The sequence below is a fragment of the Melospiza melodia genome, chromosome 7 (assembly GCF_035770615.1).
Source record: "Melospiza melodia melodia isolate bMelMel2 chromosome 7, bMelMel2.pri, whole genome shotgun sequence".
NCBI classification, from domain to species: domain Eukaryota; kingdom Metazoa; phylum Chordata; class Aves; order Passeriformes; family Passerellidae; genus Melospiza; species Melospiza melodia.
Window position 1 is genome coordinate 25,756,295 of NC_086200.1, and position 140,268 is coordinate 25,896,562.

Genomic DNA, 140,268 nt, shown 5'->3' on the forward strand with positions numbered 1-140,268 from the left:
TCCTGATAAAAGAGCAATAAATTCTCTTTCTCTGAAAGATTTAGGTGTCCTGTGGCTGCTATCTCCCTGTGAGTCCTTTCTTTAAAAAAATATCTTACATAGCATAGTTTCTATTTTAACATTTTGTTATAACCCAAATCTATATTTAACACACTACTTAATAAAATTAATACAGCATAACTTTATAACACAGCAGATACAATATTCATTTCAATATTTGCGAAAAGCCAATCATAAAATACGCATTTTTCACAGGAGTCCTGCAAGTTTATTAAAATCAAAGAAGGAGAGAGTCCACTGGGACATATCCCCATGGGGTCTTTCTTGATATTTTGGAGGGTGCAGCCTCTCATTTTATCCCAAACTCCCGGTTGCATGTTGCCCTCTTCCTTTTCTCATTGTCTGAGGTACTAGGAAGGTAGAGCCTTCCCGAACTGCCTATTGCATATTCCCCCTTCAAAGTGTCATTTTATCCCAAAGTTCAGGCTTGTGCTGAGTCCCCCACTTGTCTGTTGCAGGAGTTGGGCTGTCTGGGCTCCATAACAAACCTGCTGCTTGAAGTTAGGGGAGAATTAAGACCCATTTCGAATATGTCAATCCATGGAATTGTTTGAAAAGACATTAGCACACATTTGCCCTATCAAGGCCTCCTGGCTTGTGTTTGTGTCCTGCCGCTGCAGCCCAGCATGTGCCCGGCATTTCCCCGAGCCCTACGAGCGCCTGCTCCAGCCGTGCCGCTCTCCACAGAGCGCCGGGGCCTAACCCGGAGCCCGCCGTCCGCAGCCGGCCCTCACGCCGTCCCCCGGGCCTGGGCAGCGGCCCCGGGCTGGGCGGGGAACAGGCCTCGCTCGCTCGCTGGGGCCGGCGGAAGTCACGGACACAAAGAAGGAATAAGGAACGAGCTGTGGATATGATGCTTGTGGCTAACCCCTCCTCTCCAAAGGCTTTCTTTCCATCTTCAAAAACTAGGTGCCCGGCGTTACCCTGCAGTTGGAAGTGGGCAGAACCTGTGATTCGACCTGATTCAGAGCTTGGTTCCTGAAAGAGTCTGTAATCCCCCCTTCCCCCGAGCCCTGTGCACAAGCTTTACTCCAGGTCTACAATTTGAAGGTATGGTGAGCACCCTGTAAAGGTAATACTCTGCTCAATTTTGCTCAATTAACAAAATGAAGATTTTGGTAATTTCAATACTTTGCTCAATTAACAAAATGAAGATTTTGTTAATCATACAGGAGATCCCAAATGTGGGCAGGATTCCCGATCCAGGGAATCATTAAAGATGTTAGGGGACTTGAAAGGATCAAAAATACTCTTTTTTATTTTTGGTTTTCAGAGATCTAGTGCATTTCCCACTATCACAGGAAGAGGGGAAGTGGTATCACTAATATAATTTGTCCTTTCAGATTTTACGTGAATCCAGGTTTTGTGAACAGACGTTCATACACTTCTGACATTCAAAAAGCAGCTTGCTCTCGGACTGTAAAGGAGCTGAAGTGCCTAAGGCAATATATTGGTTATGCCGCTGCTTTCTATCAATCTTTTACATATTCTCTGACAGCTATGCAAAATATATATTTTAACCAGAACTCAGTATGTAATTTTTTTGTGCTCGATGCCTGGTTGGTTAGACTGAGCAAGCACAACTTCTTTAAATTTCATTCTCTTTTCTGACACCACATTTCAAATTATTTTACTCGGAAAGTGCTAACAGACCTTCCCATCAAGTGGTTTTTGAAACAGTGTTTTAAACATGTGGATGAAACGCATATTCATATAAAACTTCATCCAAGGGAAGCATATAATGGAATTGAAGCCTTACTAAATAACCTTGTTTCTGCGTACCTAAATAAGATCCCCCAGAGAACACGTCTTTCCTGAGGCTCGTTCCCCTCTTTGGCAGTGCCCAAGCATGTTTCCGCTCCGAGGTGGACGAGTGGCCTCCCCGCACCTCGCCGGGATCGGGATCGTTCGTGGAGGCACTTGCTCTGCATTTTCTCTTCCCTGCTGCGATCAGAGGCAGCGGTGCCTTGTGGCCATCAGCAAGTGAGACGCTCCATTGCATAGGAGTGTTAGAGAGAACAGTCTAAATAATATTATATGTTAATAATGGATACTTTATTTGCTGGTTTTGTATCATTTAATTGCACAGCGTTGCAAGGGAACCAGCAATAGCACATTCACAGTGTGTAGCATAGTTGCCAGGATTTAAAGCTGCGTAATTCCCATGGGCTTCATTCCCATTGGTTAGCACTGGCTGTATGCTGGTGACCTGAGTGACATTGTAGCCCAAGGCATTTCTGCCCAGACACTCGCACGCTTTTCTCACCTCTTCACAGGGAACTAAACGAGCCTGCTGTGAGCACAACTGCAGATCAGAGAGGTAAGAGTGTGTTTGAGTGTGGAAAAGCACCGGAAAGAGGGGCAAATAAGTCAAAGGAGAGGGCACAAAGGTTTTCAGACCATCAGCTGGGATTCCTGAATTCTTGAAAGGCTGGCATTTTTTAGTCACTTTGTCATTCATATCTTCAAGTAAGAAGAGCCTGTAAGTCTGTCGGTTTAACCAATTTTACAGGGTTTGAGTTAACCTGGGATGAGGAGATGTCCAGAGCTGATCGCTAGCAGAGGTGCGAGGAGTGCAAGCATCAGGGAACAGGTTTCTTGTGCTCAGCATGCCCAGAGCTAAAGGAGAGGTCTGTTCTGTTGGTCCCCATGCTGGAGCCTCACCCTTCATGTTGCACTGCATTGACCGTCAGCAATGCTTAAAAAATATTTCAAAGCAGAGCAAAGTGTGCAAGATGCTGTTCCAGAGGCACTTCTTATCACTGTGCTAAAAGAGGGCTGAGCAGATAGTGCAGGTATCCTGGCAAATGTACACAATTCATGGGACCAAAGCAGAGCAGCAGCCTGGCAAGCAGATAAACACACTGCTGGTTTGCTTCCCAAGTTCTTCAGCCTGGTATGCTGTGATGAAGAGGAGTGGAATTTTCCATCTGGTTAATCAGACTTTGCATGCCATCCTGCTGTCTCCCCACCATCGATGCTTGCAGATGCCCATTTAGCTGCAGGCTATGAACGATGAGATTTCTCAGGGGCTTCTCCTAGGTCAGGAACAATCACTGGAAAAGTAGATCAGAGAGCTCACAGAGGAGGTGGCCTGATAAGCTGGGAACGTGCCTTCCCTTCGGCTCAGTTTCTGTAATGAGCTGAGAGATAGCTTGTGTTGCCTGTGTTGACAGCTTGCAGCCAGCACAGCACCACTCCAAGCTTTTCTGAGTAAGGACTTGAGACCCACATGCCTGCCTGAGCTCAGCCTAACACCTACAGGCATCCGGGGCCACCTCATGACACATATGCTTTATGACCCGTGAGAGGGGATGGGGAGAAAACTCCCTATGTGGGAATTTGGAAAGGATGCTTGGTTGGAGGCAAGAGTGATCCCATATACTGTGACTGCCTGTACATGTCTGTGCTGTGTGCTGGCACAGGACAGCCAGCTTGGAGCACCCTTCCCATCTATGGAGACCTTCCGAATCACAGCCCCGTACTGTCTGTGCATGCTGCCTGCATGGGCCAGGGAGATCCAGGCACCAGATCTGTGCAGTTTCAGTGGGTGAAGTGTGCTCAACAAATCCTTCTATAGCACCAAAGGGGGCAAACCAATCCCTGAGACACCAGCCCTGGAGAACTGTTTGAAGAGGTGGCCATGCTTCCCCCTGTAAGACTTCAAAGATGTAGCAGAAGTGGCAAATCTTATAAAGCTGAGCCTGTGCAACTGTTCATTTGAAAGCTGCTTTATTGACTTCAGACTGCATTAATATGTTAATATATTAATATATAAAAGAGTGATTTGTCAGAAATCTTGCTGACAGGACAAGATACAAAGATAGGCAGATAGCTACATATGCCTCTGGTATAAGATATCATTTGACGACAAAAGCAGTTTGGCAAGGAGATGCACATAAAGTCACCTGCAGTCTGAAAGAGGAGATCCTGTATCTTTCTGATACAGCTTCCAGGAGATACAGCCTTCCACAATGGGAAAGATTTGGAGATTCCTGCTGGATCAGGAAACCTTTGAGTTCTCCCCTTGGGGTCTTATGGCAAGGCTCTACCCCAAGGTGAACACATTTTGTCAAAATTAGGAGCCTAAGAAACATGGCAGAAGAGTGTCATTAATGGAGTGAAATAAAGTGTCTGAAGAGGAAGTTAGAGTGTGGTTTTTCTAGACAAAACTTGAGAGAATGAAATACAGTCCATGAGGAATGGTTGAAAGCAGATGGTTTTAGGGGATTCTGCAATGCAGTGAAGGAAAGCAAATGGGGTAGATTTCCTCTAGAGTTGTCTGCATTCTCTGAAGTCTTAGTCTCTGATACCTTAGGTGGTATCACTTAAATGACATATTACAATCAGACACTGTGTTGCAAGTGGAAGATACAATCATCCATTTAGATGAGCGAGGTATTTCCCGTATTGACGCCAGAAAAAGACATAGGGAAAAAAAATTTGAGCTTATAACAATGGGGCCAGCCATCACATGAAGAGCTGCAGCCCCTTCTGTAGATTTTCTAAGGTACAGCAAAATTTTAAGAAGTTGATCTTGCATAATTTATTTTTCCTGTACCCAGGGAGGGAAGGAAGATTTTAATTCTGGATTTTAATTCTTCTCCTTCCAGAAAGCCATTCAATAACAGGGTAGACTCCCTGTTATTGAATGGAAATCAAATTGCAAAATCAAACCCCAGAAGTCAACATAATGCTTCAGTCTGTAGTTTAAGATCTCGCTTGGAAGGAGAGGAAGAGGAACCATGTGAATCCATGCTGAGGGAAGTGGTGATTTGAGGGAGCATCTGGAAAAAACTTGGAGGTGCTGCTGTCCCAGTGACTGCTGCAGGATCATCCACCTTGATTCAGACTTTCATACCACAGACCTCATTTGCATCGTGTGTAACTCTGCCTGCCGGTGCTGTATGCATGAGTGTTTGCCTGTCCGTGGTGATTAAGCTTCAGCCTCTTGGTGTGTCAATGTCAGCATTACCATAAGCATTAGTAGCTTCCGTTCAACTCCTCTACAGCAGCAGCTGACTGCTTCTTCATAGTGATTATGCATCATTTCCAGGGTCAGGTAGACCCAGGCTTATATAATTTGCCTGAAACTGTGGTGAATTCATGACCACCAGAAGACAGTAATGCAGGTTCTAAAATTTCTTTAAAATAGTATATTCTACTTAAAAGAAAATTAATTAAAACAGGGCTATTCCTGTCCTGAAAAAGGAGGTCAGATTAGATGATCACACATGGTCCCTTTTGTCCTTGTAATACATATACAAATACACAGCATTGGGTGCTGTTGGAGAAGAGCACAATGCCAATGGTAATACGATATGTAGAATGTTAAATCCAAGTTAAATCTGGACAAATATATTATCAGAGCAGCAGAGCAGCCTTTCCATCCTGTTTTCCCAGCTCAGAGGAGGCAGACACCCCATAGCAGTATCAGACAAGCTACTTAAAGCAACAGAAAGGCTTTATGACGTCCTCTGGTTTGTACAACTTATCAATAGAGGATGCCCAAATGAAAGTGACATGCTGTTGTTGCAAAATCATGCAAGTTATTCCCCTGAAATAATGAATTGCTAGTTCAGACATTTCAGTCTATTGGCATGGAATAAGGCGTATATGAAAGGTCCTCTATTGCAGAGTCTTAGCCACAGGAATAAACCATGCTCAGAACAAATAATAATTGTGTCCACTACTGTTCATAAGAGTGTTGCTGCTACTGCCAGTGATTGTTTGCTTTTTTTTTTAAATTGCTTGGCTACATCAAACAATATAGTGTAACCTAAACATAGCTCCTGTCAACACAGCTGTTCTTCCAGTTTTGGCCTTCCTACTACCATGGTTGTCCTATGGGATAACAGCACTCTCTACTGAAGATTCTTGGGTTGCCAGGGAGCTTCTAATATCACTCAAGCCAGAAACTGTTCCAGAGTGATTGCTTCCAACACAATAATCTTTGCTTCTTAAGAACCCAACTCTTATTCTTGGGTGGGATTCCCTTCTCTCTAACCATTCTTTGTTACCTCATCATCACCCACCTGTGGTGGCAGGGAGTCTGGGGAGTTAGGGAAGAGCAGCAGGAAAGTGCTGCTGAGGAGGGAACAGAGCAATGAAAAGACAAAGTGAGGAAAACTACAAAGGTGAATAACCCAAGCTCACTAGAGATAAGTCTAGGTGCGCTGTGCTGATGTCAGAGAGATGGTGTGCTAGTGAGATCCTTCAGACTGTAATCTCCATGCTTGGGGAAGGGATGGAGATTGAAGTGGCAGCAAAGAAGCAAGGGTTATTGATGGGTTAGAAACCATGGAATCATCTGAGAATGGTCACACAGGAATTAGGGCTTCTCCCTCCAGAAAGATGGTGGGATCAACAGGCCAACTGACGTGCACCTACACCAGTACCCACAGCGTGGACAACAAACAGGAGGAGCTGGAAGCTATGGTGCAGCTGAAAAACTATGGCATAGTTGCCATCACAGAGGCATGGTGGGATAACTCACATGACTGGAGTGCTGCAATGGGTGGCTGTAGACTTCTCAGAAGGGACAGGCAAGAAAGGGGAACTGTTGTGGTAAAGCTGTGTGTGAGGGAGTGGTTTGACTGCCTCAAGATTAATGATGGCAATTGATGCCACAGGACTTTTGCTTTTTATATATATTTAATATATTTATAGCTTTGTAGACTATTGTTTTATTATATAGTTATATAGTTTCATAGTTTACTTCAGTACTTTTCCAGTACTCTGTTAAAACAGATACATTCCTGGAATCCTATTCTAATCTTACTTCAGTGAACCAAGGCCGTTCTTCTGCTTTCCTATGTATGTAGACTTAAACAATGTGGGCCTAGAACCAAGAGGGGAGGCTTCAGTAGGAGGCTAAACCAAGGGGGGAATTAACTTCTTATTGGGGATTCTTGTCAACTATCCTAATATGCTAAACTTATAAAAGTGTCATAGCCCTATATCACATGTGCATTTCAGTGTGCATTCTGCTGTGCATTTTGGGCTGATAAAGGCATCTCAATGATAAGGTTGAATGCTTATGTTTATGGTTAAGGGGGAATGTCAATTACTGTCATAGACTGACCAACCAGGAAGAAGAGGCAGACAAAACCTTCTATAAGCAGCTGGAAAAATCCCCACAATCACTGGTCCTTGTTCTTGTGTGGGACTTCAGCTTAACCAGATGTCTGCTGGAAATACAACACAGTGGAGAGGAAAGAGTCTGTGAGGTTCCTGAAGTGCACGGGAGAGAACTGCCTGACGCAGCTGGAAAGTGAGACAACGGGGAAGGCGCCCTGCTGGACTTGGTGTTTGTGAGCAGGGATGGACTGGGGGGACGTGACAGCTGAGGCCATCCGGACACGGCGATGATGAAGTGACAGAGGTTTTGATATTGGAGAAATAAGGAAGGAGGACAGCAGGACTGCCACCCTGGACTTCTGGAGAGCAGACTTGGGTCTGTTTAGGAGACTGAGAGCCCCTTGGGAAGCAGTCCTGAGGGGCAGAGGGGTCCAGGAAGGCTGGACACTTTTCAAGAAGGAAATCTTCAAGGCACAAGAACAGGCTGTCCCCATGTGCTGAAAGACAAGCTGGTGAGGAGGACACTGGCCTGGCTGAACAGAGAAATTTGGCTGGAACTTAGGGAGGAAAAGAGCATTTATCACCTCTGGAAAAAGGGACAGGGAACTCAGGAGGACTTATGAGGATGTTGGGAGGTTAGGCAGGGAGAAAGTTAGAAGGGCCAAAGCCCAGCTAGAAATTTATCTGTCCCATGCTGTAAAAGATAACAAAAAGTGTTTCTATAGATCCATCCGCAATAGGAAGGCCAAGGAGAATCTCCATCCCTTATTGGATGTGGTGAGAAGCATCGCTACAAAGGATGAGGAAGAAGCTGAAGTACTTAATGCCTTCTTTGCCTCAGTCTTTAATAGCAAGAACGGTTGTCCTGAGGGTAGCCTGAACTAGAAGACAGAGATGGGGAGCAGAATCAAGACCCTGAAATCCAAGAGTGAATGGCCTGTAACCTGCTATGCCACGTAGACCAGCACAAGTGCAAGAGTACAGCAGGAGGTGGCGAAAGAGCTCACCAAGCCACGTGTTTTACCAGCAGTTCCCAATCAGCCAGAGAGGTCCTAAGTCACTGGAAGTCAGCAAATGTGAGGCACACATATAAGGATTGGGAGAAGGATCCAGTGAACTACAGGCCAGTCAGTGTAATGAAGTAGATCATCTTAAGCTGTCACATGGCATATGTAGGACAACCAGGGTATCAGGCTCAGCCAGCATGGGTTTATGAAAGGCAGGTCCTGGTTGACCTCCTTCTATGACAAGGTGACTGTTTAATGGATGGGGGAAAAGCTGTGCATGTTGTACACCTCAACCTTAATAAAGCTTTTGACACTGTTTCCCACTGTATTCTGGAGAAACTGTCCGCTCATGGCCTGGACAGGTGTGCTCTTTATGGGTAAAAGCTGTCTGGACATCTGAACCAAGAGAGTGCTGGAGAATAGAGTCACATCCAGCTGGAACCAGTGGTGTTCTCCAGGGCTTAGTTTTAGGCTCAGTCCTGTTTAAAGTTTTCATCAATGATCTGGACAAGGGGATCAAGGACACCCTCAGTCATTTCACAGATGACACCAAGCTGAGTGGGATGTTGATTTGCTGGAGGGCAGGAATGCTCTGCAGAGGCAATTTGACAGGCTGGATCAATGGGCCAAGGCCAACAAGGCAAAGGGCCGGGCCCTGCCCTTGGGTCACAAAACCCCGTGGGACAATCCAGGTTTGGGGTAGAGTGGCTGGAAAGCTGCCTGGTGGAGAAGGACCTGGGGGTGCTGGTCAACAGTGGCTGAACTTGAGCCCAAGTGTGCCCAGGTGGCCAAGAAGGCCAATGGCACCTGGCCTGTACCAGCCAGTGTGGCTGCAGGACCAGGGCAGTGACTGTCCCTCTGTGTTAGGCACTGGTGAGGCCCCACACCAAGTCCTGGCTTCAGTTTTTGGCCCTTCACCCCAAGAAGTCACTGAAGGGCTGGAGCATGTCCAGAGAAGGGAACAGAGCTGGGGAAGGGTCTGGAGCACAAGGCTGATAAGGAGCAGCTGAGGGAGCTGGGGGGCCTCAGCCTGGAGAAAAGGAGGCTCAGGGTGACCTTACCACTGTCTACATCACCCTCACTGGAAAGTGGAGCCGGGTAGGGGTTGGGCTCTCTTCCTGGGGAACAAGGGACAGGACAGTAGCAAATGGCATCAAGCTGCATCAGGTGAGGTTTAGACTGGAAAAAATTCTTCACTGAAAGGGCTGTCCAGCTGTGTCACAGCTACCCAGGGCAGTGGTGGAGTCTCCATCCCTGCAGGGATTTAACAGCCGTGTGGATGTGGCACTCGCGGGCATGGGTTAGCAGTGGGCTTGGCAATGCTGAGGGAATGGCTGAGCTTGATGATCTCAGAGGGCTTTTTCAAACTGAATGATATCATGGAGACCATGGAAAAAAAAAAACACCTAAGGTTTGATCCTCACTATTTGAAAGCGTGACTCAGAAGGAATGGAGTTAGATCAGACAAGGCAGGAGAAGAAGGGGTAAGGTCAGATGGCATTCATGTCACTCTATTGTGGGTATTCACGTAACATGCTGGTCTGAAAGGCCTCTTCCTGAGCAGATAGCAGTTTTTGGAAATAATGGTCTGGAGAAAGGGACAGTCTTCGTATGTACACTGCTTTCTTCTGCCTCTGTGGCAAGGCACATCCAGCTTGTGCTGTATTGAAGTCCATTCTTCTCCACAGCAGGAAAATCTCTTATTGGAAGATTTTGCCTGAGTTTCAAGAAGAAATAATGTATTTGTAAGGGCAATCCATGGGAGTCATGCTGCCTGTCATTCTGGCAGAGTGTATTTCATAGTGCTTCAGAGGGTGTACAAAGATGGGCCCTGATAAATGCTTCTACCCACTATGAATTCACTTGCATTGCACTCTCTAAAGAGAGTCTTTAGAGCAGCCCGAGCAATTGGGCACATGTAGAATTCAGCTGTCCAAACTTATAAGTGGTGCAAGAAAACTTACTAGAGTAATAAAGAAGAATGTCATATAGGTATAAATAGTTATGTAATAGTTAAAAATGCCAAAAACACACAGAGAAGGCGCCTCTGGTATGTTGCTGAAACAGACTGATTTTCCAGCTGCTGTGACAAAGAACATAAATCTTGTGCTGATATTCAGCCAGGCAGCTGATGACTGTTGGCATCTTCACTGAAACTCCACTCTGCACAGAAACTGCAACAGTGCAGTGGAGAGAGCTGCTAAACCTGGGAGTCTGAGTGCCAGGGAGGCCAGTTGTGTAGTGGAAAGCACAGCCAACCACAGGCTGCAAGAGGCAGAGCAGAGGTGGGAAGGAAGGAGAGATGCAGCCTGATCATGGAAAGGAAGAAAGGAAAAGGCAGTACCACATTGGCATTGGAATTGTGTCTGTGCAGCATAAGCAGTGGAAGAACGCTGCATTCCCAAGTCATGGGAAAAACACAATACAGTAGAATAATACAGTAAAATAAATGTACAAATACAATAAGGCAAGTGATAATAAAAAGGTTTTAAGAAAGAACTTGTTTGTGACATCAAACCTGAATCAAGTCTCAAGTAGCTCAGGGAGAACAACTGCTAGTTTGTAGTGCAGCAGACAAGCACGCGGCTGGGAGGAAGAGTCAGAGGTAGATTAGGGCATGGAAGAAAATCAAAATGACTCCTCACCCCTCTTTTCATGCTATGCAAATCAGGTGAGTTTCCACCAGGGAACCTCTCAGGATGGGAGCAGGGGGTTTATTTCACAGTGGCAGTGGCAGTTCAGTTTCTCAAACTGTTTGAAAAAAATGGTGGTTTTGAAAAGTCAGGCATCAGAGTAACCGCTATAAGAATCTGCAGTTTGCAATGGCTGTGCCTGTATAGTGATTTAAAGGGATTGCTAAAAAAAAAAAAGTACATAACAAATCACACAAACTCCCAATGCAGAACTCCTAGGAGTGTGCCACACAAGTTCCCAGTTTCCCAGTGTACCTGGAAGAAGCAGGGAGCATGAACTGGGATTCAAAATAGCTAAAATGCCTCAGTCACACATACTCTCAGTAGAGTCAAGAAGAAAATGAGGGCACTTTAGAATGACAGAAACTTCAGCAATTCACAAAACTTTGTCTCACTCATCAGCTGAACCTACCCAGGCAAAATTTGGGGGTAATAATTTTTGTCACTGGATACACAATTTTTTAGCCTCACTGTCTTTGTTTTGTTGTCCCATCAGAAATTCTAACCAAATGTCTTGGCAGGTGCTGTCAGTGAGAACAACATCACATGCTCTTTCTCTTTTAGGGCCCTGTTCTCCTTGGCCCTTGCTCCTCCCTCCAGGCTGCGTGCAGGAAAATTCACCATAGCAGCTTGGCTACATGGGGACATGCAGAGCATCATGAGACCTTGAAATCTATAAAAAATGAGGTAAAAAAATTATGAGAGGCACTCACATGAAGAAAAACTGCAGCTCAGGTAGGAGTAGATTTACATCAGTCTGATCCAAACCAAAATATTTATTTACATTTATGAATTTTCATAAGCTTCATGTATGGTAAGAGTTGAAATTTTGACTTTTTGTTTAAAAATAGGGCAAAAATAGATGTTGAGAGATTGGTATTTCCCATAGGAAGGAAATTCCATTATTTGAGTAGCTCTGTGAAACATGAAGGAAGTTCATTTGCAGAAAGTCTGCTAACTTGTAATGAAGGTCACAGCTGCATAATTGGACTCCGTTCCCAGGGCCAGTGAGCAATGCAGGAGAAAGAATTAATACCAACCCCCAAATTAAGGTTACTGTAACAAGGAGAACAAGACTATAGAATTGCAAAATCCAGGGAGGGGAGGGCTGTAGGATTGCTTAACACAAAAAGAAATCACATCTTTCCTCACAACAATTAGCAGCAAGGAATATCCCAGTGGCTTTTTACACTCCAGCAGAAAGTATCCATGTCCTAGGACAGGTCTAGGTATGGATGGTCCATATCCATCCTCCCAGTCACCACATGTTCAGTTGACAGGGCTGTGACAGTTACCTGCCATTCACTACATCATGGTCCTGAATGTTTTTTTTCCAGCAGTTCAGAAAAATTAAGTGCTTTCAAAAGACTGATATGCAAAGTGCTTGCTGGAAGCCAGGAAAGTCGTGGGACAGTGGATGCAACCATCTGCTTGTGTTTTGTGTCCTAGCCCCACAGCCTCAACGCCTCCTCCAGACTGTGTGTCCAAACTGGACACTCTAACTGCATTCCAACAGAGACTGACATGGGAGATTTACCATTATGAGTCAACTCTTAGCCCATTTATAGGTGTTTTGCTTTTTAAAGATCCAATAGAAATTAGTCTTTCTTAAAAAGTAGAAGTGATAAAGGACTTGTTCTGCTGGACCTGCAAACCTGTCCTTTAGACACACAAGCCCTTTGTCAAAATTTGTCTCAAGAGTTATTTGCCCAGAACTTCACTCATTTAGGATCTGGGTCTTTCCAATTTGGGCAGAGATACTGATGCTGTCTGGATTTATACCTTTCTTTCTTTTATATATTTTCTGTATTCTTTACACATATATTTGTAGCTTTGTAGTCTATTATTGTAACTTAGTTTCAATATTTTCCTAGGCAGAAAGACAAAACAAATTCTAGTACCTTTATGCTGTCTTGTTTCTCCTTAGAAACCAAGGTTGAAACCAGCTCTTTGAGACATATTCTTATAAACAGGGCTTGGTTCTTATCTGAGGGAGGAGGATTTAGATGGTGCTAGAGCTAGGGAGCATTACTTTATGGAGTGTACTTCTAATTGGGAGAGGGTCTTGTCAGATATATTAATTTGCAGAATCTATAAAAATGGTACATGTGTTACTTGGGGCAAGCATCTTCAGCATTTTTCACCTAATGGATTGTGGACCTAAGGTTCCTTATATAAACATGCGCCTTTTTTATCATCCTGTGTCTGGCTTCTGTTTCTAGGACTAGAGAAAAGGGCATCAATACAGACCGAGGATGTATCTAAGGATGGAAAGGGTGCAAAACAGCCCTGTCCCTATGTAATACATTTTGTCTACTTGTGGAATTAGCTGAAATAATTCTGAAAGATGCTCAGTGGAGGAAATTTCCAGGGAGCTGATTTTGGAAAGCTGTTTCCCATCAAGCCCCTCCTTTATCTTCAAGCAGCTGTGCAAGGATGGCATCAGAACACCCTCTGGAAGGTTACTCCATGACAGGAGGTGCAGTTGCCATGTCTTTTGTCATTGCCTCTCACAAGGTGACGTTGTGAGTTTCCTTTTTACCCATTGTTGAAAACTTAGAGCATAATGTGGCCTCTGATGTGGATGATCAAGTGGGCCTGGCACTCCTAGAATGAGGAGAGACTTGGGAGAGTTAGCTGACCATGGAGTTTGTACCCAAGGATTGCTCTACCCTGGAAAGACTGCCTAGGCATCAGGCAGCTCCGTCCTGAGGGAGCAGAGCTCTTCACCTCCTCCATAGCTTCAGGCTGCTGCTCTGTGTCCTATTTAATAACTTTAAGTTGCCTGGAAATTGCCACAGGTACAAGTCAAAATATGGAAAAAGTTACCAAAAGAGAAGGTTTAAGGCACTTGTCACTGCAAGTATGGCTTTAAAAGGCCTATGGGTGCTAACCAGGAGATTAAAAACCAGGGCAGGAATTAAGAGAGATTCTAGGAGCCAAGCTGGACTTCAGGCATAGGAGGTGGAAAGGACAACCATTCAGTGTTAGCTAAACACTGCTGCCTGAGGTGGAACCAGGCAATAGAACAGCATTTGAGGGGTGGCCAAGTGTGCAGCTGCTGTGCCACTCTGGGTAGCACCAGAAATGCATTAGTCCCACATAGGAGTGCTCTGCTACAGGTCATCAGCCCCCAGCAGTTCCAACAGTGCTGTCAGGAGCTCTTCTGCCAGAGCAGCTTCTGGCCAAGCTATGTGAGAAGCAGGGGCATGAGGAATAGGAGATGCCCTTTCTCTGGGACTGCCTCAGCAATGACCAATGTGAACCATCAGAAGAAGCAAAGAAAATCAACCATGTGCCAGGTTGGGCCACCACAATCAGTCTCCCTGTACGTCTGCGGCTGGACTGCTTCTCAGCCACATCTCTGCAGGGTTTTGGTATGTGGTACACGCAGAACACACCTATTCCCCAAAACTAGAAGCATTAATTTGGGAATAAAAATATTTTCTTCAGCAGCCCATTCCAATATGTGTTTTTCTGGAAAGACGACTGAAACCTTGCAGGGCACAGTACTTGAATTTACAGTCCCCAGCTGACACTTGCATGACCTGAGATGTTCTTGAACTTTCAATAAGAAGATTAGAATCATTAGCCATGGAATCATGTGAAGACCAAGCAATTTATTGGGTTCAGAGAGTGTGTCCTTGTCTCTTAATGCAGCAATGCCTTGTGTCTGGAGCAAGTTTAAACAAGGGAGAATGACAGACACAGTCATGACTCCAAATGACTCATTGAGCAAAGTCCCATCTAATCACCATCCTGACTTATGGTTGCACTCAATAATTTTAAAGTTCTTTTCAAACCTAAACAATTCTATGATCAATGTCTGAAAAAGCCATTTGGTGCTGGGAGTTGCTGTCTAACCTGGGCTGAAGAGGTCCAGTTCTCCTCTTCCTACAGCTGATGAGGACACAGATTTGGGGGGATTTAATTTCCAGCATCATCTATAAAGTGAACATGATGCTTTGCCTTTGACCTATGCCTGACTAGATGAGTTCAAACTCTGTGGCAAGCTCCAGCTGCAGACACAACATATCAGCTTTGGTATGCCAAAGCCAGAGCACACAGCAAAATCCCTACACTGGGGCCACCTGAATTAAGGAGAAGGCTACTTTCATTAAACAACTATGTCCATGGTGAATCATGTGTCTGGTAGGACTAGAAACAGAGGTGCTGTTGTAACTTTAATGCTGTGGCTTGATTTTTGGATATAATTTTTCACTCTGCCACATTCAGAGGCCAGAGTGGGCTCTGTGGTGTTCACACCTGTAACGTGACTTGTAGTTTTGACATAGCGCGTTGATCAAAATTTTGAAATGTGGGACTTTTATCTAAGAGACTGCATCAGGAATCAATATTTAAGAAGCCAGTGAGCAGTGGAAGTTTCGCCTGCTTCCTTGGAAGCAGAGTCTGTTTCCCTGACAGACTCTACAGCTATTGTATTTCCTTTGCATGCTCAGTGAACTGATTCCTCCATAAGATGTGCCTAATACATTGAAGAGAAGCTGCAGCAGTTTGGCTGAGGCACAGACACATGTCTATCCCCTAAGGCTGGTCTGGACAAACCACAGGAGTGTCTGGACCTCAGAGGTCCTGTACACACAGACTGGACCAGTGAAGGACCTGCCTGTCCAATACTCAGCTGTTGCTGCTGGATGCATGCAGCCTCCCTTGTGGAAGGAACCCTTGTAAGGGCAGGAATGGAATGGGGATGAGATTTGATTTTCATTTAACAGCTGCCTTGCTCTCTGTTATTGCTAGCTCTCCTTGAAGCTTGTGTGAGGAGGCAGAAGAAAGTGCATACCCACTGGTACTGTGAAACCCAATAAGGGCTCTATGAAACCTCCTGATGACAGGTGCTTTCTGTGCTCTGGTCTGGTGCAATCATCAAAGATTTTTTCTGTCTCCTCCTACATGCCACTCCCCCACCCCTTTCTGCCATGTATCCTGAGCATATACAGTCTTCCTTTCCTCTCTCAGGAGGTATTGCTCAGAGGTCTCTGCTAACACTGTACTTTGCAAGGGAGAAAATCCTGCTTCCTGCCTTTGAAAGAATTAAAGAACAAAACAACGCAGAATAATCCCCCAAGACGAAAACTACTTGCTTCCCTCTGTGCTTGGCAACCTGCACTGGTTCCAGGTGAGTGGTTTTATCAGTGAATCTGAATGCATGAATAAGAGTGATGCCAGTACCAGGGGCTGAAGCAGGGAAGGAGATTTCCTCGGGCATCTGCATGACAGTGGCAGGGATAGCTCTCATCTGCTTTAGGACAGGGAGCTGCCCAGTGGGGGGTGCTCTAAAAATGGGACTCTGTGTCTTGGCTTGGGGTTAAATGCCTGGTGGGAAGCTTGAGCGAGACAACCTTATCACAGGACCTTGGCATGAGTAGGGAGCATTGTGGAGAGTGGCACTTGTCCCTCCAGTATTGTACTTAGGTCCCAAACCCACTGCTCCACTGGTGATCACTGACATTGTAGAGCTCAACTGGGCTGAAATTCCTGCCTATTGTAGACTCCTCTCCCTTTAGCTGGTGCTCTCTCACAGAGATGGGCCAGTGGCCGGGCCCTGAACAGATCTGTTCTCTTCCTGGGTCCATTGTTGTGGTAGGAGTTGTCTGGGAGGTAGCTTGCTGACAGGCATCAAGAACGAGAAATGCCCTACTGAGCAGAAAGCCCTTCCAGAGACTGCTTTAGCAATGCAAAGATGGCTGAGTTGGGCTTATGAATGGAAATTTTCAACATAGGCTCTTTGGTTGCACTGCTTTCAGCTTTCCCTTCCCAAGGGCAAGCAATGGGCCAGGCTGCAAAGGATCTAATAGCATGAGGGGTGAGGATGCCTCCAGCCAAGGGGAGTCTATGAACCCTGTGAGGATAAAGATCCTGGTCCTCAGGACTGAAAAAAAAAGCCCAGGCAATAGCACAATAGCTGGATTTAATGCTCTTGATCACGGGCACTGAGCTATCGATGAGGGGATGTCAGGTGGGAGTGGGGACATCTGCCCCTCCTTTGCCATCTTTGTAAAGAGAATCCCCACAAAGAACCTCTTTTTACTCAGCTGGCAGTAGGGGGACTGTAGCTTCCCACTCTGGAGTGCCCATGGTCTGCTTAAAAGCCAGTAGAACTTTAGAGCTGCCAATAGCAACTTTCAGACCACTGAGCAGAGTGATATGCCCCTTCCTCATAAGCACTGAGCCTCCCCTCCCACCATGTGAGGATGGGCTATTTAACTCCTCTCCCTCGGTGACCCAGCACCAGAAGTCCACCTCGGAAAGACTGGCACAGATTTTTCAGTAACCCCTTGCCTTGCCCTTCCATATCTGCCTAACTCTGCATAACTCTTTCCAACACCTCTCCTTCTGCAGAGATTTCTCCTTCTTCTCCCACTTTGGGTGCTTCCTTGCTGCCACCTGCAAAGACTTCCCTCACTGAAAATTCTGCTGGTTTTGATGTTGAACATAAAGCAGAGTTTCCTTGGACTCTGAGAAACAGTGGATTCCAAGTGCTGGTTATTTCACATTCAGTCTGGCTTTCAGCAATGAAAACTAAAATGGGGTTGCCTTAGCAGTGGGAGGAGGGAGCCTGGGGCAGCTGTCATTGAGGGGGACACCTGACATGCTTTTCCAGTGTCATCCTTTCAGCACTATGGCTTGTCCGAGTGCCATGTGCCATGTCCCTGGCAGGATGTGATGGTACACACTGTACCAAACACTGCTGTCTTGGGATTATATTGCCTCTCTTCCACCAGCCCCTGGAGGCTGGTAAACCTGGGAGAGGGTTTGCAATGGGCATTTCTATTTTGGCTGACTTCTGCCAGTCCCAGGAGTAAAACTGGCTAATTAGATTAACCCCTTTTTGTGTTCTTCTACACAGACATGAGCAATGTGTAAAGCAGCTGCATTTTAGTCATTGTTTCCCATCCATTTTTTCTGAATAATGACAGCTGGGCCCATCCCAGCCGAGTGCCTGAACCCTCTGAAAAGTGGAGCTCTCCTCTGCTGTGCACAACATGCAGATTTTTGCCTCTCTTGGGGCAGGTTATTTGATCATCAGCTGATATCTTTGGACACATTAGTAATCAGAAAGCTGTGTCAGCATGTCCATGTGAGGGCAGGGGAAGCAGGCATGAGATGGCAGCTGTGTTCTGCCTCATGAGATAGTGGAGCACAGGCCAAGAAGTTTTCATCTGAAATTTTTGATATTTTTTCCAATCCCACATACCATGGCAAGAATGCCCTGTAATGCCATGTCCTGCCAGTGGTCAGGACCTTCCCCTTTCCAAGAGGAGTGTCTCACAATGGATCCACTTGATTGATTGCTCCCCTTCTGCTGTGTCACCCCTGAGTCATCACAACCTGTCCAGCAACCACAAGTGGCATTTGGCTGTTTCAATGAAGCAGCATTTTCTTGTTTGGCTTTCAGTGCGGTACAGATGTACTGTGCAGGGGTCAGAGGGTGAGGGGAGAGCGGAAAACCAACCATGTCTCTGTGCTAATTGTAAATGTAAATCATCTCCAGGACACTGCCATGGACAGGATGTGTCAGTGCTGTCTGAAGTCTCATAAAGCTTTGTCTCACAGCACATCAGCAGAAGGAAGGTCACAGCATTGCTGAGGTTGGCAGGGACCCCTAAACATCATCTAGTGCAATCCCTCTGCCCAAAACAGAGTCAGACACAGTTGGTTGCTCAGGACTGTGTACAGACAGCTTTTGAATACCTCCAAGAATGGAGAACACCCTGCTAGCCCCTTTGGGCAACCTGCCTCAGTGTTCAGTCTGTCTTGCAGTAGCAAAGAGACTCTTTATTCTTAAGGAGAATTTCCTGGTACTTCAATTCATGTCTGCCACCTCTCATGGTCACTGTGCAACACTGAGAAAGGTCTGGCACTGAATTCTTCACACCCTCCCTGCAGGTATACATTGATAAGACCTACCCCAAGCCTTCTCTCCTTCAGGCTGAGCAGTCCCAGATCTCCCAGTCTTTCCTCATGGGAGATGCCCCAGTCCCTCCATCACCTTTGCAGTCCTTCAGTGGACTCACTTCCCTATATCCATACTGGGAAACCCAGACCTGGACACAGCATGCCAGCTGTGGCCTGATCAGTGCTGAGTCAGAGGGGAGGGATCACCTCTCTCAACCTGCTGGCACAAGCAAAGCAGAGTTTCTGGACTCTAGTGCTGGTCCCACCTGCGATGTCCTGGGAGTTCTGTGGTCCCAGGGGTGATGTACCAGATGCAGGCCTTAAGAAACTGTTATTAGGGGTTTGATGTTGAGTTTTGTCTGGACCATTTAAAGTAGTCAGATATATTTCTTCATCCACCACGGCCTTTCTCTAACCATTACCTGGACAAAGCTAGGCCAGAGATCTCTGCAGCCCACCCCCATGCTCAGAGCACTTGCTTCTTTGTGTCCTCTGAGCTGTTGCATGTCTCTGGAATGAGGGCGGAGTTGCATACCGGCATGAAGTAGATTTATTTTTATTTCCCTACATGTAGTTTTTCTTCTTGCCATGAAATGGTATTAAAGCATGAGAAACTCACGTGAAACAGAGAATAATCCCCTTTGGTTCCAAACAGTCAAACAGCTTCTCTGCAGGCAGCAGAACTGTCTATTCTCCCTGGCAAAACTCAATGTATCACTGCTCCACAGAACTGACCTCCTCTGGCCAGCCCCACTGCCCTGACCTCTTGAGAGATGTTTTCCATGTGGAACTGTGCCCTCTGCAGATCTACATGCTGTCTAGATCTGCATATGCAGGTGCAAACTATCTCCTCCAGCTCTGCCCAGATCTTTCCTGCAGATGCAGCCCTACTGCCCCAGCACTGGGCTCTGCTCTGTGCTGACACTGCCCAGTGCAGGCACCGCACCCACGGGGCTCTGCAGGGCTCCCCCAGCACCGTGGAACACAGAGACTGCCCCGGGGACAGGCTGGATTCATGACCAGTGCATTTCTGAGGAAAGTCTGCCCTCCATCTCTGCGGATAGTCTGACACATGCGCGGCTCAGGAGGAGCTTGCTTGTGAGCTCCCATGGATGCAAACTCTCTTAATACAGACAGTGCAAAACTTTGCAGCACATGAAGAAAAATTTATAAACACTTATAGCCTGCCTCTTGATGTTTTAATAACTGAATGCAGAAACATTTCAGTGATGACAGCTTTATAACAATCAAGCTGGGTTTTTTCTGAAGCTGAGCCTGCACAACAAAGTAAGTAATTGAAGACTTGCACAGCAGCTTTCCTAGAATCTGAGTTAAATGCAAAATTTCTTCAGCAAGCAACTTGAAATTTGTCTGAATAATTTAATTTTTCTTCTGTTGTTGTGATGTAATAATATTTAAGATGTGTATATGGGTTTCTAAATACAAGTTTCAAGCATTTAATTTTGCAATGTGAAAGCTGTATCACTCCCACAAGTGAGATTCATGTCTTGGCATTTTCCCTTTATCAGAAGACAAAGTCTGAGATTATTCTCACTCTAAATTTCAAACACAGCACTGTACCAACTATTAGGAGGAAAATTAACTCCATCCCAGCTACCACTCATCCTCTCAGGAATGAACTATTTTCTTCTTTGTCCCCTAATGTCTTCCAAATAATTCCTAGTACTTTCTTCTGTCAGTCTGTGCTTTTCTGGGTCTTTCCAGTTTCTTTGTGAGTCAACTCACAAAGAAACTGGAATTGAGAGTTTTTCTTTCTGTGTTTACTGCTTTTCATTTATGCATAGAGCAGATCATTCTTCCTGTCACTTGTGATCAGATGGACAGCTCAGCCCTCTGCACACTTTCTTTTTGGAAATCTCAACTGAAATTTCTGTTGGCATCCTGTCACCAAAAGTGATGATGAAAAGGGGATCTCCCCTTTCATTCCCTTTCATATCCATTGCTTTAAAAACCTTTCATGCATGAGCCTTTACAAAAGTTTTTTAAAACCCTGACTGATCTGACACTGAAGCCATATCCTTACTGATGTGGATTTTCCTTCAACTAGATGCATTTGAACATTGCTTTTTACTTCTCCTGCTTCCCTAGTTCTTCTTTTAAACAAGCTGGCCTTTTCTCTGGGAGAGGGGCATGGTCAAAATGTGGGAGGCTGTGTGTCTTTACAGAGCCTGTTGTCAAAGATTACATTCAAGATACTATTTCAAGAAGTTTCTGTTGTGTACAATATTTTACTCTCAGATTTTGAATGTGGAACTTTGTGGGACCAAAATTATACAATTTGTGAGAAGGGGATGCAAATCTGCCCTGATGCTTCCACATTTGGCTTTCCAGCACTGTGAGTGTGCCATGGCTATCTCCAATCTCCCTTCAACCAGAATTTTAATACCTTCTATCTTTAAAACATGCTCACAGGAAGATGCTGCACACTGAATGCTTTTTTGATGTCGGCTTTTCTGATGTTGGCTGCTTTAACAGAGACAAAAGATAAAGAGGACAGATGTTCTTCAATGTTCAGTACAACGTGGAACAGATGCATCTCAGTTGATTCAGAGCTTCCCTGTTTTTAGCTTTTTATAAGTGCTTAAGCTCTATTGCACTCCTCCCCCCATGTTGGAAATCTCCTTGGGTAGATGGGGAGATAAACACAGAAAAATCTGCAAAGAGCAGGACAAAATGTAGTGAAGAAGCCTTCCTTCCCATTTTTTTACTTTCACCAACATCAGACTGATAACCTCTAAAATAGCCAAAATTCCTCTGTTTATGTGAAACCTCAGTGTTAGGAACTAGGTACTAGTTTTGCAACACTGATTCTTCTTGCAAAATATCTTGTGCTCCCTGCTCAAACCTTGTCATTACCTCCAAAAATACTCTGTCAAATACCTTGGTGTTTCTGGCAGAGTGGAGACTGGTGACGCAGTCACTGATAGAACAACCTTCACCGAGAGAGCAAAGCCACCTTCTTCCTCACAAGAAGGAAAATCCAAGCCATGGGCAAGAGAATTTTTGTGACTTTACTGCAAGAGTCTGAGAACTTCCTGCTCATGCAATAGAACATTTACAAAATTCCAGACCAGCATCACAGAGAGAATGTGCTGTGGAGGGGGCTGCTCTGTTGCAAAATATGCAAATAGAGAAAGGGAGCAAGACAGCAAGAGGGTGGGGACATCAAAGGAGCAAGATCTGCTAATGAGTTCCTTCGGTGCAATAACTTTTGCTCTAAAAGGCAGCTGAACACATGGTTCAACATGGGCTCTAATGATTAATCCTGTACTTTCTCCTATGAAAATAGAAATTTCATTTTGTTCAGACAAAAATACATTTTCCAGATGGGGAGACATCTGGAGAAAAAATCATGTGAGTCCTTTTATATCTGTGGGTTCTGCTCCCACCTTCCCTGTACAGAAAATTGTGCCATTGCTGTGGTATGGTCCAACTCTAAGAAAGGCAAGGTTTGCAGGAGGAGGAGCCCACTTTTCCCTACTCAACATGGGTCTTCTCTCAGGTCACCACAGCAAAGGAAAAGTTTGGTTTGTGTGTAGAAAGTCTGAAGTGGGTGATTTTAGAGTAATCAATGTGTCTTTTGACTTCACTAAACTGTTTGGAGCTTTCCATGTCAAAGTAAGGTAGTACTTCACATTACCAATGTGTGCTGGGTCATTTGATCAAGAGTGAGTCGTTTGGTAGTAAGAAGAAGAGTGTCTGGGCCTCCAAAAGTTTCTCTGGTGGTTCTTCTTTTGGAAGTGATTGCCTTGGTTGCTCTACTGTAGAAGCCACATGGCATCCCTGCTGACTGAGAAGCAAGCCAGTGTTATTCTAATCTACCAGAAAGGTGTAAGGGAAGGCACAAAGAACTACACAAAGACCAATGAGTCTAACCTCAGTTGCTAGAAAGATTATGGAGAAGGTCCTACTGAATACTACTGAAAAGTATTTGAAGAATAATGCAACCTTCAACATGGATTTACAGAGAAAAAGTCCTCTCTGACCAGTTAGATTTCCTTCTAGGACGAGGTCACACCCCAAGTTGATAAAGGGAAAGGGGTGCATGCAGTTTTCCTGGCTTTAGTGCAGCTTTTGATACTGTCCCTCACAGCATCCTTATGGACAGTTGTCCAGCTGTGGGAGGGGCAAGTTGATGGTGTGCAGTGTAAAGAGCCGGCTGGACAGCAGGGCTTGAATGGTTGTAATGAATGGGGCTGTGTCTGGCTGGTGAGTGGTCACTGGTGGTGTCCTTGGGGCTTAACACTGGGACCAGTATTGTTCAGTATTTTTATCCATGATCCAGATGCAGGAATTGAATGTCCCATTAGCAAGCTTGCTGACAAAATCAAACAGGGAAGTGCCATTGACTTTCTTGAGGAACAAGAGGCCTCAAAGGAGAATTTTGATGAATTGGACCGTTGGGCTATCTCAGGCATGAAATGGAAGTAATCCAAGTGCTATTTTTTGCAGCTGGGAGGGAGTAACACTGAGTACAAGTCTAAACTGGGAGAGGAGCAGCTGAAGAGCAGAGAGGGACCTGTGAAGGTCCTCAAACATGTCCAGGGGAAGGGAATGTAGGGTGAACTTTCCAGTGAAGAACTGGACTATAAGGAGCAGTTGAGTGAGCTTGTCTCCTTCAGAGAAACAGAGGCTGGGATGCATTGCTTTCTGCAGCTTCCTCAGGAGGGAATGTGGAGAGGGAGGTGCTGGACTGTTCTCTCTGAGATCCTGGGGCAGCACAACTGGGAATGGTCCAAAGTCGTGCCAGGGAATGATCAGACTGGATGTTAGGAAGTCCTAATGCCCAAGCAAGAGAACAAGGAGTAATGGCCTCAAATGAAACCACAAAAAGTTCCATGTCAGCATGAGGTAGCACTTCCTGACATTGAAAGTGGGAGACGACTGGAACAGCTGCCCAAGCAGGTCATGGAGTCTCCCTCTGGAGACATTTAAACCCACCTAGGTGTGTTCCAGTGTCACCTGTCCTGGATCATTTGTTGAACTCTATATCTGAAAGGCTATAAATGATACAAGTTTATTGTGGGACACAAGGGGATTGAATTCATAGTTTCTAAACCTACTGTCAGGTTCGGGTGGCACAATCTCAATGAACTGAATGAATATTGCCATTTCTTTTTCTCAGGTGTAGCTGTGAAAAACAGGACTGGCAGTGAAAGGAAGGAAGATAGGCAAACTTTTCACACTGTGTATTGTCTCCAACAGATAAAAGTGGGGTAATGGTAAGGTAATGGTAATAGTAAGGAATGGAATGCTTGGTCAAGCTGGAACAAGTGGATCAAAATCCATGGAGTGCTGTTTGCTGACCTAAAAGCTGGGGTGACCACAGCAGCACTGCTATGTTCCTGCAGCAAATACACATCCTCTTTGCCAGTGGCCTTTGTGCAGCTTAGCCTTGGCGGGGCTTAGAGTGACTTGGCTGGGCCACCTCAGATGTGTCTGCTGTTCTGAACCTCATGAAGGCATTAGCATCTATGCAAACAAACCTTGTCTCAGAATGGAGGTTGATGTCCACCTTCTGTGCACGACCTTGCAATCTTGTACCACAAAGACGCTCCTCTTTAAGGCAATGTCTTCAGTTCACTATAGGCATTTATCTGGGTCCAAGTGGAAGATACTAGGTGTGTAATTTATGGAGAACATAGTCTCAATTTTAAGGGTTTCTTTGATTTAAATTTAGGATTACAAATGGACTAGCTCTTATTTGACTTGCAACACCAAAGGTTTTCCAGCACTTGCTGATGTGATAAGGTGACTTTGTTCTTCTTTGGTTTCATTTAGGTTTGTATTACCTTTGCAAATTCCTGGGAATAAGAATAATTTTCAGACCTTCCATCTGTCAAGGCACAGTGACAGAAGGAAAATGGCACCTGCATAGTCCAGCAATAATCTTCCTCACTATTTGAACTGTTTGGGTGGCTGGTGCCTTCTAGCACCCTAGAGGGGACTGATTTGCCTGTGCAGCCTCCTTGTTCTTCTGTTCTGAGGAATATAGAAATAACAGTAAAAACTAAACAGATAAAGTACAGTAGACTGTCCAGGCCTTTCAGCCAATTGGCAACGGAGCAGAATTCGTTCTTTATTTATCTCTTTGGAGTAGGTTTGATTTCAGTCTTAGTATTTATCAAGACAGAACATCAGGTTCATCCCATTAGTGGAGTTTGACAAAGAGATACTACTTTAAAGTCCTGTTGTGTTTCAAAGGAAAGTCAGTAAATAAAGTCTTATCCTCAGACTTCATGTAAAGCAAGGGGATAATGTTCCTTTCTGCAGAAACAGACAGCACCAATTGCTGTCATGGGGAAGGTTGTTGTGGTAGGGACTTGTCCACCTTGGAGGTCCATCAGAAATGTTGTTTGCTGCTTGGTTTTCTTTGGAAGAGTGGTGTATGGGAGGAGAGTTTGTTGCCAGGTGATAAAAATTAATTCCATTCCAAAGTGGTCAAACTTTGAACAAGCCTGGCTGGCTGCGGAGCCCATTCTGGCTGCCCGGGCCAACATAAAACACTCCTCAGTCCAGCTTGGGTGCTATAGGGGCCAGAGCTTCTCTAGAGGCACCAAAGCAGTAGTGACAAGACCCTGGCAGCCCTTTACATACCCTTCACCAAGGGCTGCTCCTTGCAGATGGTCAGAGGAGGTCATTAATCAGCTTTAAATAAACCTTTGCAAGCAGGCCCCAGGGAAATGACCTAAAGACGAAGGCAAGGTGTGCTACAGCTTATGCTTTCCTGCCTGTACTTCTCCCTGCCCAGCCTAGGCAGAGCTGTGCCTGGAGGACTAAGGAGCTGTGCTGACCATGAGCGAGCAGAGCCACGTCAACAGCCTGTTCCTCAACGAGGATGCAGCCAAGCGGCTCCACGCCGACAGCCGGGTGCAGCGGTTCCAGCAGGCTGTGCACAAGCGGGCGGCGCGGGCCAAGAAGCGGATGCACAACATCACTGCTGAGAGTGCTAAAAGCTTCTTCAGGAGAAACGCCTTCGTCCTCTTCACCATTGCTGCAGTCCTACTAGGTATGGAGCTGGTGGCAACACCAGGCACCATTTATAAATATGGGGAAATGTCTGTTTATTTTACGAAAATTTTTATTTTATCACAGCGATTTGACTGAGGAGTTGAAGCTGATGAGATGGCAGCTCAAAGTGCTGCCCACATAATGAGTACTTTTGTGCAAGAGCAAGGGACCCAACAGAGAGTGTGTATGTGGGAGGGAGTCCTTGTTGATCCTTTCTAGCACAGTATAGAAACACTCTTATGATAGAAAGAGTTTGATGGTCCAACTCAACCAATCCTTGTACAAATCATCCGGGTTTATTCAGAGGTATCTTGTGAGTGCAGCTGTAGGCACAAGGGCTTTTCAGATTTGTCCCAAAACTGTAGCCTGACAGGACCAGAGATGCTGCAAATGGCTGTGATACAATGCAAACCAAATCTGCTTAGCAGATAGCAGGTTGTCCCTAGCTTTTGATCCAGGCTACATGACTCTAACTGGCTGAACTCAGCTTTAAGAGGTGGGTAGACAAACAATCTGACCTATGTAGTCACACTTATAGTCTGTGAGATCATCTCTCTCATCACAGCATTTTGTATTAATGAGCTTCCTGGGAACAGACTCCAGAAGAGCAATAGAGGAAGACCAATAGGGAACAAGGAGACCTGTGGTTTTGCACAAGACTCCTCTGCATATAAATACGTCAGAGAGAGAGAGACAGCATATAATAAAAACTGGATGATAGCCTTTTAGAAAATGACCATTTGTTCCTTTGTAAAGAAGAACAACTGAGAGTAAATGAGAAGAGAAAAAACACATTGTAGGACTGATGGACAGACCACTGGGTCACACTGTGCCACTTCCATTCTGATCCCTTGCTGATCCACAGGAATTATCCTGGCCTTCTCCCTCCGGCCCTACCAGCTGACCTATCGCCAGATCAAGTATTTCTCCTTCCCTGGCGAGCTGCTGATGCGTATGCTCCAGATGCTGGTTCTTCCTCTCATTGTCTCTAGCTTGATTACAGGTGAGAAGTACTTTCTGCTGCTTTCAGCCAAGACAGTGGTCAGCAAAGCTGTTGTTGGGGTACCTCTTCATGATCCAGCTGGAGGTGCTTGGATTAGCTTGGCTAGTAATGACGAGCCTGAATCCACAGCCATAGGGAACATGATCCACACTGAGACCCCTGCTGGCTCAGTAGTAGTGCAGAGAAGCAGAAGAACTTGTGCTTTCTCAGAAGACTGGGGAGAACACAATGCAGTGATTCCAATGCCCAGCACTGACAAGGATTTAATCCTACATAACCTCAAATGGCTCCACGTTTGTTGCCCAAGTAAATTTCAGGTTTTCTCCAACCTAGAGAAGGTTAATTTTTGTTAGTCCAAAAGGATTGAATTTGATCACTGGCTGGAGGGCTTGTTTCACCCAGATCCTCAAGTAAGACATGACAGACAAGTTTTCCGACAGCAGTAGGGATTGCAAGGTGTTCCACCTGCTGAAACCTCCCACCATTAGGGATTGAAAGGCCCAATGTACTAGGAGGGGGTAATTTCCCTTCTGAGAGCTTTAAAAGAAAATTGCTACATTCTCAAATGCAGACTAAGATCCACCAGTGCTATGCTTCTTCATGATCACAAGCCACATTCTTCCATATCAACGTTACCCTGGAACTCCAAATTCTGTTCCTTGTAGGCTGTGCTTCCTAGAGACCTTGGCTCCCTGTCCAAATCATGCACAAGCCTTGCACCCTTTGAATCTTCCTCAAGCTTTCCTTTTCTCTCTAAGATGATAGGCTTCCTCACATAGTCTTTCTGTGTGACATCCCAGGAATGGCCTCACTGGACAGCAGAGTCTCAGGGAAGATGGGGATGCGGGCTATCATCTACTACATGGTGACCACAATCATAGCTGTCTTCATTGGCATCTTCATGGTGATCATCATACACCCAGGAAAAGGATCTAAGGACAAACTTCACAGAGAAGGCAGAATTGAGCAGGTGCAGACTACAGATGCCTTCATGGACTTGGTGAGGTAGGTAAACAAGATGGTCTCATGTTGAGACTATATCAGTGAGATTACATTCCTCCATGGAGCATCCTTTTGAAGTATCACAGCTTTAAGCATACAGTCTTAGGGAAAGAGGTTAAAGGCTGAGTCTTGGCAAGCCTAGTATTTCTAGTTTAGTCTAGCTAACTGGCTTTGCCACTCTGAGACTGAGTACATGGCCTGGAATCCAGCCCTTCTCCAGAGGTATTAATGTAAGAGGTCATGGTGTGCTCCACAAAACAAGAAATTAAAACCATCAGTGGGCTACCTAGGTTTCAGAAATTCACCTGGCAAAGGCTACTCCAAATATCCAATCTTTAATGACAAAGGAAATCAAGGAAGCGGTTCCCAAGACATTGCCTTTTCTTCCCTTGCTGTGACCTTACTCAGTGAATTGCAAAGCTGTACCATGGCAAGTGGTTTTTGAGGTGGATAACAGAGAGCTCACATGACAGCTGTAGAGGTGAAGCTGAGAGCAAGGCAGTGTATTAATCATTGTAGTATGGTACTGTTTCAAGGTTCGGTTTGCTTTGATGATGGTTTTACAATGTACCTATATCCCAGGGCAGTATGTGTGTCATCTCTTTCCACATACCTGAATAACCTTCTGGAGTCTGAATGCATGTAGTGGAAGTCTGACAAGTTGCAAGATCAGCATATTCCCTTCTTCTGTCAGTCAGACCAAAAGGGCTTAAGTGGACATTGTGAAAGTTGTGACCTCAGACATTGCTGCAGGACAAAGAAGTTGGCCAGGAAGCCCATGTTTTCTTCCTAGGTCAACAGGACAATAACTCTTTCTTTGTTTTATCTACTGTAGGAATATGTTCCCACCCAACCTGGTAGAAGCCTGCTTCAAACAGGTATGAAATCTCATCTTTGCACCTTGTACCCTGGACCATGGTCCTATCTACTTCTCTGAGGGATGGAATAGCACTTTATTCCCCAGGTCTGACTGCTTCAGGAGGCACTGCAAATGCTAGTCTGTATTATAGCATCCCCCATGCAAGCTTTTCAAACTGTCTGTACATGGGGGCTTCAACCTCCCTCCCATCCCACAGAGGCAGGAAGGGTTTGCATGATCTCGGGTTGCAAGCTTGGGCTGGCAGTGATATGGAATAGATTCTCCAAGAATCTATCTCTTCTGCAGTGCTAGTGCCCTTAGAAGCAGCACAAAAGGTTATCAGAGAAGCCAGAATATCTCAGTTCTAGCGACATGAGATGCTCTAATGGTCTCTTCTGACCTTCTGCTCTATGAACTTTCTGACCTTTCTGGTGAAAGCACTAAACTGGGGACCTTGAGAACAGGCAAAGCATATAAGAGCCCAGCATGTGTCCTGATCATCTGAACTGGAGCCTGTGAGTGCATTTGATAATCTGTGTCTTTTCAGTACAAGACTCAGTACAGCACCAGGGTCTTCACCAGAACCATCCTCCACAGCAGCAATGCCACAGCAGGTGTGGTAACCACTCAGATCCCTGTGCCTGAGAATTTCACCAGCATCATGGAGAATGTCACTCATGCCCTGGGAACCATCTCCGAGGTGCTGACCTTTGAAGAAGTCATTCCCATCCCAGGCTCAGCCAATGGGGTGAACGCGCTGGGGCTGGTAGTGTTCTCCATGTGCTTCGGTTTGATGATCGGCAGCATGAAGCAGAAGGGACGGGCCCTGCGGGAGTTCTTTAACTGCCTCAACGAAGCCATCATGAGGCTGGTGGCCATTATCATCTGGTGAGGAGCACGGCCGGTTGGAGCAGGAGGTCTGCAGGTGCAGTTTCTATTGACATGATGAGAAGTGGGGTAGCTTTAAGGATTTCATGCACAAGACAGGAAAAGCAGATGGGCATAGCTCTACTTTGGCTCCATCAGGCTGGAGGGAAAAGTCTGGATGGGATATTTGTTCACATTTCATTTCCTGGTTTGTTTGGTTTTTTTTGTTTATACCTTAGAAAGATCAGGTATACCAGGACTTGCTTTTCTTGAGGCCTCTGGAAACATCCTTGGAAGACCAGAGATCTGGAGTGGAAGATCTCCTAGCCTTACCAAGAGGAGTAGGGTGTGGGGCTTTCTCACCAGAAGCTTTCCTTCCAGCTGTGTTCCAGGAGTTTGACTTAGCTATGAATCACAGTAACCCTTTGCCCCTTTCCTGCTTTCAGGGTAGCAGCTGTATGCAGTAATGCAATAGCTCTGAGAGCTGAGCTGGGTTGAGAGGATCAGCTCAAAGTTACTTCCTTTCAGATCCTTCCCAGATCATGACTCCTCTGGAGCTCAGCTGCTCATTGCTTTCTGTGTAAGGCTGCCTATGACACATGGTGCAGACAAACAAGGCATTGCTGAGACAAGACTCTAGAAGACAGCATTTTACCAAGTATTGTTATTTTAAGCTTTTTACCCAGTTGGGGCTCAAACTTTTGTCAGGTACTGCAAAATAGGACAGATGCAGCTTTGGCAGAATACGTGCAAATGTCTGACAGGGAAGAAAACTATCAGCCTGACACCTTCTCCATTTTAGATCACTCCAGCTTCCTTTCCTTGGAAGTCTTCTAAGTCTTATAAGTCACAGTCTTGTATCTCAAAGCAAAGTCCTGAGCACAGCGGGACAGGCCTTACAGAAAAAGGCATAAAGGGGAAGAATATCCCAGAGCTCATAGGAGATGTTGGGAAGCCCCACGCCCCCAGGACCCTTTACTCCATGTCTGAACCAGAATTTGGGGCTTTGCTTTCCTAAGAACAGGTAAGACTTGCCTGGGGGCACAGAAGCGAGAGCATGAGCACAGTGGAACAAATAGACATGCATACTACTCCAGAGACCTTCGACACCCCTCCTTAAACCTCCCTTTAGATGAAGGAAGGCAGGGTGTTTATGTATAGAATATTGATTACACCTGGGACACTGCCCGTGCATCATGCCTTCCACTAGCCACACTCTGCAGACCATCTCCCAGGTGCTTGTTTTTCCTGGGGAGATCTGATCACTGGCTGCAGCCAAGGATGTGTTCTAACAGGAACATCAGAGGAAATGAAATATTTATTAAATCCTTTCCTGAAACTTTTCCAAACCTCCCGGGCTAAGCTGCAGTTTGGCATGTGGAACTCTGAGCCTTGTGCATGAAAAGCATGTGAGCTCTTGAGCTGCAGAGTCCCAGCCCTGAGAGATGTGGCCATGAAGCTGGAATTTTCCTTGGTCTGATTATTATATTAGTGCCCATGATTCTCTCCATATCTGACTTATGTATTTTCTGTGGAATCTCAGTGCTGCTTGTCAGCTGCGTTGTTATGGACGGGGGGAAAAAGACACGAGGAATGGAAAAGATAGCAAAATGGGGTTTTATATGAGCCATGGCTGTTTTTACAGGTGTTGGTGTGTCCAGTCCTTGTTATACCAGATCTGGAATCCCTACATGTTCATATTCCCTAAATGTGAGCATCTGAAGATAGCAAGGCTGATATCCCAGAGCCTATAGGATACTCTTGCTTTTACTCCCTGATTCCCTGTTTCTCCTGTACTTTCCTGTGCCTCTCAGGAAAAAAAAAATACCGTCAGCTCAAGCTCTGTTAGGAGAGGAAGGGACTCTGAAGGTTTCTCTACATAATCTTCCTTATCAATTTTAGAAAGAGTGTTGTAGAAATGTAGAAAACCCAAAAGGAGGAGGAAACCACCACTGCCCATGCTGTGTGCCAAACAGAGTGCTGAGGTGTCCAGGCATGCACCAAGAGCTGATTTTTGACCATGGGATAAACAAGTCCCAGCTCTCTCCAGGTTTCTAGATAAGAAACCAGCAGTGTAATCCAGTGATTAGGCTCAGAGAGCACTTATGGTATGCTGGCTTATTGGGGATTTATCCAGAGAGCATGTGTTAAATCTGGTGTGAAAGTGTGGGAGCCAGTCCTGACCATTGACCTTGTGTTTCTGTCACAGGTATGCTCCAGTTGGGATCATGTTTTTAATTGCGGGCAAAATCCTGGAGATGGATGACCTAGCAGTGATGGGAGGCCAGCTGGGGATGTACACACTCACTGTCATCGTTGGACTGCTCATTCATGCCCTTTGCATCCTGCCTCTGCTCTACTTCATTGTCACTCACCGAAACCCCTGGGTGTTCATTGCAGGGCTCCTGCAGGCTCTCATCACAGCCCTGGGCACCTCCTCCAGGTATGATGGCTATGTAGGAGTGGGGTCTGGGCTGATACTATGTAGATACTACATCTCAGCATTCCATTGCTCTCAATGCAGCACTCTGGTCTCACAATTTCTAGCACTTGCAGCTTTTTGCTGTGAACCAGCCAAACTCATTTGGGAATGGGAAGGTTCCCACTTGCCCTGCTGAGGAGACCTACTCACATGACCAGCTCTGACCATCAGTGAATGGCCATATTCCTCCTGACCAGGAGGGTGAATTTACTTACCACTGAAATACTGAGTTCAGGACAAATATCCTGCCGAATCACAGTACTATTCCACATGCACATACCTCTCACACACATGTACTTGCAGATATTTTCATGCCTGTCTCTCTCAGGCACACAGACTGTATGCAGCTGTCATTAACTTCATAGAGACCTGGGCAAAGGCATCAACACCACTATGTTCAGTGACTCACACTGCCATGTTGCACAGCCAATAAGGTAACTTATTTCACTAAGTGCTATGTTTCTTGTTATATTGGTGTCCTGGCAAGCACGTAGCAGGCTCTTCCACATACATTCTCATACTAAAACTCACAGCATTTTTCCTGTTCATGTTCTCTTTCAGAAATAGTTCTTTGCTTTCTCTGCAAGATATATTCTCAAACATGTATCATTCTTGTCTTATGGACTGAGAGGGATGAGAAAGGGCTCAAGTATTTTTAACAGCAGAAAAAGGAGTTCTGGTCTTGACACTCTGCCCTATGTACCCTGAATCCTCCTTTTTTGGTGTTATACCAGCATCATCAGCCTCAGGGTTATACAGCCCCTGTCCCAACACCCTGAGAAAAGCCATGTCAAAATGTGTAACTGCAGCATGCATCGTATCTGAGGAAGCCTTGCTTAGACTGTTCTTTCTTCTAGCAGCTTCAGGCCTCTGGCTCACATGGCAGGGTGAAAAAGCAGGCAGGTAAAGTCATAAACCAGGCAGAGGCTCAATCCTTCTTCCAAAGTTGGCATACATGCAATTCATGTGGTTTTGTAAATTCCTTTCAGCTCAGCGACTCTGCCCATAACCTTCAGGTGCCTGGAAGAAAACAATGGTGTGGACAGGCGCATCACAAGGTTTGTGCTGCCTGTGGGAGCCACAATTAACATGGACGGCACTGCTCTGTACGAGGCCCTTGCAGCCATCTTCATTGCACAAGTCAACAACTATGAACTTGACTTTGGGCAAATCATCACAATAAGGTGACTTTTGAAAGAGTTTTGGGACTACAGAAAGGGTTTCAGTTTTGTTGGCTTATCTGAGGTGTGATCACGTTCTTCTTTTGCTCAGAAGAGACAATAAGAAAAAAAAAAGTATGGGAAAGAAGGGTTGTACTACAGATCCAGGTGTCAAAGCACATGTGGACACCATGTCTTTGAGGATCTACTTGGGCCCTTCTCACATGTCCAGGTTTTAGGAAAAGCTGTGGTGTGCAGTCTTTTATGAGGGGGTGTCTGGCAGGGGCAGCCTGGCATTATGTTGATGTCCCATGTGTGACTATGTTTCTTGATGACCAGAGCAGAAAGGCTGCCAAAACAATGATGAGTTTGAGCTAATTCCTGACATTTCTGCAAAGGCGACCAGCTCTTTTCTTCCCTTTGCTGATAGCTCTGCTTTCCCATTCTCTCCAGCATCACTGCCACAGCAGCCAGCATCGGAGCCGCAGGTATTCCCCAGGCAGGACTGGTGACAATGGTTATAGTGCTGACATCAGTGGGGCTGCCTACTGAAGACATTACACTGATCATCGCTGTGGACTGGTTTCTGTAAGTTCCTTGCCCAGCAGGCATGCACATCTGTGCATTCCTGCCAGTGATTACAGACATCATCTGTATTCCCGATGTCTCTGCTAAAAACACGCTCACTAACTTGAACCATTAAGGTTAAAACACACCTGTGTCCCTGAGACCTTTGCACAGTAGCCCCCTCTGCCCATGCTGGAGTCTTTGCCATATGCTTCAGTGACTCAAGGCATCAGAGGTCACTTGCTGATCAGCCTGGTGACCAAATGGAATGTCCTCCATTTGTTTTATTTAAAATGCATCCAGAAATTATTTGCAGAGTCATAGGGAAAAGCTGTGCCAATAATAAGCAAATCCACACTACAGAATGATAGTTCTGGGTTACCAAACATTGAGAGAGGGATGAGACTGGGCTGTACAAAGTTGAAGAGTGTTTACATGGGTGCAGCTGGTCAGCCACATTGCTTAATTTGTTTTCTTTCCCTTTTAAATAAAATCACTTGGGACAAGTGATTTTGTAGGAGTGCTCTTAGGAACCATATTGAAGAATGCATTTGTGCACAGTCCCACCTCTCTGTCTTCTCAAATACCAAAATCCTGACAGATGGATAGTGTCAGTGTTCTCCTTTTTCTTCTGTATCTTGTATTGTTGGTTTGTAGCCAAAGCAGGCAAACTCTGCTCCCAGCCATGGCTGACCAGTTGGAAACAGTTTTGCGGAACACCTTCACTTCTCCTGTGGATTGTGCATAAGAACAGACTTGGCTGGGAAGAGCCCTGCATCCTAATAAGCCAGGTTACTTCTTGTGCTTACTCAGAGTAGATTATTTCAATCAGTCTCCACTGTTACTACTGAAGGATCTGATGGGACGCTGAACTGGTGACAGCTTCAGCAGCTCTGACATACTGTTGTGGTTGTGGAGAATATCTCATTGCAAAGGGTCTTTTAGGTGTGCTGTTTTGCACAAAGAATCTGGTGCCTTGTCTTACCCCATGCTGCCCATGCTGAGGGAATCTGTGTCCACAGCAGTGCTGTCATAGGATTGCACCAGAATTTCAGCACTTTTTGTAAAACAAAATGCAACTTAAGTTAAACAGATGTGTTGAGGCCATCTGAGTCTGCAGCAAGGCTTTTGGAAAGGACAGAGTCCATGTATAAACACAGCAACCTTCATCTTAATTTGTGTGGAATCCAAAACTGTCCAGTAATAAGTTGGGAATGCAATAAAATGGGAATGAATGTGAGGCTTGAGCTCAGGGATGTCAATCAAAGAAGGCTCTCTAGGAGTAATTTTCCTATCAGTGTTGAAGTATCCATTATTAGAATGACTTAGAAAAATTTTCACTGAATATGTTTCTTGAAATAATCTCCATCCCCTTAGCTGCTACTATGAACTCTATTTTGTTTTTCTCTCTGATTTTTCAGGGACCGCCTTAGAACGACTACAAATGTCCTGGGGGATTCTCTGGGGGCTGGCATTGTGGAGCATCTCTCCCGGCATGAGCTGGATGCGCAAGACTGCGAACTTGGTAATTCTGGGATACAGGAGAAAGAACAGCTCTCCCACCTGGTTTGCCCACAGAATGACACCCACAGGCACTCCAGGAGGGAGACAGCACTGTGAAATCGGGCAGCAGAGTGCAGATTAATGCTGTAAAACGCATTAATGAAACAGAAATCCAGAGTGGAGGACAGAGAAAGATCCATTGTGCAAGACGCTCACTTTTCTATCGCCTCTGCCACATGCAGTCTTCCTTAATCATGTTGCTCTCTTATTTCTGACAGGCATTAAAAAGGAGAAAATTAATGTGCAAAGAAAGCCTGATTTAGTCATTCTTATGAGGCCCAATAGTTAGACCTGAGTATGGAAGACCTAGTGAAGGAGCTGGACTAGGAGCTCCTTTATTTCTGAACTAGGTAGCCAGGTGAGTTGGGAACACCACCATCTGTGGACTGGCGCCAAAATGTTGCTGTAATTCTGTCCTGCAAGATACAGCTGCAAAGTCTTCAACTGGTTAGTACCTTCACCCAAATAAGCTTTTAGCATTTACCTCCTTGCTCACAGTCCTGGTGTTTGCACAGATTATGCACTTGAGGCTTCCTGAGAACTCCACTGGCAACCTGTTTAGTTGCAGATACTAGAGTCACCCACTTCCTAAAGGAATGTGGGATCGTACAGCTGGAACGGCTGGCTAGTAGCACCAATAGGGATCAATAGGCTTATCATTAGTGGAAGATCCTAAAGGACTGTGAAAGAAGCAAACAGTTACAAAATTTATTATATCCATTATTCAGTCTTGAAACAGCTCACTCCTCTACCAAGCTCTGCCAAAACCCAGTTAACTTAAATTCTCTTTAGCAAGCTCTTCTCATCCTACTGAAACTAGGAGGAGAAACACAAAGTTTAAGAACAATTTGCCCATCTGAGCAGCTGGGTGATACATCCATGCCAGGAATGACTCCCTTCTATGCAAAATTTGCTCAGAAAACAGTTTCACTCCTTATCACAGGATTCCTAAGGAAATGATTCCTGTGGTCATCTCTGCCTATTTTCAGAAGTGACTTCTCAGTCACATTGCTTTGGAATGTGCTTTCAAACACCTCTATCTTTCTACAGATCCTTATCTTTTATAGGCAGAGACAAATCACTTAGCACTTGCACAGGTTTGCCAGATCCCAGACTTAAAAATTCAGGATATATTTTTCGATTCCTACCAAATGGAATTCAGCTTCTGTTTAACACACTTGGACATAAGCCCAAATTACATCCATAACATCTCAGAGTCTAAAGATATAAGTAGGGACCTGCTTCATCCATGCTCTCTCCCCCTTCCCTGGCATGGCCAGGAATACAGCTGGTATCTCTCACACCAGTGAAAAGGACCACTAGGACTTGTTCCATAACATCCAGGTCCATGAACATCCAGAAAAATGAATGTCTATAACTTAACCAGGAAGATGTTAGGGATCCACAGTGTTGGGGCTGCTGCACTATAGCTGTCCTGCTTTTAACAACGGCTAAGAGCAGGAATAGCAGTGAGCAGCCTCCTGACCCATCGAGGAACTATTTAAACTTGAGATCTGCTCATTATTCCCAACCCACTATGTCACTTACACCCCTCTACCTTGGCTTTACACATTGATGTTTTACATACCTAGCCATAACCACACACTCAGAGGTGCACATTGTGGAAGGAAGATCTCAGAGGCATTGCCTGAGTCAAGTTTGCCAATCACAGCTGCACACCTGCCCATGCTGCCATCACCAGCCCTAACAAAGCTTCCTCAAACACATTTCTTGAGATGTTCAATGCCAGATCATGAGGCTCTTTTTAGTTGTTCAGAAACTGCAGGGTTATATACTGGTGCTGCTACATTCCACATCCTGCAGGCAGAGTATTCTATTTTTATGGACTGGGCAATTATTTGGAGATAAATGCACAAATGCATCTCTTTCATGTAAGACTGGTAGTAGAACAGGGTAACTAGAAGTGTGTTGTAGCTCTGTTTAGCAGTGGCTAGCTCCACACTGTAAAGCAGCAAGTTGTTTGCTGACTGTGGAAGGCAGGTTGCTTATTTTGACAAGACATCTACTCTAGCAGGAGGCAACTGAGCTGGATAACAAATGATTATCCTTCTCTTTGTAGCACTTTTTAAAATCTTGTTTGAATACTTTTATAATGTCTGCTCTTCTCCTTTCTAGACTAAACAGATCCTGTATGTATCACAGGTAATAATCATTCATGTTCCTCTCCTCTGGACATTCTCCTTGCTGTTCCACATCTTTCTTGAAGTGGAATGACTAAAATTTGACACAACAATCCAACTAAAGATTAATTATTACTGAGCACTGAGGAAAGAATATTTCCTGTACATTAAGATTTAGACCTTGGACACATGTTACCATGGTTGTTAGCAGGCTATGCATCGGCTGATCAGGATAACTGCCCCTGATGCATACATACAGCAAACTCAAGTCTGTTCATCTTATCCTAACTCTTAGCAAGGTTAGACTCTTACTTTGATGAGATGGCTCTATCTGAGGACTGGATCTTAATCAAAGAGTTTTCAGACACACTGCATCAGCTTGTATCTATAGTGAGCTAAGACAGCACTAGCTTATCAACAACACTGCTCAGCTGACGAGTCTAAACCTTCATAAAGAACAGACCTGCTTATAAAACCCAATGAAGTGCTTTATTTTTTAACAATAGCATGATAGCATTGACCCTAGTCCACTGGTAATATATGAAAATTCCCACATCATATTAAACAGGACTGCTGCCTATCAAGCAATTTCCCAGCTTGTGTTTGTGCAGTTGATTATTACTACTAAAGTATAGTAATTTCAAGTTGTCCATATTGAACTGCTTATTGGTTTTCGTTTTTTTTTTTTTTTCAGACTACTTGTCCAACTTTTCAAGAAAACATTGAATTCTAATCTTGAAGTGACTTCCTGTATAAAAAGGGCAAACTGAAGGATGAATCAGAAGATTGTTGGATTGGATTCTAGCTCAAATGGGAATGAATTCTGGGAAGTCCTATGGCTTGGGTTAAACAGACTAGATGGTCATAAGGGTCCCTTCTGGCTTTATAATATATGCACGTGCTTTCTGGCTTAGAGATATCACAAAGGGTTTTTCCAACCCAATCATTTCTAAAAGCTATCTGAAACAATTCTAATGATGCTTTAATAAAACTCAGCAGGAGTCTAACCTGTTTTCAGTTCCTGTTAGCAGACATGTACACATATCACAAAAGGGACTCTCCATACCACATTGCATCCACATGCTCACAGATGTTCCCACAAAGCAGTATGCACCAAGCCTTGTCATTTGTGATTTCCTGCTTTCCACACAAGATTAACAGAGCAAAAACAAGTAGATGCCTCATTTTCCAACAATGCAAACCAGTATTCCTTTGGGAATTTCAGAATTCAGTTTATAGCTCTTAGCTCTAGTGTTTACCCATGCTGTAACCAGATTATGATTGGAATTATCTGTTTACAGTACCTGAACATCAAAATATTGTCAGAAATTTGCATATACTTACATATATATTAATAAATATATATGAAAGAGGTCTGCGTGTGCAAGCATAGGTTTACATAGAATCCAATTTTTTGTTACTAATCCAAGAAGGAAAGCCAATATTAGAGTCTCACTATGTGTAAAGCTGCATATTTCATTTTGGTGCACACCTGGATTTACTCATTTAACCCCAAACTTAAAAAAAAAAACCCTGAGGCTGTTCAACTTCATTCCAGAAACGAGCCTTTCAAAGCCAGATTTCCCAGAAAGGAGCTCAATGCATGCCAATTTAGACTTGTACCTTCTGGTGATGAAACGAGAACTTCTCAATGTATAGAAAAAACTCTCCACTGTGTCCTTGTCTGTACACATCCCAAAGAGCCCCATTTGCACTGCATCAGTCTTGGCAAAGGCCGAGCTTTCAGAGCTCAGTCAAGAATACTAAAGTATTTGTACTTCTTCCAAATCCAGTGCTGACCTTGTACTAACTCAGCCTTCAAAACTGGATAATTGAAAAGTTTTTTATAATTTTATCCACTGTCTTTTAAAATTTCCAGATATTTGTGAGCTTATACACTCTTTACTACAGTCCTGCTGCTTCAACTTGCAGAAACTTTCTAAGTTTCTCCTATTTGCAAACAGATCTCTTCCTAATGGTTACAGATGGGATGAAACAGAGAGCTATCTCAATGTTAAAATTCACAAGTAGCTCTTGGATAAGGACATACCTCTTCAATACTAATTTGAAGAGAGAAAATCCAGGAAGAATATGGATTTTCAGTTAGGCCACATGTCACTTTATGTATGTTGCACATTACTCCAGGAGTAAGAAGAGCTGCCCACAAAAACTGACCTGAAATTGTATGTATTTCTGCTCTGCCCAAAGAAGAACTGGAAATCAGTACTGTACAGTGCGTTCATGGCATTTGTGCAATTTGACTCTGTTAATTCCTGAGGGCTTTTTCTTCATGCTGTTATTTTCAGTCTTAATACAGATAGTTTCCATATTTGAAAAATAAAGGGAATTTTTTCCACAATACTTTTCCTTTTTTTTTTCCTGTTTTTTCCTCAGTACTGTGACCTTCCAAAGTCAGAGACATGACTTTTCGCATGATGTATTATACTTTCTTATCTCCATGTGCCTACCTCATGGGTCAAATACCAATCTCAGATTTTGACAAGGACTTTCCCTAAAGCTTCTTCTTTGATGCCATCTTTGGCATATGTCCATAAACTGACAAAGCTACATGAGGTTTGCTTCATCTGCACCAAACAGCACATAGACACATACTTCCATCTCAGAGGATTAAACAATAATGGTTTTACATTACTTGCTAAAATGTTGCATTAATGGCATAGCATCTGCAGAAAGTGAAAGCTGTTTGTTCTCCTCTTGATATCCCTTGTTCTTGTTTTCTGTTCCCTAAGGGACAGGAATCAAGCTGAATAACAGGGATGCTGGGGAAAGGGCATCCTAGTCCCACAGCACCCAAGAAAGGCAACAGCACAGACTCAGAAGTCAGACCATAAGACAACAGCAAGTTATGAGCAGGTCTGAGGTGCAGGTCTCAAGGAGGTTGCTCAGGGCCATTAAGGCCTAATAGTCCTCTTGGAGTACATCTGCAATCTAGCCCACCCCTCCTGCCCCCCAGCCATGCAGACTCCTGTGTGGTAGCAGCAGCTTGGCTGAGGGGTCTCTGAAGATGCCCAGTGCAAACCCCTCTGCTCAAGAGCAGAAGCAACTTGTGCAGGCTGCTCAGAACTTTGATTGGACTTTGAACATCCCCAAGGATGCACGTTCCACACATTGTTCCAGCACTCAATCACCCCCATTGTAAAAATGCTTTTATTTGTTTAAATAGAATTTCTTGTCTTTCAATGTGTGCCCATTGACTATTGTCTTTTCACCAAATACCACTGAGACAAGTCTCAAGGCTCCTTTGAATCTTTAAATTTAATTTAATCTTTCAACAGGATGGAAATATGGGCTGACAGGAATATCATGAAGTTCAGTGAAAAAAAATGCAATGTCCCACAGCTGGGGAGGGATAACCTCAGGCACCGGGACACACGAGGGCCAAACAGCTGAAGAGCAGCTCTGCAGAGAAGGACCTAAGGGCTCTGCCGGTGCCCGAGTTGAACCCGAGCCACTGCTGTGCCCCTGCCTGTCCTGGCCTGGTGAGGTGGAGGGACAGGAGCCTTCCCTGAGCACTGTGGAGGCCACGGCTGGCGAGCTGTGTCCAGCTGTGGGCTCCCCACTATGAGTGCCCATGGACACACCATGAAGAGTCCGGAGAAGTGCAGACATGATGGAGGGACTGGGCATCTCCCATCAGGAAAGGCTGGGGCACCTGGCACTGCAGCCTGATGAAGGAAAGCTCGGGGGTTTCATAAATGTAGAGCAATACCTACCTAGGGGAGGTGTGAAGACAGAGCCAGGCTCTTCTCAGTAGTGCCTGGTGACAGGACAAGAGGCAATAGGCACAAAACGAAACACGGGAGGCTCCCTCGGAATATCAGGAAAGACTTTTTTACACAGAAGCTGCCGGAGCAGTGGCACAGGGTCATTAGAGAAATTACTGAGTCGCTATTCTTGGAGATATTCGGCAGCTGTCTGGGCAGCCGACTGCAGGGAACCGAGGAGGAAAGGGAAGGCTTGGCAGTGGCCAAAGCCACGGTCATGCCGGCCGCGTCCCTCGCTCTGGTACCCGCCCGGCCGGGCCCCGGACCGGGGCTCGAACCCGCGCTCACGGGCGGGCTCAGACGTGCGTGCCGCCACGCGAGCCCGCGCGGGCGGGGCGGGCGCTGCCGGGAGAGCGGAAGTGAGGCGCGCGCGCCGGCAGCATGGCGGCCGCGCGCTGGTGGCGGCTGTGCGGGCGCTGGCGGCCTGCGGTCACCGGGCCCGCCCTGGGGCCCACGCGGCGCCGCCTCTGGGCCCCCGCCGCCGCCGTCCCGGCCCCGCTGGGCTCCGCGCCGCCGCCCCACGCCGCCTTCAGCGCCGGCCCGCGCTGGCACCAGCGCAGCCCTGGCGGTCTGTCGGGGGGAGACGCGCTGGAAGGCGGCGGCGAGGACGGCGGCGGTGGTGGTGGCGGTGGCGGGGCGGACAGCGGCGGGGCCGGGCCGGTCATAACGGCGTTGACGCCGCTGCTCGTCCCGGAGCATTTCCCCAACGTCCCGCTCATCGCCGTGACGCGCAACCCCGTATTCCCGCGCTTCATCAAGATCATCGAGGTGAGCTGCCGCCGAGCCCTCGGTGGGAGGGGGGCTCTCGGAGGGGCCGCCAGGGCTGTAGGTGCTCTGGGCTGGCTCGCAGAGGGGCCGGAGGCGGCTCAGCCCAGCCTTGCGGCCTCGGGCGGGGGTCCCGGCGTGGTGTTACCCCAGGCCGTGCGAGGGTCACGGACCGAGCCCGCCGCTGGCGGCGCCGCATCTCCGGGCCGCTCTCTTTGCCTTGGCAGGTTCCTTGACCTGCAGAGCAAGGCAGCCTCGTGCGTGACCTGCGCGGGCAGCCGCTGCTCGGCCTTTGGCTCGAGCTCTGTAGCCGGGTCCTGTCGGGATAACGGTTTCCTTTGCGCCAGTCGAAGTTTCACAATTATTGCGTCAGCAGCTCTGCTTCTAACAGAGAAGGTCGGCGATTCGCACATTATCTCTCGAAGTTCGCTGTCATTTTTGTGTTCTCTGCTGAAGGTTAAGCAAACGTGTCCTTGTTTCGGCGCCGTAGGTTGGTGTCAGAGCACCGAGACCCATGTTGGTGAAGGCAGCAAGCTGTAAGCTGCAAGGAAAAAACAGGAATTCGGTGTAGAGCAGTACAGCTGCGGTGGGAGAGGTGTTGAGTGATGGGGATGGTAAACACCATTTCAGAGTCTGATCTTTTCCCTCTGCACCCCATAAAGATTTTAAGAGTTATGAATTATATCACTGATGTGTGACTTGAGCTTACAGGCCAGAAATACTTTTTCCTTCTTAAATGAAACCCAATCTGGAGCAAGTACTTTTATTTTTGTGCCTCTCTGGTATGTTGCTAGTCTGATTTTGATGTAAATGTAGTATGAAGTAAATCAATATTTTCTTGTTCCTGTAATATTATTTAGCATAATGTTATTTCTACTATATATTTTTCTGCATATCCAAATCTAATATGTGCAGCTTCTAGTGTCTTTATAGATGTGTTAGGGAAAGGAGAAGATTATATATTATTAAGAGCGTGTAGTCATACAAGACTTATGTACAGAAGTCATCAGTTTCAATGCTTGGGTCAACAATGTCTCACAGAATTGTTAAATGTTTTCTCTTATCCTGTGAGTTCATTGTGCTGCAATTTTCCTGACAAGGTTGAGTCTCTACAGTGTCTATGGAATTACTAATTTTCTTCCTGTTAATGTCTCTAACATTGGTGAGCATGTTTTTCTAAACATTGTGCAGAATTAGAATAGCTGAGATAACAATAGGCCAGCAGTGGTGGTATTACTCGTGCTGTTCTGTCAGAACCATGCTGGTTGTTAGCAAAGCGTTGAGCAATGCACCTTATGTCCATCACTTTGAAGAGCAGGGTGACTCCATGCAACAGCAGAATTCACAATGAGTTATTTTCTTGGTCACTGAGGATTCAGCCTGTTGTGATTACAGTTCCAGTGGTGCTGGGAGATCTGCCAGGGACAAGTGTGTGGCATCTAGAGATCAGAGGGGAGGAAGAAGGTAAATTAGGAAGAAATACTGGCTGAAACTCAAGGCAGGAACTCGGATTTGTGGGTGTAGGAGAGGAATTGAGCAGAGAAGGCTTTGGAGAAGAGGATTTTAACTAGGGTTTTTGGGCAGAATTCAGGCCACTGATAGGGAAGGGTGAACTAGCTCCCCATCAGGAGCAGGCAGCTAGGACGTGCAGGTATGGGAGGGGAAGGGAACAGTGATAGCAAAAGAAATTTATAAGATACTGTTCGAGTAACTCGGGTTTCTTGCTTGTAAGAGTTGTACAGATTAGGTCTAGTTCCTTCCCCAGCCTTTGAGCTTGTCTTATCTTGACTGGGAAGTGAGTTGTTCAAAATACTTAAATTTCATGTTTCTCTACCTTTTTTCCCACTTCTATATTACTGTGCTCTAATGGAGACAAGAGTAGAACCATACAAGCTCCAGCTTCATAATTTAGTTGTAGGATGTCATTGTGCCTGGCCTTACAACCCTAGGAGTGCAAAGATACCAGAAAATCCACCTCTGATTGCATACCTGTTGTCCTAGGTGAAAAATAAGAAGCTGGTTGAACTGCTGAGGAGGAAAGTTCGTCTTGCCCAGCCTTATGCTGGTGTTTTTCTTAAAAAGGATGACAAGTAAGTTGTTTCTCTTGATCTTTTTAAAAAACACAGAAATAAGCTGTCCAGGTTGCATTTACACTAAAAGCTGTCATCCTAAATGCCCTGCTTTGGATAGCAGTGCAGAAATTGTGGCTGATCTTGGACCATCCTCATGCTATGAAGGTTTTTGTTGCCACCAGCAGCACTGCTGGGAGCTGCAGTCTTGGTTTAGAAAAGGGTGTTGTTTGGGAAGGAGATGAGCTGTCCAGATCCTTGGGTGATTTGGAAAGGGTTTACATGGTGATAGCAATGGGGATTAAGTGTCTTTGCCCCTAAGTCCAGTTTAAAGTTCTGCAACCAGTGATTGTTTTTTTCTTTTTTTAATCTGACCTGCTATCTCAAGTTTCTGAATATCTACTCCAATTTTTTTTGCTCAATAGCAATGAATCTGATGTGGTGGAGGATCTGAATGAAATATACCAAATGGGAACTTTTGTCCAGATTCATGAAATGCAGGATCTTGGAGACAAGTTGCGTATGATAGTCATGGGACACCGAAGGTTGGTTACTTTTACTTCACTGCATCTCACCAGACTGCTGTATAAACAGAGACATCAGTTTCACCACATACATGCATTTTTTCTACACAACTTGTGTATGGCAAGTTTTTGCTTCGTTACCATGCCATATCCTGAGAGTGCCAGGATATTCCATCTACTGTCACAACTGTGACAGGTTAGCTGCAAAACAAAAGAGACAGTGCATGTCATTGTCATATCAACTGTGATATGATGCAAGCAAACATTCATTAAGCTGACGGCTTAGTAATGGTGAAAAAAAATCTCTGGAATTAATTCAAGCCAGTATTTTTGCTTTAAAAAAGAAGGAGTGGAGGGGGGTCCAGAATTTTAATTATGTCTTGCCCCAGACATAATTTTGCCCCAGAACTGAAATGAAGAAAATATGATTATTGCTGAAAATCTAGTTTTAGCCATTTATGCTAGATATTTTTAACAAAGTTAATAAATTGTATTCTTAAAAGCATCAAATAAGTAATTTCCATTAGAAGGAAAAATACAAGGACAGAAACATGGCAGAAGAGACAGATCCAGGGTGAGTTTTGCTTTGAAGCATGGAGTTTTTTCCATCTCCTCACTTTTCTTCACTTGCATTTGTTCTGGACAGCAAAGAATGAGCAGTCCTGTCAGAGCTAAATTTATGTGAATTCACAAGTCAATTCCTTTTCAAATGAAATCTTAGACCTCTTGCTGCATTATCAAAGCACAGCCATATTTAAATGCATTTTGGAAATGAGCTACTGGTTTGGGGTTACTTGGAATAGAAATATTTCCCTATAACTCCGACGGGTTTGGTATTCCTAAGATATAACTTGGGGATTGGTCTTTATATTTGATTGAGACATGGAGCACTAGTCAGTCATGTCCATAGGAACCACACTAGGTACCAGATTTGAGGAGCATTTATAGGGAAACACACAGAAAAGGAAACGCCTCTCTAAAAGCCAAAATAATGAAACATGGTGTCTTGCAAATGTGTGTCCTTTCTAAATTTTAGCTTGCTCAAGATACAACTTAGTCTTTGTCCTTTTCATGCTGAAGAGCTGAAATCACATGTAATAGGGAAATAGATTGTTGCTGGTTTCTTTTGGCTTTCAGGATTCGTATAAACAAGCAACTAGAGGTTGAGCCTGAGGAACCTGAGAACAAACAAAAAATTAGAAGGAAACAAAAGCGATCTAAGAAGGAGCCTGAAGAGGAGACTGGAGCAAAGGACCAAGCTGTGGAGCTGGTACTAGATCCTGTGGCTGCTTCTTCAAAGGAAGTTCTCATGGTAGAAGTAGAGAATGTGGTTCATGAAGATTTTCAGATCACAGAAGAGGTTAAAGTAAGTGAATTAGTTTACAAGCTTGGACTTGTCCTGTAGAATTGCACCTACACTTCTTGCTTAAAAGAAGTTCTAAAATCAGGCTCTAATGACACCTGCAGAAACTAGCACATACTCCCTTCTTCTCACAGTCACTGCACAAGGGGATTATATGAAAGTAAAGAATTTTCATTATAACAGCTCAGTTCCTTAAAACTGTTGACTTCAAAATGTTGCTGAATGAAGAGGCTGGTCTGTGCTTAAATCTGTGTGATGACCTCCATCAAACTGAGTGTTTCCTCAAAGGTGGCTTGGGTGTTCAGCCTGATTGTATCTTCTGGCCAAGAGCCAGTGGAGTTCTGTGCATGCAGAAAGCCAGCTTCTAGGCCTTGTTGCCTTTCCTGAGAGCAGGAATTGCCCCAGTACCAAGAACCATCACAGCCCACCACTGCAGTGAGTGGCTGGACTATATATTTGTGCTGAGATCTTCCCTATCCTTTTCCATTCTTTTGTGATTAGATTTTGTTGTGTTTATAGGCACTTACTGCAGAAATTGTTAAAACAATCCGGGACATCATTGCCTTGAACCCCTTGTACAGGTATGTCCTTCCCATGCTGCCCTGCTTTGGCAATAGCATGTTCTCAGACTGAAAGATGCTGACATTTTCTATACCACTTGCCTTTCTGTTATAATGAAGTAGAGATATTTGCTGAATTGTTACATAGACTTTTGGTTTGGAATGTAAACTCTGTCTGTTGTTGGAATCAAAGTTTTGAAAACCTGATGTCCAATTTAGAAACGACATAGAGTGATTAAGTTCTAAAGATCTGGATCTAAGTGAAACCCACTGCAATAAGCATCATGATCTGATCCATGTCTTATAAGCAGGATCAAAGTTTTGGAATCCTGGCCCAAAAAAATCCTACATAACTGTTTGGAGAGCATTTCAGATACTTAGTTTTATATATTGGTCATCATTCCTCTAACCAAGTGATTTATCTGTTTGTTACTGAGTATTGATACAGTCAAATTTCAAAAATAGTTTGCTATGAAACTGAGCTATGTTTCATTTTATTGCACTGTCATAACAAGTAAATTAGAATATTCCCTTTTGAATATAAATTTACACAGCATTTTGGGGTTCTTTACTTTTTGTTTTCAGAGAGTCTGTACTTCAGATGATGCAGGCTGGACAGCGTGTGGTAGATAACCCTATCTATCTGAGTGACATGGGTGCAGCCCTAACAGGGGCTGAGTCACATGAGCTTCAAGACATCTTGGAAGAAACCAGTGTAAGATGAAGTTTTTAACTCAAGCAATGTGAATGGAATCAGTACATCTGTTGGATGTCACCTTTTCTTTACCAGCCTCAGTACAGAAGAGACTTGAGTGCTACTTTTGATGATGTGTTCATATCAGTGACTAGATTCCTGTTGAAGGATTTAGTAGGTCATTAGTACTGATTTACTGTGGGTAAATCAGAGTGCTGTGCATCTTTGGCAGCAAATAATTTTCTTTGCATGCTGTGGAGTTCCTACATGTTGATGTTTCCATACCTGCGAGTGCTGTAAAGCTCCCCCAGACAACCTGTTGTTGGAGTTTTTTATTCTGCCTTTCTCTCTAGGACAGAGAAAGTATGTATATATGTGTGTGAGAGTGTGTGTGTGTATATATATATATACACACATATATATATGTGTGTGTGTGTTACTTAACAAGGGTATCGCATCTCAGAACTCATTCTGTGTCTATCTTCTGCAGATTCCCAAACGGCTTTATAAAGCTCTTTCCCTTCTGAAAAAGGAGTATGAGCTGAGCAAACTTCAGCAGCGTCTTGGAAGAGAGGTAAGTTTCAGGAGTAACAAATACCTTGTGTGTATTTATATTGTGTCCACCACTAGAATGCTCAGTATGTGTATGTGCTCTAAAGGGTGCATTATTTAGATTTAAGGTCTTCTGTTCTTGTTTCATGCACATGGTAGAAGTAACAAGACATGAGGCTACAGCATCTGCTGTTAAATTGTGTCTAAGTTGTAATTTCATGCAAGCAGATAAATCTAGAAGTCTGCAGTTTACCAAGCATCAGTGCAACAATGTACAGCCTAATACTGTATGTAGCGTGTACTAATGTAAATTGCACAATGTTATTTCAAATTACCTTCTGCTAACTCTTGTGAACTGCAATAGTTTCTGTCTGTTGTAAGAGTAAATCAGAATACAATAACTGCATCTAAATGGTAATGAAGTATGTGAAGTGCAAATATCTGAGAATATTGAGTCATGTTTTGTTTAACTCCCAGTAACTGGGGCTTTTAGAATTCATGCTAAGTGCAAAATGCCTTTGGACTGGGATTGGAATGTTTGGAGACTTCTTAAGTGAATTGAGCAGTTGCAGTCTGTGGGACCAGATATACATCCAAGGATGCTGAGAGGGCTTATCAATGTCATTATTTTGTTTTTTCACTCATCATTAAAGCACTGTGGTCATGGAAGAGGTTTCTGGGAAACAGAAAAAGGTAAATGCCATTCCCATCTCCAAGAAGGAGAATCAGGGAGACTGTAGGCATGTTAGCCTGCCCCCAACCCACGGGAAGATTATGGGGAAAATTCTCCAATAAGTCCCTGACAGGCACATGAGGAAGGACATGATTTGGAATGGCCAGATTTCCCAAAAGCAAACTGCCTAATTGTCTTCTCTTATGAGAAGGCCCAGAACACAGAAAGGAAACATGGTTTAATGGTGTGCTTGGCAGTGCTAGGTTAATCGTTGGACTCAATGATCTCAGAGGTCTTTTCCTACCTAAATGATTCTAGGATTCTAGCAATGATTGTTGTATATCTTGACATTTGCATGGCCTTTGCTGAGGTCAACTGTAATAGTAGTCTGACTGAATTGGGATGTTACAGACTGGAAGTATGTAGTATGAGGTTGGTGAAAAAAATTGGCTAGACTAATGGGCAGAAATGGTTGTGATCAACGTGGTAACTTCAGCCAGCTACTAGTGGTATCCTCTCGGGGAGTCAGTACGAACCTACTTAAGTTCTGCCAAGAGAAATTCATAGTCCCAGACCAGGCCTGGAATAATCAGGGTAGAAAATAGCTATACAGGAAAGGATTTTGGAGCCCTGATGTGGGGGAAGCTGACCATGAATTAGTAGAATTAGTAGAGGAAGGCCAACTGCCTACTGGGCTTCAGTTGCCCCATGTAGGCAGCAGGTGGAGAGTAGTGGTTAGCCCTCTCTGTTTGGTACTAAGGTGATCACATCTGGATTACTCTGCCCAGCTTTTGGTCTCCCCAACACAAACAGAACATTGAAGCACTGAATCAGGGCCAGTGAAGGCCACCAAGATATGGAGGGTGCTGGAATATGTTATTAAGTCACTTCTTGTGTTAGAATACACTGCAGATGAGTTCCAAGTAGTATTTTCAGTTGCTGGGAATGTCATAACTGGGAAGTATTTGGAAGAGTTTGAGGTTAGATGGGCTGTACCAGGAACACATTAGTTACTGTATTTGTTGCTTTGTCTAGGTTGAGGAGAAGATCAAGCAAACACATCGCAAGTATCTTCTTCAAGAGCAGTTAAAGATCATTAAGAAGGAACTAGGTCTGGAAAAGGAGGACAAGGATGCTATAGAAGAGAAATTCCGTGAGCGACTAAAGGAGCTGGTAGTGCCAAAACATGTCATGGATGTGATTGATGAAGAGTTGAACAAGTTGGGCTTGTTGGATAATCACTCCTCAGAATTCAAGTGAGTGCCTGGCCATGTCATGCTGTCAGGGTTCGTTGGGAGAGTGAAACATCAGTGCAGTTCTGTTAAGCACTTACCTTAGTCCCTCCCTGCCCCTCTGTTCCCTAGCATGTCATTGCATTATAGTATTTTTTCTCCAAATTGTCTGTGTTTACTTATGTAGTCTACCTCTTTTGATCATTTTAGGTCTTCTGTCTTCTCTTGCAGTCTGATGCTAGAGATACAAAATGTGCAGTTAGTTCCTCATGAAGTGTGCAGTGATTCTTTTTCTGCCCTGTTTTGGCTCTTCTTTCTTGTACTTTGGTGTCTTCAGTAGATGTGAGAGAAGCTGATACGTGTCATTGGCTACCTGAGATGGTCCCTGAAGTATTGGGGCAGGGTTGGAATTGCTCAGGAGTGAATGAATAGTTTGTAATATGTGTTCTGTGATGGGAATTGTCAGAAACTGAGGTTGAAGTGAACATTTCTCGTCTGTTGAGTCAGGGTGTGCTATATTATACAGCAGTTGGTGTACTCATCAGCTCTCTTAATGTTCTGGGTCTCTGCTTTTAAAAGTATCTTTTACAGAGTAAAAGACTGTGTTTAAGGGCAAGCATGCCTTTGGATGAGCAGCATCTTGGCCATCATAGAAAAGACATACTCAGCTTCACAGGCAGCATTAGTACCTTTCCCTTTCCTTCAGAGTTGTAACAGTGGTTGCATATTTGCAAAGCAAGTACTTGGGAGAAAAAAGCCAAAGCTCTGGTGGCATGGCAGTTGTCCTCAGGTGGATCCTGAGCTCAGACAGCCCGGCTGTGCTTCCCTGTGTCCATGACTGTGCACAATTTGATAGTTACTGCATTGTGCAGACCTTCCTGTAGACTTGAATTCCTGATCTAAGTACATAGTTTTAGAACAGTGTGTAGTGGTTGTCGTAGCAGAGTGCTGTGTTCTCTTCAGTTTGTTTATGCTGATTATCTCTACTGTTAACTTCCATACTGGCATCATTTTCCTCATCTTAAATCTCTCTCTGTGGTGTTGGAGATTCTGTATTTCAGAAAAGCAAAAGCTGTGAAAAAAAAGCTTTGTTTTTTGTTGGTTTTTTTTGTGGGAGGAAGTTAAAGACTGTGAAAAAGGTTACCAGTGACAGCCCAAATAGTGATGGCTCTTTTCCATGAGTAGTTTATATCCCACTTGTTCTGGATGAGGTTGTTTTGGAAGGTGGTGGAGGAAGACATGAGCTGGTCAATCACTCTCATTTGTGTGTTTCTGTCAGTGTTACACGGAACTATTTGGACTGGCTGACATCCATCCCATGGGGTAAGTGTAGTGAGGAGAACCTGGAGCTGGCTAGAGCCCGAGCAGTTCTGGAGGAGGATCACTATGGAATGGATGATGTCAAGAAGCGAATTCTGGTAAGGCAGGAGTAGGCACTGTGTCCCATTTCACATTGCTTAACATCAAGCATTTTGGATGTGTTTTAGATTGCACTTGCCATTTAATTATTGTTAATTCATGCATCAAACAGATAGTTGCATGAAAGACCCAAGTGTTCTGGTTATCAGTGCTTAATTACTTGTGGCAGTGAAGGTCGCATTCTCATTTCAAACTGCAGTATTCTGGTTTGCACTAAATGCTGGGCAAGAAATAACTTGTACAGAACTTATTTCTTCGCTGTAAGTGTATAATCAGTTGAGGTTTCAGTTTTGAACTGTGGTCTTTTGATTCCTCAACTGTTTCGTGTCACTTGAGGGTTGTCTGTCACAGAAGTGTGAAATAAGACAAGCTTAACTTAGCGCATGGGAGTGGTACAGTAGGAAATGCTCACATGTAGCTTGAGAGACTCAAGTGAGAACAAGAGAAGCTGGGAGAAGAACTTAAATTCTGTCTTCTCACTCCAAGGCAGTGAGAGAGACTGCTTCTTCTGGTGAGATTGATACAGAGCACAGAACCTTGGTAGGGGACAACCAAGCATATAAATAACCAGAGGCAAAACAGATGCATCAGTGTCCTGACTTAGCCTCTCCCCTTGCCTTCCCCCAAGTCCTTTGAGAACCAGTTTCATTTTGTAATCACTGCTTGACCTGATAAACAAATGTGTTTTGGTGTTGCTGATGTTCCCTTCTGTTCACTGCTGGTGCTTTATCTGTTCTACAGGAATTTATTGCAGTCAGCCAGCTGCGAGGATCCACCCAGGGGAAGATTTTGTGTTTTTATGGTCCCCCCGGAGTCGGCAAAACCAGTATTGCTCGCTCCATTGCCAGAGCCCTAAACAGAGAGTACTTCCGCTTCAGTGTTGGAGGGATGACTGATGTTGCAGAAATAAAAGGACACAGGTCAGTGTAACTTGAGAAATATCTCTATCCAGCAGTCTTTTACTAAAGTAAATAGGAATCTAACTGAAGTTGGACAATGTATGTAATTCTCATCTCTGTTCTGCCAACCCGTGCTGACAGGAGTTGAGATACAGAAGGAGGTGAAAAAGATAACAAAGGGTGGAGTTTGGAAGATAATTATATTTGTGCTTTCAAGTGCAGTTGCTCCCTGTTTCTTGTGTATTCTCAGTTTTGACAAGCTGAGTGAGCTACCCAGAACCATTGGAGTTTCTGTAGATGTCAGAAGTAGAGAATGGTGACAATTTAAACAGGGTCATTCACATGTGTGTTCAGATGTGATTGAGACTTGCTTTCCAAATAATCAGGATGGAGATGATGCATGAGGAAAACCTGGAAACAAGAATATTCATGGGGATAACAAGAAGTGAATGAAAAATCGGTAGATTCATGGAGAAAACAAGAAGTTAATAAAAATTGGGTAGATCTGACCCTTCCATAGGTTTATATTCCTTCCACATACAAAAAATCCTTGAATGGTTGGGATTGAAAGTGACCTCTGGGGATCGTCTAGACCATTCTCCTGCTAAAGCAGGGGTGAAGGCAGAAGTGCTTAACACCTTCTTTGCCTCAGTCTTTAGTGGAAATAGGCTTGTCTTCAGGACAGCTGTCCTCCTGGGTAGGTAGATGGTGTCAGGGAGCAGAATGGGCCCCCTGTTATCCAGGAGGAGGCTGTCAGAGAACTGCTGAGCTGCTTGGATGTTCATAGATCTATGGGACCAGATGGGATCCACCTCATGGTGATGAGAAGCTGGCAGATGAGCTTGCAAAGGCACTCTCCATCATTTACCAGCAGTCCTGGCTCACTGGGGAGGTTCCAGATGACTGGAAGCTGCCTAATGTGATGCCCATGTACAACAAGGGTGGGAAGGAGGATCCTGGTAATTATAGGCCAGTCAGTCTGACCTCAGTATTCAGTAAGATAATAGAACAGTTTATATTGAGTGTCATCACACAGCACTCACACGATGGCCAGGGTATCAGAGCCAGTCAGCAGGGGTTTAGGGGGGGTAGGTCATGTTTGACCAACCTGATCTCCTTTTATGACTAAGTAACGCACCTGATGGATGCAGGAAAAGCTATGGATGTTGTCTGGAAAGGCTGTGGATGTTGTGTATCTGGGCTCCAGCAAGGCCTTTGGCACTGTCTCCCACAGCAGACTCCTGCAAAAGCTGCAGCCCAGGGCTGGGACAGGAGCACTCTGTGCTGGATTCAGAACTGGCTGCATGGCTGGCCCAGGGAGTGATGGTGAATGGTGCTGCATCCAGCTGGCAGCCAGGCACCAGTGCTGTCCCTCAGGGCTCCTTGGGAGGGCCAGTTCTGTTCAATATTTTTATTGACCAGATGGATGAGGGGATTGAGGCTTTCATTAGTAAATCTGCAGATTACACTAACCTGGGAAGGTGTGTCCATCTGTTAGAAGGTAGGAGGTCTCTGCAGGGAGACCTGGAACAGTTGGAGGGATGGGCGGAGTCCAGTGAGATGATGTTTAATACGTCCAAGTGCCAAGTTCTGCATTTTGGCCACAATAACTCCCTGCAACATTATAGGCTGGGGACAGAGGGGCTGGATAGTGCCCAGGCAGAAAGGGACCTGGGGGTGCTGGTTGACAGCCAACTGAACATGAGCCAGCAGTGTGCCCTGGTGGCCAAGAAGGCCAATGGCTCCTGGCCAGTATCAGGAATAGTGTGGCCAGCAGAACCAGGGAGGTCATTCTGCCCCTGTACTCAGCACTGGTGAGGCCAAACCTTGAGTGCTGTGTCCAGTGCTGGGCCCCTCAGTTTAGGAAGAACGTTGAAATTCTTTAGTGCATCCAGAGAAGGGCAACAAGGCCGGTGAGGGGCTTGGAACACAAGCCCTGTGAGAAACGCCTGAGGGAGCTGGGGTTGCTTAGCCTGGAGACTCAGAGGTGACCTTATCACTCTCTACAGCTTCCTGAAAGGTGGTTACAGTCAGGTGGGGGTTGGTCTCTTTCACCAGGCAGCAGCTGATGGAACCAGAGGACACAATCTCCAGGTGTGCCAAGGGAAATTTAGGTTTGATATTAGGAAAAAGTTTTTTACAGAAAGAGTGATAAAGTTCTGGAATGGCCTGCCCAGGGAGGTGGTGGGGTGACCATCCCTGGATGTGTATAAAAGAGGACTGGATGTGGCACTCAGTGCCATGGTTTAGTTGAGGTGTTGGGGCTGGGTTGGACTTGATGAACTTTAAGGTCTCTTCCAACCTACTGATTCTGTGTAAAGCAGGTTCAGCTACAGCAGGTTACACAGGATTGTGTCCAGACAAGTTTCAAACGTCTCCAGAGATACAGATCCCACAGCCTCTCTGGGCAGCCTGTTCCAGGGCTCTGCCCCCCTCAATGTACAGATGTTTCCCCTCGTATTCAGGCGGAATGTCCTGTGTTTCAGTTTGTGTCCATTAGCCTGTGTCCTGTCACTGGGCACGACTGGCAAGAGTCTGGTCCTGTCCTCTTGACACTCACCCTTCAGATATTTTTACACCTTGATAAGATCCCCTTTCGGTCATCTGAAGGCTAAACAGTCCCAGCTCCCTCAGCCTTACCCATGAGAGATGCTCCAGTCCCCTAATCACCTTCACAGCACTCCACTGGACTCTCCCCAGCAGTTCCTTGTCTTTCTTGAACTCCTAAGTCCAGAACTGAGCACAACACTCCAGGTGTGGCCTCACCAGAGTAGAGGGTCTGCAACTGAACATAAAATCAGCGGTGTTTTCAAACCAGTAAGAATGGCCACTCTGCAGAGTAAATTGAACCTGCAGGGCTCTGCCTTACCCAGAAGCAGAGAAAAATATTTTCTATGTTTTTCAGTTCTCTGTTCTGTGCCTCTTGACCTTCACTCTGTTGTTACCCTCTTTGCTTCTGCTTGTTTCTGGATACCAGAAACAATCTCTAGCAGGAAGGTTTTATTTTGCTATTAGCAATTTGTTCCTTTAGTATCTTTTGATTTACACTGGTCTTTTTGTCCCTATCAAGCGAGGAAGCAAAATGTTGCTTCCTTTAACATTTCTTTCCCAAAACCTATGAAAAATCAAACATCTCTATTCTCAGCCTAACCTCTTTGCTTTTCTCTAATTGAGAAGTGGTTTAAACTAAAGATAAAAACTGTAGTCCAGGAGTGTTTTGCCAAAATTCATGTCAGTTCTTTACTAGAAACAGATTAGGTGGGTCTTGATGCTTAATATGGTGATGGAGAATGCTTTTGGAGATGTTGAAGAAATAAAGACTTGTTTCCCAACAGGATATACTTGTTCTGTCAGCTGTGTGATGTATGCTCTGATATATGCTGTGGTTTTCAGTGGTTCCCTAAATACAATCTCTGGTAAAACAGGAGGACATACGTTGGAGCAATGCCAGGAAAAATCATCCAGTGTCTGAAGAAGACCAAGACAGAGAATCCACTTATACTGATTGACGAGGTGAAGTATTTGGTCTTTCTTCTAAGTTTTGCTCTTAAAGACTTGTATCAATTTGTGATCCCCAGAGAAAAGGTGAAGCAGTAACTCTCTTAAAAATCCCAGGTTCTTTCTGTTCATATGAGGCTGGGCTTTTAAGTTCTCTGGGTGACACTGGTACCTTAGATGCTTTGTTTTCTCTCCTTATAGCAGACTCCAGCTTTAAAATTCTAGTTGTGTCCTTCTGATTAAATTATAGCTGTTTGGATCGTAATGGACCTGGCTGGATATTCAGAGTTTCCGTAGTTCTTGTGTTTCCTTCATAGGTGTGAGCACATCACTGTGCACAAATCCACTGTTGCCTGTGTGATTATTAGCAAGAGTCACTCTCAGTAGGTCTAAAGCAGGACTCCAAGGAATAAGATGCTTACAGACAATTTGTGGTCTGATTTGAGAATAAATGAGTCAGGGTACCAGCCTAATGCTTTGTCAAAAAGCAAATAAATACAGGATATAATAGCAGGTGTTCAGAATAGAGTCAAGGTATGGCCTTCTTGTGTGCCATACCTGGGAAGGACCAACAGCAGATGTAGCCTTAGGTCTCTTCATAGAGAGCAGCAGGCACAACTCTGTCCCAGGATTTTTCCTGGGAAAGGCAGGGAGAAGTTCAGAGAAGAAGAGATAACAATTCTTATCTCTGCCTTGCTGCGCCTGTGGTTTGGCACATGTGGAATGTGTTATGAAGATTGTTTACTGAAAGGAGTTTGTTAATTGGATTCTGCTGATGATTGTTTGGATTGATTGGCCAATTGGGTCAAAGCTGTCTCCAGACAATCTCCAGACAGTCACAGGTTTTTCTGTAGAATCTTTTCAGTATAGTATCCTTTAGTATAGTATCTCTTTAGTATATAATTTAGTATATAGCATTAGTGTAATGTAGTATAGCTTAATAAAGCATTTGTTCAGCCTCCTGAATCATGAAGTCAGAGCACATTATTCCCTGGCTGGGGGATGGCCTGTTTCTGCAATAAGCAGGTTCTTGGGAGGAATGGTATGTGGGACCAATCAACTGTCATCTGTTGCAGCATGATCTAACCAATGAGCATCGTGATTTGAAAGGTAATGGAACCTGTAGGTTATGGTACTTGACTGGTGTTGGCCAGAAGCCCTGCCTTGGCTGTAGCAGTGAATTTCATTAAGGCCATCCAGTTAATGCTACTCGTAAGGGAAAAGAAGCAGCAGCCCTGTTTGTATCCTCAGAAGGAAAGTTCACAGTGCTAGATGAGCCGATGACCTTGGCCATGGCCCTGGGCAGCTGGCTCTAGTGGCCCTACTTGAGCTGTGGGCTTGTTCAAGATGACTTTGGCAAGTCCCCATGAGCCTCAATCAACTTATGACTGACAACAGCCCCAGTCACTAATGTGGCTCTGCTTGAATAGCTGTGTGTAGGCTTTTTGCACCTTGGGCAGAGTAAGGAGTGTGTCTGCACTTGCATATTAGGGAAGTGGTGTAAGCTAGCACTCTAGTCCTCTCACTGTGGAATATGTGTTCTGGTCTGTGCCTATAGCTTATCTCAGTTTAACAAGTAGTAGCCCACTAGTAGTAGTGCTTTTTATTGTATGCACATTGCCTGAGACTTCATAGTGATTTTCTGCAACATTCAAAAGTCCTGTGTCTTCTCAGGCATGTCATGTGCTCACACAGGAAGATAGTGGGGACTTGGATGAGTGCACAGAAAAGTGGTAGACTGGTATTGGATGTTAATGAACACTCATGAACATTTTCAGATGGAGCCTTGAAAAAAATCTTGCTTGAGAATTTATCATTGTAGGAAGCTTCTTAGAGTATTAAATTCTTTTCTCCCACAGGTAGATAAAATAGGAAGAGGCTATCAAGGGGATCCATCCTCAGCCCTTCTAGAACTATTAGATCCAGAACAGAACTCTAACTTCTTGGATCATTATCTTGATGTTCCTGTGGATTTGTCAAAGGTATTTCTCTTTTCTGCAGAGATTGTAGAACCAGAATGTCTGAATGTGTTTCAATGCACAGATTTCCTGTCCATGAAAAGATGCTGACATTCCATTGGAAAATCAGATGGAACATAAATGGTACACAGCTGTCTCTGTAGGAGTTGGTTTTAACTGAAGTGTCTGTACATTATCACCCACATGTGTCCTGTAGCCCTAACTCCCTGTAAAGCCAGGGACAAACAGATGTGTGGTTTCCACTAGAAAAGGCAAAAGTTTTCCTTTACATGATGATTGGCAGAGCTGCTGTCAAGGGAGGTGGCCTAATGCTGTGAAACTTTTGAATTGGTCATCTTTGCATACTGTTGCACATTTTGTGCAGCTGACATAAATTACAGAATTGACATATTAGGAATAGGTATAGATAATTGGGTCATTCTGAGCTAATTTCCTAGAAGGTAGAAAGAACTGAGTGAGATCTAGGTCTCCCATTTTCTGGTCCCTATCAAACCATTCCACTTTCCCAGTTTGTGCATTGTGTATTTCTAAACATTTATTTTGGGGGTATGGAACATGCTAGTACATAATTCTAAAATCCAGACTTTGATTAAAAACTAATTCCACAGATAGGGTGATCTTGCTCTTCTCTTCAGAGAAATGCAGAACTTAGGAACTAGTACTTGAGGTAAAGCAACTGGTTAATGAAAGTTCTTAACAGGATCTTTTAATGCTTCCAGGTACTTTTTATCTGTACTGCCAATGTAACAGAAACCATTCCAGAGCCACTGCGGGATAGAATGGAAGTGATCAATGTGTCAGGATATGTAGCAGAAGAGAAACTTGCAATTGCAGAGGTAAGGGAAATCACTGTTGTGCTTTATGTGAATTGTATCTGGTAGATTTTTTTTTGGCAGATTAAGGCTTACATATTTATATCCTACTGTGTCCAGAAAAATTAGGCACATGGTATTTTGGACAGAGTTCCTTTGATTTGAACACATAGTTAAAGTAACTCCAGTGTGCCATAGGCTGTGGACACCAGAAAGCAGCATTGAGCTAACAGCAGAAAGTTGAGTGAATTGGAACCACTAGGCTTTTGTCACAGATACTAAGAGAAGGATGTGGGGGATGATTTCTTTCAGAGATACTTGGTCCCTCAAGCACGAGTTCTCTGTGGCTTGGATGAAAACAAAGCTCAAATCACATCAGATGTCCTGACTGTTCTCATCAAGCAGTACTGCAGAGAGAGTGGGGTGAGGAATCTGCAGAAACAAGTAGAAAAGGTGAGGGGAAGTTATGTGTAACTGTTACCACTGTGCATCAGCCTTCTCAGCTTTTTTTACAGAGATAAATTACTGTCTCGCCCAGGTATTGAGGAAATCTGCCTATAAAATTGTGAGTGGAGAAGCAAAGATGGTCCAAGTAACACCTGAAAACCTGCAGGATTTTGTAGGAAAGCCCATCTTCACTGTGGATCGCATGTATGAAACCACTCCCCCGGGAGTGGTGATGGGTCTGGCCTGGACAGCTATGGGTGAGACAAAATTAATTTTGGGTTAATGCATACATATCTGTGTAATTTTCAAAAGTTGAATGTAATAGTCAAACAGAACTGAGTCCAGTGATATTATTCTACAGGCATCAGTAAAAGGAATTGCCTTTGGCCTTTGAGTCCTGAATACTACTTCCTTAAAGAAAGGAGCCTTTCTTTTGCCCTTACCCAGGCTCATCTTAGCTTAGGGCCAGCATGTTTTCTCTTCAAGCTCCATACCCCATACAAATGATGTACATTAGGAACATCAGCAGCAGGAGGTGCCACTGTGAGACACAGGACATAGCACAGCTGAAGAACGCTGTGTCTCGTCAGTGATGTGCAACACTGACTTGACCTCTGGTGTTGAGAGCAGGTGTAGGTGTTCCAGCGCTCTGTGGAGTGGGGGCAGTTGGCTACTACCATTCATTGCATTACTCCCCTAGTAACCTGTGGGCTTATGTGCTCTACAGGATGGAAATACAGCACACAGCAAAGGAAATGACCTCTTCATACTCAAATTGACCTTGGGTAGAATTCAAGTAGTTAAGAGGGAAATTATCAGTATGGTGAAGAAGGTAAATAGAAACATGGCACTGGAGAACTGAAGAATTGAAGTGGCTAAAAGTGTTCTGTGAACTCAGCTTACTCTCTGGAGGAAACAAAGAACATGAAACCATTATAAGAACTTGGTTTTTTCCATTAAGTAGAGATTGCATCTGTGTTCCTAGAAGGTGAAGTCCAAAAAAGCAATGAATGGAGACTGTTGAGATTTCTAGCTGGCCTTCTTGAAGGTATTTAAGGAACAGGTTTCAGCTGCTCTTTACTCAAGGGCTAGTGTCTCATCAGAGAGCAACAGTTCCAAATGCCTGACATAGCTTCTGCATCACCAAAACCTTCTAGTTTAATTTGCCTTCAACTTTTTTCAAATGTTGTTTTTCTTTTTTTAGGAGGTTCCACTCTGTTTATTGAAACATCCCTGAGGCGACCCAAAGATAAGGAAAACAAGGATGGGTCACTTGAAGTAACAGGGCAACTGGGAGATGTAATGAAAGAGAGTGCCAAAATTGCATACACATTTGCAAGAGCCTTTCTGATGCAGAAGGAGCCCAAGAATGATTTTCTTATATCTTCTCATATCCACTTGCATGTGCCAGAGGTAAACTGATGCAGAGTTCACAGAGCATGTACAGCAACCCGACTGGTTTGCTCCCTTAGATGTAAAGCTGGAAGGTGCTTCATTTGTCCATATGTTGCGCAGAATGCCCTCTTCTAGCAGTAAAACCAAGGAATGAAGACATTTTCTTCAGGCTCCTGTGAAGGTCTTCTTATGAGCCATGTTTCCATTCCTTTCTACAGCAAGCATGTGGCAAGAATACAGGGGCTTGGATAATTTTCTAAAGAAACCTTAGCTTTTGTTGCAGCTGTTGGCCCTGTTGTGCAGGTGGGGAAACCATGACATAACATAGAGATAAGTGATTGGGATAAATGCTTGGATGAAGTTACAAAGACATCAAAGTTTAGGTCTCTGTGTTACCAGGCCTTCTTAAAGGCTTCAAGTCATTTACACATATTTGGAAATACTATTCCTGATCTCCGTGCCATGCTTCTAGTACGTGTAATGGCACTGGTTGCTTTGTCCAATATTTGGGGCTGAAAATAAACGCCCACAGTGCTCAATGGCTCACATGCTGTGTAACAAGCTTTGGGCAGGTGCTTTACTGAAGACAGATTTTGAGCTGTGATTGTGCCCCAGCTTTACTTCTGGATTAATGAGTGCTCTGTGTGCAATATCTTAGTTGCAGCTTGCTCTGGGTTTGTCCAGGTACACATTGTTGTCTGTGAATTCATTCCCCGAAAGATGAGGAAACAGCAGACATGATCTCTGTCTCTACTCCCTCTCAAACATTTATTTCTTCTGTTCTTACTACAAAGAGGTTTGATCTCAGATAAATCCAGACTGTTACTAGTTCAGGCCTGGATTTTGTGGGGCTTTACATACTGATCTTTTCTGCCTTGAATGATTTTTGATGTTGTCCTCCACTAGTTTGTTACTCTTGACACTCTCCCCGTGTGATGTTAGACTTGGGTCTAACAAAGAGCTTCAAATTGTTTGTGCTCTTTTTTCCACTGATGTTGCTTACTCAAAGACCTGAGCTCTGTGAGTATGGTGGTGGCATCAGGCCAGAAACCACATTTGTGAACTCATTTGTGGATTATTTCTCATGAATAAGGTGAGGAATGTCACAGTTGTTAATATATCAGCCAATTCAAATAGCAGGATTCCAGCACACACACACGCAAAAAACTTTATGAGGCTTCATGAAATTTGACAACGTTAAAACAAGGACAAGAGTATGTCTGACTCTGCTGCTTCTTGAATGAGCAGGGGAGTTGTGCTTTGTTTTTTTTTAAACAGGGAGCAACCCCGAAGGATGGACCAAGCGCAGGATGTACCATAGTAACAGCTTTGCTGTCCCTGGCCATGAATTGCCCAGTGAGGCAGAATGTAGCCATGACTGGAGAAGTGTCATTGACTGGAAAAATTCTTCCTGTTGGTGGAATCAAGGAGAAGACTATTGCAGTAAGAGCTCTTCTCTCATCTCTGTGCATTGTCCACAGCAGAGCCCTGGGTTGGACTCCGTGGGGACAGGGACAGCCAGGGAGGGATTGCTCCTTGAACTGGAAGAGGCAGATTTCATTCCATACACAGGTTGGAAAAGTGTGGGATCTTGGTTGTGTCCCTGGTTGTGAGGAAAGGGATGGGACCCCAGGCTTTGTGCCAAGGCATGTATGTTAGCCTAGCTCAATTCCACCTACACTGGCAGAATTGAAGGTGACTGACAGCTTTAACTGGCTGTCAGAGCTGTCTGCTCTATCAGACTAGTACAGTTCAATCCCCTGTGCTGTGCTGAATTGCTTGTTTCAGGAGGGCATCCAGTGGAGCTTTGACAGCATCTCTAAGTAACATTCTTAAAATCAAGGCTCTGTTCCCTAATTCCAGTGTGAAATTGTTTGAAATTTTATACAGTTATCTTAGATAAGAGGAACTTAGATTTAGTATTTGTAGTTTTGGTTTAATCTGTTTTGTTTTCAGAATTTCTTTCCAAGCGTTCAGGCTCTCTCCCTACTTTTCACCTGCAGAATTCTGGCCTACATAAGCCTTGCACCACACTTTTTTCAGTCAAGAGTGTTATTAGGTCTTCCTCCATTGAGCTGGGGCTTCACATCAGTGTTCTGTCAAGAGATATATTTGGGCTACAGCTTTGTACAGTGTGATTTCTTTTCCTTGTATGACTTAAAAACGAGTAGTTGTTTGTAATAGTCAGTACAGGACTAACCTGTGCTACGGCACTGACTGGCTGCACTTGCAGGAGTGAGTGGCCACAGGCCTGAACACAGGATCACCCCTAAAGCAATGGGTACAAACCTGTTCTGGGAGGAGCAGCTCTACTTTCTGTGCTCCTTCCAGGGAAGGTGTCTCTATGAAAAGGTTCTGTAGAATTTTACTAAGGGTATTGATGGGGTAGGTTGGTTTGACAAGCTGCTTCTAACTTTGCTTTCATCCAAGGCTTTATTGTCACCCAAGCTGGAACAGATACTTAGAACTCTGTGAAATAGTATGAATGTTCTGAACAATCCCCTGAGCTGCTGACATAGTCCAGCTAAAATGCCTCCCCTCCTGATCTGTCCCTGCAGCTGAGATGGCACTGGAGACTGTTTTGAGGCTTGAGGGGGCGATCTAGAACATGCTTCACCCTGGTGATACCTGTCACGAATGCCCTTGGTGCTCTCCATAGAAGAGAGTAAAGCTGGATCATGCTCCAGAATAACTGCTCTTGCTTTCAGAAATGGGGATGGGTGTTTCTGGTACATGGAAGGATTCCTAGGACTCAACAGACCAACTTTTTCTCCCCACAGGCAAAGAGGGCAGGTGTTACCTGCATCATTCTGCCATCAGAGAACAAAAAGGATTATTATGACCTTGCTGGATTCATTACAGAAGGACTGGAAGTGCATTTTGTGGAGCACTACACAGAGGTATTTGATATAGCATTTTCACGGCTGGATCTCACTGGAGGATGACATGCGGTGCCCTTGATGGCTGGAAGGTGTTCTGTCCCCAGGCACTCGGCCCCCCCACCTAGAGATGGGTGGCATGGGGCAATCCTGAAGTGGGACATGAAGCTATTGCTGCTGCGCAGCTGCCAAAATGAATTATGGCTCTGCTAGAATAAAGGATTTCTCAGTCTTTAATACTGAATTATGATCCACAATAAAGGATTTCCAATTTTGCCAAAGGAACGGGCATATTATAAGACCATAGTCTGGTCTTTTCTCATTGAAGATGTTTCAGCTATTTCACTGTAAATTTCTGTATGACTTGTGGGAAAGGACTGAACAGTACACCCAGAGCTAGGCTGATGTACAGCAGTTATTCCTGATGTGGTAGACGGCAAGTTAGCTCTCACAACCTGTCTCTATTTAAAAGCCTGGGCTGGGCTGAAAGGACACTGAAATCCTAAGATAGTTCAGCACAGCTAGTACAGTCAGCTGATAAAGGGACATGGTTCTCCAGGTTCAGTCACTGGGTCAATACCACCAGAAAGAACTCCAGGCTAAAGAGGGCAGACCAGCAACATGCCCAGCATCACCAGTCAGCAGCACTGTGCTGCACCACCGAGGGCCTGTGCCCCTCTGCAACAGCTGTATCATATTCAGGGAGCGAGAAAAGGAATTAAATATCTTGACTGTTATACATTAGTAAACACAGGCTTGGGGGCTGGAGAAATTGAATACTTCATCTTACAATGAACTCTTAAGAAAAAGAAAAAGGTATTCTGACCCAAGAACAGCTCTTGTCATCTCAGCAAGGGAGGCCTTAGGGGACAATAAAGAATCCAGCTACTGAAGTCCAGGGAGCTCTTGCTGACTCCAGGTGTCTTGACTTCTTGCTATCACACTGCAAAACACAGGCCTGAATAGAGGGTACAAGGGGAAACACAGGAGCAGGGTAAGCTGCATAAAGAATGGGCTGATGTGCCCTGCGGAAGAAGTGCAGAGTAGTTAGTTACTATTTTCAACAGCCATTTTTGCCCGCTTCCCTCCTACCACCATCTAGGTCTGAAGACAGACTAGGAGGTAGAAGGCATTATTCCAGAGATTTCCAGTCCTGAGACTGCACACAGTCATACAGGATTCCCCTCTAGGGTAAGTCACAGCAGCACCACTATCAGCAGCTCCACCTGCAGGTACAATAAACCACTGACCCAAATTCTTGATGGCTGAAGTTCTGGACCTTGTCAGGATCCCCCAGCAGCACCTACTCAAGTAGATGTACCAAGAACACTCACTACGCTGGTTTTGGGAGAAAGGACTTTATTGTGTTGAAACCTGTGCAACTCAATCCTTCTTTGCAGCAGCTTTCCTCATGGCTGCCAGGACATTACTGAGTTCCTCCCGCTTCCTCTTGGCCCGAATGTGAGTGCCGACCTGCAGGGAGAGAGCAGAGCTGTCTTTACCCAGTGCAGACTGGACAGACTGGGAATGCTGCAGGTGTCCTGCTGTTACACCTCAAAACCAGGCAGGACAGTAAAGTCCTGGAAAGATGAACTCGACCTCCAGCCAGGAGTTTGCCATTATGTCTCAGTAGTACCTCAACAGTTATTTGGACATGAAAGGGGCTGCTTTCAGCTCTCATAATCATTACAACTCAAGGAACCCTATTTAGTCTCCTGGTTAATGGCACCCAACCACTATCAGTGCTGCTCTCATTCTCCCCACAGCAGACATGCAAACCATGGAAAAATAGCATGACAATCCTTAATCCTTGAGCTCGGGGCCTTTTTAGCAAAGTACCTTTGCATCCATCTCCTGCTCTCCCGCCCAGCCCAAGAACATTCTCTCCACTTCACCATATTACACCAGTTACTTTCAAAACAAACAAACAAAAAAAAAAGTAATTAATTAAAAAGCCAAACAGTCCTAGGAGAGGGCAGAAAACTGACGTACACTAGTTTCTGCCATCCATGTTAGTTGACTGACTCACCCGCTTCTTGATGAACTTCAGAGCACGTTTGTCCTTGGACACTTTGAGTAATTCCATTGCACGTCGCTCATAAGGCGCAAAGCCACAGACTTCCCTGATCATGTCTCGCACAAACTTGGTGTGTTTGGTCAGGCGCTGTGGGAAGGGAGGGAGGACCTTGGTCAGCGGGTTACAAGGCACCATGCAGAGGGGACTGCAAGGGGCTGTGGAATACTCTCAGCTAGGCTTCAACACCAGCCCATGCTGTTGCCGTGGCCTAAGAAAACGTCATCCCTGACAAATCCTGTGGAGCATTTGAGCTTGGCTACGTGTGCCAGTCTGTCTTCAGGCTCAGGTCCGGCCGTGTCGCACACTGGCATAAACCCGCATTTTTGGAAAAAGCAGGTCCATGAGCTCAGCAGGATTTGCACTGCATCACACGGGAGATAGCTACACAGAGCATTTAGTGAGAATGAATAAGGGGCCCAGATGCATAGCATCGTGTCCCGTAACACGCATCAAACATAGACAGCTCCTAGGAGGGAAATTCGGAGCAGTTTTGTGGAAGACTGCCTGTTGTTACCAAGAGAAGCAAAATAGCAAAGACGCTAGAAGGCACACAGTTTCACATCTCCCCGCAGCCCTGCCCGGCCGAGCCCACCGGCTCGCCTGGTCCCGCAGTCACGGGCAGCGCAGGAGTTCTGAGCCGCTCCGTGTTCCGCAGCGAAAGCGCAGGCCGCAGCCCCGCGGACGGGGCCGGAGGCGATGGGCGGCTCCGCGCCGGACACATGAACACACCGGGAGCAGCGGCCTCGTTCGGCCCCCACAGGGGGAGAGGCAGGCCCAGGGCACCGCGCCAGCCGAGTCTCATACTCACCCCACGGCGGCGACACTGTCGGGGCTTGGACACGTTCTTCGTCACTTTGTAGCCCTTGTTAAGGCCCACGGCCATAGGGTAGCGGATGGCCATGGCTACGGCGCCCGGGCCCGATGGACACGGATGGACACAGACCCACTCGGCCGGACCCGCACCGCGATGATGGCGCCGCACCGGAAGGAACGAGCGCGCGCGGGGCAACGGGACGTGGCCATTTCCGGGGATGGGCGGGGCCGAGGGCGCGCGGGGGGAATTACGAGGGAAAGGGCGCCCCCTGGCGGCGCGGCTGGTGTCACAGCCATGAGGGGCTGGGGATCACCAGCGGTGGGGTCAGTGTGCCTGTGAGGGGACAGCGGGGATGAGAACAGGGTCACCCGCTCTGGGGTCACTGTGCCTGTGAGGGGACAGCGGGGATGAGAACAGGGTCACCCCGCGGTGGGGTCACTGTGCCTGTGAGGGGACAGCGGGGATGAGAGCAGGGTCACCCGCTCTGGGGTCACTGTGCCTGTGAGGGGACAGCGGGGATGAGAGCAGGGTCACCCCGCGGTGGGTGTGACAGAACTGCTGGTTCCCCTCAGCTGCGGCCGGGGGGCTTTGGGTGCCCACCGTACAGAGCCACGCAGCCCCGCACTTACAGATTTTTTTCCCATAAATTATAACTTTGGTTTCACTTGGCCAGGATTTGATAACGTTTGAGAGACAAACCTAAAGGAATAGATTAAACGATTTTGTTGGAATAAAATATACTGGATTTTCTTACTTCTGAAAGAGAGCTGAGGTGAACATGTGCAACTCAACTGTTTTCTGCTTTCAAAGACAATTTAATTTGTTGAAATGGAAAATATTGGCTTGAAATTGAATATATTGGATTTTGAAACAAATTATGGAACTTTGCGTCCTGCTGTAGAGCTCGTCTTTGCACGACTGGTTCCTTTGATCCCAGGGCAGCGGTCCCAGCTCAGGCAGTCGGAGCTGCCCGACTCTGTCACCCCCTCACGGCACGGACTCCAGCAGGAATGGTCATGGCTTAGATGGTGGGACAGGTCTGACTCCGATGCCTTTCTCCTCAGGAGGGCAGCGTATGAACAGGCGTCTGCAGGGTAGACTGTCCCACACAGGCAGAAGGAGCTGCCTTTCTGAAATACTTCCTAATGTTTCTGAAGGTCAACAAAGAAAAGTTACGAATGCCAGTTTTGTTGTCAATCTGCACCTCTAAAATCAACATGAGTTTGAGATCATCTTTGCTACTGAGAACTATCACACAGGAGAGCTAAAGGTCTCCCCATCCACGAGCTCTGGGTTCCTCACAGGAGGAGCTGTTGCAGCACTGGGCTGGAGGAGGTGTCCCCTCTCCTGTTACCTTTCCTGCCCCTGCCAATGTGCATGGAGCTGCCTTAGGATGGCTGCTCACTCACCTCTGAATGTGCTGAAGAAGGGCCCTCACCCGCTCTGCGTCTGTGACCTCATCAAATACAGGTGGCCCTAAAATAAACATTTGCCTGGAAGAGGAGGCAGTGGCACTGGCTGCTTCCTCTGCCTGGTCTGTGAGCACCAGCCCACCAGCATCATCTGCATGGGGCTCTTCCCTCTCACACCCTGACTATTGCTACCTTCCTCTCAGGACATCTTTTCCATTCATGCAGAAACATATGGATCTATAGTTCCCAGACTCCCAGTGGGTTTCTCATAATTTGATCTTTCTATGCTGCACTGGACACCCCTCAAATCCTACCTTTTTCCTAAGAAAGGGATCTTGCCTCTTATTGTTGCCTTCACCAAGTTCCTAATAGAAAATCCAGGGTTTCAGTTTCCAGAAGCTTTTGCCCCATTCCAACATTGCTAAATGCCTTCTTCCACATCTCAGTGTTTGCAAATGGTTTGCATTCTCTACTAGATCTTTCTTTGGATTCTGCATTACACCTCTTCACTCTTTGTCTTACTGCTTTCCTAAAGGTATTGCCTTTAGGTAAAGTGTTACCCATCAGATGAGCCCAAGGACAGAGGGACAGAAAAAAGGTAGAGGAAGCCTTGGGATTTGAGCTGAATCCGAAGCTGGGATGGATTGGCTCTGTTGAGATGGACAGGGAGGGCTCAGTGGACCATAAATAGGATGAACATCTGCAGTGTGCCCTGGCTGCTGCAGTGATGTCCTGGCCTGCACGGACAGATGCAGCTGGCAGGGGCCAGGAAGGGATTGTTCCCTTTACCTGGCACTCATTAGATCACACCAGTGATGCTGTGTTCAGGCCTTGCACAGCAAGAAAAACTTGGATTAAGTGGAATAAGTTCAGAGGAAAGCCATGAAGACGTCTGAAGCCTGGAGCATGAGGAGCAGTGGAAGAAATGAGCCTTTTTAAGCCTGGAGAAGTAAAAGTGGGCTGAGGTAGATGTAAAACAGCCACCTGAATTTCTGATTAACCAATGGAGAACAAGTGTAAGAGTGATCCATCCCAATGTTCAGTAAGTACAACAGGAGGCCAGACAGACTGAGTGGAAAATTCTGGATCACATTTAAAGACAAAAATTAGGAATGTAGGGGGTGGAAGCAGCATCAAAAGTACACAAGAGACATACACTGGCATTGCAAGGACATCAGGAGCAGAACTAGAAAATCCAGAGTTCCTCTTGACCTCACTGAAGACCAAGGAAAGAAGGAAAAGTGCAGTGCCTTACCCTCCCCTGGCAGCCCCAAGTTTATGAAGAGAGAGCCTATTGAAGGTTAGGATTGTTCTTTTTCTCTCAGGGACTTTTCTCCCATCTGTTGCTAAGAGAAAATAAGGACTGATAGTTAAGAGAGGAAAGAAGATGCCAAGGTGGGGAGAAAGCCAGCAGTGTGCCCTGGTGGCCAAGAAGGCCAATGCCATCCTGGCCAGTATCAGGAATAGTGTGGCCAGCAGAACCAGGGAGGTCATTCTGCCCCTGTACTCAGCACTGGTGAGGCCAAACCTTGAGTGCTGTGTCCAGTGCTGGGCCCCTCAGTTTAGGAAGAACGTTGAAATTCTTTAGTGCATCCGGAGAAGGGCAACAAGGCTGGTGAGGGGCTTGGAACACAAGCCCTGTGAGAAACGCCTGAGGGAGCTGGGGTTGTTTAGCCTGGAGAAAAGGAGACTCAGAGGTGACCTTATCACTCTCTACAGCTTCCTGAATGGTGGTTATAGTCAGGTGGGGGTTGGTCTCTTTCACCAGGCAGCAGCTGATGGAACCAGAGGACACAATCTCCAGGTGTGCCAAGGGAAATTTAGGTTTGATATTAGGAAAAAGTTTTTTACAGAAAGAGTGATAAAGTTCTGGAATGGCCTGCCCAGGGTGGGGTGACCATCCCTGGATGTGTATAAAAGAGGACTGGATGTGGCACTCAGTGCCATGGTTTAGTTGAGGTGTTGGGGCTGGGTTGGACTTGTTGAACTTTAAGGTCTCTTCCAACCTGGTAATTCTGTGAATTCTGAATTCTGTGAAAGGTGCAGCTGCACTCTTGTAGCTGAGGGGGCTTTCTTTTGGAAGAGCAGAGATATCATGAGATTTTGGCTGGGGTGTGAGGGGATGGATTCAGTTCTTCTCTCTCTCGATCTCAGGATTGGAGGGAACAGTTCTGCAAGGCTCAGGGCTGTGTGGTTCTGCCCTGTGCTTCACATGTTTTTCCCCACAGTATTTCCCCAAGTGATGAAGCCTCTCTGTCTTCCAGGAAATAATTACTCACAATAGCAGCCATCAAAAATCTCTGCATGGGGTTCATCACACATAAACTGTGGCCCTCTCAGTCAGGGATGGAATTATTCCCATGCACAGCAGAATATGGCTTTGAAAAGAGGATGTGGGGACAACAGAAATGATATCTCTGTTTACGAGCTAATAAGTGGCTGTGGCTGTAAGACACAAAACCTGTGATGATAATGAGCAAGGCCTCTCTTATAGGCACACAGTGCTGTGATGTCCTGTCCTAGGGTGACATTATGATGCTTGTATCCCCATCCATGTGTTCTGTTTATGCTGGATATCGTGTTCTGTGCCTTCAAGACTGGCTCTGAAGAGCGAATGTTTTGTTTTGGTTTTGCTCTCAGCCACTCCCCCATGGCTGGTGGGACACACAGACAGGGCAGTACATGGTGCTGCTTTTGCTTTTTGCTTTGCTTTTCGCTTTGCTCTTGCTTTTGCTTCTGCTCATTAGTTGAGCTAAGCAGTCCAAATTTTCCCTGGACTGTTTCTCCTTTCCCTTTTGTGGACCTACTTGAACCTGCTCCGGACTGGGACCTGGGAACACCTAGAGTTTGCACCTTGTGGCTGCAGCAGCTGCCCCAGCACTGGAGGGACTGAGAACAGAGCCATCACCCCCGAGAGAGACTTTCTGAATTTGTCATCCTTTTCAGAGTGGTGAAAGAGTGGTGTCACCTGGTATTGTTCCTTTTGTGTGCTGGGGGGTGCTGTGCCTGTTAAACAAACAGGTTCTGTGTGCTGGGGGTGCTGTGCCTGTTCCATCAACAGGTTCTTTCCACTTGTCTCCAAGGAATCCTTCCCAACCCGGTTGTGGGGAGGGGCCGTGTGGGTTTGCTTTCTGGAGGGGCCCCTTTGGAGGTTTTCTCCCAAATTTGCCCTAAACCTGGACATGGCCCTGCTTGGGCGCTTGATGGTAATTGCTACTAATGCTCCACTGTGCTCTTTCATTGTCCTGTTTTGGGCAGGAGAGAGCTGGAAAAGGGACTGTTCAGCCTGTGTTGGTGAGATGACAGAGGTGGAGGAGTCTCTGGTGTGTAATAGAACCAGGGAGCAATCAGAGCCAAACTGAGATTTTGTCCCTATTAAGAAATGACACAGAATCATCAGAAGGCTGGTTTGCATAGCACCCCATCTTTACTTCAGATCCTCTTTTTTTAGACATTGTTCTGATACAGATAGACCTGGTTGGTCAATCGATCAATACATTTCACCTGACTGGCTAATTAACAAGAAACCTTTCTTATAAACAATCTTTGAGAAAAACAAGAAAACAGAGAGTAGGAAAACAGCATCTGCAGGTTGTTTATAATAATAATAATCTATCATTGTTAATCTTCAACTCCCTAAAGTCTCTCAAGACAATTCTGGGAAAACTTATCTAGTTTTCTCGCTCTCTGACTAGGCTGTCACATCCACAAGGCTCCTTGCTTAAACTCCTTTGTAGGCAAGTAAAGGTCACCACAGAGTCCTCACTGCTACCTCTTTTAATAAAAACAGCCCTCTCCCACTGGAATGATCATGCTGCCTTTGGATGCTGTCTTACTGAATTTGTGTTGCCCTCAGACGAAGGAATGATGAATCTGACTCCATGTTTTCAGAAGGCTAATTTATTATTTTATTATACTATATTATATTAAAGAATACTATACTAATCTATACTAAACTATACTAAAGAATACAGAAAAGGATACTTACAGAATGCTAAAAAGGTAATAATGAAAACTTGTGACTCTCTCCAGAGTCCTGACACAGCTTGGACAAAGAGTCAGAACAACCCATAGCAGAATCCACTGGAACAATCACCTTTGGGTAAACAATCTCCAAACACATCCCACATGTGAGCAAAACAGAGGAGAAGCAAATGAGATAAAATTGTTTTCCTTTTTCTTGGAGGCTTCTCAGCTTCCAAGGAGAAAAATCCTGGGTGAAGAGATTTTTCAGAAAATGTGAATGCCACACTGTCTCTCTCCCACGCAATGATTGCTGCAGCATCATTGCCTCTGGCTGCCTTGTGCTGCACAGCTACTGTGTTCCTCACTGGCTCTCTCAGAGGTTTAAAGCCCTGCTTTGAGGCAGGGACTTTGACTGCTGTTTTGGTGGCGGTTTATTAGTTAGATTCAAGCACATTTTTAAACAAAACACTGCCCTGCACGTCACATCACATCCTATCACATCACATCACACCACAGGAAAGTTTTTGCAGTGGTCCTGGGGTCTTCCACGTGAAAGAGTTTGAACCTGACTTTAAAGAAAATGGTCCTGTTCATAAGTAAACTGAGGTCTAGACAGTCTTCCCCAGAAGTATTTGGTAACTTGCAAGACTTTGCAGCCAGATCAGAAACCAACAGCCTCTGCCACCAAACCCAGAAGAATCAGCGGGCTAAATCCTTCTCCTACATCACCCCACATGCAAAGGCACCAGCAGCTCTGCTAAAGCCATTATCTGCCTTCTGGAGCAGCACATGTGCATGGACACAGGCACACACAGAGGAGCCATGCGAGTGCCCTCCTGAGAGGAGGAGGAAGGCAGCTGCCCCTGCAGTAGCTCCCTGGTCACCACATATAACACCCATGAACAGGGTATTATAGGTCCCTATATTTCTGATGTTCTGTTTTGTGCAAGGTCTTCTTTTACAGCACATGCACACTGCTAAAGCTGTCATTCATGCTGCCACAGGCAGCAACTGTTCCCAAATCCAGCTGCTCTAGGAAAACCCGGAAAACAACCCTTGCCTTTGCCTTGGAGCCTCTGCTGAATTATGGTTTCTGACCACTTGGCCAGTCCAACTGCTTGCTTGGCCTGAGCAGAGGACTGCAGCTGCCAGTTCAGGCAGGCTGCTCTTGTCTTGTGAATGAAAGGATTTAACCCTTCTGGGCCTGCACTGAGCCTTACAACACTGATTTAACAGCCTCACCTCTGCTGCCATGCAATGGAATTCCCTGATTTTGTAGCCATTTCTGCAATTATTGATGCCTTAGTTTTGGTCTTACAAGTTGCTAATCACTTCCAAATTAAAAGTATATCCTTGGATAAACTACATTTATTTTTGTCATTGAGAAGGCAATGCCCTGCCTTCTCTAGGGGACCCACACAAAAGAGGTTTCTCCTACAGCCACTGGTACAGGGAGTTTTACACTGCTTCTCCCCTGGGTATGGTGCAGTGTGACTGTGTGAAACTGACCTTTCCTCCTTGCTGGTCTTGCTTCACCCTTATCAGATGGGAAACACCATTTACAGACCCACAGATTTCCCTTAGAAGTAGTCACTTTGGACAAATGCAAGTTCCATTTGTATTCCTGCTGCCTTTTACAAGGTGGCCAATGCTTTGCAATGGCCAGATGCCATGTAGCTAGGAATGGCTTCTGTGGGGATGAGGCTATACCTCAGTCCCTTGGTGGGCCAGCTGAAAGTCACTGCTGTCAAGGGGGAGCAGGCTGGATGGTGTGGCTGGAGAAGCCAGGGGACATTGCCCCTTTGGGCAGCACTGGGAGGCTGGATGAACTCTGCCCGATTGTCACTCTGTACCAGTGGGGTCCTGGGCTGTCCAGCCATAAAGAGCTTCCAGAGAGAGGCAAGAGCACAAACTGGCATCTCAGTGGAGCCTGTGAGGACCTCAGACTTCAGACAAATGTTTGAAGCTGGTCCTCATTTTTAGCTTGGTATGTTCTTGGCCCCCATCCATGTCTCTCCCTCACCCAGTACATTGGTTTGGCACAGCCTGGTTTTTGGTAGCAAAGGGTGGGGGGTTGGGGAGAGGAACAACAGGGGTAGCTTCTGTAACAGGTTGCTAGAAGCTTCCACCATGTCTGACAGAGCCAATCTCTGATGGCTCTGAAGGTGGACGTGCTGATGGCCCAATTACTGATGTTGGTAACACCTCTGTGATGACGTATTTAAGAAGAAAATCAACACAGCGCACACACAGCTTTTTTTCAGGGATAGTGAAGCACTGCCACTGGGGCCATCGCTGGTGTAACATGTAGCAATGCACTGCAGTAGCTGCTGCCATCTCGGTGCAGCCCGTGGTGAGCCTTGCCCGCCTGGCCACTCGTAGCCACTGTGCCATGGGCAGAAGGGCAGGGGCAGCAGCGGCTCCCCCTTCCCGGGCACGTGGAGAGGCATTGAATGGCGCCAGCGCCACGGCAGCCACCACTGCCTGTGCAATGGGACAGAGCCGCATGGCCGGCAGCAGAAGCATGACGAGTGATTCCCAACGTGGAACCTGGACGAGATCAACTTCTCAGCGCTGCAGGATCCTGCAGGAATCTTTGAACTCGTGGGATTTGTGGGCAGTGGTACCTACAAGCAGTAGCTCTTCTTCTAGTCAGAGAAGAGGAGGAAGTGTGGACTCGTGAGGGAAAACAACATGGCGGCACCAAGATCAGTGGTAAAGAAAGAGGGGGAAGAAGTTCTCCAAGTGTCAGAGCCAAGATGCAAGCTGTAGTGAGGACTGTGGTGAAACAAACTGTCCCCTTGTAACGCATGAAGTCCACCGGGGGTGAAGAGAGCCGCTTGTAGCTCATGGGAAAAGTGCTCACACTGGAGTGGGTAGATGCCAGAGAAAGCCATGATCCAGTGGGAGACCAAACAGAGAGACAGGGGCCCCAGCTTCCAGAGACAGAGAGAGCCCTTGATTCCAAACTAGAGCAGCCTATCCTTAGGGGACTGCACCTCTTGGATGAGTGACCCACACCACAACAGTTTTGGGATGACTGTTTGCCCGTGGAAGGGACCCCATGGCATAGCAGAAAAAAGACTCCTGTCCCTGAACAAACAGAAGATCTTGAATGATGAACAGACCAAAACCCCCACACCCTGTTTCCCTGTGCTCTTCGTGGGTAGGAGGGAGGGTCTGGGGGGAAAAAAGGTGGTTTAAGCGCTTGCTTTACTTCTCATTATCCTCCTCTGACTCTGTTAATAATAAATTTAATTTATACCTTTAAATTTACACCTGTTTTGCCCTTAGAGGGTTTTTCTCCTAGTTTTTATCTCAACCCATGAGCCCTTCATAAATTTTTTCCCTCTCCTTTGCACAACTGTAGCAGGAGAGGGTAAGTGAACGACTCTTGTGGGTGCCTGGCATTTGGCCAGTGTCAAACCATGACACCCGGGCATGGTGCTCTGAGCCCAGGCAGGAGCAGTCCTCCAGGGCCAGCACGCAGCTCTTTGTTGTGCAGGAACAGGGCACAGGAGAAGGGGTTGCCATCACGAGCCTTTGGGGACCCTGACTGTGAAGGGGAGGTTGGAGGGGAAGATGGGTTGAGATGCTCAGTCCGCAGCACGGACAAGAGACATGGGCAGCACTCACAGGCAGTGAAGGGGACAATTGCTGCAAACTGCTGTGCCCTGTGCAGGTGGGCTCACACAGGTCCTGCAGAGGCAGGAGGCATATCTGCAGAGGCAGAGTGCCTGTGTGAAGGATCCTCCACCATTTTGGCACAAGTTTTCCTGCAGCCTCGTGGTGACCTGGGCTCATTTACCTGAGCAGCCCCAGGTGCTTCTTGTAGGAGAAGCTGTTTGAACACTGCCTGCCCAGGCTGAGTCCCACTGAGAAATGGTACGTCTCTTACCCACCCCAAGAGGGCCTTGAGTGGCCACGGTGGAGGCAAGAAGAGCTCCTCTTCATTCTCCAGTCAGTGACACCATTCCAGAGGAGCAGCTGTGTGTGTGCTGGCTCTCAGCTGTGCTATTTGCTTGTACCATATGACACCAGGCAGCTACAAAGCAGTTTTTCATGACTGAGCTCATGACACAACATGGTTAACAAAAGCTTAGAATTGTAATATTTCTTGCTCCTTGTTAACATGGATGGATGCCCACACTTTATCCTTGCAGACTAGGAGCATCTGCAGTGTCTGGGGCATACCTGTGACCTTCTGCAGGGCAGGCAGCAGCCACTGGTCACTGAGGTACTGAAGCCAAGGGAAGTCAGAAAAGCAGCAAAGGTTGAGGAAGATAGGTGAACTGCAAAGGGGAGGTCCTTCCTAGAGTGAGTTCATTCAGACAAAGACTCACCAATATGCCAAGGACTGCAGGGACAACCTGGCAAGACTGTTTCCTGAGGAGATAAGAGTAATGGGGTATCCATCTTCCAATAAGGTGTTGGTCCTTCCTTGTATATATATCCCAACAGCAGAGTCCTGTAGAAAGCAAATGTTATTATTTCTTTTACATTAGAAGGTATTTTTTACAAGAACTAAAAGGAAAATTGGTCATGAATTGGCTGGTGTGGCCAGGGTGCTACCTGTCATTGACACAGAAGGAGAAAAGTGCAGGGTGAGAAGGAGAAAAGTAGATGAAAAAGTAAATGAAATTCAAGAGATTTGTGTAACAACAGAGCAAAAGTAAGGGGCTCAGTAGTCCCAGTGCCCATGGGTGGCCCACAGAAGTATGGATTCTTCACACAGAATTTTCTCCTTCTGGGTGTCCTAGTTATGAAGCCAAATATATCCTGAGGCTGGCTGAGCTCCTCTAGGCACTTCACTGGAAGGTGCCCAGGCACTGCAGTGGAAGGACGCCCGGCTCCTTGCCAGATGTAGGGTGAGGGTATTCTCCCCAGTGGCCTCAGGCCAGTATTGGAAAAAGGCTCCCAATATTACCAGTTAAATTGTGCCTGGGCCAGTCTGACCCTCGCTGCTGGGCCAAAGGCAGCAACTGCGGCGTGTCACCCCAGAGATACCTTGGCTTGCTGGTGGTTGCAGCTGGGCACTGAACAAATCCAGGCTTGTTAGGAACCCCGTTTACCTCAGGAGGAATAGCTTCAGGCGATGGTGAAGAGAAAAATGAGAGGATTCTGCTGGAGGGTTTAATGTCCAGAGGTTTATTCCATGGTTACAGAGGTCTGAACATGAGGAACTGCTCCAACAGAATCCCCCCGCATGGTCTGATCACCTTTTTAAGCTCAGGGACAGGGGGAGGGGAGGTACAGGTGAGCACCAACCAGGTGAGAGGGGCAGGGTCTCAGGGGAAGATGACACCCAGACAGGCCAATGACCCCTGGGCATAGGGGCATCCTTTGAACTTGACCAACCACACGCCTTGCTGGAATGTTCAGCCTGACTGACAGGACTCACTCAGCATGGGGGCAAGGGGGAAGGGAGAGAGACAAAGGCCCACCTGGGGGAATGACCTGGAAGGCCAAAATGGGACATTACAGCACACCACAACAGGCCAGCCCTCCAGACCCTGCCACAAGTTGGGATGGCCACTGAACCAGAACAGCCAGGGATATCCAAACATATTTGCTTAGCAGGGGTAGAGAGGGAAAATAGTGATTTATGTTCTGCAAGATGCAAACTTGGCAGGCTTGAGCAGATCCGAGCTTCTGCTTCTCCAGGCCCGGTCAGATCAATACTGGCACAGATGAGAAGATGCACACTTCTAGCCATTTGCACTATGACTCTTGCAAGTGGAGGCTCATCTACACGATGTCCGCCATGCATCACTGACTTAACTCTTTATTGCTTTTTAAGTTAAATTGTCAGTATAAACTGTCAATGGCCTCACTGGCCATGTAGCCTCAAACTGATCTCTCTGCCCTTCTCCATTCTCAGACCATTTAAGTGTCTGCAGTTTTCTAGCATTCCCTGGCTTCCCACTCCAAACATGTTATAAAAATGCAAACCTAAGCAACAGCTGCATCATGGTTTATCAACTGCTTCCTTATTACCCAGCAAATACCAGATTAATTTCATGTTTCAAGCTGAGTCTCACATGTCAGACAGGTGTTGTCAGGTAGATTGTTCTCCAAGATAATTGCCAAATTGGTGCTAGACCTCAAGCAGTCCTTAAGGATGTGGCCACAGGTGTCATGGGGTTGCACACACGTGCACTGGTCTGGGGATCATCTCTGTTAATGGTGTGAGTAAATCCCCAGAGATGGATGATCATTTATGATGGGAGTATCACCGATCTGTCCACACTGCTGGGAGAGAGAGATGTGGACACCATGCCTGTGAAACTGGGGCAATATTTCCTGGTATATTGAAGGAGAACTGGCCTGGTCTCCCTGCCACATGTCAGTGAATCCATGCCACTTGTTAGTTCTCAACAGTTTGGGAAGCCCAACACTTTGAACACAGCAGTTGTTTTTCTGGATTCCATGGGGTTATACCTTTTGCACTTGAAGAAGCTCAGAGGTTCAGTCAGAACAGGCCCAGACTTAATTTCCTGCACTTGGGCAGATTATCCACCGAGTGAGGACATCCACCCAGCCCCCAAGCAATGGCCCTGATCTTTCCAGGGCACAATTTTCTGCATGCCAGCCTGTCACACTACACTACATAGGGCCATGCTGAAGATGATCTTTTTTGTACATTCAAAATTTCTCCAGACAGTATAAAACAAACTAAATTCCACAAATCTATGCTATTCTCACACTCAGAATTGGGGTTTAACAGTGCAGAGGAAGCCTGGAAATATCACCATCAAATAAAAGCTTTTCCTCATTTGCTGTAGCGTCTGCCCATTTAACTCCATCCAAGCAGATCTCTCATGGCTGCTCAAAACATCTGATTCTCGCACCTGCCCATCTACATGCATTCTCATGGTAAAGAAAGAAGTGATGTGATGCTGCTAGCCTTCAAAATTCAGTACAGAGCACAGGCTGCAGGAGGGTGGGGTAGGGCACGGTCCCTACTGACTGCACCAAACTCAAGACAGCAAATGGCTTCCTGCTGTAGGTTCATGGTTAGCTGGGGCTGTTCTTTAGGGACATGCAGCTCCAACACAAGTGTTAAGTGAGGCAGTGCTCCAGCACTTCACTGTTGTTCCCAGCTGTAGATGGGAGAAATATTTTCCCATGAGACAGATGTATTGACAGCCCCTAAAAGGGCCCAAGAGAGACAGAGAGGAACTTTGGACAAGGGCATGGACAAAGGGGAATGGCTTTCCACTGCCAGAGGGCAGGGTTAGATGGGATATTGAGAAGAAATTCTTCCCTGTGAGGGTGGTGAGGCACTGGTACAGATTGTCCAGAGCAGCTGTGGCTGCCCCATCCCTGGAAGTGTCCCAGGCCAGGCTGGACAGGGCTTGGAGCAGCCTGTGGAAGGTAAAAGATGTCCCTGGCCATGGCAAGCAGATGGAACAAAATGAGCTTTAAGGTCCCTTCCAGTCCAAACCCAAATCAATCTGTGATTCTATTACTCTGTGACGTGAAAGCCAGGTTCAAAGAGCTACTCCATGAAACTCTAAACATACAGACATTAACTGAAAAATCTTCATGGTCATCTTAGTTTTGTTGCAAGATCATTATAAAGCTTAATGAATTATCCTTTGTAAAATAATTTGAGATCTTGGGTGGAGCACACTTTGGAGTTGCAGAAAGCATTCCTTTCATCTCCTTGATTAATCATGCAATATATCCAAGAGAAACTGATTCCATGCACAAACTTAATTATCTCCCTAGGCCTGTCTTCTTCCTTCTCACATATGTTTTACTCTGCAAACTTTACCTTTGACAGAACCTCTGGCTTAAGTAATCAGCACTCCCAAATACATGTAGCGTGTTACAGTGCATGATGGGATAAGGAGATAATTCTCTTTCAAAGTGGAATCAAAGGTTTCTACTTTGACCTTTCTACACTAAAAACTGAACTCTGGTGGGAGCTGGTTTGTTTGTTTATCAGCCTAAGACTGAAATATTTCTCTCCAGTCAGACCATGACAAAAGCTGGCAAGATATGAAGAACAGAACAGGTTACTGCAGCTGCTGGAGGAAAATATGTAAATAACTCTACAGTGGTGGGCACCTAGCCAGCTGCAGTTGGGCTGAGGATATGAAAATTAAGCACCAAATGGTTGTCTTGAAAAAAATGCTGGGTTTGTTTTCTTTAGCAGATGAGTGCCAGGCTTTATATAATAACAATTCAGGGGTGTGAACATTGCATGCTCCCCTCCCACAGCTCCACTGGCATGCCAATGATTTAAGGGATTCTTGGAGCAGAGCTGGGATTGCTCCTGGCTGATAATGCAAGCTTTTTGAACTCAGAGGAACTGCATTCAGAGCCAGCCCCCACCCTCCTTCACTGTCCTCTCCAAACTGTTGAATGGCTAAATGATGACGGGCTGGCACAGGAAATGAGGGAACCTGAACTCCACAGGTTGCTGAGAATTGGGGCTACCCTAACAGTTGGATTATTGGAAGTCTAATGAGAATAAAATCCAGCTCTGTTGTGAATAACAAAACTCACTTTGTTAGAGATTATTGGCCCAATATTTCATTAAAAGTGATGTGAATAAACCCTTCCTTCATTTTAGAATAATGTTACTTTTTATCTCTTTTAACAGCAGCTGCTCTGCACAAGGCAAGTCCATGGTCTGGCTCCAAAGGCTGACACAATCTGGAAGAAAGCAGTGGCATTTTTCTACCTGGACAGCTCATCTGTTTTCAGTGGTGCTTTCATGGTATTCAGCTGCCAAGAAATCTGTTTTCCTATACGTTTGGAAGAATTATTGAATCCTGGGGAAACCCGGCCCCGGCCCCGGCCCCAGGTACAGACCCAGCCCCAGTCCCAGCCCCAGCCCCAGGTACAGCCCCAGCCCCAGCCCCAGGCCCAGCCCCAGGCACAGCCCCAGGCCCAGCCCCGGCCCCGGCCCCGGCCCCAGGCACAGACCCAGCCCCGGCCCCGGCCCCGGCCCCAGCCCCAGGCACAGCCCCGGCCCCGGCCCCGGCCCCAGCCCCAGCCCCAGGTACAGACCCAGCCCCAGCCCCGGCCCCAGCCCCAGCCCCAGCCCCAGCCCCGGCCCCGGCCCCGGCCCCAGCCCCAGCCCCAGCCCCAGCCCCGGCCCCAGCCCCAGCCCCGGCCCCGGCCCCAGCCCCAGCCCCAGCCCCGGCCCCAGCCCCAGGCACAGCCCCGGCCCCAGCCCCAGCCCCAGCCCCGGCCCCAGCCCCAGGCACAGCCCCAGCCCCGGCCCCGGCCCCGGCCCCGGCCCCAGCCCCGGCCCCGGCCCCGCCTCTCCCGGCGCTTTCCCCTTTGCTGCAGTTCCGGGCACAGCCGGCAGGGGCGCCGGTGGCTCCCGGCCGGGCGGGGCGGGTGCGATGATTCCCCCGCGGCTGCAGGGGGCGCTGTGGCGCCGGCCCGGCCGCCTCTCCACACGGCAATGACGGGCGCGCTGCGTGGCGGGAAGGGGCTGCAGCGGAGCCGCGGAGCGGTGGCCGGAACCGCAGGGACGAGCGGACTCCGGGGTAGCAAACGAAATGGAACGGAAACTCCGCAGCTGTAGCAGGAGCCGAGGGGAGGCCCGGCAGGCAGGGCTGCTGAGTTACAGCGCAGTGAAAAACCCGGAGCAGTGGCAGAGAAGCGGCGGGGCTGGGCAGGGGCCGCTCGGCTCCCGAGCGCCGCCGGGAGAGGCTCCCTCGGAGCGGGAGGGGACTCGGGGATCCCGGGGTGTCCCCTGAGGCACCCGAGTAGATGGGGAGGGTCCTTTGTTCGGTTAGGCAGGGGTTAATAAGGTCCCAGTTCAGTGGCTGCGGTCACGAGCAAAAGCCTCATTCCACGGCAGAAGAAGAAGAAGCAGGACCGGGCTGGGCTCCCGCAGGGGCAGCGCCTTCCCGCCGGAGGCAGCAGCTCCAACGCTCCCCCCCAGCCCAGAGAGCAAGCGAGCTTGCAGCTTCCCCGGCCCTTTCTTTCACCAGCCCAATTCCCGCAGTGTCGCTGCCCCTCCGAGAGAAACTCAGATAAGAGAAGTGCCGCCAGATACCCTTCTCTCCCCTGAGCTTGGCAATTTCTGTTGCCCTTAAGTACCTGATCGTTATTGTTTCTTAGGGAAAAAAAAAAAAAAAAAAAAAAAAAACAAAAAAACCAAAAAAAAAAAAAAAAAAAAACCAAAAAAAAAAAAAAAAAAAAAAAAAAAAACAAAAAAAAAACAAAAAAAAACAAAAGCGGGGAGGGAATTCCCGAAAAGAAAAACCAAATAAAAACTCTAACCTACAACATGGTATTATAAACAAATCACTTTGATCACTTTGTAGAAAAATGACAAAGTGGAATTGTGGAAAGTTGGGAAGCCCTGAGCACTGACCTCTCAGCATCTTGTTTTGCCCCTTTTCTGTTGAAATGTTGGGAAATGTGTAGTGTTTTTTGAATTAAATTCTCATTTCTTTCTGATCACATGAGAACAGGGTCTGGTTCCAGTATGCGTCTGAAGGGCCACACTTGGAAGTTACTCACCTTCCTTACACAAAAGAGGGAACAATTCCAAGCACAGACCAGAATTCTGTCTGTCCAGACTTGGTTGGCACTTCCCCCAGCATGATACAGCTTGAATTCTACCTCAGTAAGGAGGTAAATGCTGTAGCAAAATAATACTATTTTTCAAAACTCCTGTCAAACAGTACATGCTGGATTCAGAAAAACCACACCCTTTACACATTACAGCGTAATGTCTTGTCTTGAAAAAAGCCCTTGTCCTACAGTCAGTCTGCTGTTGACTTTAAGCCCACAATTGTGTGCCATGTTCCTCTTTGCTCTTTTCTACATCTCAGCAAACTTCCTCGTAGTGCATGAGGAAGGTTTCATCCATGACTCATGGTATACCATTCATTTCTCTACTTGCTTTAGTGCTTTCTGTCCTGACACTGCTGAAAACTATTTTATTCAATGAAAGATGAAATTCAGGAGCAGAACTCTGTGGTGAGATATGAGTACTTCTTCCAGACTTGGACTCATTGCTAGCACTAATACTCATAGTGCTCATTTTTGAGCACTAATACTGAGGCCAGATTGAATTTGATAGGAAAATGTTATGTGATATATGTTCAATCCTGTCTCCTTCCTGAAATTAATGACAATATTTGAGACAATCAATGAAACTTTATCTGGCTTTTTGAGCAAGGTGAAGAACAAGATGCACAGGGGGAGTTAGGTGACTACAGGAAAGCTAGAAATAATCCTATTCAAAACATACAAATAAAAGAGGGTAAAATGAAAAATGGGAGAACATGGCAGCAACTGCTGAGAAACAAAAGCAGTTGAGTAATAGCATTGGAAATCCTGTGTCTTCAGATTTATGAAAATGTCAGAGTCATTATGAAATCCCAGATAGCATCAGAAAATTTGTTACACCCAAATGTACAGGAAAGTGGTCAACGAATGAGAAGGTGCCCTGCATCAAAGGGTACACAAGGTTTCCATTTGTCTTTATTACGTACTAGAAGCAATTCCTTAATTTATCTGGTGGAAGAAATACTCCAAACCTAAACAGAGCCAATCTCTACTCTCTGTGTCTGACATCCCAAAAGTTTATTTCTATCCTATGCAGACAGTCAGAAATGTTGCAAGTGTCTTTGAGCTAGAACTTCAATACTGAACCCAGGGCTCTTCCAAGTTCCTCACTTTACATCAGGGTGGGATCTGTATCTGCAGCAGCTTCCTCCTCTGCTCCACTTTCCACAAAGGGAAAGCCTGGGAGAGTGGGCAAGGCAGGAGCTGCAGTGTACTCTTTTTTCTTTCTTTTTTTTTTTTTTTTTTATTTTTTTTAATTATTTTCCTAGCCAGGTGAGGCTGACACATCCTTATACCATCCCTTTGTCAAACACTAAATTATTTTGTCTTGGGATAACAAATCCATTCTACCTGCTCAAAACAGAAGGAGTTTATCCTAAAATTGTTTTGGGTAGCAAAGACCTGTCAAGGTCTCTAATGAAAAATTAATTGCTAAATATTAAGAGACGAGTCACCATATTGAGCGTGGTTCAATTCTAAATCCCTATCATAGGAGGGATCCAACAGGACCAGTATTTAAGCAGATGCCAAAACCACAACTGAAACTTGTGTTGCACTCCCTGGAAAACACAGCTGTGAGCAGGCACTCAGCTTTTTCACTTCCCTTTTTTCCTTGATGCCTCCTCTCCCCATCTCACCCCCAAACCATTCTCTTAATTTTAGAAGAGATAGGAAAAGTGAACATACATATTCTGTTAACAAGTGGAGATTGGTGTCAGGGATGAAATTGTGCAAGTGTCCAGGTTACTGCTAAAGAAAGGGGCTTTCTAAAATATGTAGAAAATATCAGGTATAATTATCGATGCATATTTCAGGAAGTATATTTTGATAAAAAACTTTACTTCAATACAGTTGATACCAACACTATGAAAAAACCCAGTAACACTAGAAGGAAAAAAAACTAAACCAAACAGAAAAAAACCGCAAAAACAAAAAAGGGAACAAAAAAACCCCACACAAAACCCCCCAACCCAAAACCAAAAAAACACAGAAAAGCCAACCAACCAACAAAAAAAGACCCCCCCTCAAAAAAAAAAAACAAAAAACCAAAAAAACTACAGCACACAAACTCTTGAAATAAAGTTTTTTAAGCCATTTTCTCAACTTCATGAACAAAGGGAATGTACATCTCGTTTCCATTATCAATCAAAATTAGGCAAAAAGCTTAAAATAATTTCTAAAATATGAAAGATGCACAGATGATCACATCAAATAAAAATAGAAGTGAGCTTACCAAAAAATGCTTATACAGTGGCTTTCATGATTCTTTAAATCTTTTTTCCTGTCTTAACACAAACAGAGTTTATAGCTGGTCTTTCACAAATTTGCAAGTGTTGGAAAGTGAATGTTAAAGAGAGAAAAAGTTCACTTTAAGCACACTGCTTGATGCTCAGGGGTCTTTTTTTGGTTTGCTCGGGGGAAGCCAGTGCTGTTAGAGACGACACGGACTACGCGGGGCAGGAGCAGGGCTTGGGGCTGGGGCTGGAGCCGGTCCAGCAGCAGTTCGGTTGCAGTTTGCAGACAGGCGCCAAAATTCAAACCACGCGCTGTGGTCTGCTGCAACTCCCGAGCGCGGCCGGAACAAAGCGCGGGAGGCGGACGGGGCCGGGGCCGGGGCCGACCTCCCTGCGAGCAGCGAGCACAGCACCCTGGGAGTTGTAGTCTCTGCTCGCTGCTTCCTTCCCCGATTCGGGCAGAAAACTGAATTTCACCTAGTCGCCCGTCTTATCATCAGATCTCACTGGCAGCGCCCTGCCGGCAGTGACCCTCATGTAGAGGGCTGTGCCTTTCAGAAAGTGCACGCGGAGTGTTCTTGGTTCCATTTCAGCTGTCACTCGTAAACACCCTCCGGGAAACCCACTGATACCCACAGCTCCACAGACTGCTGAGGAAATTCTCGGTAGGAGGCGGAGGTGAAGGGACACTCAGCGCTGTCCCGGGAGAGGAGAAGCCCGAGCAGGTGGGACAGACACTCTGCTGTCTCACACAGCCAGGACAAGTAGTTTTGTACCAGGTGGACATTTTGAGGCAAGCACATTCATGTGAAAACCTGTGATTTATGTAGTGATTGCTAGAGAGCCTTACAGCTATTTGCCCACGTGGATATTAAGCATCCAGAATTCCTGGGTTTATTCCAAGGTTTTCCAGTTTGAGGTGTACTTGATACTAGGATTTCATATTAAGATCGTTTTAGTTCTATTTTGAGACCAAATAACTACTACCTACTTTCTCACACTGGGTCCGTAAGTTTTCACATTGTATGCTGTATTTTCTTGCTGTCTTTCCAGTTTCTCTATCCAGACCTATACTCCCACCTCTGCATAATGCTCCTGCTACTTTTTCTCTTGGCTCTTCATACAGATGACAGACTTTTCAGTCTGTTTTTTCAGCTTCTCCTTTTTCTCAGCCCTCCCTTCAGCTCCCTCAGCTGAAAGGCACAAGACCAGGAACAGCTTTTGGGAATGGTAATCTAATTTATACTAGTTAATGTGCAAGAATTGACAGAATTTGAGGTTTTGGGGGAAAATACTGCTCCAAATATTCAGGAACAGAAAACTCAGTGAATTCTAGTTTGTACAAAGTTTGACTACGCAGCCAAAAAACATCTCTTTAGGCATTAGAAAAATATTAACCTTGGGGATGTCCAATCCATGTTTTCTCCATTTCAGCACAGAGCTGGACCCTGGCCTGTGCAGAGCCGACAGCAAACAAGGGCAACATCTCAGAGCGCACAGGCGGCTGTGGACGATATTTTGGGGAATTACAGTGAAAACACACAAACACGCCCTTTCACGGAACCCCTCAGCCCACAGGCCTGAGCCCCGCGCGGGATCCGGGCTGCTGCTCCGCCAGGAGCGGGTGAAGGTCAGTCCTGTTGGTGGGTCCGGTCTCTTCCGCAGTTGCCACCAAAACCTCTTCGCTTCAGAACCAGCCCCAGCGCGGTTCTGTCCTTGACGCGCAGCCCGAGCGGCACCCGCGAGCCGCCATCGGGCGCAAAATGGCAGGCGCGGCAGCAGCCCGCGGCCATCTTGGCGCGGGGACTGCATGTCCCAGGCGGCGCCGCGGCGCAAGGGGCCGCCCGTCCGCCATCTTAGCGCTCCCTCCCCCGGTGCGGCGGGATTGAATGAGTCGCTGCCCGCCCGCCTGCCAGCCCAGCGCCATGTCAGGCACTCCGAGCCGCAGCACTCCCGGCGGGACCCCGTTGTCGCCGACCCGCATCTCCCGGCTGCAGGAGAAGGAGGAACTGCGGCAGCTCAATGACCGCCTGGCCGTTTACATTGACCGTGTGCGGGCACTGGAGCTGGAGAATGACCGTCTGCTGCTAAAGATATCGGAGAAGGAGGAGGTCACCACCCGAGAGGTACGGCCGAGTTGGGGGCGAGCAGCGACTGCTCCCGTGGCGCCCCACAGCTCCGTCCCGGGGCGGGTCCGCGGCCCGGCGCTCGCCCGGCCAGCTCCCGCCCGTTCCCTGCGCGGCGCGCGGCGCGCTGTGGCGGCTCCGTGTGGCGGCCGCGCCATGCCCGTCCGCCGCGCGGGGAGCGGGGGCCGGGAAGACCCAGCACCTACCCGCGCGACCCCTCGGGGCCGCCGGGGGCTCTCTGACCGCGGTGTCGCGCTGAGGAGCGACTGGCGACACACTGAAGGCGTCTGAGGCCGGGATTCGGCACGGGGAGGAGCCCGTGCCGGTGGCGGGAGCGGAGCGGGGCGGACACGGCGCTGCAGGCGGGAGTGGCGGCTCCCGCGCCGGCCGGGCCCCAGCGCGAAGCCGCTGCGGGTCCCTTGGCCACGGGCGGGGCTCGGCTGGGGTCGCGGGCGGTTCGAGCCCTCCGTTTCCCGCGCCCACAGCACACGCGTGCTCTGGTACCGGCTCGTTGGGTGTCCCCTACGGCGTCTGTCTTGACGGCTGATGCAGTGGGGTGGGAGATTTGAAAGGGTTTGGGCTGGCTTTGCCTCTGACCGTAGGAAATCTTTTACAGACTCCGTAAATACTCGGAATCAAGTCCGTGTAAGCGACTCTGATTTGTTTCCTCGAATTTTGGAGGCAAAACTGCATGATTTTTTTCCCCAAGTTTAGCTTTCCCCTGTTCTGTGGCGGCTGCTTTCCGCGGTACTCTCCTCCTGTGGCGGAAGGATGTAGTCGGTGACACTGGGGACAGTCCCGTCCTGGGCAAGCCCAGACCCCCTCAGCAAGGTGCGGTGTCCCACCGCTGAGATGATGTTAAGGTGCTGTGGAAGGTCTATCAATAAACTGCCTGGACTGTAACTTCTGGGATGTGATGGATCGCTGTGCCACTGTGTAGCTTTTAATATTTTTTTTTGGTCTTTTTCCCCTTTTCTCCCCTTGAGATGCTGATTTGATGATGCTCGGGGTGTTGGGAGGAGGATTTGATTTAATTTAGTTTAAGTAGAGCAGATGTTATAATGTCTTATTTGGGGATGCAATCAGTGCATGTATGCCCAAACCAGAAGTACCTTTAGAGTCCCTTTGTATCGCTTAATGATATATTGTAACTTCCATGCTTTCAAAATCGCTAGCTGTTTCTAAGCATGAAGCATAACTTACCGTGTGAAATCGTGCTATAAACAAAATAAACACATCTAATTTAGGAAGCTTCTAAGCTGTAGATCGCTGGAGGCTAGAAGGAGTATCCCTTTGAAATGCAAGAGTGAGAATGTAAATCTGTTGATGGTAGACATGTGCAAGAGTAAGAGGACAAGCAGACAACGTTGATATAATTTCATTAGACTTTTAACATGAGTTTAAACCAGTTTGTAACAGCGTAGTGTGTGAGCAATTCTGAAAAGTATTCTGATGCAGTAATTAGAAAATAAACTCGAGAATAGGAACCTTTTGGTTACTTAGAGCTTTCTACCTCTGTGTTTTTCATCCAGACTTCAAAAAGGTCTTAATCCTCAGACATAACAAACTTCTTCAGGATTTATCAAGCTCTTCTTTGGCACTGATGCTTTGGCTTGTCTCTGGACCACCTTTGTTAAATACTTTCCTCATCCCTTTAGGAAGGTTTATTTATTCTTTTCATATGTCCACAGAAGGAAACTTTGTAGTTTTATTGTTTTAGTGCTGGGCAGTGGACATTGGTTTAGGACTGTGGAAGCAGTAAGCCTTCACATAGTTGTCAGATTTCCTATTTACTGGAATGGGAGAATCCTGTCCTTTCACTTTTGGGACCAACCTAGTAAATTGGATTTTCTGCTGGCAATTCAGCAAATTCCAACAATTATTAACTGTTGGAATTTGCTTTCATAAAATGATAAGGCTTAGTGTGAAATTATATATTAATTAAAAATAAACCCTCCAAATCCCACAGCCTCCCCCCCAAACAAACCCCAAAGTAGCTCTAACTTCTGTGTAGAAGCACAGTTAAACCTAGTCCAGTGAAATTTGCATACTGTTCTCTCTGCATTATTAAATCTTTATATATGTAAGCATCTAAGCTCTGCATGCTTATAGGAGACTATTTTCTTTTTCCACAGTGTTCAAAATGCACATTCCCATTTGTTGTCCTCAACTGTGTGTAAATTTAAGTCTGATCTTATTTACTGTTTATAAAAGCTAATTGAATATTCTGTTATTTTTGGCTTTTCTTTGGTTCTGGCAGAAGGTGTCGCCTGCCACTGTGGTAGGAGGCATCGTGCACATTGTGGGAAGCAGACAGAAGCACTGCTCAGCAATGGGCTGTTGGTTACTACCTGAGACTTCTGCCTAGAGAGCAGATGATGGAGTCCATGATCAAAGGTGGATTTCTCAAAGCTAAGGACAGCTATAGCAAGCAGCATACGGAACCATGGTTATCATGAGAGAGATGTTTGTTCTTTGCTTGTCACTCAAGTATCCCTCAGGGACCATACCCGAGCTGGCAGAGACTGTTATTTACTGACATGGCATGTCCTGAGTAATGGGTTCCTGGCACCCCCTGCCCCAACCCTGCATGTCTGGGAACAGTTTTGCTCTGTGCTCAAAGTTCTGGTTTAGGGTGGTGTCTTCTGGATGAGAGAAGTTCTACTGATGCTGATCAGGCAAGGAGTGTAGTTATTGTTCTGCCAGAGATTCTTTAATCATCAGCTGATCAGGATGTTCTTTTTCCTCGTTGTTTCAACTACCAATTTGAACAAGATTGCAGAAAGCAGCTCTTTGTGTGGCAGTCCTAACATGGTCTTAGAACAATATAATTCCTGTTCTTCTTGATGAACACAGGGCTGCCATCTCTTAACAGCAGAGAGAAGGAGCTTTGCAATTGATTAATCTTTAGTTCTTTATTAATTATAGCCTTTTTCCTAACCCTGTCCAGTGCTGCTTTACTTGTATGCAGTAGGCACCTAGACAAATAAAAAGTGTATACTGTAAGCCCTCAGACAGATGCAAAAAAAAGTTTGCAGATGTGTCTGAGGGAACCTCTAACTGTCCTCATTCCTTCTCTGTTTGCTTTCCTCCATCACTGCCCTTGTGTAAGTTAGCCTGTGACAGAAGAGAAATGGAGCTCATCTCCTTGTTTTTCTACATCCTTAGTACATGTAGATGCTGTTCTCCCTGTGTCCGGGGTCACTGTTGCAATAATCTGATTTGTGAGGCTGGGAGGGGACATAGTGGAAGAGCTAAGAGAACAGTCCTAGAGCACTCCTCAGTTCTGTTTTACTGACTCTCTACCCTCTTCTGTAGTGCTTATGGTTGTAGCCTTCTGGAGCAGATGTTTTGATGGGGACAAAAGGGATTACTGTGCTGTTCTGAGGACACCCCACTGTGCTCATCCCCTCAAAGGAGAATTAGAAAAATAAGGTCCTTGGGAGCCTCAACTACTGACAGCAATTGCCCTTGTAACAAAAAGAGGATGTGTGGGGTTCCCTTTGCACTCTGTCTTCCCATCTCTGTGGGTGTGAGTGCAGGTGGCTGCAATCTCACATGCTTTCCTCTTACCTGCCAGTGTTGGAGCTACCATGCCCTTTGTGTGCACCATGTGTGGTGGCCAGAGCTACTGTCCTGACCAGGATATGAAGGTCTGGTGTTGCCTAGTTGTCACCTGCAAAATACATGCTTAGATGCTGCTGTGGATGTTGGGTCACTCAAGTCGCATCCTCTAAAATATTGGGTTAAATGATTTTCTGGCACTGTAGGTGTCATCTGGGAGGTGTCATAACACACATCTTCATTGTTCTTGAGAACTTGACTGATATTTTTGGTGGGCCTGAACCAGAGCTGACTGGCAGTCCTTTGTCAGTCTATAACTGGCTAAATTAGAACGTGCTGAGCCACACTTGGTGGGAATACACTTGTGCTTTGCACGTTAATGTATTCTTATGAGATTAAGGTTTCCTCAGCAGATTTGTCTGGAGTCACTTGTGGTTGGCTGGAACATGTTTCTTGCCTAGCATGTTGGTTCAGTGCCTTCTTGATGTGTTTCAAGTCTTCACTGAGTGACACCTTGCAGCTTTTCTCAAGTGGGGTTGCTTTGGGAGGGTCTGTGTCAGTGTATCTGCCCTTGACCCACTGCCTAGTGAGCTTTGGATGTTCCCAGCACAGGTAGGTGAGAGCATCCAGCAGCTGTGTCTTTCAGTCTGCTATGGAAACATCTCTGTTTTCTTTTTCTATTTCCTTGTTCCCTGTGTTGCCCAATTACAAACTCACAGGCTCTTTTGCCAGCAAAAGAGAAGGTAAAAAAGTGGAAGCACATTTGTAGTGCAATAAGGGTGTCTAGGTTGGCCTCTGTGCAGGAAGATTTATGCTTGGGCACATGGACATGAAGTGGATTGGGCTGCAGCATGTCCTTTTGTTTTGTGCTGAACATTTTAGGGTTTTTCTGTTGCTTTCAGATGGGGTTTCCATTTTCACAGTTGAGGGACCCATTTGCTGGCCTAACCTGTCATCTGGAAAGGTTTGTTGCTGCTTCCCAGGGCTTGTATTCTGGACATTGTAGAGAGACTGCTGAAGCTCACAGGGCCAAATGAGTTTCATTCCTTCTGCTCTTCAATAAAGGGACCAGTACTAGTGGCAAGAGGGACCTGAAAAGTATCAAACACAATGACATGGCTCTGGGTGATCGTTGGAGGTTAGGGATGGGTTTTGTTTGGGGTTATTTTTGGTTTGGCTTTTTTGGGGATTTTATTTTGTTTGTTCGTTTTGTTGTTGTTTTCCCTTTTCTTTCTCTTACGGAATTTTTCTCCCATTTGTTGCCTAAGAGACTGGAACTATAGATACTCGAGAAAGGATGTGAGGAGGGGGTGCAGGTGGCTGCAGCCCCTGTGGTGGGGGGCTTTCTCTTGAGAAGTTCAGAGACACTGTGAGATTTGGGCTGGGGGCTCAGGGACTGGGCTCAGCTTCTCACTCACTCTCGGGGTTGGAAGGCAGACAGTTGGGCTGCTACTACTGCAGGGAGAATTCGCTGCCACTGAGCAGTTCTGTCCTGCACAGCTTCTACTACCAAGGGTGAGCCTTTGCTTGTTAGAGTGGCCATTGAACACATTGAACCTTTTCAACACCCGACCTCACCGGGAAGGACCCTCGGGGTAAACCTGGAGCCCTGAGCCCCTCTGAGGGGGTGTCTCCGGGGTCTGCCTGACCCCTGCCTTCCCTGGCACAGCTCCTGAGTTTTTGCTACACTGTTTGCCACTCTGGGTGTGCCTACTGCTGCTGTTCCAGCTTGCTGCTCCGAAGTTCCTGCTCCAGGCCATTCAGCTTCCCAAGTGGTGCTGAGACCGGCTGCCCACTGAGGGTTTGCAAAGAAATCCCCTTCTCTCTCAGCCGCCATTGCCATGTGGGGCTGGGACTGGGGCTGTGCTTGGGGCCGGGACTGGGTCTGTGGTTCTGTTGGTTGTTGCTGCTGCTGTTGTTTGTTTGCCTTGTTATACATAAACATACCACTAAAGAACTTTACTCATTTTCTCATACCTTTGCCTGAAAGTCCCATAATTTCAAAGTTATGATAATTTGGGAAGAAGGGGTCACATTTTCTATTCCTAGGGAGGAATGGAAAGACATTGGCATCAGAGCACAGGTGGTGTGGGGAGAGTGAAGAGCTTGAGGATAGCCAAGCAGATCCTGCAGATCAACCCTGGATTACACAACTGCTGTTGGCAACAGGGTTTTGGATTCTGCAATGAACCAACAAATCCCAGGTGCAAATTTAGGCTGGGTGAAGAATGATTTGAGAGTTCCTCTGGGAAAAAGGACTTGGGGGTGTTGGTGGGTGAGGGGCTGAACCTGCTCCAAGCATTGGCACTAGCTGCCAGAAGCCACCTCTGTGATGAGCTAAGCCCCTGGTGTGGGCAGCAGGGGAGGAGGGATTCTGCACCTCTGCTCTGTTCAGAGGAGCTGTGGCTGCCCCATCCCTGGAAGTGTTCAGGCCAGACTGAGGCTTGGAACAACCAGGAATAGTGGAAGGTGACCCTGCACATTGCAGGGGGTGGAATGAGATGGGCTTTAAGGTCTTTTCCAACCCAACTCATTCTTTGATTCTTTGACCATGGAACTGTCTTTCAGGATTCACAACTGCTTCAGAGGGACAGGCAGGCTTGTCTTTCAGGATCCACCTGACTAAATGTCCAGCATAAAGCTGGATAACCCTGTCACGCTCTGGGTGAGGAACTGGCTCACAAGCTGGGCACAATGGGTTATAGTGAGGGAGGGACATCAGGCTGACATTGGTCACAAGTGGAGTGCCATGGGTCTCCAACCTCAGCCCATCAACATCTTCATCAATGATCCTTGGATGCAGGACTCAGAGGGATTCTAAGAAAGTTTGCCAATGGCATTAAATTGGGAGGAGCTGTCAACACCTGCAAGGGCAGAGAGCCCCTCCGGAGAAATGCTGACCAACCAGAGAGATAGGAACTCACCTATGTGAAGCTTAACAAGGACAAGTGCTGGATGCTGCCCCTAGGATGGGGCAGCCATGGCTGTGTGGATGGACTGGGGAATGAGAGGCTGGGGAGAGGCTACAGGAAGGGACCTGGGGGTTCTGGCTGATGGCAGGTTGGATCTGAGTCAGCAGTGCCCTGGAGCCAGGAGGGCCAACCGTGTCCTTAGGGGCATCAGGCCAGCTGAGTGAGGGAGGGGATTGTGTCTCTCTGCTCTGCGCTGGAGCAGCCTCACCTTGAGTTCTGGGGGCAGTTTTGGGCACCACAGTATAAAAAAGACATTGAGCTAGTAGAGGAGTGTCCAAAGAAGGGCCACAAGGATGGGGAAGGGTCTAGAGGGGAAGGTGTATGAGGAGCTGCTGAGGGCACTCTGTTTGTTCAGCCTGGAGGAGACTGAGGGCAGACCTCAATGCAGTCTTCAGCCTCCTCATGAGAGGCAGGTACCGGTCTGTACACTCATGACCAATGAGAGAGCCTGAGGAAGCAGCATGGAGCTGAGTCAGGGGAGGTTTGGCTTGGATGTCAGAAGGTTTTTTCCCAGGAGGTGGTTGGGCACTGGACAGGCTCCCAGGGGAAGTGCTCGGAGCACCAAGCTTGCCAGAGCTCAGGGAGCATTTGGGTAACACTCAGGCACAGTGTAGGATTGTTGGGGTGCCCTGTGCAGGGCTGGGAGTTGGACTCTCAATGCTCTTGCAGGTCTAACTCAGCATATTCTCTGATTCTGTGAAAGTTGTTCAGGCATCCTTTCACAGAAGCAAAAGTAGCAATCTTACATGGTCCGTACATTTTAGCTGTCTGATACAACTTTCAAATAATCTTGTGTTATAAAAAATATAAAGGCATAGCAGACTTCAAGGTGCCTCATGCAGTCTGTATTACTGATTATATGATAGGTTATTTTGGGACATGAAGCAGTCTGTAGTTCTTTATCCTCTAAGATAACAACAAGAGTGGAAGCTCATTTCTGAACAGTTGACATTTCTGTAGTTCATGTGGTTTCAGACACTTTGTAGTGGAAGAACAGCAGAGTCAAAATGGGTCCTTGGGCTTGTATTCTACAAAATATCTTCAAGTGTTTAAAAAAAATCTCCCAAAGCAGCAGTATTGGGAATAAGGGCAAATAATTGAAGTTAAGACTCTAAGGTGCACTGATCTTGTTCAGTTTATCTCTTGGGAAGGTTTGGACATTTCAAACGTAGTTTTGTTGCATTGGTAATAAAAATGAAATCTTTGTGTTGCTTGTTAATTGAAAATGTTCAGTATAGAATGTTCTTAAATGGCAGAAATCATATCATACACCCTTTTTCAAAGAAACTTGTGTGTAACCTGGTCCTATGTTTCAGTTCTTTGATAGTTGTTGTGATGTTACAACACACAAATACTTTACACACCCAAATACTTTTTTTTCCCCTTAGGTGAGTGGAATCAAGAGTCTCTATGAGTCTGAACTGGCTGATGCTCGAAGAGTTCTGGATGAAACTGCCAAGGAGAGGGCTAGATTACAAATTGAAATAGGAAAACTGAGAGCAGAACTCGAGGAGTTCAATAAAAGGTGAGGAGGGTATTACATTTCTTTTCTTGCAATTAGAACGGGCAATATTTGCTGTGGAAATGATACCAATGATGCTTCTTAAAACACCTGGAAGCAGATCCATGAGAAGATACAGGTTTGTCAGAGAGAAAATCCTTCAGCTTGTTGGTATAGCTGGTCAGAGCACATAATTCCAGCAGTATATACACAAGTGTATTTGTAAATATTAGATGAATGTTATGTGATGTGAGACTCAAGCAAATGGCTGTGCCTGCTTTGTCCTGTCCTGCCTCCCCTGACGTGAATGTGCATGTGTGCAGCTGCTTGGTAAACTGGATTGAGAAAGAGATCTAGATTAAAATTGATCCATTCAAGGAGGGTTCATTAATGATTTTTATTGTCTGGCTCACTGTATTAGTGATAGGAGAAATGGAAGAAAAGGGAAGGGATTGGCCCTGAGCAGTTTGGGAATATGGAAGCAGTGTTGCCTTGAAAAGACATGAAGCTACAATGTAAATGTGCCAGGAGAAGACCTTGTACCCACGAAATAATTTTAAACTGCCATTCAGTTTGTATCACAGAGAATTGGCATAACAAACTAGTTCCTGAAACCATGTAGAATTTATTATTTCAATTCCCATGGGAATTATTTGTAATCAAATACTGTTTAGCAGTAGAAACTTCATTTAAAATTTAATATATGTAGTGGAAAATAAATTTTTGCTTCTAATTGAATTTTGCTACCTATTTTAATATATAAGATTTGGGAATGACAGATTTTTCCTGAGCAGGTCATTATGTACATCACCTGTTTATCAGTGTTGTCAGCCATAAAATAGGTTTTAATGTGGCGGTGCCACTAAGGCCTACTGTAAGTCTCTCATCTCTTCATTTGCAACTAAGTAGTTATAAAAGGACTTAAATGTTTCCCTCCCCTCTCTTTTTTTTTTTTTTTTTTTTTCTGGCTATCTAGTTAATTTATGATAAAGTATTTCACATTTTCTCTGTAAATTTTGCTATATCACTGGATACTCATTTTCTCTGCTGGGCCCTTTTTTAATATCAGCCATTGGAGATATTTTTGGAATTTGCCCTAAAACATCTGTCCAAACATGAACTAGTGATAGTGTAAGCATCTGCATTTGAGTTGGTGTAAAGTCTGTTGAAGTACAGCCAATAGCATAGGCCTGTATGTGGTCAGGCAAGCTGTGTGCTGGTGTTTGTGGACTTGGTTAGCTCAGCTTTTGTTAACCATGAAAAACTCCTCTGGTAACTAGGTCAGCAGTAAAACCCCTAAAGTGCAGTGAGGTGAATCCCACCCAGCCCTACTGGGGTGTTGCTGTTGGAACTGTATATTCTCTTCAAAGCCTCAGGCCAGCAGTCTTGGCATTTATTTTGGATAGTGTATTTTGCATGGCAGTTGGCATGTGCATGGCACATGGACTTTAAGGTTGTCTCTCTCATCTTGTGATAGCAGGTACTCTTCTTGCTTGGCTTTTAAAGGAAGCTCCATAAGAGAGCAACAGTAGTAACTGGGAATTTGGTTCACCTCTAATATTTCTCTGTTTTGATTAAGGTCTCCTTGTAAGAAGTATCTTCACTTGGCAGATAATGAGAATCCAGTTGATTCCTGTTCTTTAGACTTTTGATAGCCATAAGAGACTGTACAAAATACTTTGTGGTGGGAAATTGTGCATGTAAAGTTTTCCCTTGGATCACCCCCCTCAACCATTGTCTGGACAACTGAGTTGCCCCTTACCAGTCACTTCAATGACCAAACTAACTTCAGCTTTTTGTTTGCTTGTCTTCTGCAATAGATGAGGAAAAAATACCTGGTTTTCTGGGTTTCTCTCTGTGTTTACAGTTCATAGCAGTAGAGTCCAATTCCTCAGCTTCAGAGTTTCTTCTACTTAATTCCTTCCAGTCCATTGAGATGCTTGTAATGTTCTTGGAGTGTTTGTGGCGTGTCTAGCTTGTGATGTGGCCAGATTTTAAATATGACTCTTGTAAGTGAAACTTTCAATTTCTTGTCTGATTTGCGGTGTTCAGTTGACATCTAGCTCAGTACTGAAGCTGACAGTCAGGTGGTGTCTATGCTGACAGTCAGATGCTGCTTCTCTCAGTATTGTAGCAGCGGGCCCCTGCACGGGGAGTAATGAGCATTGACTCCATGATTGCAGAAGGCTGATCAAATGCTTTATTAAGCTGTTCTATACTACACTACGCTGTATAAAAAACCCTTCGTCCATGCCAGACAGTCCAATACGCATGTGGGTCCAATTGGTCAATGAATCAAAACACCATCACCAGAGTCCAATTAGGAAACTACCTTTTGGTAAACAATCTCCATAACACATTCCACATGTGCACAACAACAGGTGCAGAGATTAAGATAAGAATTGTTTTCTCTGAGCTTTCTCATAGCTTCTCAGGAAAATCCTGGGAGAGAAGTAAGTTTCTTTCTGTTCAGAGAATATGTGATTACCACATCTCAGACCAAACTTGCTTTGAGAGCTGTGTAGTGGAGGAGTAGGTTATTGCATAAGTTTATATTCACTATTGTTGCCTCTCCCTCTCTTTCAAGCTCAGAACAGAGAAGAAATTTAAGAATGCCAGCATAGTCTGGCCAGGAGGAATCCCAAACACTGCCATTCTTTTGTTTGCTTGTGATACATTGGGTTGCTGGGACAGGAGATAATAGACTTCCCTTGCAATATAGGATCACAGTCAACCTGCTGGTTTATTAGCAGATTCCCCATTTCTTTTTTTCCTCCCAAAGACTGAGTTTGTGAGCATGGAAAGTCCTGAAGGCACTGAAGATACTCCAGGGAAGCCAAAGGGTATAACATCAGGCCTAGTGTGGTAACACCAGGCCTAGTTTGTGCCCAAAGGTGCCTGAGGCTTACCCTGTGTTTAGTTCCTTCCTGGAGCTGTTTACTTGCACAATTTCAACTTGTGAAGCAGCTGACCAACCTACATCAAGAGTCTTGGATAGGGCACAAGGATTTGGGACAGAGCCTGTGGTCTAGGAAAGAACAAGGTTTCTCTGTCAATGTAACAGACGTAAGAGGAAGCGCTTCTGCTTATGTCTTTCTGTATCTTGTTCAAATACTGACAGATAACATGTTCTACACCATATGAGTGCCAATTCAACTCCCAGGGTTTGGATTCTGGGGCACATATTTGTTTATTTTAGATTTTTTTCTCTTACTGTGTTACCAGTGTTGTAATATTTTCTGGGGAATTTTTAGTGTTTGAGATAATTGGATATAATTTTCCCTACTAAGTCAACAAGAAGCATCCCAAGGCTTTTTCTAGAGTCGTTTGTTGTGGCAGGGTGGTGCTGAGGGTGCTGTGACCTCCCTGAAGAGCGTCCTGAGGACGGCTCAGGGGCACAGGCACGTCCTTCTCCCAGTGATAATCAGCTCTGGCTTCTTCTCTCAGGTGATGTGGAGAAAGAGACTGGGGCTCTGTACGGAGTTCCACAGAGCAGTGGCCTCTATGAAAGGCAGAAGCCTCTGCAAAGGGAAGCAGGAGCAAAAGCGCTCGGAACTGGGCAAAGCCAGGCATTGATGTATGGAATGCGAGGGGCGGGACAAAGCCAGTAACCAATGGGATGTGGGCTCAGGGGTGGAGCATGAGGGGAGAACCAATGAGCAGCGAGGGATTAGCATAGAGCTGCAGAGGCCTCTGAGGTGATTTACTCGCCCTAAGTCAGTGGCTGGGGGTTGGCCCTCCAGGGCAGCGCAGCCAGCCCCTCTTTGGCTGCCTCTTCAGCCCTCACAGTTTGTGTTGGATTGGACCAAAGGTCTGCTTAGCCTGTTAATTGATCTCTGTTAAAAGCCATTTGTCTAGAGAAGAGAAGAATGTAACATGCATAGCAACAGCTCTCGGGAATACTCTTCCAGTCTTCAACAGTTCCCTTCAGCTGAGGGACTTTGTGATGTCCAGCTGTCCAGCTGGGTTCTGTGTAGTAGCCATCATGGATTTGCATTTCATAGTGTGACCAGTATTCTGAGACCAGCTGTTTGTGGAGTTCTTAGACATAGCAAAGGGATTCTGAATTTATCTATGTATTGTATAAAAATGTTGTTCAATCTGCCTTTCTTTTGTTCATTTATCCCTTTTTTTGGTATTCTTCTTCATATCTCCTAGGATTTTCTCTTTAATGATCTCTTTTTTTCAAGTGGAAACATCTTATTGCTTAATTGCTTCTCCTGAAGCTGCTTCGTGCTTTCAATCAATGTTTTATCATCTCTGTCATTTTTACTGTTTTAGTATATCCTCTTGGGAAGGAAAGCTGCAGAATTGGATCTTCAGCTAGTATTCAAGATGTTATTGTACCATAACAGTGTTCTATGTCTTGTTCTGTATTTTATTTATTAATAATTTCTCAAACACATTTGCATTTTGAGTGCTTCTGAGCTGCTGATGTGTGAAGAAGGGTAAGCTCCAGGTAGTATTTTACATCAGATGTCTCCCAAGACCCCAGTGAGTGGCAGGAGTGCTACAGAACTCAGAAGTGTTTTGTGGTAACTATATTTGCTGTGGCCTCTTTAGGCAGAGGTGAAATAAGACCCTCTCAGAGCCCTTCTGTGCAGGGTTTTTACCCCTGCTTATGCTCCTTGCCTTCCTTCAAAAAAGCCAAATTAGCTCTGAATTTTCAAATTCTTTATGTTTGTGCATATGCCCGCTACTCTTCTTCATTGATGCCTTTGTCTAATTTTACCTGTGCAATCAGAGAAGGATTTTGTGGGGGGACTTTATCAAAGGCCTTACAAAATATTGTCCAGACAGACAATATTCATAGCCCTTTCACAGTTAAGTGACTCCATCAGTGGGCAAGGGAAGGCCACTAGGTTGGTCAAGCAGAACTTGGAGAAGCTGTACTGGATGTCTTGAATCATTTCCCTGTGCTCTGTATGCCTTTGAAGAGCTTTTGGGAGGATCTGCTCCATGATGTTCCCAGGTACGGAGGTGTGGCTGGCAGGTCAGTAACTCCTGAAGTCCTCCTTCCCATCCTTTTGAAAAATGGGTGCAATGTTTCCCTTTTACCTGGGCCTTCATCTCACTGCGTGAGTTTTCAAATGTCATGGGGAGTGGCTTGGCAGCTACTTCAGCCAATTCCTCGGGACTCTGGGGTGCATCTTGTCAGGTCCCACGGACTCAGATTCCTCAGGTGGTCACAGACCTAACCTTTTCTTACAGTGCGAGCTATTTTGCCTTCCCAGTTCCTGTTTTGTGGTCCATCTACTGGAGAGGTTGCCATTGAAGGCTGAGGCAAAATAGTTGTTGAGTACATCAACCTTCTTCTCATCTGAACCACTTTGCCAGGCTTGTTCATTGAAGAAGTACACTTGCTTTGACCTTCCTTTTCTGACTAACATACCTGCAAAAGATCTCGTTATTCTTGGTGTCCCTTGCCAAGTTCAACTTCAGCTGCACCTTGGCCTTACTGACCCTATCCCTTCACAACCAGGCAATGTCTCCATACTCTTGCCAGGATACCAACCTGTACTAATATCACCTCTTCATTATATTCTTGCCTTTTAGTTTCACCTGCTGGTCTCAACTCATTCTTGCTGGTCTCTTGCGTTCCAGTCCTGAGGATCAAGAGCTCTTGTGATGTAGAAAATTTCCTAAAAGTTCTTCTCCCTTGTCCCTGAGGGCAGTTTCCCAGCGGGTGCTATTGACCAACTCCTTGAACAGTAGGCAGTTTGTTTTCCTACTCATTCTTCATTTCTCTTCACTTGACCCATGTCTCTCAGGACTGCAGACTCCTGGACTGCATGATCACTGCAACCCAGGCTGCCTCCTGTCTGACATCACTGATTGGCTCATTTGTGTTGATGACCACCAGGTCCAGTATCTCATCTCATCTGGTAGAGCCATTTATTACCTGGCTTGACAGGATATCCTCAGTCCTCTCCAACAGCCTCCTCAATTGCCTACAGCTCACCCTGCTGCTTTTCCAGCAGATGCTGGGATGGTTGAGGTCTCACAGCAGGCTGAGTCTGTGAGTGCAATGCCTCCTGCAGCTGGAGCAAAAAGGCTCCAGTTGATCAGTCAGCTAGGAGTAGATGCCAACCACAAGGGTTCCCATTGTTCCCTTGGTCTCTGATTCTTTCCCATAGGCTTTCAAAATGCTTATGGCTGTTTTTTAGAGACAGCCCTTCACATTCAATCCACTTCTTGGGGAGAGTAACCCCTCCACCTCTCCTTCCTCACATATCCATTCTTGACAGCTTGTAGCTGTTGATAGTTGAAGTCCAGTCATGAGATTCATTCCACCAAGTTTCACCAGCAACTAGGTCACAGCTTCCCTGCAGCACAGTGACTTCCAGCTCCTCTTATTAATTGCCCACCCTGCATGCATTGGTATAGAGAAACAGCTGGATTGTTGGCTGTATCATCTTCTTAGATGAATGCCCCTTAATTTCTTGGCTGTATTTCACTGTATTTCCCTTTTGGCTCCTATTATCTCAGGAGCCACCAGCTCATCATCTCTGGAAGTAAGACTTCCAGAGTACCCTGAAACTGAATGTGAAACTAGGGCATGAGTGGGGCACGGGGCAGGAAGCACTTCCTTCTAACAAGAAAGAGCAGCCAACCAAAACATGTGTGGTGCAGTTGATGCATTGAAGGGAAGGGATGCTGTCTAAAGAGATGAGGACACGCTGGAGAAGTAGGCCTGTGTGAACCTTATGAAGTTCATCGAGGCCAAGTGTAAGGTTCTACCTATGTGTTGAGTCATTCCCCTCACAGACACAGGCTGGGTGGAGAATGGATCAAGAGCAGCCCTGAGGAGATACAAGTATCAATGGATGAAAAACTGAATTTGAACTAACAATGTGCACTTGCAGCCCTGAGAGCTGATCAAACCCTGAACTGCATCGAAAGAAGTGTGGCCAGCAGGTCAGGGGAGGTGATTTGCCCCCTCGAGCCCATCCAGAGTACTGCATTCTGTTCTGGGGACCCAACATCAGAATAATGTGAAGCTGCTGGAGTGAGTCCAGAGGAGGCCATATGTTCTGGCGTTTGGAGGGCTGAAGCTCCTCTGCCCTGGAGCCAGTCCGGGAGAGTTGGGGGTGTTCACCTGGAGAAGAGAAGGCTCCAGGGAAGCCTCAGAGCCCTTCCCAATGCCTAAAGGGGCTCCAAAGAGAGGGAGAGGGACTGGGACAAGGCAATAGTGGTAGGACAAGGATCAATGGCTTCATACTGACATAGGGCAGCATTAGATGGGATATTGGAAAGAAATTCTTCCATATGAGGGTGGTGAGGCACTCAATCATAGAATCATGGAATATCCTGAGCTGGAATGGACCCCACAAAAACCATCAAATCAACTCCTGGCCATGCACAGACACCCCAAAATCCCACCCTGTGCCTGAGAGTCTTGTCCAAACTCTCACTGAGCTCCAGAAGCCTTGGGGCTGTGATCATTCCCTGGGGAGCCTGTTCAATGCCCCAGCACCCTCTGGGGGAAGAGCATAATATCCAACCAGCTGTGGCTGCCCACAGCTGTGTGCAAGTGTTCAAGGCCAGCTGGATGGGGCTTGGAGCCAACCCGGTCTAATGGAAGGTGTCCCTGTCCATGGGAGGGGTGAAACAAGATGAGATTTGTGATCCCTTCCATCCATTCTGTGATTCTGTGTATTTTACAACATCTACCATACGTATATGTATCCACTATTTGTACTTGGATGCAAGTCATGAATGTAAAATTTTTTCTTTTGAACCAAGTTCATAATTAGGTTCATAAAGCAGTTAGGTAATTTCATTTTATAAAAAGTTAAATATCTTTAGGATGTTCAAGCACCATTTATATGATGTAAGGAACAGCTTCATTTTTGTTTAAAGATGTTTGTATCAGGTGTAGGGACATATTTTTAAATCTAGAATTAAAATATTGTTGTAAAAATAGCCATTCTCATTCTGTAGCATGTATGGTTCTATCCTATATGCTGTGTAATGGCTTCCAGTGTTTGTGTTTTCATCTTCAGCTGTTTGACAAAACTTTTGACTACTGGAGGGAGGGGATAAGTGGAGGAGGTATGGATGGGAATAATTAATTTACTGGTGAGGTGCACAAAACTTCTGCTTGGGTAGAACACCACCCTCCCACAAGACTGTTGAACCAGACCTGGTGAAGTGAATAAGGTCCATTCATTGATAACAGAGGTAGCTCTGATGCCGTGGTGAAGGAAAGTCTCCCGTCCTGTTGTTCATGAAGTGTCAGTTCCTGTCTTTACCAGTGTCACTTTTCCCCAGATCAAGCAGGGTCTGAAGGTCAGTATCTGTCAGGTGCCATCATTTTGCTTGTTATAGCAGTGCTGCTGGAGCTCCTGGCTCTGAGAGGGGTGAATGTCATGCTGTGGCTTCCTCTGCCTGCTGCCTACCTATAAGTAGGGACAGAACAACAGGGCATGGCTTCAGACTGAGAGACAGTAGGTTTAGATTTGATATTAGGAACAAATTCTTCCCTGTGAGGGCGTGAAGGCCTGGAACAGGTTACCCAGAGCAATTGTGGCTGCCCCATCCTGGAAGTGTTCAAGGCCAAGTTGGACAGGGCTTGGAGCATGACAGGGTTGGAATGAGATGGGCTTTAAGGTCCCTTCCAACCCAAACAATGCTGTGATTCAGTGGTCAGTGAAGCATTTCCCTGAAACAAACTTGGCTCTTTCTGGGGAAAAAAGAGCTCTCAAGAGTTACCCTACTTGGAGAGTTACTTGGTGTTCCTTGAAGCATTGACACATCTTACCAGGTGGATTGACTGCTGGTGGGAACTTTTTAAAATCTCAGAGACCCCCAAAAGCAGTTGTACCTTTGTAAAACCTCTGTCACATTTTTGCATGAAGGCAATCAACCAGGCTAAAATTATAAGTGAAAATAAAAATTAAAATGGCTTGCCATGTTGTCAGTGTCCTTGAGGGGGCCAAAGTTACCACTGTCAAGAATTCCCTATGGTTCAAGCTGTACATCAAACACTTTTATTCGTTCCCATCCCTGGAAGCAGTCTCTTGCTGCCTGGCTTCTGCAGGTGGGTGTGTGCACATACTGCTGTTCATGATCAGAGTGAAGTAGCATTTGCCCTTTGAGTCCTGTACAGGCAGAAGGCTCCCAGGTCTGATTGGTTGTGACACAAGCAACAACACATGTGTTTTACAGCACATGTGTAACATAGGCTTGTGACCTTCTAACTGCTGCTAAATAACTGTCTTCTAAATACAAGCCATGTTTTGTCTGTGCCTCCAGCAAGCTGCTGAGTGTGAAGACACTGCACATATGTTGCAGAACAGAATTCAGAGTGACAGATTGGACTGATGATAAGAAAAACCGGTTACAGTTAAATTAAAACAAATTCTAAGATCCACACCATGAAATGCCGAGAGAAAACACAAGCTGAATGCATCACAGAATTAAGATTTCAGCTTAGAAAAAGAAGCACATCGTGCTGAACCATGTAAACCATTGGTAAACCATTGTACAAGCCAAAGGCAAACCACTGTGTGTAGGACACACCAATACCCGATAATGGAGGATTTTCATTAAGTAATTCTGGCCAATTCAGGCAAATCAGAAATTCAAGAAGACAGTACAAGTGATAAGGATTTTGGGAGCCAAGCTTCCGGATCCGGGCTGGGCAGCAAGGTTTGTATTAATCTAGAACACTGATTTTCAGCTTTTTTTTTTTCTCTTTGCAAACAATAGTTTTTTTCCACGTTTGGAATTGCAGATTGAATACAGAGCTTTTAAAAGCCTATCTGTAGTAGGAATTCTCTTCAAACTTATTTCTGTGGGCCATTAAAGCAGCTTATGGACCATAGGTCCAAACTACATAACTATAGATTAGAAGTGTGAAGAAAGGAAAGGAGAAAAATTGTTTGCGGTTACTTAAGAGAAAAAAAATAATAAAACTGTTCCTTCGTCCCATGTAGTGTGAGACTAGAACAGCAAGCTTAAGCGGCAACAAGGAAGGATTATAGCACATAGCAGATCAGTTTTTTATTAACATAATGATATATGCTGAGAAAAGCTGCAGAAAGTCACTATGTTAGATGAAAAAACTGATAAAATTACTTAGTGAGCAGAAGGAAGATTATCTTGATCATATCTACAAGTTGGATATAACAGCTCAATTAATGATATTTAAAGCACTCGGACATGCTTTGCCCATAATGAATACTGCTGAAGAAATACTGGTTTATTCCTGCAAGGTGAATCCACATTTTCATAGTGGATTATTTTATTTTACTGCTTTTTGTGGGACTACATCATAAGGAATATGCTTCACCCCATCAGATATAAAACCTTGGGGATGTTCAGGCCTCTTTGGCGCTTGCATGTACTTTGCTTTGTGGGCTGTACTCTAAAGTAAAAGATATCAGCTGCGTAGCTGCCAGATGAAGAAGTACTGTTTACACCTTGTGTGTATTACCATCTCTTAGCTGCCAGATTTGCCTTCTTGTTTTTCCCTTTTCTGTCCATGACATTTTTGTTACTGGGCCATGCATTTACAGAACATGGTACCAGCTGCACATTTTGGGGGTGTTCCAGGTCAATGATCAGCAGCATTTGTAGGGTACTGCAAGAGCCATATAGTGGTGAGCTGGTCTTGATAAAAGGTGTCTGGTAACAAAATACCTGTGGCTGTAACCGGGACATGCTCAGGATGTGTGTGCACCCATGTATAAGTATAATGTACTTTTGTTTTTCCAGCTACAAGAAGAAAGATGCAGATTTGTCTGTGGCTCAGGGTCGTATCAAGGATCTGGAAGTTCTCTTCCATAGAAGTGAGGCAGAACTCAACACTGTCCTGAATGAGAAGCGCAGCCTGGAAGCAGAGGTGGCTGATCTGCGTGCCCAGCTTGCTAAGGTATGGTAGGGAATGCTCTCTTGCTTCAGCACAGCTGTGTAGCATAAATTCCCTTTTTTCTTTGCAGTTAGTTTATATTCTGAACATCAATGATGCACCTTGTTTACTGCTGAATCTTTGGCTACCCCTCTTGGATACAAAACTAAATTGTAAGAAATCTACGTAAAACAACCAAAGCAACACAATGTTTAGACATTTTGGTTGGCGGAAGCTTTTGTTTTAAAATTTCTGATGTTTCTATATCTTGAGTCATTAAATGTCCTTTGTAAGGTCCTGTATAATTTTACACTTGTGCTGGAGTACCCAGTGTGACCATGCTAGCAAGAAAAAGAAAGTGCAACATATTGTGCTTGAGGAATTAATAATCCTCGGCTCCTTTATCAGAATGTATTGAACTAATCCTGCATTTTAAATAGCTGGTATGCAAACATATAAGCTTGATTTAAATGTCAATTAATACACTCACACACACACTGGTTTTTGTTTGGTTTTTTTCTGGGGCTTTTATTTATTGTGTTTCTTTCTGGTGGTGGTGTGGATTGGTTTTCTTTATTCAGTGGCTTGACATTAGTTTTGTTATTATGAGTAACTGCTCCAAAGACATCAGATGAAGACTGTAAAAGGTTTATGGATGGAAGATAGGAATCCAGACAAAATTATCTTTAAAATTCTCTACTAGGCTGAAGATGGTCATGCTGTGGCAAAGAAGCAGTTGGAGAAGGAGACACTCATGCGTGTGGACCTGGAAAATCGGTGCCAGAGTTTGCAAGAGGATCTGGACTTCAGGAAGAATGTATTTGAGGAGGTATTATCAATCTAGTAATCTTGCCACTGTCCAAAGTTAATGTAGCTTTTAATCAAATTGACTATGAGCAACTACTAAGTAGTCCAGGTAAAGAAAATCAGTATTATCCTTTCTATAAATGGGTTGAATAATAAAATAGGTGAAGATTTTTTTTACCTTTTTACATGGTAAATCAGTGGTGGAGTCAGTATGAGAGCCAGGTGATAAGAGTACTGTTCCATGGGCAGGTGAACTGGAGCCAGCTGACTGCTGTGGGAAAGGGAAAATCCTTTTCCCTCTCTCTGGATCTGGTAGCATGGCCCTGCTCTTTACTTACATCAGCTTTGGTTGCTGGACCTGATTATAACGTGTTCTTATTGACTAGAATAGTATGCAGCTGCCTTGCTTATTGCAGAGGTAATTTTCTGCCTGTTAAGTGAATAGTACTAGTGAAGACCAAAATTTTTGTAATATTGGGACTTGGGAGAGGAAAGCATGACTTTGTCTCTCTACCCAATGCAAAGTGTTATGTCTGTTTATTCCATCTCTGGCGGTTCTGCAAGCTCATTCAGTGAGTGGCTGCTGAGCAGTCGCCACATGCTTCTGCTGTTCTTCTCCCCTACTCCAGGTGTGATGCTTGGCTCACTGTTCACCCAACCATTTCAGCCAGATTAACTAGAAACATACTAAAGTTTTCTTGGTTGAGTTTAATTTTTGGTGGCTTAGTGGCTGAGTTGATTTACCACAGAATCCAAATGAGTGCTCAGACTGGTTTAAGGGATGGGACAGGGCTATGTGGCTAAGGACAGGGGACAGGGGCTGGAGCAGGGCAAAGAAACCAACCAGGGAGATCAGCCTGAGATGTACTGACCATTGTCTCACTTCCATGCTCTGGAGTGCTTGGATTGGTACACTGACTGCAGTGACAGATCCTTGTTTGGTTGTAGGATCTTAAAATAACTTTTCTTCTTGGGAAGAATGTGTTGCTATTGACCGAAGGTGAAACTAAATGAGACAGCAGAAGCTAATCCTAAAGCTTGCTGTGCTCAAGGGTGTGTTCTTTAGCCATCCCTGAAGCTTTTTGATTCTTGGATGTACCAGTTCAACACATGAAGCAATAAATTGCTTTACGTTACAATAAATTGATTTCCTTTACATTAGTGAATTTATTTGGTTTACTGAAGGGTCCAAATCTCCATTAGAATTGAGTCATTGTGATTGGGAGTGTGACAAGTGAGGCCTGCTTATTCTAGTGGTGTTGAACTGCTGGATCAGCTCAGCCCTTCCCCTGATCCTTTGTAGTCCCCCAGGAAATTCCTTTGGCTTCTGAGCTGTCATTGCCTGCAGTTACTGAGAGACTGCTGCTTGCTAGTTTTCTTGGTGTAAAAATTAACCAAAGAAAGAAAAGCTTATTCCATATCACTTCAGAGCACATTGCTGCTAGTAGAAGGACATGTTTCTGGGGATCTATTTTAGATGCAGAGCATTTCTGCAAAACAACTAGTAAAGTTGCTTTGAGTATGTGTTAGCCTTATATGACTCCAGTCTAGCAAAGCTGAGCCTTGCTTCACTTGCTGTTGTTCCTCATGGCCCTGTTGTAACTTCAGGCCTCCTCCCAGTACTCAGAACCACTCCTTGGTTGTTTGTCCTGCCCTGAAGGAAGAAATTGTTTTTCTCATACCACACATTCAGACCTGGCCAGATCTCTGCATGAATAAGTGCATGAGTAAGCCTTACCTTACTAGTTTGCAACCAGTGTTCTTAAGCACAGAAAACTCACACATTTCTAAAAATGCAAGTTTCTTAGTGCAAACTCTAATCATAAAAAAATATGTCTTCAGGATTGCTTGGATTGCTGCTTTATTAATGCTGTAATCAAAATCTAATAAGAAAGGCTCATCAAGTATATAGAATGTAGATGGGACCCACATGTGCTTAAGAGTAAAATTTGAAGATGCAATTTTTCTCTAGAAGTTTTTAAAATATATAAGTGGTGTTCATTTTAATCCGATTCCTTGTAGACTGCTATTGTAATGTCAGGATGTATATTGAGAAGGACAGGGTTTGTAGCAAAGCAGTGAAACAGCCCCTTACTTAGTATATGGCTATTTTTGAAGCTGGTGTTAAGTTGAATCACTTTTAAATATTACATCCTGACAAATGAGAACAGTAACTTGAATCTGTTACTGCATGCAGCAATTCCCAGGCTTAAATGCCTGTAGTACTGTAGCTCCATTATGCTAAATAGTTAGTACTGCAGTAGTTAATTGATGTCTGAATGTAATTGCTTGTACTGTTTACCTTAGTGTGGGAATTTGTCCCTCTTCTTTTGTGTGTATGTAGGAAATAAGGGAAACAAGAAAACGACATGAACATCGTTTGATTGAGGTGGACACAAGCCGCCAACAGGAGTATGAATCCAAAATGACTCAGGCTCTGGAGGATCTGCGAAACCAACATGATGAACAAGTCAAACTGTATAAGATGGAGCTGGAGCAGACATATCAGGCTAAGGTAACAACTGCTGTCCACAACACTGTCAGACTGGAAGCCCAGTTTGTGAGATAAAAGCCACTTCTACCAGCTCTACTGGTCTTAAGGAGATGAGTAACTATAATTTGAGGAAATTTTGTCCAAATGTTCAAATGCTTTCCCTGGGACTCGTGTGCAGGTGCATTTCCAGGGGGGTTATAGCCAGAGGTAATAGCAAGCAATAGCTTTAGCCAAGAGAGGTCAGTTAGTGAGAAAACATGTGGGGCTGTTGTCTCTGCAGAAAACACAGTGGGAATAGTGGATGTCTAGGTTAGACATCCACTATTCTGATTAGACAATGTCTTTTGCTCTAAGGGTTCTTTTTTTACATCAGCAGATCCAGTTTTTCTTCACAAATGGAGGGGGTTGGGAAAACTTGCAATATGTGCAATCATTGTGCATAAGAAGCTGGAGGGGGGATTGGAGAGCTTGGAAGTGAGTGTGTCTCAGTATGGGCTTTTGCTTGGATACAGTGAGCTTGCAAACTAATACAGACACACTGGAAGGGGCTTCTTATCTAAGGGTGCATTGTCACTTTGCTCTTACTGTGGCCATTGCAGTGTTCTTAATCACGCCAATACACTTTTAAATATGTCTAAGCCTTGCAACATTTCAATGATCTAAGGTAGTTCTGGACTGGAAAATTACTAGATGCAGCTGTGAAATCTATGGTGGCAGGGAAACCTCAGGCAAGATACCAGACCTTTCTTGACCAGCTTTGGTGATGAAAATCATGGTATGTAATTTGGAAATCATAGAATCATAGAGTGGTTTGGGCTAGAAGGGATCTTTAAAAGCCATCTAGTCCAGCCCCCTGCCTTGAACAGGAACGTCTTTAAACTAGACCAGGTTGCTCAGAGCCCATCCTGGCAATTCTGGCTGTTGAAAGTACTTGTCAATAGTTGCAGCCACTTCTTGTTCTCTTGAGCTGGAAGAATGATGGTACTGCTGACATTGTTCTCTCCCACCCTTCGCTGAGACTCCCTTTGACTTCTTTGAGTTCATGATTTGGTTTAAGAAATACTCTACAAATATTTAACTATTACTTATGGCAGCAACCATATAGATTATAGATACTAAAACCTCAAAATTAAAATTAAAACCCCCAACACAGGTGGCAGGGTTGAAATTATTCAGAGAACTCTGGAACATTTAAGGAGCTATTTGGATTGACTTGCCACAGTCTGAAGGAGATCCAGGATAGACGATGTTTAGTAGGAAAAAAAAAAAATAAAAAGGATGCAATATACAGACTTAGAGAATGAAAAAGTGACAAGCTTTGAACAGGGGAATGAACAAATTAAGCTGCTTTTTCCCTGCATGAAGGTGGTTGTTATGGATGAAGTTGGAATATGGAGTGAAAGGGGTTTAGCTGGGAACTTAATTTTGTGATTTCTGAACAAGGACGTGTCCCTGTTAGAGAGCCAAAGCTGGGGAGGAATATGATGTCAAAGCAAATCACTAGGTTTAGCTACTGAGCAGCTCCAGGATGAGATGGTCTTGGGAAAAGCACACATCTTGCACAGGGCAGATGTGGAGTGGCTGGAGAAAGTCCAAAGGAGGCCACAAAAATGATCCTGAGGACTGGAGCACCTCTTATGGAGAGAGCTGGGGTGTTCAGCTTGGACAAGAGAACTCTCCAGGGACATCTTATTTGAATGTGACTTTTGAATACTTATAAAGGGCTTCTAAGAAAGATCATTATGATCTGTGATAACAAACAATAGAAATCCTAAATATGAGTACTTGGCACTATGCCAGCATGACTGTAAGGTAGTGAATGGTTGCCAGACTTCAATTATTTTTTAATTTTAAAGTTTACAAGAAGTAATGGAGTGTGTAGTTGAAGTTGCTTCAAAATCTGTAGCCTAAAGAAGGCTCTGTGTGTGCTGCTCAGAACTAGCGAACAGCAGAGCTAGTGAAGATTGATTTTATAAACCTTTGTGCTGTGTGGCTAAAGAACATCTGCCTGTAACTGTTCTTAGAATTAGATTGGTTTAGTTTTTGAGTGGATTCCATGGTGTGGCAAAATTGTCGAAGTCCAGCTCTAAAGCATGCAAAGGATGGTTTTTCTTGCTCTCTGCTTTCATGACATTTACCATGTAAGAGTTCTGGTTTTGCCCTCTCTGTTTTGGTTAAAATTAACCACTAGAAATTAAGCTTGTTCACTAGGTGAATTTAACAAAAAATTAAAACCAAATCATATATTGGCAACTATTACAGAAAGAGAATAAAACCCATTGTTTTGCCTCTGGGACAGGATGTCATCTGGAGTGCTGGGAGTAGTTTTATTGCTTCTTGCAAAGGTACTACAGAGTTGACAGAAACTATTTAGAGTGGGAAACAAGTCATGCATGAGAAAATTTTAAGTAAAACTTCACTTGGAAAAGAGATACGTTGAGAGAAGTGAAAGATACAGTGGATGTCTGTAAAGGGATAAATAGCATGGGGGAAGGTAAATGAGGAGTGATTGGTTTTTTTTCAGTAGGAGCAGGGATGGTGAATGTCCAGTGAGAATGTCCAGATAGAGAAGAAACAGAAAGTATTGTTCTTTAATGTAGAGCTAAACTCATTGCCCCAAAAATTCAAAAAACAGAAACAAATTCCTGCCTGAGAAATCCACTGAGAGATAGTAAGCAGTAAAATACTGTCCCTGACTGAGGAAGTCCCTGAGTTGCCTATAGCCAGCAGAGACATAATACCCGTGAAATATTTCATTGAGTTACTCTCTGGGCATCCAGGGAAATGTTGGACCAGGACAGGAATTAGGTAGGCAGCCTCTGCTGTCACCCAGTGTGATTTGCCTTAGGACAAACAAGCAGAGGACATGGTCAGTTTTTTAGAAACTAAGGTTGCTTTTATAATGGAAGGGCTAATAGAGTATTTTTTTAACAGCATAAGCAAATCCTGAAATACGTTTTCCTTTGTTCCTTAGGGCATTCCTAAATGTTACGCAGTTCCTATCCTAAACTTACTAGACCATTTAAAATTTTCTGAATTTAAATAGTTGCTACTTTTTTACCAAAAGGATATTTCAGGATTTGTAACTCAGCACAAGTGAGCTGTATAAAACTTTCTTTCCAGCTGGAGAATGCCAAATTGTCCTCTGACCAAAATGACAAAGCTGCTGGTGCAGCTCGAGAGGAGCTGAAGGAGGCTCGCATGAGGATAGAAGCTCTCAGCTACCAGCTTTCTGGTCTTCAGAAACAGGTAAAGGGACTACATTGGCTTTTATCTCAAATACACAGCTGTTTTGTGTGAATATATTAGCATTTCTGACCCTTCATATTTTCTGAATTTTGCACAGAGAAATCTTTGTTATGTTCAAAGATTTGAACATAACAAGGGAGGGTGAAGGGTTTTAACTTTTTGAGTGGACCTGCATGGATGCCAGGTGGGCTTTTTCTTGTTCTGTGTGCCTAGGCCAGTGCAGCAGAAGATCGCATTCGGGAGCTGGAGGAAATGATGGCTGGCGAGCGGGAGAAGTTTAGGAACATGCTGGATGCAAAGGAGAGGGAAATGACAGACATGAGGGACCAGATGCAGCTTCAGCTTACGGAGTACCAAGAACTGCTTGATGTTAAATTAGCTCTGGACATGGAGATCAGTGCTTACCGAAAACTCCTGGAAGGAGAAGAGGAAAGGTGTGTAAAGATTCCACTTTCTTTTCTAAGGACTCTCAAGTGTTATTTTCATTTCTTGCCCTTATTTTTTTACCACTTGAACAGGAATGCCCAGATTACCTTTAACTGAAATTATATTGGCTTCGCACCACAATGTTGTTGCATGGAACACTTGTTCTCAATTGAACACTGTCCTTATTTTGGGTTTTTATAACGGTCTTGTAGTACAGTGAAATGTATCATTCTGTGCTTGGTCTTCATATCATCTTTTTACTTAAATGCTTGTACTTGTATGGTTTGAAATCATGGGGCCCAAGAATAGTGTGTTCAGTAGTAGCTGTACTGGAGGGAGGGATTAAGGGATCACTGTTGCTGTGAGTAGCACTGCTTTCCATGTCACATGGTCATACTGCCAGAACATTCCTCAGGGATGGGTAGCCCCCTCTTCCTCATGTGTGCAGTCCTCTTGACATATAGAGTGAGGATACTGTCAGCCTTGGAACATATTACGGTCTGGTTACTTGAGGATATTGTAGCTTTGTATTTCTCTGGGTGAGTTAATTAAGATGCTTTCTTGGTTGTGTTAAGGTTGAAGCTCTCTCCAAGTCCCTCCTCCCGTGTCACAGTCTCTCGGGCTACCTCCAGCAGCAGCAGCAGCAGCACTTCACTTGTTCGCTCTTCCCGAGGCAAGAGAAAACGTATTGAAGCAGAGGAGCTCTCTGGCAGTGGAACTAGTGGGATCGGCACTGGAAGCATCAGTGGCAGCAGCACCAGCAGTAGCTTTCAGATGTCCCAGCAAGCTTCAGCTACAGGAAGTATCAGCATAGAAGAGATAGACCTGGAGGGCAAGTATGTTCAGCTTAAGAACAACTCAGAGAAGGTGAGCATCAGCAGAACTCAGAGAAAACAAGCAGGAGCTGAATTAGGCTGCACAGCCCTTTGCAGCATGAGTAGGGGCGGCCGTGTGGAGAGCGGGAGCAGCATCTCAGGGTGCAGCGTCCTGCAGGAATTAATGGGGGCTTTGAAAAGTTGAACATAATGGTGGGCTAACATGCTGCAGGAAGAGAATACAATCTGTGTCCCAGATGTGTGCTGGGACATTGCTCACAGAAACAGCCTGCTGTCTAGCAGAACTTTGTTGTGTGAAGTGGTTATCTTTTAATATTTTACTGAATGACCTTATGGGGTTTATACTTTAGACTCTGACTGGATGTAGGCAAATACTTTCAAGGTAGAATGCAAATGACTAACAACCATATAAATAAATTTATATTCCCATTATTTTAATTACAAAGACCTAGATTCTGATGCCTGTTTGTTCTGTTTTGTTCACTCTGAATAACTTTCTGACTCTCTCCATTAGGATCAGTCTTTGGGTAACTGGAGACTGAAAAGACAAATTGGAGATGGAGATGAAATTGCTTACAAATTTACTCCTAAGTATGTCCTCAGAGCTGGACAGACTGTTACAGTAAGTTGTATTTACAGTATGTCAACAACATATTCTTCTGTTCATGCCGTGGCAATTGGAAATCTTGAAGTCTGGTACAGCCTGAATTGGTTTCATGGGTCTCACTCTAGAGGAGCAGGATTTCAGTTAAAAAAATGCAAAACAAAAAATTTATTTCTATTTTAGTACTTCAGTATTTATGACCATTTCTTCGGGCACATAGAAAGTTGAAGAAAAAGGTACTTTGGGGGATTAGTCAAGTGCTGTTTGTTTCCAAACACCTTTGCCCAGGTTCAGAGCCCTAATCCTGCTCAACCTCTTAAAGAATTGGGAACAGTTCAGAGCATTCATCCAGACTGTAGTTAAGACTGGAGATTGTCAGCATTAACTGTAGTTAATGCTGTAGAACAGCTGCTTTTCAATAATTTTGCATTTTATTTTCAGTCTGCAACAGATGTTCTTTTAGGAAGAAACAAATGTATCTTTTAATCACTTGCAGCTATTTCTACTTAAGTATCAATTGTTCAGATATGTATAAAAGATTTAAGTTTATGCACTACATGCTGCTTTTTGCCTTGGCTCCATGCAGTATGGTTATTGAGACAGTGGTAGGACAAATTTGTTCAGAAAAGAATTAATGATTGCAATATTAGATTTTTTTAATACCTTACTACAAGTAATAGTGTAGTTAAAAGTAGGGTAAAACTGCCATTGGAATTCAGAAAAGAAGCCTAGTATGCAGAGAGAAGTAGGAGAATTAGGGGGATATGTATATTTAAAAGAAAAAAATTGGATAAACAGCTAATGACAGATTGTTGTTCTCTCTAGATCTGGGGTGCAGATGCAGGTGTATCTCATAGCCCCCCTTCTGTTCTCGTGTGGAAGAATCAAGGCAGCTGGGGCACTGGTGGAAATATCCGCACTTACCTCGTCAACGCTGAAGGAGAGGTAGGCTGTGTCCACGGGTTGGGTTATCTCCCAAACTCTTAATTTCAGAGTGGGGTGACATGACACAATGACAAAACCCTGATTGTAAGATCTCTGCTGTTGTCTTCTAATATGACAGTTTATAACACTGACATAATTACATATTATTTATGTACATATCTGACATTTTGGGGATATTTTTGAAAACTGTGACCATCATGGTTATGCCCATAGACACTTTTTTCCTATTTTAGAAGAATACCCTGCTAGTAATTTGTTTGGAATTTGAGTATGTACTTTCAGAAGAGACAAAGAAAAGAAGCATTTCTGCCAATTCACAGTTCCATTATATCGTCCCTATGACGTTTTGAGGTGCAATATAAATATGAATGTAGGAAGATAACTGTCCTTTTCATGTTAGAAGCATATCATAAGTTGTCATTTGTCAGAGGTTCCTTAGCATTCTGCATTGTCCTACACCTGCCCACAGTTAATTTTTTTGAAATCATCTCTGCAGATGACTTTTGCAAGGGAGAATTGTGCCTTGGCTGTTACTCATAACCATTATCCCAGCAATCTGATAGCAGTAGGAAAAGGAAACAGACCACAGTTGTATCAGTTTTTGTGTTGCCTTTCTTGCTGGCAGTTTTCTGGAAGAATTTGGTGGGCAGGATGAGGTAGGAGGGGGGTAATTTGTACAAATAGAAAGCTAATGCTCTCCGTATTCAATCTGTGTGGTCAAACTAGTATCTGAAAATATTTCAAATCCATGTCTCTTTTCACTATGGTTACCTTTAGTATCCCTGCTTAGGAGTGTATGTTAAGGGCAACTTTTTCCACAATTACAGATTTTCATCTGTGATTTCCATGGTGCAAGTAGGCAGAAGAATTTCTTACTATTTATAAGTGTTAAAAATAATTTAGTAATAAAGGAAGCCTCCTGGGATTTTAGAATTTTCTTTAGTGCCTGGCTTGTAAAACTATGCTGAAAACCAACATATGCAATTAACACTGAATATTTATTAGAAACTGGGAATATTTTTTATGTTGTGTAATCATACTGAGAAAGTTTGGTTTCTCACATTACACTATATCTCAGACAGCTCCTACCTGTTTCTGCTGTGACCTTGTGTAAAGGTGACTACAATCGCCTGCAACATGTCTGCTTCCTCTTAAATCCCAGGGTAATGAAAAAAAAATCAAGTGGCTGAATTACATTACCATGCCTTTTAATGCACAGAAATAGGAATGATGTGGCTTGCAGGATATTGCTGGTATTTGCTTGCATGCCTAGTGGCTAAGTCTAGGCCAAATTGCTTTAAACTCTCCAAAATTTAATAAGGATATTATATTGATGATATGGCAAAAACTTAACAGATAGATAAAGACTCCTGGCCATCTCCTTATCTCTCATTTTGCGTAGGAAGTTGCAGTGAGAAGCGTTACTAAGTCAGTAGTTGTGCGAGAGAATGAAGAGGAAGAAGACGAAGCAGAATATGGAGAGGAAGACCTTTTCAACCAACAGGTAATCAGATGCAGACCAGATGTTTAACTTGTGCCTCATTAGTTGGATCAATCCAGCATAAGATTTAGTGGGGGGATTCCCCTTCAACTTTTGCCAACTCTGAGCTTCCCGGTCCTTTCTTCCTTTCTTCCTGTGGTTGCTTGCAGCATTGCAGTGCCCCAGGAGAGGACAAAGTGAGCAGTGCTGGCAGGAGTTACTGCTGGGATCCATCCTCACACAGCTCAGGCACTGGCTGATGCCACCTTAGGGTATCTGTGCTTCACAGTTTGAGCATTAGCAGGCAGTGTTCCTCCCAGTATCTGCTGCTCTGTGCAACAGAGCTGGGGCATTCTTGCTGGAAGCAGGATATTACCAGATAATCACTGAAAGCCAGGAATGGGGATGCTTCTCTTGCTGCAAGGTGCAGCTTATTGGTTTATTTTCTGACACTATATAGCTTCTGCACCTGAAAAAAACTTGGTTTTTCTTAATAATACCACCTGTATGTTTTGATAACCTTCAGCTTAATAATGTGAAATAAGCGACCAGGAGTTGACAGAACAAAAAAAGGAGAAGGATATATAGGTGATACCAGAAAATATTTTAAATTTGAAACCTAAGGGATTTGTTCTTCTGATCAATGGGCATCAGTAGGTCTTTTCACAAATAACCCATTCTGTGCAGGTTTGCAGGTGAGTTCTCAAAGCTTTTTTGGTCCCAAAGATTAAGCAGTGTATTTGTAGTGTAAAACAACTGATTTTTCTTACCCAAAAAAGCAGCTGTATAGCAGAGATTGCTCTCAAACCAAATCAGCATTTGAAATACAGGAACTTGCTGATCTTGAGCTAATGACATCACATCTTTCATTTGTCATCTGTACCACTGTTGGAAATATGTCAACCCATTGCAGGAGACCACAACCAGGGGAGCAGGGTGTCAGTCCTGGCAGCAGACCAGGGCATGTACTTTACTTCCTCTTATGTAGTGATGTTCCCTTAATGTAACTAAACTACTAAAAATTGCTTTTGGCAACTGAGATGATAACCAGAGTCTAGGCTTACAGTCTGCATAGCTGGTAAGAACTGAATTCAACTCTGTCTATCTTTTTTTAGGGTGATCCCAGAACAACCTCTAGAGGATGCTCAGTGATGTGAAGAAAGAAGAAAGAAACTATTATTTACGCTTTTCCCTCTTCATTTATTTCCTTTTATTTTTGCTATTTTTTCCTTCCAAAGCCACTGAAAACTATTTTTATATGCATCACCTGATTTCTTTGACGTTTACTCCTTGGTACATTTTTATAAAAAAATTTCAAAAAAACTTTACTGAACAAAATTGCCAGGATTTTTAATAGACTTCTTTATTTTTCCCTCTTTGTTGAAACACTGTATTGGAATACAATATTTTTCCCCATACAAAATTTAAAGTCTTACATAAAAACCTAAAGCAGAAAAGAGATTTTAGCCAAAATGAGATGAGACTCCTTGAGTGTAAGGTAAATCTATAATTAATATATAATCAGTATAATACCCCCAGAAAAAAAGTTTAATGAAGTGTATTCATTTACAGGGCCCTGGGAGAGATTCACAGAGTGTTTCCTCAACAGCTGTAGAAAAGCTAGTATTTTGCCTGGTATCCTCAGCAATTCCCAGCTTAGGAAAATTAGACCATAGATTCATTCAAAGTGCTGCTCCACAATTGCAGTGACGGGGGAAACTTCATTTTAGGCATTTTTGACTCAGGACCTTGCCATTGTGTCTTTCTCCAAGGTTTGACAGCCTAATGGTAAAACATCTGGGTCTGTCACACCTGAGCTCCATGTCATCATTTCAGAAGTTGAATGGTGGGTTCTGCTTCCTGAATACACACACCATCCTAAGTTGGAAGTGTCAAGCCCAGAGGTCGAACTGTTTGATTTTTAGGGAATTTTGCCATTGTCACAAGTTAAATCATTTACAAATTGTGATATTCAGTATTTATAATTTAATCCTTTTGACACATTCAGCTTTAAAAATATTTGATTAAGATTTTGGAAGTAAAACATATCTATACTTTTGGCAGTGATAAATATTGGGGATTTTAAAGGTTATCCAATGTAAATGTTGACCTTTTTAATCAGAGCTTGATATAGCTTGTTCATACTTCTGTAAGGTTCAAAGGGGCATTGTCAGGTATCCCAAGGAGCAATATTTGCAAAATAGAGCAGAAATAGTTGAATGACTTTTAAACAGTTCAAAGGAACTGCCTCTGTTAAGGATGTAAGCAACGCAGCATTCAAGTGCTCAAGGCAAAGTCTAACAAGGAGTGAAGGGAGAATAATGTTTTTTATAAAAAATGCGTTGTATGGGTAGCAGGTGATTTCTGTTTTAAGAGGATGAATTTTTTACCTGATAGTGTCCATTTAGGTCCATTTCTGCTGCTGCATTTCTCTGGAGATAACTCTGAGTCCCATAATCTTTAAGCACGAGGAAAAATACTTGACTGCTCCAAAGAATGCAAATGTTATTTCAACTACTAGTTGAAAAACAAACTTAGTAGTTTGGATAAAAAATTTGGACACCATTTGATTTCAGCATAGAATCCTGTTGTTACCTGCACTCTTGAACTCTGATCTTGTCATTCAAAATGTTAAAACTCATCAGACAAGTGACAAGGTTTGGATGTTTTCGGTGGCTTTTGGACATTATGTTCTCTGAACAGTATCGTGACTGATAGATATAACCTAGAAAGTCGGTTTAGTGGCTCGGATTGATGGCTTTGTTATGCAAGCAGGGTGGGAACAAAAGGGGCTTTAAGCTTCAGGATTTATTTTGTCATTTAAAAATAAAGATGCTACTTTTCTTTCCTTGAGTGGGATAACTGAGTTGCTGAAGTTAAGCTAATAGACATTTAGAATTATGTTTTAATCCATTATCAGAAGACCCATTACAAAAAACCAGGATAAAGATTTGGCTGTTTGGGCTGATGGGATAACTGAGTTGATGTGCTTGGCCATCTTTCTGATGTAATTTTCCCACTCTGCTTGTGTAGAAGGTTAAATATGTAGTAAATCATGTCTCTCTCTCTCTCTCTCTGTAAGATATATCTAGTGAAATTATGTTTCTCAGACATACTGTTACAATTACCATTTCTAAATTCATTGTTATGCAAATGAATGCAATCAATGTAGAGTTATTTTTGCAACACACCTTCCAACCACTGGACACCATTTCCCTTTTCTGACCCACAGCTTCTATAAGATACTGACATAGCGTTTGAGGGCTTTTTTGCTTTTTCCCTAAAGATCTGTATTTATTTTTTTTTACATGGGCCAGTTTTCAGACTGCTTATTCCTTTAAGATTGTCCTGTAAATTTAACATTATTTTGTGATCTTAAATACTAAAGTAATGAATGTGTAGTTAATTTACATTTTTTTTCTGTGGTTTTGGGTTCGTTTGTTTCCTGTAAAGAATGGCCTCAGAAAGGCAGCTCAAATGAAGAAAAACCTCTTGCTACCTGAGCCATGGTTTTCCTAGCAGCTACTGTATGAGGAATATGTTTTCTTGTAGCCTTAAGAACTGGTGCTTGCAGATTTCTTGTAATGAGCACTGTGCCCTAGAGTAACAGTCTGCAGAATATGTCCTTAGAATTGGAACTGTATCCTTTAACTGTGGAAACAGTTTATTTGATTCTTTGGGAGCATGCTTAGGTATATACAGGTCACATAAACCTGTGATAGACACTGTGGGAAAAGCCAAGTCTGAATGTGGATAATTCTGTTACTATACTGCTTTTTAATAGGCTACTGCAAATATGATAAATAACTCCTGGCTGTAAATTACAAGCCACAGAAGAACTACTGTATTCCATGTACTCTGTTTTTTTGTGTTGCCTTCTCCAGACACCATCCCAGCCTCTTGCTTTTGATGCTGAGCTTAAGTCTTAACAGCACTGTTCCAGTCAGACTGGGAGGCAGTTTTGTGGCTTTACCAACCCAAAAAGCATTGTTTCTTTTTTTTTTTTCCTGTCTTTCCAAGATTTCTTTCCGTTTTCAGGATATTTAAAGTTTTTTATTCATACAAAATCCAGTGTCTCCTTGCCCCCTTTTTCTCTTTGATCCTGTATATGAACCAGTCTTGACGAAATTAGAAGGGTGGGCAACAGTTCTACTTCAGTGCTGGTACCTGGCATAAAGCTTGAAGGAGAAATAGATTTGACTTGTCTGGAGAAAAATTATTTTAAGGTGTCTCTGATGAGGGAAATGAAGCTTTTATCAGAGTAGTTACTTAAGCGTAACTATCAACATGGATGTTCTTAATCCAGAAATATAATCTTACTCTGAATGAGATAGTAAGTAGTTTTTCCTATGTGTAGCTCATAACAGAATATCATAAAAAATACAATAAGCACATCCTGCCTCCTCCTAAGCTCATGCCACATGAAAATGCTTGTCTCAGAACAAGTCCCTCTATTTGCAGACCTGTCAGGGAATGTGGTACCTTCTGGAGTGAATTGTGGCCTCAGAGTCCCTGGCATTTCATGCCATTTTTTTCTCCCTTGCTTCTGCATTTGTTCCTTTAACTGTTGCATTGCAGTGACATACTCCAAGGAGTGGAGTGGCTGGGATTCCCTTGTTCCTGCACATCCATATTTCCTGTGATTCCTTTGCTGCCACACAGGTGTATTCCTGTTCCCTTTGTTGCTTCACAGCTCTGTTTCTCAGCAGGTCTCTCTATGCCTACATGGGGCTCCAGCTTGACTCTGACAGAACCCATCATTTGCACTGAGATGTTGCTCACTTACCTTCAGCTCTGTGTTACCATTAGATGGGCACTTGGCTGCATAGTCTGTGTTTGCAGCAGGAAACAAAAGTCTCAGGAAGAATATAAATATCTGCTTCCTGTGATGTAAAAGCCAGCTGAGTGTGCAAGCCAGCAGCAGTGTGGGAGTTGTACTGCAGTGTGAAAGGAGATCACGCTGTGGTGTCTGTCCTCAAGCAATGGGACACTTCATCTTCAGTTCAGGGATCTTACTGGGTTTTATACACCCTTTTTCTTTTTTATGCTCATACTGTATAAAGGCCCTTTAACTGCAACCTTAACAGAGATTGCAGGTTAGAAGAGACCTGTAAAAATCCTCTCTACACCCCAGACCTTGTAGAATCTGTTACTTTATGTGCATCAGAAAGGTTTTGATGCTGCAGGCAAACATGCATGCTGTATGTTCTAGATCTCTTGTAGCCACTTCTCTCATGTCTTCACTGTTAAACCATTCTATCTCTTCTTTCTGTATTTTCTTTTGAAAGTCTTATCTCTAAACAAAGGCATATCCATATATGATCCTGCATTTTACTGACACTGTTGGGTCCAAACTCTGTGTGAGCAAAGCCTTGTGAACCAGTGAGCGGAAGGTGAGGTAGTGATTGCATTTTTCAAAGCACTGTTTTAGCTGAATGTCAGGACAAATTATATTGGAGAGATTGTTTTCTCATTATATTGGCCTGGGAAACAGAATTTTTATTTGCCCTTCAATATGCTTAGCTTTAAACCAGTTAAAAATTCTTCAGAGGTGTTTGTTGGTTTGTTGTTTTTTTTATACAAGATTATATTTACATGCAATTATTATTTGTAAACGTAATTCTTTTCTTGAAATGCTAAGGTCTAGAGTGAAAAAGATGCAAAAGCCTCCATTCAGAATAGCACAAGTAGTGAATTGACTTGGAGTTCCAGAAAAGATACTGTTTACTGAACTTCCAGATTTGTTGTTAGCTTTTACTGAAGTGACAAGTCCATCTTGGTAAGGCAGATGTTACTATATATTCAGATATCCAGATCATTACACTAAAATTACAAGCAGTAATCTATTTTGAGCAAGTTTAAGCCAAAATGCTTTCCATTTGGGCACAAAATACAGTTGATCTCTTATTTTCATAGCAGTGATGCCTGGTGACTTGAATTGTGATTTTTATTTTTAAAATTTTTAAACAAAATTTTGATTTAGACAGGTCTGGCTTGAGGGTACTGCAGTAACCACCTCCAGTCAGCTGCTGTGGATGAGTTTTTGGAAGGTTTAAGTTTTTAAAACAGGGAATTATGAAAAAGGCTGTTAACAGAAACGCAAAGACAAAACAATGAAAGTGTTCACTTGAAACTTAGAAAAACTACATCATGACCTAGACTTTATCATTTCAAAGTGTTTTTTTTTTCTTTTTAGAATATGCATGCCAAATGTCTTGTCTTTTTCAATGATTTGTAATATACATTTTATGACTGGAAACTTTTTGTACAACACACTCAAATAAATGTTTTGCATTTTATTGGTTTCCTTCTGTCTATTACCCAACACACAGGTAATGGGGGCTATTTGAGATGATTCATCCAAGGAGGCCTTTAAGTGTGGAGAGAGGACACAAAGAGCTGCTGTCTGCACTCCTAACAGTGATCAGCTGAATTGTGTTTCTGCAGGGATCGGGGGCTGTGTCAACAAACCGCTTTCCTTAAACGTGACGGAATGCTGGTGGAACCTGCTGTCCTCTCTGATCACTACCAACAAAAGCAGGGGCAAGAATAGCTGGCGCTGGAGCAGATAAACCGTCCCTTGCTTTCTCATCACCATGGCACTGAAGGGATTTTTTGATTTAACCTACTTGATGCTAAATAAGAATGAGAGCAAAAACCGATCCCTGGCAGGGATGGATTCTTAGGGATAGACAGAAGCATTGCCACGAGGTGATGCATTTGCCAGCCTGGCTCAGCTCCCAGCCCACTTTCGAGTACGGACTTGAAAGTGGGCTGGAAGCTGAGCCAGGCTGGCAAATGCATTTAAAAATTGCTTTTTAAATTCATTTTAAACTTGTACCTTAAACTCATTTCATTTTAAACTTGTACCTTAGGTGGCTGCCCCATCGTTAGCACTAGCTATGCTTCTTGCAGGGTGGTAGGAACGCCTTCTGTTTGAAGTGGGCAGATCCAAAGACAGATGATGTGGTTTGCAATACTCTGATTGTGGGCTCAGGCTAGTGAAGATAAGCACAGTTTTGGCTTCACCTCTGCTGTGGTACTCAGTGCCCTCCTCTCATGCCATCTCCTACCTGCACATCACATCTCTCCCATGAAAAAGAGCTCCGTAGCGTGGTCTTCTCCCATTCGCTTCTACTTCGTCCCCCAGCATTCTTACTTAATGGAGGGAAGTGTAGTGAAGCTGACTTTAAGGGCATGGACCTCTCACCCGAGTCACGTAAGGCAGAGGAAAGCCTCGAATAACAGAAGGATGAATTCCAGAGAGAACCCAAAGCGGGGTTTCTCTCTGCGGGGATCTCAGCAGAGCCGGTGTTTCACCGCGGGGCGCAGCTGGGCAGCGTTTGTGTCTCTGGTGATGCCGCTTTAAAGCCCCTTCCCGTTGCCCTCGTTCGTGGGGCTGCGCTGAACCCCGGTACTCGAACCCCGGTGTCTGAGCCGGGCCCGGGGAGTCCCCTGGGAGCTCGCTCGATGCCGCCTCCCCCGCGGCCGGCGGTGACAGCAGCGCCCGGGGCCACGGGCCGCGAGTGGCGGCGGGACGGGCGGCCCCGGGCTGGGCCCGGCGCGGAGCGGCTCCCCTGGGGCGGGCGGAGCGCGCGGTCCCGCCCGGCGCGGAGGCGGAGGAGGCGCGGGGCCCGCCGGGAACCGCAGTCCGGGCGCCGCCATTTCTCCCTCCAGCAGCGCAAGGGCCTCGGCCGCGGTGACTCTGGCAATGGAGAGCGGCTTCGGCTCCGATTTCGGCTCCGGAGGAGGCGGCGGGGGGAAGCTGGACCCGGGGCTCATCATGGAGCAGGTGAAGGTGCAGATCGCCGTGGCCAACGCACAGGAGCTCTTGCAGGTCAGGAGGGGCGGCGGGGCCGGGCGGGGCTGGCTCGGTCCCGGTGCGGGTCGCGGGGAGCGGCCAGGCCGGCCCGCTCCCCTCGCAGCAGGGGCGGCGGCTGCAGCCGGAGCCCCCGGACCGCGCTGCCACTCTCGGGCTCTCTCCGCAGCGGATGACGGACAAGTGCTTTCGGAAGTGCATCGGGAAGCCCGGCGGCGCCCTGGACAACTCCGAGCAGGTGAGGACGGGCGGGAGAACTGGGCACCCGCGGCCCCTTAGCTCGGGGCCGCCGCTCAGGCTCTGTGTCCCGCAGAAGTGCATCGCCATGTGCATGGACCGGTACATGGACTCCTGGAACACAGTTTCGCGAGCCTACAATTCTCGGCTGCAGCGAGAGAGAGCCAACATGTGACGCCTGCCGGCCTCCGGGCCGAGAAGGGACCATGTGGGGAAGGGACAGCGGCCAGTCCAGGTGGTTAGGGGTGAATCCTGCTGCCTTCCCAGCCCCTGCCATGGCAGAGCAATAAAACCTCGCTGAACCTTTTGCATCCATTGGCTTTTATTAGCACCAGCTCCAGGAGAGAGTGATTTTTTTTTCTGTGAGCTGTTGTCCTTCCCAAGTGTCCAGATTGGCCCAAGGTATTATATCAATTGATAAATCCCTACTGAAAGGGCTGGGACAGGCAAGGAGCCTTCTGTGGAAAACGGGAGCCAAGCCAAGCCAGCAACACAGTACCCTTGCTTGGGATTCCAGCATGGACCCATCCATAAGGTCATTACTCAGTCCCTTTTCATTAGTGGAAAAACTGCCAGAAGATTGTCCACATGCCACCTTGCCTCTTTCATCTCCTATATCTGTATAGCGCTTTGTGGGGTTATTTTGGGCTTGTAGGCTTTGACTCAGCTCAAGCACAGTGCTGGAGAGCAGGACAGCCTTGCAAATAGTTGTATGAGCACAGCTAGGCATGTAGGGTTGGGAAGTACTTAGGTTCTTTTCTTTGTAGAATAAAGTGTGTTGTGTGGCTCTAATACTCTGTAGTTTCTGGTTTAGCTCTGGCACAGATGTTCCACCTTGGATCCTGTATCCTAAGCATAATTTTTTTGAGGGAGGAGCATGTCTGCTTTGGGGCACAACTCTATTTTTGTGCTTCTACACTGCTCCTGAAAAGGTGGGTTCATGCTGCGTGGTCAGCAGTGGATACAACAGCTGGAAGAAGAGAGTGTTAGAGATCAACAGTGCCCATGTTTGTTTTCTTTTTAAATCCTTTCTTTTGAAGCTCTTCTGTATTTTAGAAAAGATTTCGTGGTTTGCTGGACACAGAGACAGACTGGCAGAATGGCATCTCCGTACCTCCTAGGGCATTCACTGGGATGTGGTAGAACCTAAAGTGTTCTCACACCAGGTAAACTATGAGGAGATATTTGGGTATTTGGACTTACTGAAACTGGAGTTTCCTTTCTAGACTGTAAGAATGACTACTTGAAAATAAAGTGCTTTCAGACATGTTTGCTTAGGGGGCTTTTTCCTTTATGGCTGTATGAATTCTGTGGTTCTGGCTGTGCAGCAGTCCCATTTCATTCATAGGAGCATCCCACAGGTGTTGTAACCTGTGCATCCAAACCCGTCTGGAGCTGAGCCATGCCTGGAAGCCAGGTCTCCCACCTAGCTGGTGCTCTGTCTCAGAAAGTTGTAGATCTTGCTGCCAGCTGGGTTGGGATGGAGGAGACCTCTTGTTATGCCCAGATGCAGAACTTCAAGCACCAAAAATGAGGAAGGGGTTTGAGGTACAAGAAGCTGTTCGGTTTTGGTAGCTGAATCAATGGGGACATGTCTAAGTCTGCTCTGCCCAAGACTCAGCACATGAGCTCTGCTGCAGTTCTTTGCTTGTGAACAAAGTTGTCTCTGTGTCTTATCCTGGTTGGTAGGACCTGACAAGTGTACTTGCACCACTATCTCAGCACTTTAAATTTTTCCCACCTAGCTTAGGCAGACAGTGGTCTGTGTGGCCATGCCTTAATCTTTGCCAGTTTAATCACCTGTTACCTAAGGCTGAACGAGGTGCGCGGGGGTGTGTGAAAAGCCCCTCCTCATACTCTAGTACAGGTCAGGGCCTGTGCAGTCTGAACTCCCAAACGTTGTAGTCCTGCATTCTCTTAGGATCGAATGGTGAGCTGGAGGTCATCACTGAGCTCTCTAGTCCCACACACTAACTGGAAACAGCATCATACCCTTCCCAAAAGCCACTGCACAGACAACAGCTCCATCGAGTCAGTGGGGTCTGAAGCTTCTGCAAGCGCATGACTTTGGGCTGGGGCGAAGGTCCCGAGTCTGCTGGCTTGGCCATGGGATGACAGCTCATAGGCAGGGGTCAGCCAAACTCCATGAATTTTTGGCAGGTATTTCCGGCACCCATCCAACTAGGAAGCTCATGTTTTAATGCACAGTATATTTGGCCAGGTCTTAAGATGGGACAGGCTTCGTTTATTTATAGAAAAAGTTTAGAATGTGTACCTTTCTATGCAAAGCAGTTATCAAATGCTTTGATAACAACCAGCAGGTCACACAACACCTGCAAGGCTGTCTTCACCCCTTTGCAGCATCAGAAAAATGTACAGTAGCTGAGGGGTTAGTGCATCCTCTGGCAGTTACTCCTCTCATTCACTGCCTTCCCTGAGTGGTGAAATGCAGTTTCAGAGCTTGAGGTTCTGCACAATCCAGCCTTGGACAGCTGTCACTTTGGTGTAGACACCAGGGAAGAATGGCCTGGCACAGCCATAGCCCCAGCTTGTGATTCCTGCTAGAAACCACTTCCCTGAAGGTTCTTTACATGCCAGGGGCCCACCTGCATCACCCTGCAGAGAGAGGAAAAGGATCCAGTATCAAGCCACAAGCAGTGCAGCTCCCCCAGCCATTAAATGTTCTTTCTTTCTGGGGCAGGGGCATTTTCTGGCTGTTCCCCACTTCCCCAGGAGCTGCATTCCAGGCTGGAGAACTGCTCAGTGATGTACCTGCATGAACAATCTGAAGCTGGGACTCTGGAACATAGAAGAGTGTGTTTAGAGATACTGTAGGGTCATGGAACAGGCCCCACGTGGTCTCCTAGCATTATCTCTCTGTGTATTTCCCTGACCTGTCACAGGTTGGTGGGGCAAGCAGCAGGAGATGTATGCAGGATGGACATGCATAAAAGCAGCAGCCAGTTGATGGACAGACAGACATCTGAGCTAGGGGAGGCAGGGCAGGGCCCTCCTGAGACAATATAGTCTAGGGACTTGGCACGAGTTTGCTGTGTCCCAGCCACAGCATTTGTTGCTGTTGCACTCACTGAGCAGCTGTCGACGGTGCCCTGTGGGAAACCAGCACACAGCATCCTGCTGCTGATCTGGACAGGGTAGAACTTTTTGCAGGCCTGGTCTCCGATCACGTTCACTGCTGCTTTTTGCAGATGCTTTGACATGAGACCTGAGGAGACAAGTATTGCTGTTAGCTGGGTGAAGAGCACATGGGAAATAGCAGCGTGTGAAGTGGGGTCTCTTACTTGTTTGCCAGAGGGAGAGACCTGCTCTGGGAAAGTGAGTCACCTGGTTCAGCAGAGCAAACTCCGGAAGGTCCCTTGGGTGTGTCATTTGTCAGGCAGCTTGGCTGACCAGACACAAATTGGAGTGGTCCAATTTGGTATTGGGGTGGTCCTTGTACTGCAGAAGCACAGCTGGAGCAGCTGCTGTGGGGGTGGAGAGCACAGTGGCTGGCATGTAGAAAGCTTGGGAAAGCTTCAAGAGGAAAGAGGTGTGATAAAATGGAGGAGTAGTGTGCACGGTAGCTGGGGAGGAGATGATGGTGACACCAGGCCTTGCCCAGCTTGGTATCCTCTGCAGCATATGGCCTAGGATGGGAGTGCTTGGGGCTGTGGTGTGGGAACTTTGATGTTTGGGCTTGCAGTGTTGCAGTGTAGGTGGCCAAGCACTGAGCTTGGCCATCATGGTTGTGGGAGGGCCCTCTTTATCCAGTACCTCCTTCCTTTGTGGAGCCCCAGCCTGTGATGAAGCATCTGGCCCCTTCATGGAAGATGTGAGAATTGTCTGGGAGACATATAGGTCTGATGGTGCTGCTGAACGTGACAGGTGTGCTCAGCTCCAGTAGTGCCACATCATAGTCTAGGCTGTAGACGTTGTAAAAAGGGTGTTTGTAGATACGAAATATTTTCTCCATTTTGCCATCGATGCCACTCAGGAAGGGTGTTCCTAGATAGGCCACCCACATTTTGGGGTCACTGTAACTGCAGAAAGACAGCAAACCTGGCTGTTAGGAGCATAGCCTCACAAGGAGGGCCATCCCTCCACTTGTGGGGCTGGCCACACCTTAGGAGATCAGGACCCCTGTCTCCAGAACCAGTGAGTGTACTCAGGCTTCGTTCCATCCATTCCTTTTCACACTTACCTCTAGGGGCATTTCTCTGATAGGGGGTGTGTGCTTCCTGTGGGGCACAGCATGCCAGCCAGGTGCTGGACCACGAGGGAGGGCAAGGGCAGGTTGACTGATGGCACTGAGGCAAGAGCCAGCTGACTTAACTAGCTTATCTCAGACTTACATGTCAAAGCAGTGAGCTGCAGAGAGCAGCCACCGGTCAGCAATAAGGACAGCCCCACACTTGTGCTCCTTCCGCCGGAGCCAGAGACTGACTTGCCAGGGCCATTCTCCTCGAGCCGCGCTGCTGCCGCCCACGATCTTGCTAAAGGCCAGAGCTGTTGTTGAGCCACAGTCTGGAACACAGGAAGAAGCACAATGGTTTTAAAAAACCATAAATGGAAGGAATTACTTCCTGCCTTCCATAACCTGTGCTGTGGGACAGCCTTCTGGGGGAGCATGTACAGGACAGTAGGATGTGATGAATTCAGTTCACCCAGCTGAGGCAAGTCTTGATGGACAGGGTGTATTTTGCAGACTTGTTATCACAGATCACACCTTCCAGGGATGTGGTATGTGAGGAGCAGGTATTTGGATGGCCTGGCTCAGCTATCAAACAGCAAGGAATGTGCAGCCCAAAGTACAGTCCCAGGGATGCCAAGACACTTTCTGGGCTGCCATGTTGTGCAGACCTGTCTTGCCACCTTGTGCTACCAGACTGACTGGCCAAAAGGCCTGTGTGCTGGGAAATGGGTTCTAATGTCTGCAGCAGAGTAGAAGAGGCTGCACTTTCTGGCAGTAAATTTGGATCCAGCTCATCCAGCTGTATCTTGTTTTAGGGTCTGGCAGAGCAAGTATGATCTGGACCATAGTGGGCTAGCCTAGGACCCCAGTGTCTGGGCCCAAGACAGCCAGTGTTAATATGGTGGGTACCACTGTGGAGTCCAGGTCATGTAGAGCTGGCAGCAGCCACGGGCTACAGAGGAGAACTCACCACAGTTGTGCTCATCGAAGCCATTGCTGCAGTCCACAACACCATCACATTCAGGATTTTCTTTTCCAATACACACCTTGCTGGAACACTTGAAAGTGAGGCTGGTACAAGGCACCACTAGAAGGCAATAACCCATGACCTGCTCAGTACCCTCTATGCTGGAGGCCTCCTGCCCACATGTCAACGCATCAGTTCTCAGTTTTACCTGGGGTTTGGGTAGGCTTGGCAGTCTCGGTCGTTGTCAGAGCTGTAGAAGTTTTGCTCATGGTTGTATTCATCTTTGTCCGCAGGGTGGTTCTGCTGGCTGGACCTGCAGCCATTGTGCTGGGCTGGATAAAAACGGCTGTGGTAGAAGTTCTAGGGATGGCTGAGCTGGAGGGGATGCTTGTGCCACCACTGGGCAGCTGGGAGATGGTGTCCAGGATCCAGTCTGTGAGTTTGGTAATTCTGGAGTACACACCAGGTCTCATAGCCTGGGCACAACCAAATCCCCAGCTCACGATGCCAGCAAGGTAAAACACTCCTGGAGTCACCTCACAGGCCAAGGGCCCACCTGAATCTCCCTGCAGAAGAAGCAAGGCAATGGCTGCTCAGTCCAATCAGGTCTGCCCTAGGATACACCAGAAGCACTTAACTGCCCTCAACTCCTTCCTCCAGCCTTGTGGGCCTGTCTGCTGTCATGCAATGTGTATGCAGGGCATGAGCGTGGAGAAATTGAAGTTGGGGTCAGTGACTCAACCTGGCTCCTGTCAGCACCTTTCCACAGCTGCCACCAACTGCCACTGACTCACTGCCACAGGAGGAGACCTGCTTCATCCAGGATTTGTCTGGCCAGACAGAGTGGTGGGATGTTGGTTTAAGTAATTCTCAACTTGGTGGAGCTTTATTTGCTTTCCTAAATCTCCAAAGAAGTGGGCTGGGGTTTGTTTTGTGCTCAAGTACATGTGAATTACACAGTTGGATTACAGCAGCTCAGTAAATATTTCACAAGGATCTGCTGAAAGCAGAGTTAGCCCAGCTTTCTAGAACAATCTACAGCATAGAGAAATCCCACACTTTTACCTGGCATGAGTCTACCATCCCCTCCATGAAGCCAGCACAGATCATTCGGTCAGTGAGGGAGAAGTTGTAGAGGAAGTTGCAAGTGTTCTGTTCTATGATGCCCACAGATGCTTTCTGCAGGATCTCGGGCTTGGTGTCTGCATGAAAATCACAGAATTAGTGAGTGCAGCAGAGGGAAGGAGCTAGCTAATGGCTTTTAGACTGACTCAACACATATTTTGGGAAAACAGGCTCTAATCCCACATGGGAATTGACTCCTATAAAACCTGTTTTCTCTGCAGCCCTGAAGCTTGGCGCTCACCCCAGGGTGCAGTTTGTGTCTGTGCTAAGGCTTCTGCACAGTTTGTGTCCCATGCTCCTGAGAGTCTGTGGGCTTCTTGTCAGCTGGACTTGTTTGGTAGCACATGTGCCACTCTCAGGCTTTCTCCTTATAGTGGGATCTTTGCTTATGCTCAGTGCTTGAACACCTCTGTGACTGAATGGCTGACACGCCATCCTGCCAGGGCTGCAGCAGGCTCTGAGGCAAGGCCTGACACTTGTTTAGCACAGCAGAGCTACTGAGGGCGGTCCGGCAGGTTTTTCCTGGCTCCCACCAAGCTGCCTCTCCTTAAGGTAGTGCTCTGTGTGCCTTTATTCTTGCTTATTCTTGTGTTTCTGTCAGTTCCTGACTGTCCCTGTTACTGATCCCTGTCCTATACATTCCCAGGAATGTGGATTGAGCACGGGCTTTGCTGCTCAGGGTATCACTGCTCCAAGGCAAACCAGCAGGTAATGCATTACTGCTTACCATTCCCTTCCTGGAGGTCACCCCATCCAGAAATGAGGCATTTCTTGCCAACAGGAAACTTCTGCATGGCAAGTGGGAGGCACACAGGCTGTATGTATTTGTTGAAGGCAAGAGGTCTTGCCAGTTCAAGTACAGCTACATCAAAGTCCAGAATCATGGGGTTGAAGAGGGGATGTGGGATCACTCTTGTTACATTGACTTTCACTGCATTCTCGTCTGTTCCATTTATTGATGTTGTTCCCACATAGGCTTCAATCTCTTCTGGCATTGTCCTGCAAATACATAAACCTAAATGTGCATACTCACACACTTACCCCTGGCATGAATTCTGACATTGAATTTAGAGACAGCTTTACATGATCAGCATGCAGCAGAGCAGCCCTACTAAGTCAGGCCCAAAGAACTGTTTCCAGCAGTGGCACCTGTTGGATATTACCTGAAGAGCAAATAAACATACAATAATAATCCTCTCTTCACCTTCAGGAATTTATGATTTCAGGAGTATTCTGGCACACAGGTGGTGTCTCTCTATTCAGTAGATCTTGCTGGATTTTTTGGTTTTATTTGGATTTTTCTAATGCTATGTTTTGTTTTTTTTAACCCTAGGTGAATTTTAAATATTTAGCTTAATTACATTTATTAGAAAAACTGCTTCCTTTTGATTGTTTTCCACCTGCTCTTGGTGATTATTTGGTATCTTAAAAAGACAGTCAAAAGGCATTCCCTAAACACTTTGTACCCTTCATTATTGTACAGTCCCATCAAACACTGCCTTCCCATTAGTTATTTTTATTCCCAGGTCTAGTCTGATCTATTTTGTTGTGCTTGTTATGATGCTGCTACACACCCTGCTCATCCCTGAGCCTTGTGAACACTAGCACACGGTGTTACTCTTGCCCTCCCTGTGATGTTGGAGCACTCGGTGTGCTGTGCATTACCAGCAACATCCCACTCATCTCCCATGTTTTTTACTGCATCCCTGTGCTCATTAACTGTCTCTGCCACAGGACTGCTGCTGTCAGGGCAATATCCACATGTTTCTGACCTCTTGTTTTGCAATAGCTGATGGAGGCTCATCTTCATTCAGCACTGTTGGTTTTGCTGTGTACCTCATTTCACACTTGCCTACCTTGCTCCTTTATTGCCCAGCTGTTTAATGCATGAGGTTGTCTTAAAATCCTTCAGAATTAATAACCCACCTTTTCTGCTTTCAGGAATTTATTCTTGACAAGCATTATCTTCTTGCTACTCACTTCTTCAGGCTACATATAAACCTAGGCTTGGGTTCTTGCAGTTTAACAGAACTATGCAGGATTGAACTGACCATTTTCCCTTTACCAACTGACCATGTGTCTCTATTTCACATAATACAGACAATTTTTAAAGGTTGAGTTTATTAAAAAAACTCTCTTGTGGCACTTTCTTCCACCTCTCTTAGATATGTTGTCCTTTCTCCCTGATCAGGCTGCTTTAACCTTTCTCTGCCTCATTCCAACCTTCCCACAAACTCCTTTTTGCTATGAATGTCAAGCTATAGCAAAAATTAATGTCCAACACGTGTTCTCGATTTCCATTTCTTGGCCCCAGTGCCACACTGTGGGTTTGGCTGTGCAGCTCTGTGCCGGTGGGCAGGTGAGCTGGAGCAGGGACAGGGACGGGCTCTTACTCATTGAAGCAGTGAGCTGCTGACAGCAGCCAGCGGTCCCCAATGATGGTGGCTCCACAGAAATGTCTGGAGTCTTCTTTCAGGCTGACTTGCCAAGGGATCTCTCCTCTGGAAGCATCTGTTCCTCCCACAATCTTGCTGGGTTTAGAGAACCCGGGTCGTCCTCCACACTCTGAACAAAAGTCAAAGCATGACTTGTGAGTATTGCTAGCAGAAGATAAGCAAGAAAAGACTTCACTCTCTAACCAGTAGGGCTTAGCAGGGAAAGGTAAGGCCTGAGGTGAGAGATATCTACCCAAGCCCTGCTGGCTGATAGTGGCAGTGCCTGATGGTGGCCATGTACAGCTGTACTTTCACACAAAATGCTGTTCTGCATCTTGCTCTCAGCAAGTTGTGAATCCCGGGCCTTTCTTGAAGGCAGAGTAATCAGTAGCTCCATGCCTTTTAGCCTTGCCATTACAGATAAAATATTATTCTAGATTTAGAAAAACACCCTTCATTTGCATTTCCTTGCAAAGCTGCTGGGAGCATTCCTTGGAGTGGACAGGTCATCCTAGAGACACTTGCCCTCCTTCCCTTCAGGGAGCATGGCTGCTGTGAAGGGACAGCTATCAGTTATGAACTGCTGGGAGCTCCTTAGGTGGCAAGCAAAAGTAAGTGATCAACAGATTAAATACTGTCAGATGCTGCTGTGCCTTAGTGACCTGTTCTGGGCCTGCCAGAGCAGACCAGTTACACAGCAAGATTACACAGTCACAAAAGCAAAGGAGCACATGGAACTGCAGAAGTACTGAGTGGCTTTGTCAGGTTGCTCTGGACTCAGCTAGGGCAGCCATATAGTGGCTTTGTACCTTAGCACTTTGGCAAAGTTGTGTGGCTCACCCTACAAAAGGTCAGCTTAGGTTACTGGAGGAATGAACCTGATGTTTGGACCTACACCAGCCACTCTGCCTGCCAGGATGCACCCACTGTGGGTGCTCGTACCTTGTGGTCCTGCTGCAGCCCCTGGCCTGCTGGCAGCTGGGGCTGGTAAGGTGGTCGGGGTTGCTCCAGTGGTGGTGTTGACCTCTTCAGCACTGACCATGTTACTGTTAGTCCTCAAGTGCACTGGAGGAACAGTACGGGCTATGGAGGTAGGGAAGGCAGAAATAGCATCCAAGATCCAGTCTCTGAGTTTGGTAACACGTGTGTAAACCCCAGGCCGCCTGGCTTCAGCACATCCAATACCCCAACTCACAATTCCCGCCAGAAAAAACCTGCCAGATGGTTCTTGGCAAACCAGAGGCCCACCAGAGTCACCCTGCAAGAGAAAGCAAATGGTGAGCTCTCCCTGGGGAAGCACTGAGCTTGCCCTGGCCACCCTCAGCATCCCTCTACCAGTGGGAGTCTCTCTGTCCCTTTACATTTGCTCCAGCCTAGTGATGAGTGGAGCATCTGGGTGCTGGCCTTTGGGTGTTCCTCCATGTGGGCACACTGTCCTGCTATTACACAGAAGCCTCGTGCCCTTTATATGCCAGAAGAACAAAGGACACAATCTGTAAAATCTAGGATTAAGCATTTCTACTGCTTTAGTAATTTGTTAAACCTCATAAAGGTTAATCCTAGCAGCCCATACACAACCAGATGATGGGTGTTCATTGCCTGATACACAACCCAGGGAGACAACATTAATGTTTGCATCAGGTTTTCTTCATGGCAGAAGTGGTTCAGTTCTTGGTTCTTGTGGGGCCCTGTGACCATCACTGATGGACATGTAGTGTCTGTGAAGCTGGTAATGCCTTCTGGGGATGAGATTGCTCTCGATCAGTAATTAATAACCAGATGGATCATGTTCATCACCCAACTTTGAATCTTCAATTCTTGGCCCCTTCTCTGGTGTTTGTGCTGTATTTGGTGCAGAAATACAAAGCACTACCACCAGAAAAGTGCAGATTTGTTTAGCTGGTTTCTGTTGGTTTGAACGTTCCTGCCAAGCTACAGAGACAGACCTGGAAATCACAGTCCTCCTCTGGCATCACAGTTCTCCTCTCTCCATACTATCAAAGGCAGGCTTGTCTCCAGCTCACCACTTGCAGGATGGAAAAAACTAAAAAACCACTCTGTTGTTCACCAAAAACTGTTGTGTATGTTTTAGTTTCCACTGCTGCCCTTTGCCCATCTGGATTTTTATCTGAAGACCTGTGTGGAATATTGGTAGGGCCAGCCCTGATGACAGTTCAGGAAGACAAGAAAAGTAATTAATTAACTGAAAGAGCCCCTTAAATAACAGTACCCTGCTCTAAGCAGTAAAGAACATATCCTCATTTGTGTCTTCTGCAGTCACTGATCTGTGCTTGGGTCCAAGGCAGGGCCTCAAACCTCAGTGGGAAACAGTGACCATAGTGTCAGTTCTGCTTATTGAAGTGTCACTTGATGCATACTGGGAGGAAGAAGCTTTATGTGGGCAGGTGTGCCATCTTCTCTGGGCAAAGCTTACCTGACAGGAGTCAACCTTCCCCTCCAGATAGCCAGCACACATCATCCTGTCTGTGAGGACATGGCTGTAGAGACTGGAACATAGGTTCTGGTCTAGAAGCTCCACTGTTGCTTTCTGCAGGAACTCCGGTTTCACCACTGAATGAGAAAGACACAGCTGTGAGCTCAGTGCAGGAAGCCCTGCACGGGATCAGCAGCTCAGGGTACAGCCCACCTCAGCTGGCCAGAGCAAGGTCTGAGCTCCCTTCCCCTGATGCCTTCTGCCCCACTCACACCCCACCACGTCTGCTCTGCTGCCTGCCATGCTTTGCTTACAGAAATCCTCCTTGAGGTAGCCCCAGCCAGAGATAAGGCACTTCTTGCTGGTGGGGAAGTGATGGCCAGCATCTGGCAGGCACACGGGCTGGATGTACTTAGTGAAGGTCACAGGTTTCTTCAGCTCCAGCACGGCCACATCATAGTCAGCTGTGTCAGCGTTGTAAGAGGGGTGTGGGATGATCTGTGCAATGTCCATTTTCACTGCACTGCCATCTGAGCCTCTGAGGGAGGTGGTCCCTGTGTAAGCTGCCCACATGGCTGGGTCCTGAAACCTAGAGGAGAGATAGTGGGAGCCCTGTGAACCTGCAGCCACAACATTGTCCTGCAAACCCAAGCTGCCTACTGCCCATCCTGCCATCCACTCCAGGAGTGATGGAAACTCCTCATTCTCCCCGTGGTGGAGCAGAGAGGTGCAGTGGGAGCTTGGGCAGATATGGCAGCTTTTGGAACAGGGATGGAGGGTGCAAAGTGGTGTGACTGAAACTTACTCAGTAAAGCAGTGAGCAGCAGACACCAGCCACTTCTCTGTAAGGATTGCAGCGCCGCAGAAGTGCTCGTTGTTCTCTCGAAGGCTGACTTGCCATGGGAACTCCCCTCTGGATGCCTCTGAGCCTCCAACTATCCTGCTGGCAGTCTGCATGGCAGGACGACTCCCACAGTCTGAAAGGGAGGAGAAACTCAGTGCCCCAGGATCCTGCTACTGCACCCCAGCAACACACTCCTGGGGGCAAGTGGGAAAAGCTGCTTCAGCTTTGTGTGTGCTGCTGGCATATGCTCAAGCAGCTGGGTGGTACTTGGGATGTCACAAAGCAGCCTTTACCCTGCAGGCTTGGGAAGAGCACTGCAAAGCACTGGGCCATCACAGCATCCTCCCTGAAACTCTTCTAGAGCAAGAAACTGTAGAGCAGCATCCTGACTAGTTTGATGAGCTTAGCTACTGCCTTGTGATAAGCTTCCAGCAGCTCATGGGCATGTGTTCTTGTCCACTGTGCCAGACCACCAGTAAGGTGGACCTTGTCACCACAACCCATCACAGCTGATGGGACTAAGGTGTTTCCAGGGCACAGTGTCCCTCATCCCAATGCAGTCATTTACTATTGCCTTGAAAATCATGGCATGTCCTTGGCTGTTTCCAGTGCCTGACAGCCACTGGTGTCCCCCATGTCAAGGTCTGCCAACAGTGGGCTGTGGCTGGGTTCTATGTCCAGGACACCTGCTGTGGGAGATTCAGCACAGCCCCTTCCATCAGAGGCATCAGCACAGCATGTCTGGCTGTCACATTCAGGGCTTTCTTTTCACATACTGGATGTTGGAGCAAGCCTGTGTCCCAAGAGCAGCTCCCTGGGGACAGCAAGGCTTGAGTCACTCATGTCTTCTGCAGTCCACGCAGCAACTATCCCCTGCCTTCCCCAGGGGCAACCACCCCTGTATCCTTGTCCTTCTGCTCCCTGGCTGCCCCAGAGTCCCTGCAGGATGGTGCTGGGTGCAGAGCTGCAGCTTGTTTTGAGCTTGCAGGCCCCTGGACCACCAGGCTATGAACAAGATGGGGCCCAAGCCTGTATCTGTATCCAGGCTGCTGGTGAGGAAGAGGAGGAGGAGGCTGCAGAGTGCAGGTGATTCTTCCTGCTGCCTGGCTCTTACCTGATTTCAGTCCAGGTCTGTGGGAAGAAACCTTGTTGGGACCTGGGAAAAAAGAGGAAGGAATCAGGATCAGCAAGGGCAGGGCAGCCCAGCCTCAGGTCCTGGAGCTGTGTTCCTGGGCTGGGGCTGCCACGGCCTTTGCTGCATCTTCCTTTCCTGCCTGGTGATCTCTGTGCCCACCTGTGGCCAGTGTGAGGCAGGGCCCAGGTCCACAGAGCAGGGGAGGCACAGCTCCCTGGTGCCCTGCAGGCTTTGGGCTGACTCCACGTGGAGAGAGAAATTCCTAAAAGCTGTGGAAGTGAGCTGCCTCTCAGGAGCAGACTGGGGCTGAAGCTATGCAAAGCTGTTTGCCTAAAGCCAAGGGGACTCCAGCACCTTCCATTTGGGCAGCACAAGGCTCCCAGAGATCCAGGGATCCTGCCCTGGATTCTGGCAGAGGGTGCAGAGGGAGCTACAGAGGAGCCCACGCCTTCTTGCTTCCCAGGCTCATGGGTTTTTTTTAATTGGCTGGACCTGGAGTCCTACAGTCACATGCAACTCCACAGTCACAGAAGGAAAGGAGAATTTCTTGTCAGGTGGTTTCAGAGAGTAATTCAACTACGAGAAATAGCAACCTGAGCTGTAGTTATTGCTACAACTCTGAGGTCGGCCTAAGGGCTGCTGTGCACAGGTAGGTACAGAAAATCCAGCCATTGACTTCCTGGAGCTTCATTCCCTATCCCTCAGATGGATTTCAGGTGCTGCAAGAAAAGCCAAAATAGTTGCAATTCATGCTTTAGGTTCTGTCCTCGTTGTGGGTCCCTCAACCTGCTCTGGCACTGCAGAGCAGCTGGACAGCATTAGTGTTGGAGAGGTATCTGGGGGCTCCACAAATGTCTCTTAAGCTGGCAAGATCTAGGCTGGATTCTGCTGCTGCCTGGTGAAGCTGGAGCAGCTGGGAGCCAGGCAGATCATGTTAGCAGCTTGCTGGGTGCCTGCCAGCACCCCAATTTCTAACACTGACCGGGCATTCAGAGCTAAAACCCTGCAGCAGTTGGGGTGGCTCATGGTGGCTCAGCTGTGCGCCCCTGGGTGCCAGCAGCCCCAGCACAGGGCAGCAGGGCCACACCTGTGAGAGAGGCTGAGGAGATGGTCCCGTAGGCAGCCAGGGAGAACCCCTGCTTGTGCAGGGCAGCTGCCAGCCCGTGCCTGAAAGCTTCCTCCTCCAAGGCAGAGCTCAGGGGCTGGGAGTCCTGGGGGGTGAAGAGGAGGCGGAAATGGACGATCACACTGGAGTTTCCATTCCTGTTGGGAGACAGAGAATTAAGGGCAACCTTGGCTTCATGGTCAGTACAAGGGTCAGGTTCCTGTGCTAGCTCTCTACAGGGAACCCAAAGGAAACAAATCTTATTCTTAATATTTTAATTCTTAATAATTTAGGTTTCTCTGGAGATGTGCTCTGGGTTGACATGATCATTTGAAATTTTTTTTTCCTTTGGCCCAAAGCTGTGGTTAAACAAAATTCTTTTCCTCTGCCTTTCTGACTGCATTTTGAAATTTAAAAATCCAGAACATTGCTGCAATCCCAGATGAAAGTCCAGCCTTGACCAGTTTCTCTTTGTACTAGCTTTGAACAAGAGCACAGGTAAGAGTTCACCTTCTTGGTGAGGCTTGTCAGAATTCTCTGAAACATGAGCTGTAGGGTCTGCAGAGATAGCTGCCCACACTCACCTGTAGCCCAGGATGGTGCAACCAGTGCAACTCCAGTTCAGCTGGGAGTCCTGGAGACTGGACAGAAACTGCAAAGCAAAGAGTGATGGTCACACATTTACTGGACCCCAAGGAGATGGGAATAGATGATGCCTGGGATTTTGCTGGAATGTGGAACTGTTGGTGCCTGGTTTCTTGCTCTGTAAGCAGAAGCACCCATGTCCAGCTCATTTGTAAACTTTTTCCCACCCCGGCTTTTAGGGCATGAGGCAGTACATCTTTTTTCTATGTAAGGAATAGGCCTGAACACACGTTTCCCACTCCATGAATGTCTCTCAGGGCCTTGACAGGGCCTCTCAAAGTGTAGTTCAGCCCCACAGTGTACCCTGCTGATGTTTAAGAAGTCCTAGTTTTCCTCCTGCCCTTGGCTTAGAGATTCTGCTGGTGCTACCACCACAGTATTTCACAAGTGTTTTCCCAAGGCCCAGATAACTCACCAGCCTCTCAAGAGCAGGTGTCAGCACCCTGTAGTAGTCTGAGTTCTCTGTCTGTAAGCTGCTATTGAATGGGATTCCTTGCAGCTCCACTGTGTGCTCAAAGCTGGCCTCTCCTGTGGAATGGCAGGCTGCCAGAAAGGGAAGGTGTCTGTCAGAGGCAGCTTTCCTCACAGCTTTGCAACATGAATATCATCCTGTCCTTCAAACCCCCTGTTTTTAGCAGCTTGACTATCCCTGAGCATCCCAGCTGCCTCGGGGGTGCCCCATAACTGCACTGGGGTACCCTGTGCATGTGCAGGAATAGCATTTTGTACTGAACTTGTTTGAACTTGAAAACAGTGGGTTTTTTGTCAAGCCTGAGACAGAAATTCATGAACAGATGGGTACAGCCTGGCAACCTGAGATTGGCCCTGTCCTTGCAGGAACAGCCTCGGAAAGGTTCTGCTGGGTACTGAAGCCACCTCAGAAACTGTGACTGTACAGGTGGCATGTGTCAGTCATGTCATGCTGGGGTCTCACTGGCATGCTGGCCTGAGGTGGCCATGGGGCAGCAGAAGCAGCAGGAGAGAGGTGGAAGAGGGAGGGAGATGGTGGCCATGCTCTGGAGTGGGACAGTAAAACAGGCAGTGCTCAGTGGCTGCAAGGGTCATGGTGGGAAATGGCAGAGGCAGCAAGGTACAGTGACAAGAAATTTCAAAGTCACAGAGACAGACTACAGGACAGAATCACAGAATCATGGAATTGTTTAGGTTAGAAAAACCTCTGAGATCATTGAGTCCAATCATTTCACCAGCACTGCCAAGGCCACCATGTCCCCTAATGCCACATCTACATGTTTCTTAAATCACTTAAATTGCAGGGATGGGAATTCCACCACTGCTCTGGGCAACTTGTGCCAGGTCTGGACAGCCCATTCAGTGAAAAAATTTTCCCTATGTCCAATCTTAAAACTCCCCTGGGCCACCTTGAGGCCTTTTCCCATTTTCTGTCCTTGTTCCCTGGGAGCAGAGCCCAAACCCCA

The 140,268-nt window shown here is 45.7% G+C and overlaps 6 protein-coding genes across 17 annotated transcripts in view; 4 read left to right on the forward strand and 2 right to left on the reverse strand.

Annotated features, from left to right (window-relative positions):
• The first annotated feature begins 879 nt into the window (after window positions 1-879).
• Window positions 880-39,795, forward strand: LOC134420591 (excitatory amino acid transporter 4-like). Of its 10 annotated transcripts, XM_063160751.1 has the most exons (13): window positions 881-1,110; window positions 2,337-2,380; window positions 11,405-11,527; window positions 15,821-15,980; window positions 25,533-25,790; window positions 26,658-26,795; window positions 27,596-27,800; window positions 28,633-28,675; window positions 29,204-29,544; window positions 31,733-31,966; window positions 32,995-33,189; window positions 33,619-33,753; window positions 35,154-35,518. In XM_063160751.1, the coding sequence occupies exons 5-13, from the start codon at window positions 25,577-25,579 to the stop codon at window positions 35,350-35,352; spliced, it is 1,704 nt and encodes a 567-aa protein (XP_063016821.1). In that variant the 5' UTR covers window positions 881-1,110; window positions 2,337-2,380; window positions 11,405-11,527; window positions 15,821-15,980; window positions 25,533-25,576; the 3' UTR covers window positions 35,353-35,518. The 10 variants fall into 10 exon arrangements, with proteins under 10 accessions (XP_063016826.1, XP_063016821.1, XP_063016820.1 ...); XM_063160750.1 differs by lacking the exon at window positions 11,405-11,527; XM_063160755.1 differs by lacking the exons at window positions 2,337-2,380; window positions 11,405-11,527; window positions 15,821-15,980 and adding exons at window positions 37,432-37,458; window positions 38,131-38,231 and having other exon boundaries at window positions 882-1,110; window positions 35,154-35,257.
• A 2,039-nt stretch (window positions 39,796-41,834) lies between these two features.
• Window positions 41,835-63,280, forward strand: LONP1 (lon peptidase 1, mitochondrial). Its single transcript, XM_063160757.1, has 18 exons — window positions 41,835-41,989; window positions 43,988-44,076; window positions 44,481-44,600; window positions 45,717-45,945; window positions 46,462-46,523; window positions 47,088-47,217; window positions 47,687-47,770; window positions 49,457-49,677; window positions 50,933-51,071; window positions 51,814-51,992; window positions 55,397-55,484; window positions 57,329-57,451; window positions 58,168-58,284; window positions 58,573-58,713; window positions 58,799-58,964; window positions 59,912-60,120; window positions 61,381-61,545; window positions 62,883-63,280. Exons 3-18 carry the CDS (start codon window positions 44,524-44,526, stop codon window positions 63,045-63,047), a joined length of 2,295 nt encoding a protein of 764 aa, XP_063016827.1. The 5' UTR covers window positions 41,835-41,989; window positions 43,988-44,076; window positions 44,481-44,523; the 3' UTR covers window positions 63,048-63,280.
• A 1,043-nt stretch (window positions 63,281-64,323) lies between these two features.
• RPL36 (ribosomal protein L36) lies at window positions 64,324-66,056 on the reverse strand. Its single transcript, XM_063160759.1, has 3 exons — window positions 65,867-66,056; window positions 65,011-65,145; window positions 64,324-64,454 (listed from the first exon to the last, which is right to left on the reverse strand). Exons 1-3 carry the CDS (start codon window positions 65,957-65,959, stop codon window positions 64,365-64,367), a joined length of 318 nt encoding a protein of 105 aa, XP_063016829.1. The 5' UTR covers window positions 65,960-66,056; the 3' UTR covers window positions 64,324-64,364.
• Window positions 66,057-85,924: 19,868 nt separating this feature from the next.
• LMNB2 (lamin B2) lies at window positions 85,925-122,193 on the forward strand. The gene is made up of 12 exons (XM_063160760.1): window positions 85,925-86,161; window positions 94,086-94,222; window positions 104,921-105,077; window positions 105,757-105,882; window positions 108,205-108,375; window positions 111,478-111,603; window positions 111,817-112,037; window positions 112,605-112,896; window positions 113,380-113,487; window positions 114,295-114,414; window positions 115,817-115,918; window positions 117,010-122,193. The coding sequence occupies exons 1-12, from the start codon at window positions 85,925-85,927 to the stop codon at window positions 117,049-117,051; spliced, it is 1,839 nt and encodes a 612-aa protein (XP_063016830.1). The 3' UTR covers window positions 117,052-122,193.
• A 1,337-nt stretch (window positions 122,194-123,530) lies between these two features.
• Window positions 123,531-125,217, forward strand: TIMM13 (translocase of inner mitochondrial membrane 13). The gene is made up of 3 exons (XM_063160764.1): window positions 123,531-123,731; window positions 123,883-123,951; window positions 124,027-125,217. The coding sequence occupies exons 1-3, from the start codon at window positions 123,606-123,608 to the stop codon at window positions 124,123-124,125; spliced, it is 294 nt and encodes a 97-aa protein (XP_063016834.1). The 5' UTR covers window positions 123,531-123,605; the 3' UTR covers window positions 124,126-125,217.
• An 874-nt stretch (window positions 125,218-126,091) lies between these two features.
• TMPRSS9 (transmembrane serine protease 9) overlaps window positions 126,092-140,268 on the reverse strand; it is a 17,079-nt gene continuing 2,902 nt past the window's right edge. For 2 of the 3 annotated variants that reach the window (XM_063160761.1, XM_063160762.1), the window contains exons 3-18: window positions 139,248-139,375; window positions 138,772-138,839; window positions 138,170-138,345; window positions 137,062-137,103; window positions 135,909-136,080; window positions 135,418-135,692; window positions 135,104-135,240; window positions 133,612-133,927; window positions 132,628-132,799; window positions 130,962-131,233; window positions 130,175-130,311; window positions 129,318-129,675; window positions 129,113-129,229; window positions 128,303-128,474; window positions 127,725-127,990; window positions 126,812-127,176 (exon numbers count right to left, since the gene is read on the reverse strand). In XM_063160761.1, coding sequence (XP_063016831.1) covers window positions 126,848-127,176; window positions 127,725-127,990; window positions 128,303-128,474; window positions 129,113-129,229; window positions 129,318-129,675; window positions 130,175-130,311; window positions 130,962-131,233; window positions 132,628-132,799; window positions 133,612-133,927; window positions 135,104-135,240; window positions 135,418-135,692; window positions 135,909-136,080; window positions 137,062-137,103; window positions 138,170-138,345; window positions 138,772-138,839; window positions 139,248-139,375 — 3,137 coding nt within the window. In that variant the 3' untranslated portion in view covers window positions 126,812-126,847. Of the gene's footprint in view, window positions 126,567-126,811; window positions 127,177-127,724; window positions 127,991-128,302; window positions 128,475-129,112; window positions 129,230-129,317; window positions 129,676-130,174; window positions 130,312-130,961; window positions 131,234-132,627; window positions 132,800-133,611; window positions 133,928-135,103; window positions 135,241-135,417; window positions 135,693-135,908; window positions 136,081-137,061; window positions 137,104-138,169; window positions 138,346-138,771; window positions 138,840-139,247; window positions 139,376-140,268 lie in introns of those variants that run through there. The other variant, XM_063160763.1, reaches the window with a different exon arrangement.

Excerpts from the sequence above, each read along its gene's own strand:
- RPL36 (XM_063160759.1), bottom strand. The coding sequence starts at position 65,959 with ATGGCCATCCGCTACCCTATGGCCGTGGGCCTTAACAAGGGCTACAAA. Across the intron at positions 65,146-65,866 it reads GACAGTGTCGCCGCCGTGGG|CGCCTGACCAAACACACCAA; the intron begins GTGAGTATGAGA and ends CCCTTCCCACAG. Across the intron at positions 64,455-65,010 it reads TGAAGTTCATCAAGAAGCGG|GTCGGCACTCACATTCGGGC; the intron begins GTGAGTCAGTCA and ends CTCTCCCTGCAG.
- LOC134420591 (XM_063160751.1), top strand. The coding sequence starts at position 25,577 with ATGAGCGAGCAGAGCCACGTCAACAGCCTGTTCCTCAACGAGGATGCA. Across the intron at positions 27,801-28,632 it reads GCCTTCATGGACTTGGTGAG|GAATATGTTCCCACCCAACC; the intron begins GTAGGTAAACAA and ends TATCTACTGTAG. Across the intron at positions 33,754-35,153 it reads ATCGCTGTGGACTGGTTTCT|GGACCGCCTTAGAACGACTA; the intron begins GTAAGTTCCTTG and ends CTGATTTTTCAG.
- LONP1 (XM_063160757.1), top strand. The coding sequence starts at position 44,524 with ATGGGAACTTTTGTCCAGATTCATGAAATGCAGGATCTTGGAGACAAG. Across the intron at positions 49,678-50,932 it reads AATCACTCCTCAGAATTCAA|TGTTACACGGAACTATTTGG; the intron begins GTGAGTGCCTGG and ends TGTTTCTGTCAG. Across the intron at positions 55,485-57,328 it reads CACTTATACTGATTGACGAG|GTAGATAAAATAGGAAGAGG; the intron begins GTGAAGTATTTG and ends TTTCTCCCACAG.
- TIMM13 (XM_063160764.1), top strand. The coding sequence starts at position 123,606 with ATGGAGAGCGGCTTCGGCTCCGATTTCGGCTCCGGAGGAGGCGGCGGG. Across the intron at positions 123,732-123,882 it reads ACGCACAGGAGCTCTTGCAG|CGGATGACGGACAAGTGCTT; the intron begins GTCAGGAGGGGC and ends CTCTCTCCGCAG. Across the intron at positions 123,952-124,026 it reads CCCTGGACAACTCCGAGCAG|AAGTGCATCGCCATGTGCAT; the intron begins GTGAGGACGGGC and ends TGTGTCCCGCAG.
- LMNB2 (XM_063160760.1), top strand. The coding sequence starts at position 85,925 with ATGAGTCGCTGCCCGCCCGCCTGCCAGCCCAGCGCCATGTCAGGCACT. Across the intron at positions 86,162-94,085 it reads AGGAGGTCACCACCCGAGAG|GTGAGTGGAATCAAGAGTCT; the intron begins GTACGGCCGAGT and ends TTTTCCCCTTAG. Across the intron at positions 108,376-111,477 it reads AGCAGACATATCAGGCTAAG|CTGGAGAATGCCAAATTGTC; the intron begins GTAACAACTGCT and ends CTTTCTTTCCAG.